Source organism: Ahaetulla prasina, chromosome 5, assembly GCF_028640845.1.
Source record: "Ahaetulla prasina isolate Xishuangbanna chromosome 5, ASM2864084v1, whole genome shotgun sequence".
Taxonomy (NCBI): Eukaryota; Metazoa; Chordata; class Lepidosauria; order Squamata; family Colubridae; genus Ahaetulla; species Ahaetulla prasina.
In genome coordinates this window covers 112,774,264-112,918,442 of record NC_080543.1, presented here as the reverse complement: position 1 = coordinate 112,918,442, position 144,179 = coordinate 112,774,264, and the positions used below count along the sequence as shown (strand labels likewise).

Here is a 144,179-nt window from a genome sequence, read left to right as displayed (position 1 = left end):
AAGTTTTCAAAAATAGAAATGGACAACATAAAAATAGAATGGACAACAGTTGACCAGGATGGTATAAAGTCTCCTATAAGATTTGGACTAGAAAGCCTCCAAAGTCCCTTCTAGCCCTGTGACTCTATGTTCTAACTGAAGTGCCCTTGTGTGAAGTACCAAGGTACCCAAAAGCTCAATGAACTAGCTGCAGCCTGGGAACGGGCTGCGGCTGGGGCTTTAGACCGTGTCGTGCCTTTGCGGCCTCTGACCCGGCGCAGATCCCAACCGGCTCCTTGGTTCTCCGAGGAGCTGAGGGGGATGAAACGCCGGAGAAGACGCCTAGAGAGTTCCTGGAGGTCCAGCCGTTCAGAGGCTGATCGGACACTAGTTAGATCCTATACTAGGACCTACCTAGTGGCACTGAGGGAAGAGAGGCGTTCCTACGCCTCCTCCCTCATTGCATCGGCAGATAACCGCCCAGCTGCCCTGTTTCGGGTGACCCGCTCCCTCCTTCACCAGGGGGAGCGGGATGACCCGTTGCGGGGACGTGCTGAGGAGTTTAACGGTTATCTATACGATAAAATCGTTCAGCTTAGGGACGGTCTGGACCAAAATTGTGGAGACGGGGTATCTGAGGGCGGTCTTGGTGATGTTGTTTGGGATGAGTTTGACCCTGTGACTCCCGAGGACATGGACAGGTTGCTGGGTAGATTGAATGCCACCACGTGTTTACTGGACCCGTGCCCCTCCTGGCTGGTGCTGGCCACTCAGGAGGTGACACGAGGCTGGCTCCAGGGGATTACGAGTGCTTCCTTGTTGGAGGGAGTCTTTCCGGCCGCCTTGAAAGAGGCGGTGGTGAGGCCCCTCCTCAAGAAGCCTTCCCTGGACCCGGCTGTTTTAGGTAATTATCGTCCGGTCTCCAACCCGCCGCGCGAAGGTTGTAGAGAGTATGGTGGCATATCAGTTTCCCCTGCACCTGGAGGAAACTGTCTATCTGGACCCGTTCAGTCCGGCTTCCGACCGGTTACAGCACTGAGACGGCTTTGGTCGCGTTGGTGGATGATCTCTGGAGGGCCAGGGATAGGGGTTATTCCTCTGCCCTGGTCCTATTAGACCTCTCAGCGGCTTTTGATACCATCGACCATGGTATCCTGCTGCGCCGGTTGGAGGGATTGGGAGTGGGAGGCACCGTTTATCGGTGGTTCTCCTCCTATCTCTCCAACCGGTCGCAGACGGTGTTGACGGGGCAGAGGTCACCCGGCGCCTCACTTGTGGGGTGCCGCAGGGGTCGATTCTCTCGCCCCTTCTGTTCAACATCTATATGAAGCCGCTGGGTGAGATCATCAGTGGCTTCAGTGTGAGGTACCAGCTGTACGCTGATGACACCCAGCTGTACTTTTCCACACCGGGCCACCCCAATGAAGCTATCGAAGTGCTGTCCCGGTGTTTGGAAGCCGTACGGGTCTGGATGGGGAGAAACAGGCTCAAGCTCAATCCCTCCAAGACGGAGTGGCTGTGGATGCCGGCATCCCGGTACAGTCAGCTGAGTCCGCGGCTGACTGTCAGGAGCGAGTCATTGGCCCCGATGGAGAGGGTGCGCAATTTGGGCGTTCTCCTGGATGCACGGCTGTCTTTTGAAGATCATTTGACGGCCGTCTCCAGGAGAGCTTTCCACCAGGTTCGCCTGGTGCGCCAGTTGCGCCCCTTTCTAGACCGGATGCCTTGTGCACAGTCACTCACGCCCTTGTGACGTCTCGTCTGGACTACTGCAATGCTCTCTACATGGGGCTCCCCTTGAAGGGCATCCGGAGGCTGCAGTTGGTCCAGAATGCAGCTCTTGTGGTGATAGAGGAGCCCTCGTGGCTCCCGAGTGACACCTATCCTGCGCAGGCTGCACTGGCTACCTGTGGCCTTCCGGGTGCGCTTCAAGGTGTTGGTGAACGTCTTTAAAGCGCTCCATGGCATAGGGCCGGGTTACTTACGGGACCGCCTGCTGCTACCGAATACCTCTCACCGACCCGTGCGCTCTCACAGAGAAGGACTCCTCAGGGTGCCGTCGGCGCGACAGTGTCGTCTGGCGACACCCAGGGGAAGGGCCTTCTCTGTGGGGGCTCCCGCCCTCTGGAACGAACTCCCCCCAGGACTTCGTCAACTTCCGGACCTCCGAACCTTTCGCCGCGAGCTCAAAACTTACTTATTTATCTGCGCTCGACTGGGTTAGTTTTTTAAGTTATGGGTTTTTAATGGGTTTTATCTCCAAATTTTAATTGTGGCCAATTTAAATAAGTTTTTTACTAGTATTTTAATTGTATTTATAATGTATTGTGCATTTTTTACTTGGCTGTGAACCGCCCTGAGTCCTTCAGGAGAAGGGCGGTATACAAATTTAAATAATAAATAAATAAATAAATAAATGTAGCTGTACAAAGCTGATTCACGCAATCACATGCATGTAAATACCACATACCAGGAGACACATACCAGGAGACCAACACAGTCCAAGGAAAACCTTGAAAGTGACATCCAGGCCTTCCATAAAATGCAGTAGGAATGCTGGCAATGTCCTTCCTGTCGAAGACTACTTCAGCTTCAATCGCAACAATATACGAGCACACAATAGATTTAAACTTAATGTGAACCGCTCCAATCTTGATTGTAGAAAATATGACTTCAGTAACAGAGTTGTTAATGCCTGGAATGCACTACCTGACTCTGTGGTCTCTTCCCAAAATCCCCAAAGCTTTAACCAAAGACTATCTATTATTGATCTCAGCTCATTCATAAAAGGTCTGTAAGGGGTGTGCATAAGAGCACCAGCGTGCCTACCATTCCTGTCCTAATGTTCCCTTTGATTGTATCCAATTCGTATGGTTATTTCATACTTATACTTATTGTCGTGTCCCACTCCTCCGCTGACGGCCGGGTCAGGGAAATCCGAATCAGGCTCTGCCAAAGTCCTAGCAAAGTCCTCAGGGCAGGCAGGAGACTAGAAAGTGACTTCAGCAAGATATGTTTAGACTTTGCCTGACTCAGAGAATGCCAGAAAGCAGGTCCTTTATATAGGCCATGGGGTGTGGCTCCATGACTCAGCACTTATCCAGGCCTGCCCCTCCCTTCCTTCTGTTGCCTCCGTCTATCAAGTCTTCTGACGCGAGGGTCACTCCAGTCTGCAGCTGTTGGCAATTGACCTCCCTCAGGCTCACATGCTGTGGAGGAGGGGGAGGGGTCTAGTTGCTCCGTTTGCCTGGGCATGGAGCTAGAGCTGGGGGCTGGAGATACTTCCTCCTCTTCAGCCTGTCTGGGCATGGAGCCAGGGCTGGGGCCGGGAGGCATACTAGGACATTCCTCCGTGTTCGGAAGCAGATAAGAAGGCCCCGGCTGTGGTGAGCTCGGACGAGACACAACACTTATATATACTGTTGTGTTTGACAAATAAATAAATAAAAATAAATAAATAAAATAAATAAAATAAATGTGCTTCATAAAGCACCCCCTTTTAATATTTTGTCAATTGTGGTCACAAGTCGAGGGCTATCTGTAATTGTATCGAATCAAATCCAAAGACCATACCTGTTTGTAATTCCTACCCTTCATTGCTGTCTTGGTGCTTATATTAATTATATGCAATTTGCCTGAGGATGGGAATTTGGACATCGTTCTTGCATGGCAGGATGCTTTTCCTTCTGATCCTTACAAATAAAACTGAAACCCCTTCAGTTTATTAAGATCTTATTAACATCACAATCGGGAGATGGGGAGGAGAAAAGTGAACATGCAGATATTGTACGCTTCAAGTCTTTCTTAGGTGCCTAATTGATTTTGGGCGGAAAAAGCAGACATGATTAGCGTGACTCATCAGGAAGTGCTGATCTCCTCTGATAGGCAGATCTTATATTTTTGATTAATGATTATCAGTGCAGAACTATAAGTGTGGGTGAGAAAAACAGAACAAAACCTTTACCACCCCCACCCCCACACAGAGACAGACAGTCATGGAGAGAGAGAGAGATAGACAGAAAGACAGACAGAGACAGAGACAGAGAGACAGAGAGTGGGGGAGAAAGAAAGAGGGAGAGAGGGAGGGAGAGACAGAGAGAGAGAGAGAAGGAGAGAGAGAGACACCGAGAGACGGAGAGGGAGGGAGGCAGAGAGAGGGAGAGACAGAGAGAGAGGGAGAGAGGGAGAGAGAAGGGGGAGGAAGAGAGAGGGAGAGACAGAGAGAGGGGGGAGGGAAAGAGGGGGGAGAGGGAGGGGGACAGAGAGAGAGGGATGAAATAGAAATCTAAGACACCAGTTCACTCAATTATAAAGCAAGGGAGATCCCTAGTGGAGACTTTCTGTATATGCAGTTAGTTTTGCATATTTGAATGGCATGGTTTGCTTCAGCAAAGATTGCAAGTAACTATCTTGTAACAAATGGGAGAGGGAGGTGATTTTTGTATCAAGAACATGTCATTGCAGTTATAAGGGCAAGGAAATGAGTGGGAGGAACATATGCACTAGGAAAAGCTCAGCCCTCGGAACTAATACTTATCTGTTTTATTTTTCTGAAGCAGTGTTGGTAGCCAGGCAAAATGCATGCCTTAAAAATGCTGTCTAGCTCTGTAAATGGGTTTATTTTTGTCTGAATGGCTGTAATGATGTAGAGGTGGTGCAAGGCAGAGAAAGATGGCATGGCTGTGACAGATACACAGAGACGCTATTTGCTTTGTTAAATCCCTTCACTCACTTTCTCTATCTGGAAAAATCAGCTAGAAACATACAATAATTAAATACTAATAATCCATACTGTTAGAAGGGGAGAAAGGAGCACTTTCTCGAGCACTTACAAAAAAAGCAATATAACAGCAAACCCAGGCCAAATTATCAGATAGCTCTTAAAACTGCAATTTACAAGAAGACAGAAAATAAATCTTCATTGTACCTGTCAGTTATGGAAGGATGAACACAGAAAGAGGATGCGTAGAGAAAGTATTATGTAAATGTCTACATCTTTCATTTATGGTATAATATCCATAAACTCATTATTAGAAGATGCATCAATGCTGTTATGTAGCATGTCAGCCAAAACATGAAATGGATTCTGAATTAAAGTACTGGTATATATATTTTTTAAAAAAATATTCAAATACATAGTTTCATTAGAATGAACTGTACATTTTTGCAGGTGGTTGAATTATTGTTGATTGTTTAAGTTTTAGGTCTGATATTTCATCTTGTCCTCTGATTATGAGCCTCTTCCCCACCTTTGCAGATTAGGATTGATAGAAAATGTTATGCATGTTTATTATATTGCACCTTTCATGAAGAGTTCTGTACTAAGTATATTATACCTGTTTTGCTGCAATTCTCAGGCTGTTCGGAGCAATTTTACACATCTTTACTTCTATCAGGCCAAAATGATTTTATCTTGCATAATGTGGCAAAATTTTGCAGACTGTGTGCAGAGTTTGACAAGAGCCAGTACCTAGATCAGTGTTCATGTCAGCTGGTGACTGAACTTGAAAATAATTGAATTCTTGTGTTGTTTAGTGTTGTGTGCACTGTTATGAGTAATTCCATAATTTGCTGAATTTATGCTATTGTGTAACAATAAACGTATATGTAGAAAAAGAATGAGTGAGTGAGTTCTGGAAGAATGGTATTAAAGCATAAACCATGTGAAGGGAAACATGATAGCAGCATTCCAATATCTGATGGGCTGCCACAAAGATGAAGGGGCTCAATCTTGTTTAAAGCACCAGAAGGCAAGACAAAAAACAATGGATGGAAATTAATCAAGGAGAGAAGCAACCTAGAACTAAAGAGAAATTTCCTAATGGTGAGAACCAATCAACTAGTGGAATGGCTTGCCTTCAGGAGTTATTGATACCCCTACCCTGGAGGCTTTCAAGGAGACACTGGACAGCCGTTTGTCTGAAATGGTATTTATTTATTTATTTTATTTTATTTAATCGTATTTATATACCGCCCTATCTCCCGAAGGACTCAGGGCGGTTTACAGGCACTTAAAAAACACATAAACACATAAATACAATATAAAAACAATTAAAAAACTTATTCTAAAAGCCCCAAAAATTAAAAATATAGAAATAAAACCCAATTTAAAACCCATAAATTTAAAATCTAGCTCAGTCCTGCGCAATTAAATAAGTGTGTTTTAAGCCCGCGGCGGAAGGTCCGAAGGTCCGCAAGCTGACGAAGTCCGGGGGGTAGTTCGTTCCAGAGGGTGGGAGCCCCCACAGAGAAGGCCCTTCCCCTGGGCGTCGCCAGACGACATTGCCTCGCTGACGGCACCCTGAGGAGTCCCTCTCTATGAGAGCGCACAGGTCGGTGAGAGGTATTCGGTAGCAGTAGGCGGTCCCGTAAATAACCCGGCCCTATGCCATGTAGCGCTTTAAAGGTGGTCACCAAAACCTTGAAGCGCACCCGGAAGGCCACAGGTAGCCAGTGCAATCTGCGCAGGATAGGTGTTATGCGGGAGTATAGGACTGTGATGGCGAACCTATGGCATGCGTGCCACAGGTGGCACTCGGAGCGATATTGGTGGGCACACGAGCATTGGCTAGTTCAGCTGCAGCACACATGAGCGCGCTGGCCAGCTGATTTTCGGGCCTTCCGAGCTCACCAGAAGTTGGGAAACAGGCTTTTTCCGGCCTCTGGAGAGCCTCCGGGGGGAGGGAAGGCCCGTTTTTCATTCTCCCCAGGCTCCAAAGGCTCTCTAGGGGGCAGCGGGCATTGCATTATGGGTGTGGGCACACACATGTGTGACACTCCACCCCCCGCGCTGCCCTTTTGGCACGCTATGGCAAAAAGGTTTGCCATCACTGATATAGGATCTTCTGCTCAAGCAAGAGGTTGGAGTAGATGACCTCCAAGATCCCTTCCAGCTCTGTTATTCGGTTAACTTGAAAAAAATATCCAAAAATTCAATTGTTTTTAATATCTGGTTACACTATGAGACAATTTTCCATATAATGTCAGAAGCAAAAACCATGACCTACAGATTCTAGTGCTGGGCTGGAGCCAGAGGTAATACATAATTAATTTATAAACACTAGCCAGATGTAATAAACAAACTGGGTTAAGAAATGGATGACAGTCTGTTATAAAAGGGCAGGAGTAAAACAAGCTCTGGATTTAAACTTTGGGACAAACACACGTGCACACACATATATAAAACTAGGTTTTTAGATTTTGTAAAGGCTCTTAATTGTAACTAAGATTCCTGCAATGAAGTATCTTATCTACAAAAGCTCAGTGCCAGTCTTCCCATGAGAGAACCAGGATACAGAAAAAGAATGATTAGAGGTAATCTCAGATACTGTTTGAAGAACTATGTGGACTCAGCATTCTAAAATAACACTTTAAAGGTTAAAATCGATACAACAAATTGGCAAAGATATCACCAAATCTAAGACGTTGCCAGACTGGTTATTGAGAGTCTAGACAAACGGCAACACAAAAAGCTTTCTTGAGATAACCAAAGATATGACCAGATAAAAAAATGACAAGAGACATAGTAAAAGAAAAGAAATTTAGAATAAAGGGGAGAATAGAATAATGTGAGAATTTAAAGCATTATTTAAGCATTAATAATACATCTATCAAACTAAAACAGGAAAGAATGCAAGTATGAAGAACTGAGTATAGGAGGATTCTTGTAACTTCTTTAGAAACTCCACTATCTGTCAACAAAGCAAACTACAAATTGTGCATCATGGAACTTTACAATGTTGAGTGACGATTCTGAAAACTATATTCCCACTAAATCTAGGGTGGACAGTTTGCTCTGCATATACAATAAGTTCATCCACCATTGTCTTTCTCCAGAGGTATGGAATATCACCTTATGATGGAAAACCTGGAACATGTTGTGACCTAGGCCCAAGTAGTTATTACCAGACACAATTAGTCCGAAACAAATGTATTTTATTAGAACAGCTGAGAATTACTTCATTCCAAATTAATTCCAAAACAAATCCTTCAGAAAAAGTCCTTCGGCCTTTTCACAAACCTTTGTCTCCTTTGGCACCCTACCAAAGGCTTTTTTTGGCAAAGCCCCATGAAGTTCAGAAACAAGAGATGGTGACTAGAAACCAATGTAGCAACATTGCTTTCCCTCAAAGAGCCCAAGAGCTGTTGCTGCTCTTTTAAGCCTTATGGGAGGTGCCAATCATCTCCTGGCCTTACTCCCGAGTCATCCTTTTCGCTTTAACTGCTCTTGCCTTCTGGCAGCTCTTCACATGCGTGAAGTAGGAACAGGCTCTTCCTGTTCCTCTGCCTATCTGCTTTCTGCCTCTGGAGGCTCCAGAGTCTGTGCATTGCTCCCAGATGGCCCTAGCCCCAGCTCTGCCTCCAACACAGAACCCTCATCCAGGCCTTCCCCTGACTCCAGGACTGGCCCATTATCCTCCCCAGCCTCCTCACTGTCCGAATCCACTGCCGCTCCGCAGGCTGCTTGTGGACCACAACAGAACATGACTATTGTTGTTGTTGTTAGTTGCGAAGTGATGTCCAACCCATCGCAACCCCATGGCCAACTTTCCTCCAGGCCTTCATGTCCTCTACCCTTCCCCAGAGACCATTTAAGCTGAATATGTCTATTAAAGGTTATATATATTAAGTACACTAAAGTTTTCAGATCTGGGCTGCAAAAATCCAGACAGCCACGAATAACTTTTGCATCTCTTTCCTGCAGTTAGCATTCATCTGAATACATTATTTCCCCATTTATGGGAAAGAGTCCCTTTGGCATATTCTGCTATATTTCTGCAGATTCACATCTGGATTTTTGTAGCCCAGTGCCTCTACAACAGAACATTTGATGCCAAATTTGTCTGTTCCATCAAGGAAAAAGGTAATGTTATTATCATTATCCAGTTTCTCTTTTTCACTAGCTTGTGGAACTGGGCCCTCTGCCCATGATCAGATGAAGCATCGAGCATCAATTTTTGCTGTGATTATTCCTGTTCCAGACTTGGCAGATGGCAATTGGGGTTAGTACAGGGGTCAGCAACCTTAAACACTCAAAAAGCCACAAAGTTTCTAACCAGAAGCCCCCATTCAATTCTAGAGGTGACCAGAAGTCTGGTTCCCCCATCATAGTCGCCTCCTAGCACGGCGTCCTTTTTCCTCTACCTGCCCTAATCTAAAGTCCTGTCAATTGTGGTGCTGACCGGCAGGGAGCTGCAGCAGAGGGATGAAAGAACCACAGGTTGCTGACCCCTGGATTACTATTTCTCTCCTTATCAAAGTTACCTTGTAGGGGAAATGGGTGGCATAGAAACTTAATCAACAAATTTAATAAATAAATGTAAGGGACGGTCTGAATCTGAGATTATGGACTTTCTAGTAATAGTAGACTATTTTATTGAAATTTCCACAAGCATTCCTAACTTGGGCTTAGCTTCAATTGCTGTCAGAAAATGTTACGTTTGAATTATGGTGAAGGTTAAATTGGTATGGTCACCTATGTTGGGTCTAGAACATTGCCAGTTCTTAAAATAATTGACCCTGTTCCCACCATACTAGGACAGCGTGGTGGTTATGTCAGTGTGTGAGAGTTCAGGAAGTGGGATAGACATGGTAACAGGTCAGCCAATGGGAACTGTTTGGTGGCCCAGATGGCTCGGAGCCTGGGTGTGGCTTAGGTTCACTGATCTGTATATATATATATATATATGAGTGTCTCTGTATTATACAGCTTCTGTGATGATTGATTCTATAATTCTGTAATTCTGGATTCTGAGTTCTGGTTCTGGCTTCTGCTGTATGGTATTTATTTTATTTATTTATTTATTTTATTCAATTTTTATACCGCCCTTCTCCCGAAGGACTCAGGGCGGTGTACAGCCAAGTAAAAATCACAGTATCAATATTAAAAGAAATTAAAACAAACATATTATAAAGTGGCCAAATTTAAAACGAATTAAAATATTAAAATATAAATAACCCAATAAAATTTTAACCCAATAAAATTTTAGGCCAGTCCCGCTTGAATAAATGAGTGTGTTTTCAGCTCACGGCGAAAGGTCCGAAGATCAGGCACTTGACGTAAACCAGGGGGAAGCTCATTCCAGAGCGTGGGAGCTCCCACAGAGAAGGCCCTGCCCCTGGGGGCCGCCAGCCGATATTGTTTGGCGGCACCCTGAGAAGGCCCTCTCTGTGAGAGCGTACGGGTCGGTGGGAGGCAAACGGTAACAGCAGGCGGTCCCGTAAGTATTGTATATAAAGAAGTTTCTTTTATAAATGAATACTGCTGAATTATTTACTTGTGTGCTGGTTGGATTGCTGCAAACTCAAATAGGTTAAGAGCTGGGCTTGTCAGCTGGAAAGCCGGCAGCCTGGGTTCAAGACTTGAGCTCTGCACCATGGATTGAGCTCCCGTCTCACCCCAGCTCCTGCCAACCTAGCAGTTTGAAAGCTGTTGTGACCCAGGCCCAAGTAGGTAATAGTAGATGCAATAAGTTCAAAAACAAACAGTCTTTATTAGAACAGCTGAGAATTAACTCATTCTCAGCATAGTAAATCAAATCAAATTCTTCATTTCATTTCATTTATTTGATTTTTATACCGCCCTTCTCCCAAAGGACTCAGGGCGGTGTACAGGCAGATAAAAACAGACAAGACAATAATCTATAAAATGCAAAATTAAAAAACTTATTATACTTTGCCTAAAATTTTAAAATATATAGAAATTAAAACCCCGTTTAAAATTAATAATAAAACTATACAATCCATAAAATTTAAGCCAGCCCCGCGCGAATAAAAAGATGCGTCTTCAGTTCGCGGCGAAAGGTCCGAAGGTCAGGTATTTGGCGTAAACCCGGGGGAAGTTCGTTCCAGAGTGTGGGAGCCCCCACAGAGAAGGACCTTCCCCTGGGGGCCGCCAGCCGACATTGCTTGGCGGACGGCACCCTGAGAAGTCCCTCTCTGTGAGAGCGTACGGGTCGGTGGGAGGCATATGGTAACAGTAGGCGGTCCCGTAAGGACCCAGGCCCTAAGCCATGGGCGCTTTAAAGGTCATAACCAAAACCTTAAAGTGCACCCGGCGACAGGCAGCCAGTGCAGTCTGCGAGGAGGGTGTTACATGGGAGACGAGACCTCCTCTATCACCCGCGCAGCTGCATTCTGGACTAGCTGAAGCCTTCGGGCACACCTCAAGGGAAGCCCCATGTAGAGAGCATTACAATAATCCAAGCGAGAGGTAACGAGTGCATGAGTGACTGTGCACAAGGCATCCCGATCAAGGAAGGGGCGCAACTGCCGAACCAGGCGGACCTGGTGGAAGGCCCCCTGGAGACGGCCGTCAAATGGTCTTCAACCGACGGCCGCACATCGAGGAGCACACCAAGGTGGCGCACCCGATCCTTGGGGGCCAATAACTCGCCTCCAACAGTCAGCTGCAGCTGCAGCTGACTGAATCGAGATGCCGGCATCCACAGCCACTCCGTCTTGGAGGGATTGAGCTTGAGCCTGTTTCTCCCCATCCAGACCCGTACGGCTTCCAAGCACCGGGACAGCACTTCGACAACTTCATTGGGGTGACCTGGGGTGGAGAAGTACAGCTGAGTGTCATCAGCGTACTGATGGTACTTCACCCCAAAGCCACTGATGATCTCACCCAACGGCTTCATGTAGATGTTGAACAGAAGGGGCGAGAGAATCGACCCCTGCGGCACCCCACAAGTGAGGGCCCTCGCGGTCGACCTCTGCCCCCCTGTCAACACCGTCTGCGACCGGTCGGAGAGATAGGAGGAGAACCACCGGTAGACGGTGCCTCCCACTCCCAATCCCCCCAGCCGGCGCAGCAAGATACCATGGTTGATGGTATCAAAAGCCGCTGAGAGGTCTAATAGGACCAGGGCAGAGGAATAACCCCTGTCCCTGGCCCTCCAGAGATCATCCACCAATGCGACCAAAGCTGTCTCCGTGCTGTAACCGGGTCGGAAGCCGGACTGGAACGGGTCTAGATAGACGGATTCTTCCAGGTATTGGGGTAGCTGACGCGCCACAGTACTCTCTACAACCTTCGCAACAAAGCGAAGGTTGGAGACTGACTGATAGTTTCCCAAAATAGCCGGGTCCAAAGAGGGCTTCTTAAGGAGGGGTCTCACCACCGCCTCTTTCAAGGCGGCAGGGAAAACCCCTTCCAACAAAGAAGCATTTATAATCCTCTGGAGCCAGCCTCGTGTCACCTCCTGAGTAGCCAGCACCAGCCAGGACGGACACGGATCCAATAAACATGTAGTGGCGCGGAGCCTCCCCAACAACCTGTCCACGTCCTCGGGAGCCACAGGGTCGAACCCATCCCAAATAGGCTCAACAAGACGTGCCTCCTCTCCCTCGCTTGGATCATCCCAATTTCGGTCCAGACCATCCCGGAGCTGAGCGATTTTGTCGTATAGATAACCACTAAACTCCTCGGCACGTCCCTGCAACGGGTCATCCCGCACCTCCTGATGAAGGAGAGAGCGGGTCACCCGAAACAGGGCGGCCGGGCGGTTATCTGCCGACGCAATGAGGGTGGAGGCATAGGAGCGCCTCGCCTCCCTCATTGCCACTAGGTAGGTCCTAGAATAGGACCTAACTAGTGTCCGATCAGCTTCGGAACGGCTGGACCTCCAAGTGCTCTCTAGGCGTCTTCTCCGGCGTTTCATCTCTCTCAGCCCCTCGGAGAACCAAGGGGCCGGTCGAGATCTGCGCCGGGTCAGAGGCCGCAAAGGCACGACACGGTCCAAGGCCCCAGCCGCGGCCTGTTCCCAGGCCGCAACTAGTTCCTCAGTCGTGCCGCGGGCCAGATCCTCAGGGAATGGCCCAAGCTCCGTCATAACACAATTCTTCAGTCTTATCACCAACCTTGGTCTAATTAGGCAAACTGCCAAAGGCTTTTCTTGGCAAAAGTTCAAAAGCAGAAGACGCCAACAAGAAATAAATGCAGCAAGACAAAGAGCAATTCTATCACCTTGTTTTCCAGCAAAAAGCCCAAACACTGTTGCTGGTCTTTTAAGCCTTATGGGAGGGGCAATCATCTCTTTGCTTTAGCCGCTCTTGCCTTCTGGCAGCTCTTCTCATGTGTGCATTAGGAACAGGCTCCTCCTGTTCCTCTGCCTCACTATTGTCAGCCTCTGGAGGCTCCAGAGTCTGCACATCACTCCCAGATGGCCCTGGCCCCACCTCTGCTTCCGACACAGACCCCTCATCTGGGCCTTCCCCAGCCTCCAGGACTGGCCCATGTTCTTCCTCAGCCTCATCGCTGTCCGACTCCATTGCCAGCTCCGCAGGCTGCTGGCAGACCACAACAAAAGCATGCAAATGCGAGTAGATAAATAGATACTCTTTCAATGGGAATGTAGCAGCATTCCATGACATCATGCTGGACCACTTCACCATGGAAATGTCTTTAGATACTGGCTCAATCGGCTTCAAAGATAAGCATTGCCTCCTATAGTTGTTAATGACTAGCAGAATAAAATCTGCAGGAACTTTTTTACCATCACCTAATGTGCTGATTCCTCACTTTATATTGCATTATATTATTAGTGATGTTATCACGTAGTGTTTTGTTTTGTATATATGTGACTCTCTATTCAATTAAATAATAATAATCACAACAACACAGGAATGGTCTGGCAACCTTCTGAATAGAGATTTTATCTATGAAATCCCATTCTATTAATTTCCTGAGCTAGCTCTGGTAAATATGCTCTGTCCTTTTCTTATATTGCAAAATGTTGACTTAAAATTCTTATCTATTGATGATTCTAGCATTTGCTGTTTAGGCTGGTCAGGTTACAGCCATGTTGGATGGAGCTTGCTTAAGGTTAACAGTAACAGAGTTGGAAGGGACCTTGGAGGTCATCTAGTCCAGCTCCCTGCTCATGCAGGAGACCTATACTAGGGATTCGAACTGCCGAACTGGCGACCTTTCTGATCGACAAACTCAGATTCTTAGCCACTGAGCCACATAGCTAGGCTAGGAAAAGAAACATATCTATTGGTTCATTCAATATGTCAACTAGTGGAAAAGTCAGGGATACCCAGATTAGATCAACTGCTTATTGTACAAATAGAAGGTTAAAAACGACAAAGAAAAACCAATTTGCCTAATCTACATCACGTCTTACTTTCCTGCTTGCCTCATCCTTTTTTTCTTTACTGATTCAGTGGGTCATATTTAATCAGCTGGATTTCCAATCTGAGGAAATGGTTTTCAGATTCTTTATATTTTGAAGAAATGAAGTCCTTTTCATTATCACCATTTCATGATTACATAAGCCGTCTACTATAAGCAATGCAGGCAACAATTGCAGAACATCTATTATTTCCATGAAACTAACACAAAAGCCAGGAAGAAAAAATATGGAGAAAAATTTAAGTTTATTACCTGAAAGCGATAAACTTTGGAAATGAGTTCTGTTCAAATGAGAAGCAGTAAATATAAAAGGTCTGTGCCTTTCTGTTGAACTTGCCAATACATTATGAATGAATACCAATGTAATTATGGCCCAAGACAAAATTAATATTGAGCCTATAAAGAAATAGGTATAATATATGATAATAATAAAAAAGAAGATGTGAGAAAGTTCCTAATTAAAGGATACCATGCTCTGCCTTTTGTGTACCAATTTCAGAAAAAGATTGTATCTCTCTCTCTCTCTCTCTCTCTCTCTCTCTCTCTCTCTCTCTCTCTCTCTGTGTGTGTGTGTGTGTGTGTGTGTGTGTGAAACAAAATACTCTTATGCAACCTTCCATAGTGCTGAATTTCATTTACTTTCCCCTAGCTTGTTCAAATGGACATTGATCTTTATTTTACATTTTAGCTTGCTAAACGGTAATCTGCACTCATCCTCTGTATCATAATAATTAAACATACAGATAACATCTAAGAAATAATGTGTGTATGTGTATGTATTCTGAAGCCTTGTAAGGCTTCTGGATTTCATACTTGTCTACCCATGAAATATATGATTAGAATCTAGTGCTGAATGCAATGAAATCTACTTAAAATTCAAAACAGGGTTATTGTTTTATCATATCGTCTAGTCTTGCCAATTTCCTTTGCCAGGAAAGCAGTAGCTTATTCATACAGTATCACTCTGCACTGCAATTAGATTCTTATCTAAAAGCTATCTTGTATTTTCTGGATCATGTAATGAAGAACTGCACATGCTGATGCCATTCTGGGAAGCCTATCTGTGTATTTTGTTAGTTTTTCATCCAAGACTTCTATTGAGTTTTTGAGGGGGTGTTGTTTGTCTTGTTTGCTTGCTTTTAAGAAGCGGTTTTCTCTGAGATGAAAAGTTAAAGCGTATAAATGAGATCACGCATGCAGAAAATCTATTAAAAACACCAGTAATTCATAGCTAACAGCCCAAGGAGGAAGTCAGCCTGTCAAAGGAGAGCAAGTAGCATGACTCCAAATAAAATTGCTAAAATGAATATAAAAGTCCCAAGAACATTCATTGTTCACACTGATTAAGAAAACCAGGCAGAACAAAATGTTTATGGCCTTAACTTTGAGCTAGAAACAAACATTATTGTAGAATTGATTTTTTCCTATTACATATTACCGTCTCCACTCACACCAAGTTTCAGACCAGGTAAGAATAAATTCAGAAGCCTCTGTGTGATACTTCCATTTTGGGGGAGGGGGGAACAGTTACTCCAATGATAAGTTTTGTGTTGTGTCTTGTCCGCTCTCACCGCAGCCGGGGTCTGCTAATCTGCTCCCGAACACGGAGGAATGTATGCCTCCCGGCCCCAGTCCTGGCTCCATGCCCAGACAAGCTGCAGAGGAGGGGGCACCTCCCGGTCCCAGCCCTGGCTCCATGCCCAAGCAGGCTGCAGAGGAGGGAGCATCCCCCGGGCCCAGCCCTGGCTCCATGCCCAGGCAAACGGAGCAGCTAGACCCCTCCTCCTCCTCCACAGAATGTGAGCCTGAGGAAAGTTTACTTCCAACAGCTGATTGGAGTGACCCTCGCATCAGAAGATTGGATAGGCGGAGGCAACAGAAGGAAGGGAGGGGCAGGCCTTAATGAGTGCTGAGTCATGGAGCCACACCCCATGGCCTATATAAAGGATCTGCTTTCTGGCAGTCTCTGAGTCAGGCAAAGTCGAACTTATCTTGCTGAAGTCACTTACTGGTCTCCTGCCTGCTCTGAGGACTTTGCTAGGACTTTGGGCAGAGCTGCAGAGGCAAGCCTGATTCGGATTTCCCTGACCCGGCCGTCAGCGGAGGAGTGGCCGGGTCAGGAGTGGCCCTGACCCGGCCGTCAGCGGAGTACGACATTTTGGTAACAGTGGCAGAAGAATATCTCTATGTATTTTATATGCTTGTTGAAGAGAGCTATATCTGAAAAGCTGAACTGTAGATCATCCAGTGCACTGTAATGCATAATTTGGGAATACAGGCAGTTCTCAACTTATGACCACAGTTGGGGCCAGAATTTCCATTGCTAAACAAGAGGTTTGTTAACTGAAATGCAGCCACTTTTATTACCTTTTCTGTTACAATTGTTAAGTGAGTCATTTGGTTAGTAAATAAATCCAGCTTCGCTGGTCAGCAAATGGTGAGCACATGACTCCAAGATCAGAGATGGGTTTCAGAAGGTTCTGACCAGTTCTGCAGAACCGGTAGCAAAAATTTTGAGTAGTTCGGAGAACCGGTAGTAAAAATTCTGACTGGCCCCGCCCCCTATCTATTCTCTGCCTCCCAAGTCCCAGCTGATCGGGAGGGAATGGGGATTTTGCAATATCTTTCCTCTGGAGTGAGGAGGTAATGGAGATTTTACAGTATCCTTCCCTGTCACACCCACCAAGCCACGCCCACCAAGCCATGCCATACCCAACAAGCTACACCCACAGGACCGGTAGTAAAAAAATTTGAAACCCATCACTGTCCAAGATGCACAACCACCCTAAATATATGTCAGGTTTTTTTTATTTATTTACATTTATATCCCGCCCTTCTCCGAAGACTCAGGGCGGCTTACAGTGTATAAGGCAATAGTCTCATTCTATTTGTATATTTACAAAGTCAACTTATTGCCCCCCCCCAACAATCTGGGTCCTCATTTTACCTACCTTATAAAGGATGGAAGGCTGAGTCAACCTTGGGCTGGGCTTGAACCTGCAGTAATTGCAGGCTGCTGTGTTCTAATAACAGGCTTCTAACAGCTGAGCTATCACGGCTGTTAGAATAAGTGCCTGAATTTTGATCATTTGATGGGGATGCTATGATGATTGTAAGTGATGACGTCACTTTTTTTCAGTGCCATTGCAACTTCAAGCAGTCACCAAAATGAAAGATTTTAAGTCAAGCACTATCTGGAGTGCCTCAAGGTTATTTGCTCTTTTTTTTTCTTGTAGTGGCGTAGTTGCTACCAATTTCTCCTGGGTTTATGGAAACAGAGGTTAACAACTAGCTTGCGCAGGCCTGTAGCTAGTAGTCTATAGCTTACTTGAGCTACACTTGAGAATGAGGAGGTATGTTTCAGAGCAGATCAGGGGTGTCAAACTCTATTTCATCGAGGGCTGCATCAGGGTTGTGTTTGATCAGGGAGGGCTGGGGTGAGTGTGGTGGACGTGGCCAGCTCGACGTCACTCGCGTCGGGGTGGCCCGTGGTGCCTGAGTATTCTGCCAGCAAAACTGGGCTCCCGAGCTCTGTTTTCAGCTGTGATGGCCTCCTGCAACCCTCTGCCAGTAAAAATGGCACTCAAAAGGGCTGCGCATGGCTCTCCCAAGCTCCAATTTTATTGGCAGAGGCACTGTGGGCCGTTCCTTTACTGTTTTCAGGGCGGCCCATGGGCCTGATCTAAGCATTCTGCAGGCCAGATCCAGCCCCCAGGCCTCGAGTTTGGCACCCCTACAATAGATCATTGTTTGATTTTGCAACAGTTGAATGTATCATAAGCAGTAGAAGTTATTAATTTTTTTATGTATGTGTTGTTTTTGTGCATTTAAGGTGGCTTTGATTCCTTTATAAAAGTCCTCTGATGGAAGGCGGGGGGAAATAGTACAGTACCACAATTGATGGAGGATGTTGCTGCTATTAAACTGCACAACGGTGCCAGTCTTCAAATGTGAAGCAGCCATGGTGAGTGTCTCTCCAATTCAGTTGCAATGGCTAAATGACCCAAGCAAGGTTGCATCTTGACTTCTTCCTGATAATATCTATACAACGTTTCTTGCAACACCTACAGGGATTGATTATGTTGCCTCCAGGCTGGCAGACAAAATACTTCCCATTTGGCTTGGTGTGAATGATGATGACATCTTGTCATTAACCCAGGGTGGCCTAAGGACATCCCTCAAGGCTCTTGTTCAATACTGTTAAGAGGGGAGAGTAATTATTAACCAGCAGAAGACAAAAGCCACGATCCTCTCTAATAAGGTGAACCTATGACATAGAGCGAGTGAAATGTTACAAATACCTTGGTGCTTCTTTCCCAAGCTTCTTAAAGGAGATTTGCTCATGTCAATTATGCTACTTTCATGTTTCACGAAAGGGCCAGGGCAGTATTAAAAGTCCATCAAAAACAGATATCAAACTTCATTCCTTCCGCTATAAAGCTATTTATTGCAAAACACAGTTGCAAATTTCTAAATTTGGGTTTACGCCAAATACCCGACCTTCGGACATTTCGTCGCGAACTCAAGACTCATCTTTTTATCCGCGCGGGGCTGGCTTAAATTGGGATTTTAATGTTTAAATTTATTAATTTTAAACGGGGTTTTTTAGTATGGTAAATTTTAATCATTGGGCTAATTTAAAATAAGTTTTTTAAATCGTATTTTAAACTTGTATATTGTATTGTCGGTTTTATTATGCCTGTACACCGCCCTGAGTCCTTCGGGAGAAGGGCGGTATAAAAATAAAATAAAATAAAATAAATAAATAAATAAATGGAACACAGTTTGGGTCTCTATTCTACCTGCAAGGGGGAAAAAAGGGTTTTTTAAAGAGTTATTTTCTTTTTTTCTTTTTTCTTTTTTTTCTTTTTTTTTGACTCCTGAATGTGCATCCAGTATAGTACTGAGGCGGGGTCAGCAACTTGCGGCTCAGGAGCCGCATGTGACTCTTTCATCCCTCTACTGCAGCTCCCTGTCACAGGTTGGCTTCACAATTGATAAGGTTTTCGGTTAGGACAGGTAGAGGAAAAAGGACACCGTGCTAGGAGGAGACTCTATGGTGGTGGAACCGGACTTCCAGTTGGCAGAGGAAAAAGGACGCTACGCTAGGAAAAGATTCTATGGTGGAGGAACTGGACTTCTGGCCAGCTCCAGAATTGAACAGGGGGCTTCCGGTTAGGACCTTTGTGGCTTTTTGAGTGTTTAAGGTTGCCAACCCCTGTACTAAGGTTAGAAGCAGGGTGGCCCCAAAGTGTGGCTAGCTGTGCTGTCAGCCTGGTTAAACCTTATCCTGGTACCAACAGGATTATTGCCATTAATACCACCTCATAGTTTCAAATCCTCTTGAACTCTTTCCTAGGCAATTACTAAATTTAGGACTGATAAATCTAAGGAAGGACTAGAAGGCACTCAGTAATCATCTAAGACAGTTTTTAAACCTTACCCATCACTTAGAAACTTCTGAAGAATTACTCCAGATGCCTATTTGTATTTACACCAATTGGTTTTTAGTATTGCCTAGCATCAGCTTGGCCAATAAGTAGATTTAAAAAAAAAAAACAACTTCTCTCCAAAGAGGATTTACTCATACTGTATGAGTTGGGTAATGATGAATTAATAGAACTCAATTTGTTTTACATAAGTTTTTTTTTTTATCTAGGCTGATCAAGATTTTTTCCCATCAACTTCTAGGAGATGCTGATGAATTTTATACATGATTCCTTTTAGTTGATAAGAGATCTCAATATTTTATGGCAATTGCTAAATTCTGTCTTCTAACTCAATATGTGATTAATATATACATAAATGATGGTTTGAGTTAGATATTTGACAATGTTTTGACATTTATCTCATTTTATCTTATTTTATTGTATCTTATTTAATTATGTTATTTAATTGTATGGTTTTCACTATAATATAAATTCAAAAAAAAAATGAATGCCTTTGTGTTTTTTGCTCTAAGCCCCTTCAGTAACATTGGGAATAAATAAATAAACACACATAAATTCATGTTCTAGAAATCAGGGGTCAGTAACCTTAAACACTCAAAGAGCCACAAAGGTCCTAACTGGAAGCCCCTTATTCAATTCTGGAGCTGGCTGGAAGTCCAATTCCCACACCATAGAATCTACTCTTAGCATGACATCCTTTTCCCCCTGCCAACTGGAAGTTCAGTTCCCCCACCATAGAGTCTCCTCCTAGCATGGCATCTTTTTTCCTCTACCTGTCCTAACCAAAAGCCTTATCAATTGTGGAGCTGACCGGTGACAGGGAGCCAAAGCAGGGGGATGAAAGAGCCACATGCGGCTCCAGAGCTACAGGTTGCTGACCCCTGTTCTAGATGTATAGTTATTTGGTCATTTGCAAACAAACAAGCAAAACAAAACAAGATCATAGCAATGGGGAAAAACTATCCTGCTGCAAAGATGTGATTCTTCTGTTGCATTAGAGAGTTAGAGAGATACAGACAGAGACAGAGAGGGAGAATGAATAACTTCTTGGAATTAATACTGTACATAGGCACCATATACAGTACTGGCCAAAATTGTGGAAACCTTTTGGGAAAAGTGTATTTTCTAAAGCTAATAACACCACTTGTTGTTGTTGTTTTTTTTGGAGTAGTACCATAAAATTATATATCAATGGAAAGATAATTTAATCAAGAATTTAATGCAATAACTTTTATGAAGGATTTGCTATTAGAATAGCAGTTACAGTATAAAGAAGAAAAATGAAACACGTAGAAAAAATAAAATATACAAAAATTATCACCATAGAAAAAATGAGATATCGAAAAATTATCACCATGTCAGTTAATCCTTAGTTGGGTAATCTTTAGTAGGAATTACAGCCTTACAACGTTTTCCCATGGAGTGAACCAAATCTTTTAGTTCTGCAGCTGTTATAACGTGAAACCAAGATTGAATGATTGCTTCTATTAACTGGGTTTTATTGCTGGGTCTCTTCTGACTAACAGGTTTCTTTAGTCGACTCCATAGATTTTCAATTGGTTAAGGTCTGGGCTATTCCCAGGCCATTCCAGCAATGGAATATGATTATCTTGAAACTCCAAAAAAAAAAAAAAAAGTGGTGTTATTAGCCATCAGACCTCAAAAATACACTTTTCCCAAAAGGTTTCCACAATTTTGGCCACTACTGTATAGGTATAAGAGTCTAGAAACATATAGGCAGTTGAAGCAGAAAGCAACAGCAAAATGCATGCCCAGAAGCCCTGTAGAGTTGCAAGTTTGGGGGGAAAAAAACCCACCAAAAAAACAGAGGTAAGATTTAATATGAATTGGTGATAGTGTTTGGAATGTGCAGCGATGAAGGGGAGTTAGGAAGAGCACTAAATAGCACTGTTCAGCTGAAATGTACAGAGAAAGACAAGGAAGGGATGGGAATTCTTGTTGATATTGTTATTGACGGTGTTATTTTAATTGCTTCTAGTAGAAGGAAAACCTTTCATGTGTGTGGTACACTTGTTATGGTGACAATTTTTAATGCTAAACCTGTGAATACATGCTTGCTTTGCCTTTTCATCAAGCATGTTGTGTCTGTCTATTTCATATCAAGTAAAATGCCATTTAAAAGAGTAACGACTAGTTAACCAACAACAATATAAATCCTCTGCGACAGATTATGGACTATGCAGATTATGCCTGTGAACCAGAAGATGGCTAAAAAGAGCATAGGACACAGAGGAAGTTCCCAGGGTATCCTGTTGATTGTACATAAGCTAAAGAAGAATCCCCGAACAGGACGTGTGCTATCAACTCTGAGTTCAAGCTTTTCAGCAATCCAAATAATCTGAATTACCAGCTGTGGATCTACTCACTAGAAATGCTCTTCTCTATAGGAGGTAATAACCATTTGCAGAGCACAGATAACCCAGAGCCTTGGGGAAGAATGGCAAGTAAGCAAAGGCCCAGGTTAAGCATTTTAATAGAAGAGGATCCGTTAATTCATATAAGGAAAGAGATGTGACATGTACTCTGCGCTGAATGAAGGAGCGATTAATAGCATGCTGCTTCTCTAAGAAAATTGAATACTGCCAAATGAGGTTTGGCAGGGAAAAGCAAATACAGGTTTGTGTAAATGCAGTGCTAGAATTGATGGCAAAGCTGAATGATATTGGGGAACACATGAAGTACAATTGTTTAATAGCTCTACTCCTTTGTAGCCTTCCCTGGAAGCAAGGGAATCTTCCAGTATGACAGTGGAGCTGAGTTTACACTAAGCAAATTGAGGATTTCCTAGAATAGAATGCCGAAAGACTGTTCTGCCTTTATCTGAAAAAAAAAGAAGTAAGAAGAAGAGACGAGGAGGCTGATTTAATAGCGAAATATATATGTAGTCCTCATTTTGCAACCTTTGCCACCATTGGTTTTTTTTTAAATTTAAAATTTTCTTTTAATACAATACATTCCATCATTCATTGAACAGTGTGACATCTGGGTACAAATTTTTGTGTCATAACGGTTAAAGATTACCACCATATTCATTATTTATATCTACTCTTAGTTTAATCTTAATACTTAATACTTAACTCATTTATTAGCATAATATTTCTCTTCTTAACTTATTTAACTTTGCTATACATTATTTTCATATTTATTCTCTAACCATTGATAAAATAAAGTCCATATGTTATAATAATCAAATTCTTCCTTCCCTCTAATTGCAAGTGTTAATCTATTCATTTCTGCACATTCCAATATTTTCTTAATCACATTTTCATCTGCAGGAATCTCTTCACCTTTCCAATTCTGTGCAAATACAATTCTATCTTGCCACAGTTGTTAAGTGAATCTCTGCACTTATTAAGTTAGTAACACAGTTGTTCGGTGAATCTGGCTTCCCCATTGATTTTGTTTGTCAGAGGTTTGCAAATGATGATCAAATGACCCTAGGACACTGCAACTGTCATAAATACATGCCAGTTGCCAAGCATCCAAATTTCAATCATGTGACTGTGAGGATGCTGCAATGGTCATAAATGTTAAAACAGACATGTCACTTTTTTCTAGTGAAGTTGGAATTTGGAACAGTCACAAAATAAGTGGTCATATGTCAAGGAGTGCCCGTATGGTGACAGATTCTAGAAAACCAGAGAAATATTGGACTACAAAAAATTGACCAGTAAAGATGAAAAGGAAGAAAATCTCACATAAAAAAAAAAACTTTGTATAGAAATAGCAGTTACACTTCTATACCGCTTCACAGAGCTTTAAGTAGTTTACAGTGTCAGCATATATCCCCCAACAATCTGGATCCTCATTTTACCAACGTCAGAAGGAAGGAAAGCTAAGTCAACTTTGAGCTGGTCAGAATCAAACTGCTGGCAGTTGGCAATCACCAGAAGTAGCTTGCAGTACTTCACTCTAACCACTGCGCCATCATGGCTCATTTGAACATAGCAAAATATTTGGTACATGTATTCCCAAGAAAAACAAAGTGAACTATGAAGTAGAGGCATGGAAGGCACGCTTGATGGTTATAGGAAAACTTTATAGAAACTATGCACTAAATCAGTTTTTTCAACTTTAGCAACTTTAAGATGCATGGACTTCAGCTTCCAGAATTCCCCAGCCAGGAGGCTGGCTGGGGAATTCTAGGAATTGAAGTCCACACATCTTAAATTTGCTGTCCATGCATCTTAAATTTGCTGAGCTTGAGAAAAACTGCTCTAAATCAATATACAAAGTAATCACTAATAATAGTGTGACCTTCAAAGAAGATTCAAGAAATGCTGTAATGATCTTTAGCTTATGAAAAGAAGAATATAATGGACATGAACCAGCCCACCACCTCCACCATCAATTAAGAACTTTTAAAACCACTGGTTGAAATAAGACAAAACAAAATTAAACACAATGTCAGGCCTGGAAGCCCATTTCTGCCGTTCTGCCTTCAAGCCTGCCATGTTTCCTGGTATAGAAAAAAGGGAGGGGGGATTGTATGGAACATGGGTGATGTATAATCATAACAACATTCTTTTCTCAGGAAGTCAAGGCCATCTTGCCTTGCACCTGGGAAGCTGGAACTGGGAGGCCTGTCCAGCTGGGGCCGTGCTGTTATTGGACCATGTGATGGACTTGTAGGTGTTGGGCAGGGGCTTGAACTTTTCTTTGGGTGTGGAAACTCTGGAGGCTTTCAGATTTGGGTTTCCCCAAATGTGCCAATATGATATAAATATATGTCATATATAAAGCTAATCAAAGCTAATAAAATATAGCTTTGAGGAGTTCTAAGCCTTGGAGTTTTATTTCATTGGGGGTATTACACACAACTTAACTGCATGTGTTGAAGTCGAATTATCCAGTGGCATCAACAGAGGCATATCGCCCATCCTTCTATCTTACAAACAAATGCCAGTAAATTGAAATATATAATTCATTGATCAGAAGGGCAGACCAATAAAGAAGAAAAGTAGCAGCAGCAGACATGAAATCTACACATAACGAAAACCTGGTTGTTGATTCTTCTACCATATGATAGAGAATGTAAGTGAACATTCAGAATTGACTTGCTGCTAATCAGATCTAAAGTTACAAAAACAGTTACAAAATGTTATTTGCAAATATACGAGTGAAAGCTACAGTAAAATCTTTGCCCTGGTAATGAAGCACCCAATAAACAGATCGTTGTTGAGCATTGCAACATAAAAAGGAATGCAAGTGGATGTGAATATGGTACCCCAGTATGAAGAATTTAAATGAGACATTTATAGGAAACAATCATTAGGACTGACAAATACAGAAAAATAAAACAACAAAATACAAAAGAGCATAAGGGATTTCAAACACAATGCCGAGCATGGAACACAACATTAAACAAAGTGCTTCATTTTGCACTTTGCCTATATACAAAGAACCAGATAACAGATGGGCTTTTATATCAACTTATACTGATGACCTGGTAATATTGCTGAGGAAGTAACACTGACAGAAGGAAAGCACTAAACCAAGATACTGAGTCAGAAGATCTAGGATCTGGGCAACATAGTCTATCTACTCTCTGGGAATACATAGATTGAGAGACATTAATGAAATTTATCTTCCAAACCAAAAACACAAATAGATTAGTTTGTGCACAAAGGAAGCTAAAGCAGTGAACATCTCTATGCCTCGGTGAGGTAAAGAACAACAATAACCAATAATATGTGTTTGGAAAGACATTGTGGCTATCACTGGAATTTATGCAGAATATTCTTTGCAGCAACTCAAAATGATTAGAATGCAACAAACAGAGTTGTACGTTATTGAAAGGCAACCATGCACCAAACCTGTCCATCCCTGACTTCAGGATGCAATTTAATTAGATGAGCAATTGGGATTGGAGTCAAACCCGGCAGAGAATCTTTCAGCGACTATTAGCTTTTGCTGAGACAGGCATCTATCAGTTGGTCAAGGAAAAAACAGCCTTGGGCAATACTTTCTATGACCAAAATATACTATTTGTTTTAACAGCAGAAGCTAGTCAGGAAGCAGTGGAAACTAAAGATTTAGGCTTAATACTAAACAAGTCTGCATAGTCTTAGAAATATTCAGCCTGGATTGCACTAATTCAAATTGGGGAATCCAACACAGAGAGGTAAAGTATAATTTCCTGAGAGGTTCATGGGCACAGTAACAGTTTTGACCAAGGGTGTCAAACTCAAGGCCTATGCGCCGGATGAGGCCCACAATGTAGTCAGATGCAGCCTGCGGGGCCATCCTGGAAAATGTAAGGGGCCAACCTGTGTTGCTTCAGCCTGGTCTACCAAATGCGAAGAGGAAACATCGGGCCAGCGTGGCTTCAGCCCAGTCTACCCAATGTGAGGAGGAAACATTGGGGCAGTGTAGTTTCGGCCCGATCTACCCAATCCAAAGAGGAAACATGCCAGTAGTTTGGGGAGTGGTGTCAAGCTGGCCATGCCCATCCAGTTGGTCACACCCATCCAGTTGGCCATGACTACCCAGCTCCCCAAGGTCAACCACAGCCCTGAGAAGGCCATCAATGAAATTAAGTTTGACACTCCTGTTTTAGACCTACAGAAGGCATGATTGCAGATTCTCTCACAAATCCTTAGACAGGAGAACATCACCATGAATTATTATGGAAATGACTATAATTTATAAACCACTAAAGGTTGAGAATGGTGTTGACATATGCAGCAGTTATTATGAAATGTCCCTACAAAGGCTTCTGAGTAACACTTGAAATGTAGGTTGAGAAACAAACAAGGGTTGAAACATTCTTGATTTCTGGATTGTTATTTTTTTTACTATGTCCTATGACTACATCTTTGCTGTACCTCTGTGTATATGCTTCCTTTGAGCCCTGCTTCTTCACCAAGCTCATTATGCCGAAATTACTACAAACCAAATACGGTAAAGTGCCTTTGAAAAGCTAATCCTTTAAACTGCAGTAAAACAGTGTTTGTTGAATAGTTCACTGCTGTGCAGGGAGAAAAAAAAATGTATATCTTATTTGATTTCCTGGGAAGGGAATTAAAAGGACATCCCAAACCACCAACCCATTTCTATCTAAAACATTGGCAGCGGCTTTTTTCTATTCTATTACAGGAATTTGGTGCTATTGCTTTGATCTAAAACAACCAACTTTGCCAGTTTGAAACAACACTACAATGTACAGACATTTCCTGAGGCGAAAAATGATTTTAATTTTAATTTTGTTTTTTTAGAAAAGGAAAAAGGGAACAGTTTCTCTCTGAATAATTTTGCCCCATGTTTCTTGCCTTGACCAGGAGGTTCGACTAGAAGACCCCTGAGGTTCCTTCCAGATCTATAATTCTATGTTCTATAATTTACCTTATTTCAGAAATTTGTTCCAGATTTGTTCTCATTAGGTTTCAGCAAAGTCAGAAAATAAATAAAAGGCAGTCAACTTTAGTGCCTAGAAAAGAGAAGGATGTCATTCTTTGTTTTTCAGGATGAGCTTGGAAACAGTCCAAACCACACTGAGAAAGGACCAGTGCTTCTGAGCTTGCACATGTTTTTCCTACTGTGAAGTAAGAGTCCCTGCATCTTGATAATGTGTCTTATGTGACCTGACTATCTGCTATGATTTGCTCATATGCACCTAGCTTACCATGATGTTCTTTGATTCTGGATGCATGCTGCTTGATTTAATACCATTATTATTTCTTGTATTTATGAGCTGCGAAAAGCAATGCTACACAAAAGCTTTATTGAATGCATAATGCCAGCAATATCCAATGGTTGCATTTCTCTGAATATATTGTGCACAGCAGACAAAAGGATGGCTGTATTTTTTTAAAGTCCATGCTGTTTGTCAGCCTTGATAATTCTGATAAAAAAAATCTTGCTTGTCTTCTTATGGTTTAAGGAATTGGTAAGCTCAGGGTTGACTTCCATTCTTCGAAGTCAGTAAAATGAAGATCCAGAGTGTTGGGGGAAATATGCTGACTCTGTAAACTGCTTAGAGAGGGCTAAAAAGCACTGTGAAGAGGTATATAAGTCTAAGTGCTATTGCTAACTAAATAGGCTAAATTAGATTGTGTTTTGATTGAACAGGTTATACTCAGCAAGAGCTGCCACAAAACTTGACAATTCATATGAATCCATATATCATAAATTTCAGTCCTAATCATTCATGTTAGCTTAGCCTTCATATACCAGTCAGAGGTACCAAAGTACATAGATATTTTAGTGCTTATTAGGTTTCCTGTCAAATTTGACCTAATTGTATCATTATCATCATCGTCATTGCACTCATCATCATTATTTTCATAAAATGCCTTTGTCTAATTTCTTCATGGCTGTGAGCTTCACATTTTGAGGGCACCAATGGGTGGCTTTCTTTTTAAGATCTCCACCTGCCAAGAAAAAAGAAAGCTAGATTGCTTAGGAAGATAAATTGGATGATCAGGAGAATATTCATAAATGTACTATGTTAATACACAATACTTAGATGTATTCTGTTAAATGGATATTTTGTGATTCATTATGATAGCTTTTTGGGTGAGAAAATTTCAAAATTGTCCACTGGTCCACCCCAGTACACATGAGTCAGTCCATTAGCCGAATTTAGCTGAATATTATCTATATTAATTTGTATAATGACTCAGAGGTTTTTTTTCCTCAACATTACTTGGAGTTGCAAGGAATTTAATCTTAGATTTCTGGATATAAAGTAAGTGTTCCAGAACTATAATTCCTCTCCTAAAACATTATAGAGAACTTGTCAGACAGATGCTCAATTGATCTTAAGACTGAGATCTATCACTCAGGCTTTTGAAGCTGTTAACAGAGAGAACAGATTTTATACCTGATCAGATTATGATACTTTAGCAATTAGACACATAGATTTAAACAGTATCTGGGAAACCTAGGAGTAATTTAAAAATAGGAAGTTAATAATAAGAAGCTCCCTTAGAAAGCAAAGATTTTAAATGTCATAAATGACATTAAATCGTACCTTATATCTATTTTAATATAAAATTTTAAAAAGGAATTATAAAGAAGTGTCTTTCAAATCATATTTTATATCTGTGTCTGTTTTAAATGCTTATTTTAAATCTGAGATCATTGATTCTTTCTTTCATTCATTCATATCTCCACTGTAGTAGGGGTGAAATGCTACTGGTTTGGGCCAGTTCGCTCAAACTGGTAGTAAAAAATACTAGTGGTTTGTCGAACCGATAGTAAAAAAATGTAAAAAAAAAAGTTCCGACAATCAGCTGAGCGGCGCACGCTCGTTGCAACTTTTTTTTTTTTTTACTTTTTAAGCATTTTTTTACTACCGGTTCGGGCGAATAGGTAGTAAAAAATGCTTTAAAAAACATTCTGATGATCTCGCGGCATAGCTGTCATTGTCCAAGCCTTTTTTTTTACTTTTTCAAACATTTTTTTACTACCTATTCGCCCAAACCGGTAGTAAAAATGCTTTTAAAAAAGTTTTTAAAAAGGTTCCCAAGATTGTGCGCCACAAGTGATTCCCTCCCCCCACTGTTCTACTTACCTTTCCAAGCCTCCCTTTGGTGTGTGTGTGCAGCACACATTTGGTGCAAACTGCACATGCGCACAGTGTGAACCGGTAGTAAACTGGCTCAGATTTCTCCACCGCACTGTAGGTACCAGTTCTGCCAAAGGAGCAGATCAGCAGGTTTAATAGTTTCTCTGTTAATTATTTCAACATAACTTTTGCTGATCGTGGGATTGCTGAAGTTACTTTCAGCAGCCAGACTGAAGAAAGAAAAGCAGTGATAAGTTAAACTGCTAACCAAGAGATGAAATTGGAAATGGAAGAATCAGTGTGGGATTTGCTGAGCCCATCTGTGAAGAATAAGCATAAACAGCCTTACTGACAGAACAAAGTTATGTGGCTAAGTGTGCAAATGTCTATTTTTTTAAGGGCTTCCACATGAACACACAGAGCCAGTTCTAAAGCAACTCCAGACCTCTAGGAACTTTGTCAGCCATGTTTGAGAGTCAAACTGATTTATTTCTGGTTCCTCTTGGGTAAAGTTCAAACTGCAGTAAAACTGATCTTTAAAAATGAAAGCAAGAAGCGTAGTGGGTACTTGGAGGCAGGCTATTTCTTCAGCTGCGAAGTGCCTGTCTCACCATGTTTCCAAGTTTCTAAGTTTTAAGGATTTGCCTGAGAAAGATGACGTATTTTCAATTTCCTTCCTTTTTTTCTCTGCAGATGACCAAAACAAATAAAGTATGAAATAATTATAAGTCTATATATATGTATGTATATGTATTATGTATGTATGTATGTACGATCATCTTAACTAAGTGACTCAGGATGACTTACAAGGAAAAAAATTTACAGTATATAAATATAAATAAGAACAAAGTTACAAACAATATTTAAAAGGTAGGGTTATGTTTTTAAAGGTTAAAAAGTTAACAGGGCGGAGAGTATTCCTCATGACACCAGCCATTCCCAGAATTGCATATTGTCATGCCCCAGCATATAACTTTTATATACTGTTGTTGCTCTCTAGCCCTATCTAGTGGCCAGAGAGACAAATACCAATTATATTGTCTGAAGCTGACCGAACCCATTTACCTATCAGCCTGTAGTCTCAAAACAAGTGCACGCTGGAAAGCCAGACTCCATTTCCTTTAGCATTTGGAGAAGGCAGACGCATAAAGAAGAATCCATCTTAATCTGTGGCACATGGTCATCCAAGAACAAACCCCTCATCCCACACACTGAGCATCGCTGGTGAGATTTAAATTACTTGTATTTATTAATTGTTATGTTCAGCAGTAACTTAATACTGTCTGTCTTGTATTTTGTTCTCATTGTATATATTCCTATTTTTCCCATATTCACCATATCCTGTCCTTTCAATAAAGCATCCATATCTATGCACACGGTCTGTTTTATTGGAGGATAAAAAGGTAAAGGTTCCCCTCGCACATACATGCTAGTTGTTGCTGACTCTAGGGGGCAGTGCACATCTCCGTTTCAAAGCCGAAGGGCCAGGGCTGTCTGGACGTCGTCTTATTGGAGGATAGGTGGGTTTAACTGCATGTTGAGCTGTACACAGAGTAACGTGTAGTGAGAACAGAACACATATCACTCTTTGACTTCCATGCCAGTTAGTAAAGCCAGGTCTCAACACCCTTTCTAACGGCTATAAAAGTGGGGGATCACTCAACTCTGAGGTAAAATGTTCCTGATGGCGGGGGAAATGACAAAGAAGCCTCTTCTTTTGGATCCCATCAACTTAAATTCTTTAACCAATGGGATCCACAATATACCCTGCCTGCTTGAACAGGTAGGATTGGCTAATATAATTAGGATGAGACAGTTCCTCAGGTAACCTGGTGTTGTGACCCAGGTTCCTGGACCCGGACTCCTGGACTCGGATGATTCAGAAAGTGAGGGAGAAGACCTGGCCAGCCCTGCTTCTCTTGAGCCCTTTCCCTCCCTGGTACCCACTCAAAGAGAGGAGGAGGGGCCGGCAAAGCCTGATTCTCGGGAGCCTCCTTCTGATTTGGCAACGCCCCAAGAACAGTTTTGGAGTGATGCAAGATTACGTAGGCGTGATCGGCGTGCGCAGCAGCGGAAGAGTTGGGACAAAGCCAAGTCATAATTGTCATGCAGTGACATCTGCAGAGACTATAAATAGGAGGCGGGACTTCCTGGTTTTTTGTCTTGGACAAAGCAATGAATTGGCGCGAGCTAACGGTCTCAATGGAGGGAAGAATCTATTCGTGAGTAATTCTGGCCTTATCTATAATTTCCTCGTTATCTCCAGAAACTTGGCAGGCCCATGGGTAGACGTGGCCAGGACATGTATCTATGTAATTAAAAGGAGAAAAGAAGGCCTCTGACTGACTCTTTGCTGGGAGTATTAGGGGGAGGGAAACAGAACACCTGGCCTCATGCTGTGAAAGGCTTTAAAGGTGATAATCAACACATTGAGTTGGATCCAGAAGCAAACAGCAGATTGTGTAGTAGTCATGTTATACACATAAACCAAGAAGCACTTAAGAATGTTTGTGCTGCCATATTCTGCACTATCTGTATTTTCCATATCTTCCAAAGGTAGCATCATGTAGAGCACATTGCAATAGTCCATGTGGGAGATGACCAGAGTATCAGTGAAGGAAAAAAGAGCTTCTTGATCGAGGAAAATAAGTAACTGGCACACAAGATGAAGTTAAGTGAAGGTAGGAGCAGAAGTCATGGGGATAGGAGGACCCTCAGATTACACATTTGGTCCATCTGGGGCAGTGCAACCTCATCCAGGACCAAAGATGGTAAACTCCTAGCTACCGATGAGCCTCCGGCCACATCTATTCCATCTTATCAGGGTGAGTTGAAGATCATTGTTCCTCATCCAAATCTCCAGAGCCTCCAAGCAACATGAAAGAGCATCCACAGTTTCACAGAGAGAGCTACAATAATTTCACAGAGAGCTACAATAATTTCACAGAGAGCTACAATAATTTCACAGAGAGCTACAATAATTTCACAGAGAGCTACAATAATTTCACAGAGAGCTACAATAATTTCACAGAGAGCTACAATAATTTCACAGAGAGCTACAATAATTTCACAGAGAGCTACAATAATTTCACAGAGAGCTACAATAATTTCACAGAGAGCTACAATAATTTCACAGAGAGCTACAATAATTTCACAGAGAGCTACAATAATTTCACAGAGAGAACTACCAGAGAAGAAGGAGTCAACCTATTCTCAGAAGTACCGGACAGCAGGACAAGAAAATCAATCTAGAAGTAAGGAGAAATTTCCTGATACTCAGAACAATTAATCAGTGGAACAGCTTATCTCCAGAAACTTGGCAGGCCCATGGGTAGACGTGGCCAGGACATGTATCTATGTAATTAAAAGGAGAAAAGAAGGCCTCTGACTGACTCTTTGCTGGGAGTATTAGGGGGAGGGAAACAGAACACCTGGCCTCATGCTGTGAAAGGCTTTAAAGGTGATAATCAACACATTGAGTTGGATCCAGAAGCAAACAGCAGATTGTGTAGTAGTCATGTTATACACATAAACCAAGAAGCACTTAAGAATGTTTGTACTGCCATATTCTGCACTATCTGTATCTTCCATATCTTCCAAAGGTAGCATCATGCAGAGCACATTGCAATAGTCCATGTGGGAGATGACCAGAGTATCAGTGAAGGAAAAAAGAGCTTCTTGATCGAGGAAAATAAGTAACTGGCACACAAGATAAAGTTAAGTGAAGATAGGAGCAGGAGTCATGGGGATAGGAGGACCCTTAGATTACACATTTGGTCCATCTGGGGCAGTGCAACCTCATCCAGGACCAAAGATGGTAAACTCCTGGCTACCGATGAGCCTCCTACCCACATCTACTCCATCTTATCAGGGTGAGTTGAAGATCATTGTTCCTCATCCAAATCTCCAGATCCTCCAAGCACCATGAAAGAGCATCCACAGTTTCACAGAGAGAGCTACAATAATTTCACAGAGAGCTACAATAATTTCACAGAGAGCTACAATAATTTCACAGAGAGCTACAATAATTTCACAGAGAGCTACAATAATTTCACAGAGAGCTACAATAATTTCACAGAGAGCTACAATAATTTCACAGAGAGCTACAATAATTTCACAGAGAGCTACAATAATTTCACAGAGAGCTACAATAATTTCACAGAGAGCTACAATAATTTCACAGAGAGCTACAATAATTTCACAGAGAGCTACAATAATTTCACAGAGAGCTACAATAATTTCACAGAGAGCTACAATAATTTCACAGAGAGCTACAATAATTTCACAGAGAGAACTACCAGAGAAGAAGAAGTCAACCTATTCTCAGAAGTACCGGACAGCAGGACAAGAAAATCAATCTAGAAGTAAGGAGAAATTTCCTGATACTCAGAACAAATAATCAGTGGAACAGCTTATCTCCAGAAGTTGTCGGTGTTCCGATTGTGGAGGTTTTCAAGAAAAGACCGGACAACCATTTGTTGGAATGGTATAGGGTCTCGTGCTTGAGCAGAGGGTTGGACTAGAAAGCTACAAAGTCCCTTACAACCCTATTATTCTATGCTCTAAGCAGGCAATGGCAAACCACTTCTGAATTCATGCCAAGAAAATCAATCTAGAAGTAAGGAGAAATTTCCTGATACTCAGAACAATAATAAGGAAGAATTGATATGTCCACCACATGTGGTAATATGATCCAGGTATCTGATGACATTTCCAACATTTTTCTAATTATTTCATCTTGCAAAGGTAACTTTTCATTTTTCCAACCACATATGTATTTTAGTCCAATATCTTTTAGCTTCAATGCATGTCCACCACATGTGGTAATATGATCCAGGTATCTGATGACATTTCCAACATTTTTCTAATTATTTCATCTTGCATAGGTAACTTTTCATTTTTCCAATTTTTTGCAAATACAATCCTAGCTGCTGTAATAATATTCACAATCAAATATTTTATATCTCTAGTATATATCTCCGGTATAATTCCCAACAGAAAGGTTTCTGGCTTAAAGTCAATATGCTTTTTAATCATTTTTCCAATTTTTTGCAAATACAATCCTAGCTGCTGTAATAATATTCACAATCAAATATTTTATATCTCTAGTATATATCTCCGGTATAATTCCCAACAGAAAGGTTTCTGGCTTAAAGTCAATATGCTTTTTAATCATTTTTCCCAACCACATATGTATTTTAGTCCAATATCTTTTAGCTTCAATGCATGTCCACCACATGTGGTAATATGATCCAGGTACCTGATGACATTTCCAATAATTTTCTAATTATTTCATCTTGCAAAGGTAACTTTTCATTTTTCCAACCACATATGTATTTTAGTCCAATATCTTTTAGCTTCAATGCATGTCCACCACATGTGGTAATATGATCCAGGTATCTGATGACATTTCCAACATTTTTCTAATTATTTCATCTTGCAAAGGTAACTTTTCATTTTTCCAATTTTTTGCAAATACAATCCTAGCTGCTGTAATAATATTCACAATCAAATATTTTATATCTCTAGTATATATCTCCGGTATAATTCCCAACAGAAGGGTTTCTGGCTTAAAGTCAATATGCTTTTTAATCATTTTTCCCAACCACATATGTATTTTAGTCCAATATCTTTTAGCTTCAATGCATGTCCACCACATGTGGTAATATGATCCAGATACCTGATGACATTTCCAACATTTTTCTAATTATTTCATCTTGCAAAGGTAACTTTTCATTTTTCCAACCACATATGTATTTTAGTCCAATATCTTTTAGCTTCAATGCATGTCCACCACATGTGGTAATATGATCCAGGTATCTGATGACATTTCCAACATTTTTCTAATTATTTCATCTTGCAAAGGTAACTTTTCATTTTTCCAACCACATATGTATTTTAGTCCAATATCTTTTAGCTTCAATGCATGTCCACCACATGTGGTAATATGATCCAGGTATCTGATGACATTTCCAACATTTTTCTAATTATTTCATCTTGCAAAGGTAACTTTTCATTTTTCCAACCACATATGTATTTTAGTCCAATATCTTTTAGCTTCAATGCATGTCCACCACATGTGGTAATATGATCCAGGTATCTGATGACATTTCCAACATTTTTCTAATTATTTCATCTTGCAAAGGTAACTTTTCATTTTTCCAACCACATATGTATTTTAGTCCAATATCTTTTAGCTTCAATGCATGTCCACCACATGTGGTAATATGATCCAGGTATCTGATGACATTTCCAACATTTTTCTAATTATTTCATCTTGCAAAGGTAACTTTTCATTTTTCCAACCACATATGTATTTTAGTCCAATATCTTTTAGCTTCAATGCATGTCCACCACATGTGGTAATATGATCCAGGTATCTGATGACATTTCCAACATTTTTCTAATTATTTCATCTTGCAAAGGTAACTTTTCATTTTTCCAACCACATATGTATTTTAGTCCAATATCTTTTAGCTTCAATGCATGTCCACCACATGTGGTAATATGATCCAGGTATCTGATGACATTTCCAACATTTTTCTAATTATTTCATCTTGCAAAGGTAACTTTTCATTTTTCCCAACCACATATGTATTTTAGTCCAATATCTTTTAGCTTCAATGCATGTCCACCACATGTGGTAATATGATCCAGGTACCTGATGACATTTCCAATATTTTTCAGATTTGTCCTTAGACATTCTAGCAATTCTTGTCAGGGGTAGATGCCACCAGCAAACCACTTCTGAATTCATGCCAAGAAAATCATGGGGATGTTTCCAGGCAGTCATCAGGAGCAACCACTGATTGAAAGGAACATACATACATACATACATACATACATACATACATACATACCTCAGCTTCTAATTTGGAAGTGGATAACATAACTCAGAATTCTTTGGGATGATTATTTCAACTCTTTGACTTCCTTTTTAAACTGCAGTAGATCACAGCTTTTACTTTATAGTGACATTTTGATATACATTACAGCCAGAGAGGTCAAAATACTGAAAATTGAGATGAAAACAAGATAGAGGCACACAAGATATAATACAAGATTTAAAAAAAAGAACAATCAAACAAAACCATTTTATTGTAATGCAGAGAGAATGTTGTTTTTTCAAGACCAAATAAGGTTTTGATGCTTGCAGAAAACTCAGACTTCTATGTGATGGAAAATAGATACCATCAAAATAATAATATGACAATGAGCAATAATATGAGGGGTTATGAATTTCCAAGTCTTCTCTCTGAAGTGCCAGCTGTTTTGGTATTTGCATTCACAAAATAATCATCTCTTCCATACATATATCTTATACTCATTTTTCCTAACATATCTTCCTGTGCATTCACAAGGGGATAGTTAGAAACTATTTGTTGGCCACTAAATAGAAGCTGCTTGGTTGTAATAGTCTATATAGGAATTTTTTCTTATTCTTAACCTAACAGAAGCAGATTTAAGGAAGGTGCATTCTACACAGATTCACAAATTACAAAGCAAATTACAAATTACTTATTTAGCTGAATAACATACTAAGCCATCAGCCAAGATTTTTAAAAATGCTGTAATGGGCATAAATGTGAGGATGGTCATAAGTGCGAGGACCGGTCAGAAATTACTTTTTTTAGCCCTCTGAGTAGTTTCTATGCCCATAGCCAGGGCCACCCGGTCACATGAGCAGCTAGGCTCGCCCACCCAGTCACATGAGCAGCCAGCCACGCCCACCCAGTCACATGACCACCAAGCCACACCCCAAAATAAGCCACGCCCATAGAATCGGTACTAAAAAATTTAGAAACCCCTCCCCCCCGGGCAATAGTGTCCCACTTTACCAATGTTAAAATCTGGTCACTATAGCATAGTCATATCAGTGGGCATGCCAGCTCAGCTCTGGTGCACATGTGCATGCTAGCCAGCTGATTTTTGGGCCTTCTGAGACCACCAGAAATAGGGAAATAGGCTGTTTTCTGCCTCTGGAGGGCCTGGGGGCGTGGAGAAGACATTTTTTGCTGTCCCCAGACTCCAGAGACTCCTAGAGAGGCTCTGGAGGCTTTCAGATTTGGGTTTCCCAAATGTGCCAATATGATATAAATATATATGTCATATATAAAGCTAATCAAAGCTAATAAAATATAGCTTTGAGGAGTTCTAAGCCTTGGAGTTTTATTTCATTGGGGGTATTACACACAACTTAACTGCATGTGTTGAAGTCGAATTATCCAGTGGCATCAACAGAGGCATATCGCCCATCCTTCTATCTTACAAACAAATGCCAGTAAATTGAAATATATAATTCATTGATCAGAAGGGCAGACCAATAAAGAAGAAAAGTAGCAGCAGCAGACATGAAATCTACACATAACGAAAACCTGGTTGTTGATTCTTCTACCATATGATAGAGAATGTAAGTGAACATTCAGAATTGACTTGCTGCTAATCAGATCTAAAGTTACAAAAACAGTTACAAAATGTTATTTGCAAATATACGAGTGAAAGCTACAGTAAAATCTTTGCCCTGGTAATGAAGCACCCAATAAACAGATCATTGAGCATTGCAACATAAAAAGGAATGCAAGTGGATGTGAATATGGTACCCCAGTATGAAGAATTTAAATGAGACATTTATAGGAAACAATCATTAGGACTGACAAATACAGAAAAATAAAACAACAAAATACAAAAGAGCATAAGGGATTTCAAACACAATGCCGAGCATGGAACACAACATTAAACAAAGTGCTTCATTTTGCACTTTGCCTATATACAAAGAACCAGATAACAGATGGGCTTTTATATCAACTTATACTGATGACCTGGTAATATTGCTGAGGAAGTAACACTGACAGAAGGAAAGCACTAAACCAAGATACTGAGTCAGAAGATCTAGGATCTGGGCAACATAGTCTATCTACTCTCTGGGAATACATAGATTGAGAGACATTAATGAAATTTATCTTCCAAACCAAAAACACAAATAGATTAGTTTGTGCACAAAGGAAGCTAAAGCAGTGAACATCTCTATGCCTCGGTGAGGTAAAAGAACAACAATAACCAATAATATGTGTTTGGAAAGACATTGTGGCTATCACTGGAATTTATGCAGAATATTCTTTGCAGCAACTCAAAATGATTAGAATGCAACAAACAGAGTTGTACGTTATTGAAAGGCAACCATGCACCAAACCTGTCCATCCCTGACTTCAGGATGCAATTTAATTAGATGAGCAATTGGGATTGGAGTCAAACCCGGCAGAGAATCTTTCAGCGACTATTAGCTTTTGCTGAGACAGGCATCTATCAGTTGGTCAAGGAAAAAACAGCCTTGGGCAATACTTTCTATGACCAAAATATACTATTTGTTTTAACAGCAGAAGCTAGTCAGGAAGCAGTGGAAACTAAAGATTTAGGCTTAATACTAAACAAGTCTGCATAGTCTTAGAAATATTCAGCCTGGATTGCACTAATTCAAATTGGGGAATCCAACAGAGGTAAAGTTTAATTTCCTGAGAGGTCCATGGGCACAGTAACAGTTTTGACCAAGGGTGTCAAACTCAAGGCCTATGCGCCGGATGAGGCCCACAATGTAGTCAGATGCAGCCTGCGGGGCCATCCTGGAAAATGTAAGGGGCCAACCTGTGTTGCTTCAGCCTGGTCTACCAAATGCGAAGAGGAAACATCGGGCCAGCGTGGCTTCAGCCCAGTCTACCCAATGTGAGGAGGAAACATTGGGGCAGTGTAGTTTCGGCCCGGTCTACCCAATCCAAAGAGGAAACATGCCAGTAGTTTGGGGAGTGGTGTCAAGCTGGCCATGCCCATCCAGTTGGTCACACCCATCCAGTTGGCCATGACTACCCAGCTCCCCAAGGTCAACCACAGCCCTGAGAAGGCCATCAATGAAATTAAGTTTGACACTCTACAGAAGGCATGATTGCAGATTCTCTCACAAATCCTTAGACAGGAGAGCATCACCATGAATTATTATGGAAATGACTATAATTTATAAACCACTAAAGGTTGAGAATGGTGTTGACATATGCAGCAGTTATTATGAAATGTCCCTACAAAGGCTTCTGAGTAACACTTGAAATGTAGGTTGAGAAACAAACAAGGGTTGAAACATTCTTGATTTCTGGATTGTTATTTTTTTTACTATGTCCTATGACTACATCTTTGCTGTACCTCTGTGTATATGCTTCCTTTGAGCCCTGCTTCTTCACCAAGCTCATTATGCCGAAATTACTACAAACCAAATACGGTAAAGTGCCTTTGAAAAGCTAATCCTTTAAACTGCAGTAAAACAGTGTTTGTTGAATAGTTCACTGCTGTGCAGGGAGAAAAAAAAAAGTATATCTTATTTGATTTCCTGGGAAGGGAATTAAAAGGACATCCCAAACCACCAACCCATTTCTATCTAAAACATTGGCAGCGGCTTTTTTCTATTCTATTACAGGAATTTGGTGCTATTGCTTTGATCTAAAACAACCAACTTTGCCAGTTTGAAACAACACTACAATGTACAGACATTTCCTGAGGCGAAAAATGATTTTAATTTTAATTTTGTTTTTTTAGAAAAGGAGAAAGGGAACAGTTTCTCTCTGAATAATTTTGCCCCATGTTTCTTGCCTTGACCAGGAGGTTCGACTAGAAGACCCCTGAGGTTCCTTCCAGATCTATAATTCTATGTTCTATAATTTACCTTATTTCAGAAATTTGTTCCAGATTTGTTCTCATTAGGTTTCAGCAAAGTCAGAAAATAAATAAAAGGCAGTCAACTTTAGTGCCTAGAAAAGAGAAGGATGTCATTCTTTGTTTTTCAGGATGAGCTTGGAAACAGTCCAAACCACACTGAGAAAGGACCAGTGCTTCTGAGCTTGCACATGTTTTTCCTACTGTGAAGTAAGAGTCCCTGCATCTTGATAATGTGTCTTATGTGACCTGACTATCTGCTATGATTTGCTCATATGCACCTAGCTTACCATGATGTTCTTTGATTCTGGATGCATGCTGCTTGATTTAATACCATTATTATTTCTTGTATTTATGAGCTGCGAAAAGCAATGCTACACAAAAGCTTTATTGAATGCATAATGCCAGCAATATCCAATGGTTGCATTTCTCTGAATATATTGTGCACAGCAGACAAAAGGATGGCTGTATTTTTTTAAAGTCCATGCTGTTTGTCAGCCTTGATAATTCTGATAAAAAAAAAAATCTTGCTTGTCTTCTTATGGTTTAAGGAATTGGTAAGCTCAGGGTTGACTTCCATTCTTCCGAAGTCAGTAAAATGAAGATCCAGATTGTTGGGGGAAATATGCTGACTCTGTAAACTGCTTAGAGAGGGCTAAAAAGCACTGTGAAGAGGTATATAAGTCTAAGTGCTATTGCTAACTAAATAGGCTAAATTAGATTGTGTTTTGATTGAACAGGTTATACTCAGCAAGAGCTGCCACAAAACTTGACAATTCATATGAATCCATATATCATAAATTTCAGTCCTAATCATTCATGTTAGCTTAGCCTTCATATACCAGTCAGAGGTACCAAAGTACATAGATATTTTTAGTGCTTATTAGGTTTCCTGTCAAATTTGACCTAATTGTATCATTATCATCATCGTCATTGCACTCATCATCATTATTTTCATAAAATGCCTTTGTCTAATTTCTTCATGGCTGTGAGCTTCACATTTTGAGGGCACCAATGGGTGGCTTTCTTTTTAAGATCTCCACCTGCCAAGAAAAAAGAAAGCTAGATTGCTTAGGAAGATAAATTGGATGATCAGGAGAATATTCATAAATGTACTATGTTAATACACAATACTTAGATGTATTCTGTTAAATGGATATTTTGTGATTCATTATGATAGCTTTTTGGGTGAGAAAATTTCAAAATTGTCCACTGGTCCACCCCAGTACACATGAGTCAGTCCATTAGCCGAATTTAGCTGAATATTATCTATATTAATTTGTATAATGACTCAGAGGTTTTTTTTCCTCAACATTACTTGGAGTTGCAAGGAATTTAATCTTAGATTTCTGGATATAAAGTAAGTGTTCCAGAACTATAATTCCTCTCCTAAAACATTATAGAGAACTTGTCAGACAGATGCTCAATTGATCTTAAGACTGAGATCTATCACTCAGGCTTTGAAACGGAGATGAGCACCGTCCCCTAGAGTCAGGAACGACTAGCACATATGTGCGAGGGGAACCTTTACCTTTACCTAAGGCAAAGCTAAGCAAAGCACATTATTGCATAATCTGATGTGGGAATCTAATCTTCCTTCCCATGTTTTTTTTTCCCTGGGAGCACATGTCTGCACTTTGCTTCTGTCACATAATCTGAGATAAGGATACAGCTACTTTTGCAGAAAGAATTATGTTTCTCTCTGAAGTGCCAGCTGTTTTGGTATTTGCATTCACAAGGGGATAGTTAGAGACTATTTGTTGGCCACTAAATAGAAGCTGCTTGGTTGTAATAGTCTATATAGGAATTTTTCCTTATTCTTAACCTAACAGAAGCAGATTTAAGGAAGATGCATTCTACACAGATTCACAAATTACTAAGCAAATTACAAATTACTTATTTAGCTGAATATTATCTATATTAATTTGTATAATGACTCAGAGGTTTTTTTTCCTCAACATTACTTGGAGTTGCAAGGAATTTAATCTTAGATTTCTGGATATAAAGTAAGTGTTCCAGAACTATAATTCCTCTCCTAAAACATTATAGAGAACTTGTCAGACAGATGCTCAATTGATCTTAAGACTGAGATCTATCACTCAGGCTTTTGAAGCTGTTAACAGAGAGAACAGATTTTATACCTGATCAGATTATAAAAGGAATTATAAAGAAGTGTCTTTCAAATCATATTTTATATCTGTGTCTGTTTTTAATGCTTATTTTAAATCTGAGATCATTGATTCTTTCTTTCATTCATTCATATCTCCACTGTAGTAGGGGTGAAATGCTACTGGTTTGGGCCAGTTCGCTCAAACTGGTAGTAAAAAATACTAGTGGTTTGTCGAACCGATAGTAAAAAAATGTAAAAAAAAAAGTTCCGACAATCAGCTGAGCGGCGCACGCTCGTTGCAACTTTTTTTTTTTACTTTTTAAGCATTTTTTTACTACCGGTTCGGGCAAATAGGTAGTAAAAAATGCTTTAAAAAACATTCTGATGATCTCGCGGCATAGCTGTCATTGTCCAAGCCTTTTTTTTTACTTTTTCAAACATTTTTTACTACCTATTCGCCCAAACCGGTAGTAAAAATGCTTTTAAAAAAGTTTTTAAAAAGGTTCCCAAGATTGTGCGCCACAACTGATTCCCTCCCCACACTATTCTACTTACCTTTCCAAGCCTCCCTTTGGTGTGTGTGTGCAGCGCACATTTGGTGCAAACTGCACATGCACACAGTGTGAAACGGTAGTAAACTGGCTCAGATTTTTCCACCGCACTGTAGGTACCAGTTCTGCCAAAGGAGCAGATCAGCAGGTTTAATAGTTTCTCTGTTAATCATTTCAACATAACTTTTGCTGATCGTGGGATTGCTGAAGTTACTTTCAGCAGCCAGATTGAAGAAAGAAAAGCAGTGATAAGTTAAACTGCTAACCAAGAGATGAAATTGGAAATGGAAGAATCAGTGTGGGATTTGCTGAGTCCATCTGTGAAGAATAAGCATAAACAGCCTTACTGACAGAACAAAGTTATGTGGCTAAGTGTGCAAATGTCTATTTTTTTAAGAGCTTCCACATGAACACACAGAGCCAGTTCTAAAGCAACTCCAGACTTCTAGGAACCTTGTCAGCCATGTTTGAGAGTCAAACTGATTTATTTCTGGTTCCTCTTGGGTAAAGTTCAAACTGCAGTAAAACTGATCTTTAAAAATGAAAGCAAGAAGCGTAGTGGGTACTTGGAAGCAGGCTATTTCTTCAACTGCGAAGCGCCTGTCTCACCATGTTTCCAAGTTTCTAAGTTTTAAGGATTTGCATGAGAAAGATGACGTATTTTCAATTTCCTTCCTTTTTTTCTCTGCAGATGACCAAAACAAATAAAGTATGAAATAATTATAAGTCTGTATGTACGTATGTATATGTATTATGTATGTATGTATGTACAATCATCTTAACTAAGTGACTCAGGATGACTTACAAGGAAAAAAATTCACAGTATATAAATATAAATAAGAACAAAGTTACAAACAATATTTAAAAGGTAAATATACGCCCCAGCGTATAACTTTTATATACTGTTGTTGCTCTCTAGCCCTATCTAGTGGCCAGAGAGACAAATACCAATTATATTGTCTGAAGCTGACCGAACCCATTTACCTATCAGCCTGTAGTCTCAAAACAAGTGCACGCTGGAAAGCCAGACTCCATTTCCTTTAGCATTTGGAGAAGGCAGACGCATAAAGAAGAATCCATCTTAATCTGTGGCACATGGTCATCCAAGAACAAACCCCTCATCCCACACACAGAGCATCGCTGGTGAGATTTAAATTACTTGTATTTATTAATTGTTATGTTCAGCAGTAACTTAATACTGTCTGTCTTGTATTTTGTTCTCATTGTATATATTCCTATTTTTCCCATATTCACCATATCCTGTCCTTTCAATAAAGCATCCATATCTATGCACACGGTCTGTTTTATTGGAGGATAAAAAGGTAAAGGTTCCCCTCGCACATACATGCTAGTTGTTGCTGACTCTAGGGGGCAATGCACATCTCCGTTTCAAAGCCGAAGGGCCAAGGCTGTCTGGACGTCGTCTTATTGGAGGATAGGTGGGTTTAACTGCATGTTGAGCTGTACACAGAGTAACGTGTAGTGAGAACAGAACACATATCACTCTTTGACTTCCATGCCAGTTAGTAAAGTCAGGTCTCAACACCCTTTCTGATGGCTATAAAAGTGGGGGATCACTCAACTCTGAGGTAAAATGTTCCCGATGGCGGGGGAAATGACAAAGAAGCCTCTCCTTTTGGATCCCATCAACTTAAATTCTTTAACCAATGGGATCCACAATATACCCTGCCTGCTTGAACAGGTAGGATTGGCTAATATAATTAGGATGAAACAGTTCCTCAGGTAACCTGACCTCATGCCATGAAAGGCTTTAAAGGTGATAATCAATGTTAAGTTTGGGCAGTAACGAGGCAGTAGACCAGGGTAGTGACAACAGCTCTTTAATATACAGTGAACCCAGCAACCAGTACTGGGGCAAACCTCTCTTTATATACAATTCGGCCGGTGGCCTCAACCAATCAGCAACGTGCTAATTCCCGCCAAAACTTTTAAAGATACATTACACTCCTTCCCTCCCAGAAAACACTTTACTTATATTTGCATACATTTAGCATATTATTTCTCTCGAGTCGCGAGGTACGCTGGGCGTTTCCTAACTCGCCCGGACCTGCGCAGTTCATTATCTGGGAGTGAGTCGAGCTGACGGGAGGGACTGCTCGTTCCTCTCAGCTCCTCCTCCGGGCCATCCGGCCTTGGATTACTTGCCGAGTCGTGCCCGCTGTCCCCCGGAAGGACCGGATGGTGTCGCTGGACCTCGTCTGAGCCAGATAAGTCCCCCGTTTTTTCTTGGCTTGAGTCAGCTGCGGGTTCAATCAATGAATAGTCAGGGCCCGTTCCGTCTATTTCTGGTCTAGTGATAATCCTATTCCTCAGCTGATCTATGTGGCGTCTCCACACTCGGCCGTCCTCTATCTCTACAAGATAAGACTTGGGCCCCGTGGTGTCAATGATTTTCCCCTTTAACCAGTTTGGGCCGTCACCGTAATTGTGCGCCCATACAGGACTCTCTATGGTTAGCTCCCTTGTTTTGCCTGCTATTGTTTTGTACCCGTCTGGCGTGTAATTCGGGTTTAACCGGTCTAAAGGGCATCTTAGTTTTCGCCCCATCAGTAGCTCCGCTGGGCTGCGGCCAGTAGCTACACAAGGGGTCCTGTGTTGTACCATCAGGAATGCGTCAATTTGTGATTGCCAATCACCCGGGCCGCTTCTTGACAATGCCTCTTTCGCGCTCCAGACGAAACGTTCAGCAAGGCCGTTCGTCGCAGGGTGGAAAGGCGCTGAGAGGGCATGTCGGATGCCCTCTTCTGCTAAGTACCCCTCAAAAAGTGTTGCGGTGAACTGTGGCCCATTGTCTGACACGAGAGTGTCCGGCAGCCCGTGCGTAGCGAAGAGGTGCCTTAGTGCTGAAATGACAGCTTCAGCGGTTGTGGATTTCATTAGGATGATCTCCAACCATTTGGAGAATGCATCCACCACTATTAGAAACGTTTGGCCGTGGAAGGGGCCCGCGAAGTCTATGTGTATACGGGACCAAGGGCCTTGGGGTTTCTCCCACTCCCAGACTGGGGCCGTTGGTGGTAGTGGTCTGGACTCCTGGCACCTTTGGCATTTGCCAACCTTGTCGCTAATCTCCTTGTCCATTAGGGGCCACCACACATAGCTTCTCGCTAAACCCTTCATTCTCACGATCCCAGGGTGACCTTCGTGCAGAAGTTCCAGAACTTTTTCCCTCAATTTCTCTGGAACTACCACCCTATCCCCCCAGAGCAGACACCCCCCTTGCACCGATAATTCCCCGCTTTTCTTGACAAATTCTTTGAAATGCTCGCCCGGCGCAGTGGGCCACCCCCTTTGGACCCAACCGATTACAGTTCTCAAAGTAATGTCCCGGTATGACGCCCGAGCTACCTCCTTAGACGTGACTGGGCCAGAGTCCAGAGAGTCAATTAACAGTATGGGCGTCCCCGGAGTGGGGTCCTCGATCGCCCCTGGCAGTGGGCATCTGCTTAACGCGTCCACATGCCCCAACTCCTTTCCTGGCCGATGCTGCAGTTTATAGGAGTAGGCGGCTAAAAAGATAGTCCATCGGGTCAATCGGGGCGAGAGTGCCACAGGCGTTGGTGATCGCCAGCCAGTAACCCTAACAGTGGTCTGTGGTCTGTAACAATTTCAAAGTCTCTACCAAAGACGTATTCGTGAAACTTTTTTACTCCTGAAACTATAGCTAGAGCTTCCCTATCCAGCTGACTATAGTTCCTCTCTGCCGAGGACATTGTTCTTGAGTAGAAGGCAATTGGGGCTTCTGTGCCATTTGGAAGCCTGTGGCTGAGCACAGCACCCACCCGTAGGGGAAGCATCAAAACTAATACCAATGGCATTGTGCTATGATACTGGATCAGTAGACTATCGCCGAGCAGGTTTTTACTGCCTCGAAGCCCTAGCTTCCGTCTTTCCCCAAGACCAAACAGTATTCTTTCCCAGTAACTTATGTAGCGGCTCGGCAACGGTTGCCTTATTTTCAAAAGACCGCATAAAGTTCACTAGGCCCAGGAATGCCTGTAGCTCTGTTTTGTTTTGGGCGCTGGAGCCTTTCTTATTGCCTTGACCTTGCTCTCCGTGGGGTGAATTCCCTCCTTGTCTATTCTGTAGCCCAAGAACTCTACGGATTCTACCCCTATTTGGCATTTGTTCACTTTAACTTTTAAACCGGCTGACCGGAAAATGCCCAAAACTTTTCTCAAATGCTCCCCCAATTCGTTTAAATTTTCAGCTGATACCAATACATCATCAAAATAGGGGACCACCCCCGGGAGCCCTTGCAGAAGTCGCTCCATTAAATTTTGAAATAGACCAGGTGCCACACTCACCCCAAACTGTAACCGGGTACACTTGAAAGCACCTCGGTGAGTCACAATTGTCTGGGCCTCGGCTGTGTTGGCATCTACGGGCAGTTGTTTTTTGTTTTTTTTTTGTTTTTTATAAAAAAAGTTTTATTTTTACAATCTTATCAAATAATTCATCCAATGTACAGTTATATACAATTAGTCGGGCCTGCCCAGTCACCACCCCCCTTTTTAACCTTCTTCCCTCTTCTACCTTCTTTTACTTTCCAAACCTTCCTCTCCTTCTCTTATCTACCTCCTCTCGTCCCTCCACCCTACACTCTTCTCCCTCTTCTACCCCTCTTCCTTCCTCTTCTCCTCTTTCCTACCTCCTACTCTCTCTTTTTTCCCTCCCCACCGTTCTAAAATGGCAACTGGTCAGACCCGACCCTACATTAATTATATTTATACATCTTCAATAATCCCTGTACATTAACCATCACTCCATCACTAACCTCAACCCCCCAATTCCTTCCCTTTACCCCCACCCCACCCCGACTTCCCAGAACAAAATGCAGGGTATCAAAACTAACAATCATAATCTAAAATCCTAAATTATAATCTCTAGTCTCTCCACGCTTATTCACACTCTCAATTCCCCTCTCCTTCAAAAATATATCTAATACAAATTATTTCCTAAATTTACTCATATGCTATTTGATATTTTTTTATCTGATACTTATTTTGAATATAATCAATCCACATTTTCCATTCTAAAATATATTTTCTTGTGTATAGTCTTTCAAGTAAGCAGAGATTTTGCCATTTCTGCCAGATTTGATACTTTAAGAGTCCATTCTTCAATTGTAGGTAATTCTTCTTTCTTCCAATATTGAGCAATCAAAAGTCTTGCGGCTGTTATTAAGTTCAGAATCAATTTAGTCTCTATAGCTGTACAATCCATAATTATTCCTAGTAAAAAGAACTGCGGGGTAAACTTAATCTTCTTTTTCAAAATATTCTGCATGATCCACCATACTTTAATCCAAAATGCTTTAACTTTTTTGCAAGTCCACCATATATGATAATAAGTAGCATCTTCACAATCACATCTCCAGCATTTAGCCTGTACATTAGGATACATACATGACAATTTTTTGGGGTCTAAATGCCATCTATAAAACATCTTATAAAATTTTCTCTCATATTTTGCGCTTGTGTAAATTTAACATTCCTCACCCAAATTCTTTCCCAAGTTTCCAACATTATTGGTTGCTGAAAATTTTGTGCCCACTTAATCATACAATCCTTAACCAAATCAGTCTCTGAATCTATTTCTACTAATACATTATACAACCTCTTAATATGCTGTTGACCTTGATCTCTCATTTGTTTTAACAAATTATCCTCAATTTGCTTAACACCTATTTTTTGATCTAATTTCCATCTAGCTTGTAGTTGTCCATATTGGAACCATGGATAATTTTTCCTTCTTCCCCATCTTTTCTCTAGATTTTAATTGTAACTCCCCTTTTCCATACAAAGAAGTTCTTTATAAGTAACTACCTCCATCTTTTGATATATATTTATATTTTCTATCATGTGTCTCGGTTTGCCCATATTGGAATCTTTCCATCTAATTTGTATTGATATTTCCTCCAAACCCTCAATAATGCATTTCTAATTATATTATTTTTAAATATTTTATCAACTTTCTTATCATATAATAAATAGGCATGCCACCCATATAACAAACCATAACCTTCTATATTCAGAACTCTTTCCTCAGTTAAATTAATCCAATCAGTAATTAATGATAAAACAACTGCTTCATAATACAATTTTAAATTTAAATTTTAAACTTTTAATGGTAATTTTATTGGGTATTTTTATGGGTATTTTTATGGTCAATCGACGGTTTTAATTTGGCCTTTTATTGAATAAGTTTTTTAATTGTTATTTTAATATGTATATTAATTGTTTTAAATGGAGGCTGTACACCGCCCTGAGTCCTTCGGGAGAAGGGCGGTATAGAAGTTTGATAAATAAATAAAATAAAATAAATAAATCACAAGTCTTTAATAGAATCATACAAATTGCCGAATAGAGGCTTCTGATGACAAAATGCAAAGTGACAAGTCACCTAGGAAAGAGACCTCAGAAAACAGCTGTCGGCATCTGCCCAGGAACAAAGAAAGGCTCTTTGGTGCTCGGTTTGCTTCTCTGATTTTCTTAATTTAATAAGAGGAAAGCGTTCAACATTGAAGAGAACACCAACAACATAAAATCATCTGAAAGATTGATAAAACTAAGGAGGCGTGACCATCCATTCTTTTTCCTCAAGCACATTCTATTTGAATTTACACTTAACAAATTCTCTTTAAAAAATGCTTAGACACTTGGCCTAATTCCTAAAAACTCCCTGGAAACAATTCTAACAAGAATTGCCCACATTGTAAATTTTTTTTAAAAAAAATCTAAATATGAGAATGTTACCTTCTTTTAAAATTATTATCTGGTTGTTCTTGAACTTGCAAATGATTTCTTCTCTTTTGTTAGTTCAGTCACATGAAACGGTTTCAACCTTTGCTAAATGACTATCCTGTTCCTAACAAAGTGGTATTTTATCAACCGCTTCTTGAAAAATGATGAGTGGACCTGAATGTCATATCTTGTTCTTTCTGTGCACATGGAAATTGCCTTAATCCTTGTCTGCACATGTTTAATTTGGTTTCCGTATTTCAAGGAGAAACAAAAGGGCTGAAAGCTAAATAAGAAAAGGACAAAGTTATAGAATGCTCCCACTTGAGGCAGGATATAAGTTCTGTAAGGGGCGTGCATAAGAGCACCAGCGTGCCTACTGTTCCTGTCCTAATTTTCCTTTAGTTGTATTCATTTTATAGCCGCTATTCTTCCCAGCAAAGATAGTTGTAACTTCTTCCAACTCTCCATTTCTTTCCATACCTTCTGCCACAATACCTCATAATTATTTTTGTATAATTTAACATTTGAAGCTGTAATATATATTCCTAAATATTTAACCTTTTAACGATTTCAAAACCTGAAGTTCTTTCTAACTCTTCTTTTGTTGTATATTCATATTTTTAGTTATCATCTTTGTCTTTTGCTGATTCACCTTAAATCCAGATACTTTACCATACTGACCAATTATATCTTTTAAACCAGTTACTGAGTATATTGGTTGAGATACAGTAACAACCAGGTCATCTGCAAAAGCTCTTAATCTATAATCTTGATGTTTAACTCTAATTCCCTTTATTCGATCGGAACCACGTATGTTATTCAGAAGAATTTCTAAAGTTAAAATAAAAAGTAATGGGGACAAGGGACATCCCTGTCTCGTCCCTTTCTCAATTTTAAAAGTTTCTGTTAACCCACCATTTACTATTATTTGTGCTGTTTGCTTCTGATATATTGCTTTAATTGTACGAATAAAATAATCCCCAAATTGCATTTTTTCTATTACTTTAAACAAAAACTGCCAATCCAATCTATCAAAAGCTTTTTCAGCATCCAAAAAAAGGAATGCCGCTGATACTTGATTGTTTCGTTCCAAATATTCAAGTAAATTTACGATTTGCCTCACATTATATCTCATCTGCCTACCCTTAATAAATCCTGACTGATCATTATGAATTATTTGATTCATCACTGGCATTAATCTATTAGCCAATATCTTGGTAAATATCTTGTAATCAGTATTTAAAAGTGATATAGGCCTATAATTCTCTGCTTTAATACCATCTCGATCTTCCTTCGGTATTAACGAAATAAAGGCTGTCCTCCATGAAGGGGGAACATCTCCTCCCATTTGAATTTTATTAAATAACTCTTTAAGTGGTTCAACCATCTCATTTTGTAAATTTTTATAATAAACAGCTGTTAAACCATCTGTTCCTGGTGCTTTACCGATTTTAAGTTGTTTAATTGCTAAAAATTTCCTCTGAAGTAATTAATTGATTCAATTCTTCTCTTTGATTTTCTGTAAGCTCACAAATATTTTGTTGTTGTAAATATCTTTCTATCTCTGTATCATCAACCATATCCCTAGAATATAACTTACTATAATACTCTAAAATGCTTTTTAATCAAGTTCTTTTGATAAACTTCCTTACCCCTATATTCTATTTTATCAATCGTCGTGATTTTCTGTTTTTCCTTATTAAATAGGCAAGCCATCTTCCTGGCTTATTGGCATTATTAAACGATTATGTTTTACATATTGTAAATTAATTGCTACTTGATCTGCCATCAACATATTAAACTGACCTCTCAATATATTTATTGATTCTTTTATTTTACTATTTCCTGGGCTATTTATCAATAATTGTTCTTTCTTTTAATTTCCTCTTCCAGTTCCTTTTTCTTTTCTGCAATTTATTTTTGTATTTAATATTCATTTGTATAAGATTTCCTCTCATATAAGCCTTACTGAGTCCCAAATCATCTCTATAGATGTCTCTTTTTCATATTCATAATAAAAATTCTATTCTATTCTATTCTATACTATTCTATTCTATTCTATTCTATTCTATTCTATTCTATTCTATTCTATTCTATTCTATTCTATTCTATTCTATTCTATTCTAATGTCCATCAAGCTTGTATTTAGTGCCAAACATGCACTTCGCGTGGAAAAAGGAGAGTTGGGAAGGTAAGTAGAACAGCAAGTGGGGGAAACAGCTGTGCTGCATGATTTAGATTCACTAGAAAGCAGGATTTCCTGCTTTCTAGTGAATTTAAATTATGCAGCACAGCTGATCATTGGAAATACCAGTTTGGATGAACCGGTAGCTTTTTTTTTTTTTTACAACCGGTTTACCTGAACTGGTAACTTTTATCACTACCAGTTCACCTGAACCTGTATGAACTGGTAGCATTTCACCCCTGCTGGGAGTCAAGCACACATTCTAGAATGACAAACCACCTGTGCATTTTTTTTCCAGAAAACCTGAATGGATGCATCCATTAAATGATGAGGAATCAAGATTTTCTTGAAGGAGAATTTAGTTTTGTCTAAAAGTATCCCATTTGTTCTGTCATTTTTTTTCCACACAACACAATTTTACTAAATGTGTTGAATAAGGGCAATTAAATGTGTACCAGGATTAGGAAGAGCTTTAGTAGAAAAAAATGTTAAAACAAATATTTTGGGTGATGAGACTTTCTACCTGCCAATAACCTGCTGGTAACAAAAACAATGGTTGAAGTGGGAATAAAATTGGCCTAGAGACATTTAATTAGAGAAGCACTGCTACGGACATGGCAAGGGATAAAAAAGAACCACTATGATAAAATTCCGGAATGGTTATCCACAATGGAGGCACAAATTTATCCAAACACATTAGTCATTGGTAAAATGAAAAGATACAAAGATTTGTTAAATAATCAAGGAGAACTAAAAACAAGAATTAAAAGAATAGGGTACAGACATTGATTGGTGGCCTTATATGCAAATAAAATCCAAATACAAGACAGATTTGATACAATTTGGATTCCAAAAGGAAGCATATGAATTAGACAGAATTCTTCAACGTACAGAAGACAAATTGATTTTAAAAATCTACAATTATTTATTAAGATACAAATTGGAAGAAGAGGTAGTCAAAGAAAACATGATAATTTGGGCAAAAAAAATTGGTTATAATATTGAATTAGATAAGTGGGAGAAATTATGGAATACAAATTATAAACTAACAATGTCTGTAGTCTATAAAGAAAACATGTATAAAATGTTTTATAGGTGGCACTTGCCACCAGCTAGATTGGCAAAGATGTTCCCCAATACTTCACTATGTTGGAAATGTAAACAACAAAAGGGAACGTATTATCATATGTGGTGGTCCTGTCAAAGCAAAACAATATTGGCAAATAATTAAATTACAAATAGAAGAAATTATAAATCAACATATAGAAATGAGGCCAGAAACATTTTTACTGGGAATAATTCCAGGGTCATATGAAAAAGAAATACGGTATTTAATTATCCAATAGTTACAGCAGCACGAATAGTCTACGCACAGAACTGGAAAAATAACACTATACCATCTGAAGACAATGTAATTAGAAAAAACATGGAATGTGCAGAAATGGATAAGCTTACGAAGGAGATACAAGAAAAAGAGGAAAGAATATTATTTACTATGGAAGAGATGATATAAATAGTTGGAGGAAAAGGGGGAAAAATAAAAGGACAAGGGAAGATTAAATAACGGACAAATTAGGAGTAGAAATAGAAGAACAAATAGGAAAAAACAAAAATTGTGGAAAGGAAATTGGGTACACATGTCTATCAAAGTATATATGTAAATAAAATAATTAGAATAATATAATATATTATAGTGATATATATATATGATATATTGGAAATATATGTATAAAATATACATTAGGATAAGAGAGAGAAAATATATAAGTATTGATCACCCATGCGAAACTGTTGAAAAGAAGAAAGTGTTAATATTTTTTTTTAATTTGAATTTATATCCCGCCCTTCTCCGAAGACTCAGGGTGGCTAACAATGTGTTAATGTGTTTCTTACAATGTGTTTCTTTTTTGTTTTTGTTTTTTTTAAAAAAATCTGTTTAATAAAAAATATTTTTTAAAAAAATTGGCCTAGATAGCTTCTAAGTAGTCTATAAAAATATACATATATAAAACAAGCTTTACAATAATGTTCAAGTGGAAAAGGCAGGTGCCCCATATATTAACTCCATAGTGAGTGTAGGTGCATATAAAATGTGGAGTTGATCATTGAACAAGCACATAAATAAACCTTTGTATAAAATTGGGAACATGAGGACATAAAAGAGAAATGAATAGCAATGGGAGAAAAGAAATTGAATCCAAACCAAGAATATCAGCATCTCTTTTATTTTGACTTAAATTTATAGATGTTATCCCTCTTTGATGCTACAATAGTTTGCAGATGCAAACTCTGCAACTTTTGTAAAGAAAGATCTCTCCCCTCCCCAAATAATATAAGATATATGCAGAAACATACAGATTTTCAATAGCTAAAAAATAAATTTACCGGTGCAACTCTTACTGATGTCTTCTTGTATTATATACTTGAACAAAGAAACTACATAGGTAAGAATTGTAATTAGCTTTATTTTGACATAATCAAATGTATATATCAAGAATAGCAAAGGAAGAAGGTTAATGTATTGCTAGTCAATAATAATAAGTCCTTTGCCTGCCCATAAAAGATCCTAGAAATTGATGTTCTGATTGTCCACAATATTTTGAAATGGCTTCCCAGAGTCTAAGATAGGAAAGTCTTAGAAACTTGCTTGAGAGTATCAAGAAATGAAACTAGGATATTTTGCATGCCATAAGTGTGCTTTGCAATTGTTTACTTTATTGTTGTATGCATATATTGACAGTACTGTTCAGCTAAGTCTGACTCTTGGCAGTTTACATAAAATGTGACTATATAGAAACAACATATACTATACTGAAAACAAAACAAATCAATATTAAGGTGCATGAGAATCAAATCAAAGAACTAGCATACTTCTTGGAAATCTTGAGATGCTTTAGATCAGGGGTGTGAAACTCCCAGCCTGGAGGCCGAATGTGTCACATGCTGGCTCCTTCCCTGCTCAGTTTAGCAAAGGGGGGAAAAGTCCGGATATGTCACGTGATGATAGTTATAAACCTAATCTTGCGTAGCTTCTTTTCCAAAAACACTACACTACTAACCAGAGCATATAAAACATTTGCTAGACCAATTCTAGAATACAGCTCACCTGTTTGGAACCCTCACCATATCTCTGACATCAATACAATTGAACGTGTCCAGAAATATTTTACAAGAAGAGTTCTCCATTCCTCTGAAAACAACAAAATACCTTATCCCACTAGACTTGAAATCCTGGGCTTGGAAAACTTGGAACTCTGTCGCCTTCGACAAGACCTAAGTTTAACTCATAGAATCATCTATTGTAATGTCCTTCCTGTCAAAGACTACTTCAGCTTTAATTGCAATAATACAAGAGCAACCAATAGATTTAAACTTAATGTCAACCGCTTTAATCTAGATTGCAGAAAATATGACTTCTGTAACAGAATCATCAGTGCTTGGAATACTTTACCTGACTCTGTGGTTTCTTCCCATAATCCTAAAAGCTTTAACCAAAAACTTTCTACTATTGACCTCACCCCATTCCTAAGAGGACCATAAGGGGCGTGCATAAGCGCACAAACGTGTCTACCGTTCCTGTCCTATTGTTTTTCTTTTCTTCTATACCTTTATATACTATATAACCTTTCTGTATGATAGTTACATATATTGTTGTGACAAAATAAATAAATAAATAAATAAATGACACAAGTTTGACAAACTGGGTGAATTTCATATAGAGAGATTGAATAGCTTAGAGTTCAATCAATCAGAATAGAACTGGAAGGGACCTTGGAGGTCTTCTGGTCCAACCTTCTGCTTATGCAGGAGACCCCATACAATTTGAGACAAGTCCAGTCTTTTAAAAAAAATCTCTAGGGATGAAGCACCCACAACTTCTTTCTTTTCTTTTCTTTTATTTTTTGCTATATATAGAAAGAGCAACAGTTTCAATGTCTATATAAACATATAACTGTCTGATTACAGTTAGCTTGAGCACCCACAACTTCTGTATGCAAGTTGTTCTACTGGTTAATTGTTCTCACTGTTAGGAAGTTTCTCCTTCATTCCAGCTTGCTTCTTTCCTTGATTAATTTCCATTCATCGTTTCTTGCCTTGCTCTCTGGTGCTTTGGAAAATAAGTTGACACCCTCTTCTTTGTGGTGACTCTTCAAATATTGGAATACTGCTATCACGGCACCCCTAGTCAGGGGTGAAATCCAGCAGGTTCTGACAGGTTCTGGAGAACCAGTAGTGGAAATTCTGAGTAGTTTGGAGAACCAGTAGTGGAAATTTTGAGTAGTTCAGAGAACTGGCTAGCCTCAGAGTGGGGTGGAAATGGAGATTTTGCAATATCCTTTCCCCAGGAGCTGGGCGGGAATGGAGATTTGCAGTATCCTTCCCCTGCCACACCTACCAAGCCATGCGCACAGAACCGATAGTAAAAAAAATTGGATTTCACCACTGCCCCTAGTCCTTCTTTTCTTTAGACTAGCCATACCCAGTTCCTGCAACTGTTCTTGGCCTTTAAAATCAAAATCAGCAGTGTGAATTCAATCTGAAACCCCATAGACAGCAAGATGATCTCAAAGTTGGGCTATTATACAATCTCCTGTTGTCATGGTTTATAGTCCATAAGAGTCACCATCAGGTATGCATTGGGAAGGATTATTGACCACAGGCAAATGACATTCTAGGGATGATCTCTCTACATTTAAAGAATCATATATCCTTCAGGCAGTGTCACAAACAAGCATTTTATTTAAGAAAAGCTATAGGTGACCTACCAATTATTATTATTATTAGGGTATGAACCCTAATCACAAATGTACCAGAAAGGAACAATCTGATGTCTTCCACATTTCTTTGCCTTACAGCTCCCAGAATTCCTTAGCATTGGCCATACTGGTTGGGATGATGTGTATGTTTTGTCATCTTGTTGATTCCTGATGAAAAACTGATTATATATATATATATATATATATATATATATATATATATATATATATATATATATATATATATATATATATAATTACTTATTGAGTTATAAAATGGAAGAGGAACAAGTCAAAGAAACAATTTATTTATTTATTTATTTATTAATCACATTTATATACCGCCCTATCTCCCAGGGGACTCAGGGCGGTTCACAGGCAAGTAAAAAGCACATATAAATACAGACTAAAATAACAGTTAAAAAACTTATTCTAAAAAGCCGAATTATTAAAAAACAATATAAATAATAAAACCCATTTAAAACCACTATAAATTTAAAATCTAATCCAGTCCTGCGCAGATGAATAAATGTGTTTTAAGCTCGCGACGGAAGGTTCGGAGGTCCGGAAGTTGACGAAGTCCTGGGGGGAGTTCGTTCCAGAGGGTGGGAGCCCCCACAGAGAAGGCCCTTCCCCTGGGTGTCGCCAGACGACACTGCCTAGCTGACGGCACCCTGAGGAGTCCCTCTCTGTGAGAGCGCACGGGTCGGTGAGAGGTATTCGGTAGCAGTAGGCGGTCCCGTAAGTAACCCGGCCCTATGCAATGATTATATGGGCAAATTTTTTTGGCTATGCTATAGAATTAGAAAAATGGCAAAAACTTTGTGATAGGAACTATAAATTGACAATGGCTATGGCATATAAGGAAAACCTTTATAAAATATTTTATAGGTGGCATTTGCCACAGGCATGATTGGTGAAAATGTTTAGTAATCTGTCTGCTAAATACTGGAAATGCAGTCAGACCCCAGGTACTTACTATCATATGTGGTGGACTTGTATGAAAGCAAGGAAATATTGGAAGAAAATACACACCTGGTTGGAAAAGAGGATTAAGCAATGTATAGACCTGAAACCAGAAGTATTTCTGTTAGGAATAATGCGGGAGGGTTATGATAAAGGGCCCACATATTTAGTTTTGCATATATTGAAAGCAGCAAGAATCGTATTTGCAAAATACTGGAAAAAATGAGCATACTCCACCAGATGAGGATATAATTCAGAAAACGTTAGACTGTGCTGAGATGGACAGACTGACTTTAAAAACAAAAGACAAGGATGACACAGAATATTACTTGATATGGAATAGATTTTATGAGTGGTTAGAGATAAGAGATAGAAATTAGGAGAAGGAAGATTATTGTTGATTCCTGGTGACTACCTGCAGTTTTCTTGACAAGGTTTTTCGGAAGTGGTTTTTCATTGCTTTTTTCTTCCTAGGTCTAAAGAAAACTCAGGAAGATCATTTAGCTGGCCTGGTGGCTTGAGTGAAAATAAACTAAGAACATAAACTTATGTTTTTCCAATTACTAGCCTGCTGCCTCAGCCACTACACCAAACAGGCTGTGGGAATAATGACCACCTGGTCTAAAATATGGAGAAGCATTACATTGCCTATTATCATAATTTGGCACACTGAAAGCTTTTCCTGTCATTAATTTGTTGGATGCCTAAATGCTGTGGGAAAGAGTTACTGGCTGATGAATGTGAAAAAGAAATGTCTTGTCCATATGCTGAAAGAGAAATTTAGAAACAGCTGAAGAAATATTTCTAAGGGAAATACAACTGAGGATTATTGCGATAATCTTTGGTGATATTTGGCAGTAGAATTACAGCTATGATAGGCACTGTGCTCACACAAAGGAAAATTCTGATGCTTTGAAATAATGAAACAGTTTACCAGGGAACCTCAACCCATTTCAGTTTATTTATAATCTCTTTTTGCTGTTTCTGATAATGGCATGATCACTGCCACTGCTCAAACCATCTGAACTAGTTAACAGAAACAGAGAACACAGGGAAATCATTTTGCTTTAGAAAGGCTTGTCTTTATTCCATTTTTAATAAAAAAGAAAATTCCTATTGAGGTCTCCTCCTGTGTGTAATTTTTGTACTAAAATCAAATATCTATAATCCTCTTATGTTGAAGTCCATATAGGATATCAAATACCTTTCTATGTCTCTTTGGCTTTTATTCTTTCAAACAGTCCTGTGTTAAATGATATTTAAATAAAAGATAAACTTCATTACAGAGAAGTATTACACAACTATTTGTCCAAATATATATATAAAGGTAAAGGTTCCCCTCGCACATATGTGCTAGTCATTCCCGACTACTCTAGGGGGCAGTGCTCATCTCCGTTTCAAAGCCGAAGAGCCAGCGTTGTCTGAAAACGTCTCCTTGGTCATGTGGCTTGCATGACTAAATGCCAAAGGCACATGGAATGCTGTTACCTTCCCACCAATGGTGGTCCCTATTTTTCTACTTGCATTTTTATGTGCTCTCGAACTGCTAGGTTAGCAGAAGCTGGGACAAGTAATGGGAGCTCACCCTGTTATGCGGCACTAGGGATTCGAACCTCTGAACTGGTGACCTTTCAATCGACAAGCTCAGCATCTTAGCCACTGAGCACCACATCACACACACACACACACACACACACACACACACACACACACACACACACAGTCATTGTAAGGATTGGTTTTTCTTTGTTCAATCTGAGAACTAATCAGTTCAAATATAAAGCCGATATTTCATTGCCAAGAATTTTCCACATATAATTGCATCTATTAGGCTGTTAACTGTAATGGAAAAAACAGTGGAGCTAAAAGGACTATATTAATATAGTAATTTGAAATATAGTTTTCTTAACAACAATAGGAAAGTAGATTCTTGCAGGATGGGGATTTTTCTTCCCATTTAAAATTACAGTAGGCTGAAGTTATCCCTACAGACCAAGTCAAGTAGACATTATTTTTTTCTTTCTCTTTTTCTTGACAAGGTTCCAATTCTTGAACAAGATTCCAGTTTCAAGATTCAGCTGCTCAGCAGAGCCAATTCAACAGGTGACGTTTTTCCGGAGTGTTATCTGAGATGCGGTAAAGTTTCCTCTGAATTAAGCTTGAGTATTAGTGACTTCAAGGATACACCTATGCAGTTTCCTTGGCAACTGAAAGTAGAAGTGTTTACCATTGCTTTCTGCCTTCTTTGTTTATTTACTTTCTCAGTCTTGCCTCCAGACTGCCTTTCACTTAAGAACTAACCTGGTCTGACCTTACTTAATTTTCAGGGACATATGAGGACATCCAGGTGCTTAGTCTTCAGGGATGTATGAGGTCATCCAGTGTTCTGAGATGTGGAACAGTCACTGTTTTGTGTTTCAGTTTCCTGAGAAAGCACAGATTTGGCCATTGATATTCAGTTCTTCTTTTTCAGAACTTTGAAACTGCAGAAAAAACAATTGCTACTACCCTGCCTTCCAAGTCAAAAAGAGGGCTGTGAAAATATTTATAGATGCCTCACATCCTGTACACAAATTATTTCAACACCTACCCACAAAATGGCACTGTACAGCCCTGCACGGCAGAACAACTAGACATAAGAATAGTTTTTTCCCGAACTCCATCACTCTGCTAAACAAATAATTCCCTCAACACTGTCAAACTATTAACTAAGACTGCATTACTATTATATTAGTCTTCTCATTGTTCCTATCACCCATCTCCTCCCACTTATGACTGTATAACTGTAACTTGTTGATTGTATCCTTATGATTTATATTGATTGTTTCCTAGTATGATTTGATTGCTTATTTGTACCCTATGACTATCATTAAGTGTTATACCTTATGATTCTTGATATATGTATCTTTTCACTTGTATGTACACTGACAGCATGTGCACCAAAGACAAATTATTTGTGTGTCCAATCACACTTGGACAATAAAGAATTCTATTCTATTCTTTTCTATTCAGTACTTCATCTATTCAAGTGTATAGTACCAATGACAAATTCATTGCAAAATATGTGGATTTGAGACATAGACAAAAACTCTGAATGTATTATGCAGAAATTTTTATGTTCTGCTTTCCATAAAGTGATAGCTTAGTGCCGTTGCCTTGCTTTAAAATCTGATGTTGAAGCTTCCAGGTTTTAAGATAGCATCCGATTACAGAGTGTGACAGTACACAACTGTTATTTTGGAAATAGCTGGTGAACAATGTCATTTTATCAACCTTCCACTTCATTGTATCAGAAAAACATTCAGCCAGTTCTTAGAGGTTGTATTTTCAAGCACCAGCCATTATAAAGCTGATTTTTAAATATCCTAATCTAAGGCAAAGCCAGCCAATGGCCACATGAACATCTAAGAAGTTAAGGTTTAGGAACATCAAACATGGCTTGATTGCTATTATTGGAGATTCCTGGAAATAAAGAATTGAAATGCTCAGAGTTTTAGCTTCATTACATTGGCAGTTTGAGACCAGATATATTTAGCAGAAGTGAAATGCAACTTCTAATGAGATGTCAAAAACTGAAGAGACTACACCGAGCTATTTTGGAGGTGTGGGCTATAGTGGAAAAGAGGGTTGGTTTTTTTTCCTTTTCTTTTCTCTTTTGAAAAAAGTCAAACATTTTTTTTGGCAAATCAGGAGTTTTAAAGGCTTCGCACAGAACAATTACATACCAGTTTCAATGATAATACTACAAGAAATAGGTCAGAATAATGGTCCTAATTACCACAACTCAATCTGTTTTGGGACTTGCATATTTTTTTCCTCAACTCCGTGACATTTAGTGAGGTTAAAAAATATGCTGAAAATGAGAATAGCTTTGTAAAATGGGAAATGCAATGCACCTGATGTATTTTCAAGTGCGGGGGAACAATTTTGTCCAAAATACCACTGGGCAAAGATATTTTGTCCTTTCCATATATGAAGATGCCAAGTATTTCCTTGCCTTCAATTTATGATTGCATACTGAATTTCATGGGCAGAATGGGGTGACAAATGGATTGATTGATCAGGAACTTCCAAATGAAGTGTAGGAACAAAGCAGGAGTTGCACTAGCAGATTAAAGCTGAAGGACACATTCTAAAAGTAGAATAGAATAGAATAGAATAGAATAGAATAGAATAGAATAGAATAGAATAGAATAGAATAACAGAGTTGGAAGGGACCTTGTGGGTCTTCTAGCCCAACCCCCTGCTTAGGCAGGTAACCCTTCAGACAAATGGTTATCCAACATTTTCTTAAAAATTTCCAGTGTTGGAGCATTCACAATTTCTGCAGGCAAGTTGTTCCACTTATTAATTGTTCTAACTGTCAGGAAATTTCTCCTTAGTTCTAAGCTGTTTCTCTCCTTGATTAGTTTCCACCCATTGCTTCTTGTCCTTCCCTCAGGTGCGTTGGAAAAATAGGTTGACTCCTACTTCTTTGTGGCAGCCCCTGAGATATTGGAATGCTGCTATCATGTCTCCCCTAGTCCTTCTTTTCATTAAACTAGACATACCCAGTTCCAGCAACTGTTCTTTGCATGTTTTAGCCTCCAGTCCCCTAATCAACTTTGTTGCTCTTCTCTGCACTCTTTCTAGAGTCTCAACATCTTTTTTACATCGTAAAAAAGTTCGTAAAAAACCTTAGGATGACAGACAAGTCAGAAGGTTGATCAAAGAACAAAAAAAGTGTATTGAATAAAAGACGCAAGATACAATCAAACCTCAAGAATGCATCTTGGTCTTCAGATAAGGCTGAAGTGGAGAAGAAATCCTCCAACATTCATTGTTCAAATGAGTGAGGTAATTATCATGAGTAGACCGAATCAGCTCAGAGTTTGGACAGGGATTCACAAATTGTGGGATTTAGGAGTCTGTCCTAGTGTTTCTGCAGCATAAGGACAACACTCCAAAAGTGGCCGATAACATCTTTGTTCTTATTTATACAGATAGTTTTCAATTTACAACAGTTCATTTTGTGACCGTTTGAAATTAGAACAGCACTGAAAAAAGTATCTTATGACCAGTGGTGAGTTGCTACCGGTTCGCCCCGGCTCAGGCGAACCAGTAGCGGCAGTGGCGGGAGGTTCAGCCCACCAGCCCGGATGTATCTGCGCATGCACAGAAGCATCGCAGGCAAGCATGCATGCACCCACAAGTGAACCAGTAGCGACGGGATTCGAATCCCACTACTGCTTATGACCATTTTTCACAATTACAATCATGGTCATGTGATCAAAATTTATACGCTTGGAAACTGGTTCATATTTAAGATGGTTGCAATGGCGCAGGATCATGATATCACCTTTAGTGATCTTCTCACAAGCAAAGTCAATAGGAGAAACCAGATTCACTTAACAACCATGATATTAACTTAAAAAGCGCAACAATTCACTTAACAAATGTGGCAAGAAAGGTCAAAAACTCACTCAACAAATGTCTCACAATTTTGGGTTCAGTTGTGGTCATAAGTTGAGGATTACCTGTACAAAGCATTTTACTTTCTTAAAACATTTTATTTTTGTTTTTAAAAGTTTGTAAGCAATGACAAAATTCTATCTCTCAAATAAACGTCAACAGGAGAAATACGAAGACTTTTACTCATCAATATTGTAGCTTTCTCCGAGGAAAAATCTATAGAGAAATATAACAGTAGAATCCTGCAGTCTTTTTTTTTAATTCTTTCAAATGGAAGAGCAAGCAAAGAAATCACCGGAGTTACGTGAGCTCAAATGTCCCTTTTAAAAAATTTCTGCAAATTAGGGAAGGGACAATTTTGAGAGTTTTCAAGGAGTTTGATGGATGTGTATACAGCATGATACGCATAAGGGGCATATAGCCAATCGTAAGGCACTTACTTAGTTGAGTAAGTAAGAGGTTTTTTAAAAAATGCTTTTAAAAGTTAAAAAAAAAAGATCGCAAGCCACATCTGATCACCCCACCCGCACTGTTCTACTTACCACACACCTCCTTTTGTTGTGCACTGCACATGCACAGCTTGCATGTGCAGCCAGCAAACCAGTAGTAAACTGGTTCGGATTTCACCACTGGGTCCTACACAGGATGGCTTTTATGCTATAATGGTAGGTTAGAGGGAATCAAATACCTCCCGTGGACCAACAGGCCTGGTGAGTGGCAGCTGGCTCATCAGTATCGACTGAAGGCAGAGACCACATTGGTTAGAACAGCTTCAGAAGAATAGCACATGGTGTGGTGGCAGCCACTTGAACAGCTTGTGCACAGCGGTGTAGAAAGCAAAGGGAAGACTACTACACTATATATTGCCCAGAAAAATCATGTTAATGGACTTCACTTAATCCTCCAGGGAAAGATTGAAGGCAAACAAGGCCCAGGCAGAAGAAGAACATCATGGCTTCAAAATCTAATGGACTGGTTTGGACAAAACTCAGCAGCACTTTTTCGTGCGACTGTTGATAAAAATAGGATCGCCAACATCCGATGATGGATATGGCACAAGAAAAAGAAGATATAAGTAGAGCCAAATCATGCCATTATGAAACTGAGTGGCAATACAAGAGAATCCAAAAACCTCCAACGAGATTCCTTCCTTCCACATCAAAAACTGGTCAACATTAATCTATGAACAAAATGCTGAATTAGTTCATTTTCTGGTATATTCTTATTTGTGTCAAGTAGAATTTCTTTTTGTGCTAGCTTTTTAAAAGATCAATAGGTACATGCATTAAATTAAGAACAATGTGTTTATCATTTTCAATATATATGGACACTAACAGAAATAAAGTTACTAGTATGCAATCACATTCCAGAATCCAGACCCATGAATGGGTTTCCTTGTATTTAGCTCTTGAAATCTCACAAAATACTGAATAACTGTGGCTCTACCATGAGCTTAAACTTCAATAGGGCTGACTCTTCTCTAAACTAACTCATGTAAAAATAAATGGATATAAGCCGAAATTGTGCATGAATGCATAGCAACAGTTTAAAATGTTGCTGTGAATATTGGGTGTTTGATGGGCATTGATAGCTGAATACATCATACTTTTATCTTTTGAACAAAGCAAATTAAAAATGCATGGGCACGCGCACACACACACACACACACACACACACACACACACGGTTATTATTCCTGTCTATGGATTAGAAAAAAATAATGATAAATGTTTAAATGTCTCTAAAAGGCCTGTCTATTTAAAACACCGCCAAAGATCCAACTTGCAACACTTTGCAGACATATACTGTTTTCAAAAATAAATGAAAATTAGGCGATTGTTTCACCCAAAACAACTTGGTGTTTGGTGATATTGGGAGTATAGTAATAATTATAGGAAATAGTGTCTCTTTCTAATTAAACATAGCCTGTGATGTTCATGCATATTCATGCTTTATGTTGCTTATTGCCACCAATCATCATTCACTGGAAATTATAACTGCGCCCTCCAATTTTCTGGGCCAATAATTTTCTAGGCATAATTCCCAATCATATACTTAGAAGAACACATTTGAAGTTATAAACGCATCATACTTGCTCAACAGTACTTGTAAATGGCCAATTTTGAGTAATGATAGTCATGCAAGAATAGTAGCAGAATCACTGGGACATGTCATATATTTCTTTTTTATACCAGACAATCAACGGATAATGCATAGAAATAATACCTGGATAGCATTAAGCTCTAGACTGATTTAGCCATTCCAGGTAATAAACCAATGTGATTTTTAAACTCAGCCTCCTTTTTTTGGGATATTGAAGCCTTAGTTAGAAGCAACCAGGTAGAAAGAAGATTGGCAATTAAGCAAAGCTCTCCTTGTACTGAAATGTTAAAAGAGTGGAGAGAAACAATAGTGCTGAAATTATTATTACTATATAATATCAGAGAGGCAACGCTAGATTGACTGCCACACAGGAGGTGCATATGAGCCATAATGAAATCAGGATAGAAAGTAAACTAGATTGTGATTTATTTACAGTTGTATTATACTAGGCTTTACGCTTAACTGGGGGTTGATATTTTATATCCAACCTCTTCATTTGACAAAGTAGCAGTTTGTATTAATATATACACATAAAAACATTGTTCCGTGGCTTTTTCAGGAAGTGTGGGAAAAAAAGCCTGTCTCCTTCAAATTTAGTGCTGCTGAGTGTGTCAAGTTTTCAAAAATTAAAATGATCCCTACCTACTGAGCAATGGATTAAGATATTATTTTCTTTTCTTTTTTAAAAAGAAAATGAGTAAATCATGGGAAATTAGACCATGCCAAAAAGAAAAAAAAATCCTGCACATTTTTTTTCTTTCAGTTCTCATTCAACTTGATGAAAAAGACTTTGCTTTCATAGTGTTTTTTTTTTCCAATCAAGAACAAACTTTTATTGAGAAATTCTCATGGAGAGAATGCAATATTGTTGGCAATACTTAATGTAAAAAAGTTCAGACTAATAAGAATATGTACAGCATTAATAATGAAGATAAAAATAGCAATAGCAATAGCACTTATATACCGCTTCACAATGATTTACAGCCAGTGGTGGAATTCAGCCAGTTCGCACCCCTTCGGGAGAACTGGTTGTTAACTTTCTGAGCTGTTTGGTGAACTGGTTGTTGGAACAAATCATTAGGGCAGAGAACCGGTTGTTAAATTATTTGAATCCCACCACTGTTTACAGCCCTCTCAGCTTCAGCATATTGTCCCCAACAATCTGGGTCCTCATTTTACCGACCTCGGAAGGATGGAAGCCTGAGTCAACCTTAAGATGGTGAGAATTGAACTGCCACTTTGCTGGCAGCTGGCAGTCAGCAGAAGTAACCTACAGTATTGCATTCTATCCACTGCACCACCACGGCTCTAGATATTGAAGAACATGGATGGATGGATGGATGGATGGATGGATGGATGGATGGATGGATGGATGGATGGATGAAGATACTGAATGAAGATATTGAATGTTTGAATTCTTGTGTAATTTTTGTATATAAATCAATGAAGATAATGAACCAGTAGATAGCATCTGCTTTTTTAGGATCAACTGGCCACATCAAAAGACCCAGCAATCCAGAAAAATGCTAATATCACACTAATATTAGACAGCAACAATCTAACTTAAAGAAAATAATCAGATGCTGGGAGGTACCTATACCTACAAAGGTCAGAACTGTGCAGGCAATGTTTTTTTCTGTGATATTTTATGAAAACAACAGTTGAACTTTGAAGAAGCAGGAGAAAAGGGTATTGACACTTCTAAAGTTTAGTGTTGGAGAAGACACTTGAGAATACCATAGCTAGCAAATGGTGTGGGGGAAGGGAATAGCAAATGGATCATGGAACAAATCAGCCCAACATTTTCATTCTCTAGGCACAAATGACCTGATTCAAATTATTCTACTGCAGACTCTCTACGCAAAGCTCTCTGGGGAAGGCTCTGATACTGGAAAATATAAAAGGAAAGAGAAGAAGGGCATCATCAATAACAGTAACAGAGTTGGAAGGCCCTCTGCTCACATAGGAGACATATACTATGCTAGACAAGTGGCTGTCCAGTCTCTTCTTAAAAGCCTCCAGTGATGGAGTGCCCACAATTTCTGAAGGCAGTTTGTTCCAGTGGTTGATTGATCTCACTATTAGGAATTTTCCCCTTAATTCTAGGTTGCTTCTCTCCTTGTTTCATTTCCATCTGTTATTTCTTGTCTTGCCTTCAGCTGCTTTGGTAAATAAATTGCCCCCCCCCCTTTCTTGTGGCAGCCTTTCAAATATTGGAAGGCAGCTATCATGTTAACCCTGGTCCATTTTTTCATTTGATTAGGTATATCCAGTTCCTGCAATCATTCTTTGTATGTTATAACTTTTAGGCCCCTAATCATCTTTGTGGCTCTTCTTTAAACTCTTTCCAAAATCTCAACATCTTTTTTTGTATTGGGGTGTATTGGGGTGACCAAAACTGGATGCAGTACGCTAAGTGTAGCCTTACTAGGACTTTATAAAGTGGTACTATTACTTTGTATGATCTTGATTCTGTTCCTCTGTTAATGCAATTTAGTATTGCGTTTGCTTTTTTGACTGCTGCAGCATACTGCTGGATCATGTTTAGAAGATGGTTGTCCACTAGGACTCCAAGATCCTTCTCACGGTTGCTACTATTGAGCCAGTTTTGACCTGGTCTGTACCTGTACTTTTGGTTCTTCTTGCCTAAGTGTAAGACTTGGGTTTGTTTGTTTGTTTGTTTCAGCACGTGGTGAGATAACCTGAAGGTTCAGTTGAGGATACATCCCCTGGAGAAAATCCATCTATGTGGTTAAATCAATCAAAACTATTTTCTGTATACCTTTATAGTCTTCACATCAAAAAGAGATCCAATTTAGAACTAAGGAAAAATTTCCTAACAATGAGACAAATTAACCAGTGTCTCCAGAAGTTGTGGGCACTCCATCACTGCAGTTTTTTAAAAAGAGATTGGACAGCCATTTATCTAGAATGGTATAGGGCCATGATGGCGAACCTATGGCATGTATGCCACAGGTGGCGCGCAGAGCCCTCTCTGCAGGCATGCCAGCCGTCGCTCAGCCCAGCTCCACTGTGCATGCCTGTGCACCTCCCGCCGGCCAGCTGGTCTTTGGGTCTCTGCTGTGCATGCGCAGGGGCAGGGCCTTCCCTGATCTCTGCAGGTTCCACCTTCCGCAGGTGCCTCTCCATGGCAGAAATGGAGGAGAAAGCCTGGGCGCGCAGGGAGAAACTGCAGAGATTGGGGAAGGCAGGAATGGAGGAGAAAGCCTGGGCGGGCCGGGGGCCAGGGCACATGTGTGGGGGAGGCACATGCGCAGGGAATGCACGCTCATGAGTGGGACATATGCTCAGGGTGCGCTTGCATTGCATTTTGGGGATTGGGGCATGCACGTATGAATTTGCTTTGGGCATTCGGCACCAAAAAGGTTAACCATCACTGGTCTAGGGTCTCCTGCTTAAGCAGGGTATTAGAATAGAAGACCTCCAAGGTACCTTCCAACCAGTGGTGGGATTCAGCCAGTTTGCACCACCACTTTGGGAGAACTGGTTGTTAACTTTCTGAGCAGTTTGGTGAACTGGTTGTTGGAAAAAATCATTAGGGCAGAGAACCGGTTGTTAAATTATTTGAATCCCACCACTGCTTCCAACTCTATTAGTTTGTATTCTATCTAGTATCCATAATCAAATAATACACAAACACATTAATATTCTATCAATGGAGCTTAAAGGTTACTGGAAGTGCTTATTTGCTTTTCAAAAAGAACATAGATTAATATAGCTTTAATATATTTAAATATATAAAAATGTCCAATTGTGTGAAAGCAAAACCTGTGTTAACATTAAATATGTAAACTTTAACTTATTTTCTTTCAATAGTACACTGGAACTTGTATTTTTTGCAGCTTGCTTCTATTTTTCATTTTAATATATGTTTGTTGCCGCTAGTCTAAACTTTTACAATTCTTTCTTATACTGTATATAATTGTTTCATATGACAGCAAACAAAATATATTTTATTCAGTATTCAGCATTGCACACATTTTAGCAATCCTTGTTAAAATGAACCGATGCATATCTGTTTGAATAAAGATTTTTCTTTCCCTTTTCTTGCTTTTTAGAAAAGATACCACCTATTCAGTTTTGCTAATATAATTCATCTGTTGGATGTCGCTTATGGCATGCAATAAGCAGGAATATGGGTTTTATTTTTAATCGCCCACAATAAAAGGCAGAACTCTCTTTAACAGAAATTGTACATGGAAAACTATTTATGAAAGTATTTAATACTTAAGCCATCCTGTTTGAAACTAATTTTAGGAATGATTCCAATGGCATCCACAGGAAGGCTTGATGACAGAAAAATAGAAACATACAGGACAACTCTGTCATACACATCCGCTCATATGTTCTTCTATGCATAAGTTTAATATGAGCATATATAGTACAATAAGTTGAATACATGTGCTATGATATGACACATTTTTCTTCACTTTCTCTCCCAGTGGACAGTTATCTGTACACTTACGGGTAATTCCCATAAACAAACTTCTTGAAATTCAGACCCTAAATCACTTAGTCATTTAAATCACTAAGGTGTACAGAATTGGCACACAGTTTTGTCTAATAACTTGGAACCAGCTTCCTCAATTTGATGACTCTAGAGATGTCATCTTTTGCCCAGGGATTGTAACAACCCATCTGGATGGCACAAGGTTGACAAAGGGTTGCAGGTGGAGAGAATAACCAATGGAAGACCACCTTGGTTCTTGTTTAAATTCAGTGTGTGTCTTTGTTGATTTCTTCCTACATTAGGCATATAATATTCTCCACATACTGGGTAGCTTTTATATATTTATTTATTTTCTTCCTTCCTGCACCAAGCAGGTGCAGAATCCACTATTTTTCCTAGATCAACTAAAAGTTTATCAATTACCATATTTTTTGGACTATAAGACGCACTTCTTTGTCTCCCAAAAGGGAGTGAAAAATGTCTGTGAGTCTTATAGACCGAATATAGCCACTGGCCGTTATTTGGCCTCTGCCTGCCCTGTTTTGGGGCCTTTTTTGGGCCTTTTTCAGGCCTTTTTTCAGCCTGGTTTTGGGGCTTTTTTCAGCCCATTTATGAGGCTTTTTGACCTGTTTTCGAGGCTTTTCTTGCCCAGTTTGAGGCTTTTTTCAGCCTGTTTTTTTTTTTTTTTTGAAAAAATAAGGCCTTAAAAAGCCTCAAAAATGGACCAAAAAGTCTTGAAAATGGGCTGAAAAAAGCACCAAATACAGGCTGAGAAAAGCCTTGAAAATGGGCAGAAAAAAGGCTGGAAAAGGGCTGAAAAAAGGGCTAAAAATGGGGAGCACAGAGGCCAAAAACTTTTTTGTGTTGTTTTCCTCTTATAAATTTGGGTGCATCTTATAGTCCGAAAAATACAGTAGTTGTGATAGAAATTGATTGACTGGATTGTCACCTGAACCTGATGTCATCAGCTGAGACATCAGCTGAGAGAGGGTTATTGACCCAAAATCACCCAGCCAGCGTCCTAACATAATTCTAGACTAGAACTTACAATCTCCTGGTTTCTAGCTGGAGTTTTAACTGCTAGACTAAAGTGGCTCTCGTTTACAGGTAGTCCTTGACTTATGACCAAAATTGCAAGCCCAAAATTGACATTGCTAAGCAAAAAAGTTGTTAAGTGAATCACTGCATTTTGCAACTTCTTCTTGTCGTATTTGTTAAGTCAACCACTGCCGTTGTCAAGTTAGTAACACGGTTGTTAAGTGAAGCTATTCAAGGGCCGGAATAGCTCAGGCTGGTAAAGCCTGTTATTAAGAACACAAAGCCTGCAATTACTGCAGGTTCAAGCCCGGCCCAAGGTTGACTCAGCCTTCCATCCTTTATAAGGTAGGTAAAATGAGGACCCAGATTGTTGGGGGGGCAATAAGTTGACTTTGTAAAAAAAATATATATATATACAAATAGAATGAGACTATTGCCTTATACACTGTAAGCCGCCCTGAGTCTTCGGAGAAGGGCAAGGTATAAATGTAAACAAACAAAACAAAACAAAACAAAACAATCTGGCTTCCCCATTGATTTTGCTTGTCAGCAGGTTGTAAAACCTTCTGCAGGACCAGGGTGGGTTCTACTTACCTCCGCTACCGGTTTGCAATGGGAGCGCACGCATGTGCGCGCACTCTGTGCATGCGCAGATTACCTGTGATGATGTCCTGCTGGGTGGGCGGAGCCTCCTGCCACCATTACTACCAGTTCACAAGAACCGGACTGAACCGGGAACAACCCACCACCATGCAGGATCCTACAGTCATCATAAATGTGAACCAGTTGTGAAGGATCCAAATGTAAATCACGTGACCATAGGGATTCTGCAATTGTCATTAGTGTGAAAAATGGTCAAAAGTCACTTTTTTCAGTGCTGTTGTACCTTTGCGTATATATACTTTATTAAACTTTTTTACATTAAAAGCATAAAAAAAAGGGGGGGAAAAGGCTTATATCATTTAACAGCTTATTTGTGGTGTTTTTCATCTAATAATAATCCATGCAATAATGACAAACATTAAATTATACATATTTGTGTTCTTATTTTATCTATTGATTATGCTTAGTAACTAAATATTCCTATCTCCTTTCCATCCATCCATACCACCGTTCCCATATACCATAGAATACTGATGTCTCCTTATCCTTCAGACTCAAAGTTAGTTTGTCCATTTCTGCGCAATTCATAATCTTTTGTACAATAAGTCTCTCTGTGGGCACACATGGCTGTTTCCAACATTGAGCGAAGGCCATCCTAGCAGCAGTTAATATATGTAGTATTAAATATTTTACACTCTTCACGTATTTTTTTTTAAAGATCCCCAATAAAAAAAGTTCGGGTTCTAGATCCAATTGTTCATTCGTGATTTCTTGTAGCCACTTTTTAATTTTTAACCAATATTTACGTGCTTCGGGGCAAGACCACCACATATGGTAATATGTTCCCTCTTTATTTTTACATTTCCAGCATATGGGAGACATTTTGGGATACATTTTCGCTAATCTCGAAGGGGGCAGGTGCCACCTATAGAACATTTTATATGCATTTTCTTTGTATGCTGCTGATTTGGTTAGTTTATAATTTCTGTTCCATATTTTCTCCCAATCTGATAAATTTATATTATGTCCAATATTTTGACCCCATGCGATCATACATCCTTTCACTACTTCTTCTTCCAATTCTACTTCTAGCAAATATTTATAAATTTGGGTAATATTTTTTTTGTCTGGCCCTAGTAAAATTTTATCTAATTGCTGTGGTTTAAGATATATTCCATATTCTTTTACATCTTGTACCTTTGAACGGTCACTAAATGAACTTTTGTAAATCAAGGACTATCTATATCTATATCTACAGCTACATCTACATCTACATCTATCTATCTATCTATCTATCTATCTATCTATCTATCTATCTATCTATCTATCTATCTATATCTATCTATCCATCCATCCCTCCATCCCTCCATATATATTCATTTTCCCTTTGTAATGGGACCCTGATATTTGCTACTCAATAAAGCGTTGATCTCCATTTATTCAGCCATTTTGGTGTATTTTCCAGGATACAAATCAAAGTGCCTATAACTTCTGAATATTTTAAGAAGTACAGATGCCAAATGTTTTCTTTTTACCCACATGCATACCATTATTTTTTTTAAAAAAACTATTTTGTACCTGAATATTGATGCCAGACTGCAATATAAATTGGGAGCTGGCCTGATCCTGCAGTATCCTTAGCTTGTTTATCAGGTTGCGGCAGAACAACCTCTGTTGTGTTCAGAGCTTATTGACTTTTGTCACAAGAAGCCGAACACTAACCCTATTGTACAGTACTGCAGCACTCTATTAATCTGCTTATTCTACCAGCAATGTATCCTAAATCTCAACTAAGCATGCTGAAAAGATGTTACAGCCATGGAGTATGAAATGTATATTCTGTATGCCTGTGAATACGTGTGTGTGCAGCAGATAATGCTTTCATGCAAAATGCAGGACGATTGCCAATATTTTGAAGCTGTATAAAAGGTTACCCAATGCTCCATTTCTCCCAGTGTTCTAACATAATTCTGCGTTATGCATGGCTGTTAATACAGGGTCTGTGGAAGTCTTGGTTGGAAAGCTACCTGGCAGCTTGCAAAGAGAGAAGGTATGTGTGCTACTTGCGACTGGACTTCTATTATTGAATGAAAACGCATCTGTGAATAAATGGAATTTTGAGTGTAAGAAACTGCAGGCATGCCAGCCTTTTTTTCTGCACAGATACATCAACCAACAAGGAGCAGAATCAGACCAGGTTGTTGTGTTCAGAATGAAGATAAATCAGGCCAGAACTATTTAGCCATAATTTCTCTCTCTGTGTGTGTGTGTGTGTATTGAGATTTATATATATATATATATATATGTAATTAATAAACCTCAATAAAAATACTATCAGAAAGGTTACATCTCCAAATGACAGACCCTTTTCACAGATCTTTTCTTTCTGGAAAAAAAATATATATCACATTTCATGCAGCTGTTTGATACATAGGCACGATAGCTACCAAAAGTATTATCCTAATTTCCAGTTTAGTAAATGCAAGGAAGAACAGATCTAGACTGCAAATATCCATGCCGCCAGTAGATGGCAGCAAAGACTTTCCATGGTTCTCTAACAAAAGCTGAGATTATTGTTACAATTGCTTTCGTGGGAACTTTGTATGTTTCACAATGTTTTATAATGTTTATAATGTTTTAATAATACAGTGTTTTATATTGTTTTAATGTATATATATAATGCTTATAAGCTTAATAAGGTTTTATAATGTTTTAAAATGTGATAGTTGTATTAATGAAAAAGGGAAGAAGTTACAGTGGTTATGTCTGCAGTCTTGGCAAGATTAGTTTGAAATATATTCCCTGACTCTCGAGGAGCTGCCTTCAGCTGCTCCTGTGAGGTATTTCTGGTGCCTGTCATATGTAGATATATAGCTGTAATGATGGCTTGTTATGGGTCTTTTCTTACGATTAAAACTACTTGAAACAATTGTTGCTGCCTTGATCTAGTAGCTCTGTTAAAGAATAAACTAGAAAGAAGTCAAGAACAGTCAACTGTAAATGAAAACATAATATTTATTTATAAGGCATTCCTAGCATGGTATGGAACTTAAAGCAAAATCCCCCAAGGGAAGTCTTCTTTGATAGACCTCTGCTTTATCCAACACTTTCTGACTTTAAATAAATAAACTGTATTCACCCTGTAGGTAGGTACTGATTATCTCCCTTAAAAGTAAGTTCTAACCTGAGTAGAATTAGTTAAGTAGGTGAGAGCAGCGTGGCTACATATTTGGGAATCCAAAAGAGTACGACAAATATTTGGTATGATTACAGGTCTACGAAATGGAAATCAGTGGTGGGTTGCTCCTGGTTCGACTCTAGTACGGTAGCAGCAGTGTTGGAAGCCTAGATGTCATCAAAAATGCTCTGCACATGCACAGAAGTGCCCTGCGCATGCTTGCAATAACAAACCGGTAGCGCCAGGATTTGAAACCCACTACTAAATGGAATGTGTGTGAGAGGAACGAAGGAAAGATATGCTGTTTATAGAACAATCACAAAAGAGGCAAGAACCCCAAGTGGCTTAAAAGTCAGACAAACCTGGGAAGAACACACCCTTATCGATCAGGCAGTTAAAAGTAACATCAGGAAATTTGTACCTTCAGGCTTGTAAGATTCTGCTAATGTAGCTTTAACAGCAAAGTAGAATTATTTCATCTAGAAAGGTTTTCCTGTCTGCTTTACTTGGGAGGGGTGACAGTCTAGGACCTGTCCAGTACTCAAGTTAAGGTGAATCCTATCAACTTTATCCACAAATCACAATCCCTTTTACACACTGTCGTTGACTAATTCAATTTCTTCTCTGTTCCATTTTGGTTAAGTCCCAAAGATTGTTTTTCAAGAGCAACTGGACTGTTTTATCCTTGAAGATATTTTGCTTCTCATCCAAGATGCTTCTTCAGTTCTGATTGAATGTTGGGGAATGGAAGGACATATTCCTTGCAGTCATCTAGTCGTTATCACTCTTTCTGAGAGTCGTCAATGCCACTTGGAGGTTTTCTTCAGGGTCACCTGAATAGCATAAATGGGTGCGAAACCTTTTTGGAACTTCTGAAAGGACTGTGTTGTTGTGCTGTCCCGCTTTTTCTCTCATACACACACATAACTGTGGCTGAGTGCGTTTATTATCCCAATTAAGTCCAGCCACAAGCAGACCAATGCTGGTCCACAGAGCAACGGTGAATGAGTCCACTTGAAAGTTTCCCAATAAAAATAAACCTACCAGGCAAAATTAAATCCACAATGCAAGAGGGTTCATGGGGTAAGAAAAGTCCAGAGTTCACAAGGCACGATCCAAATCAAGGCACAGTTTCATTCCAAAGCAAGGCCAGAAAACACACAGCTAGAAAATGAACACGTTGTTTCTAGCATCACTTCCATCTGTCTGATGTGCTAAATAGCCAGATTCTGGTGCAGCCCATCACAAAAGGTGAGGCTTTCTCCTCATGAGTAATCTGGCTGATCTGCTCTGCTCCTGCCTTTTCTCTTCCCTCAGTTCCTCTTCCTCATCACTGACTGGCTGCAGCTGCATGTTTTCCCCACCTGATGTCTCGGGGCTGTCCTGCTGCAGCTAGGTTTCAGCCAAATCCTTCTTAGACAGCTGCTTGGAGACATTGACCAACTCCCCTCCAGATGTGCCTGGAAACTGGGTCATCTTCCTCCAAAGGTGGAGAGGTATCTGGAGAAATATCCAGGGGAGCCATCACAGTTGTAAACAGGAGATAGGTGGTGTCATATATCTCCCCCTCTGTTAAGAGAGAGAGCTATTCAATTTTAATGTAGATGGCCTCTTTGACTCCTCTTTCAAACCTCTCCTCCCTGCCCATAATGCGGACTTTGCTGTCTTTAAAAGAGTGGCCTTTGTCCTTAAGAGGCCAGTGAGGTTGCCCTTCAGATAGCCTAGCCCCAAGTCATGTTGGCATCTACAAATATACTTTTATTTCAAGTAAGAAGCATGCTGTAAAATAAGTATCCCTGCATCTTGTAGCATATTGCATCATTAGAAATCACATTTCCCACTGCTAAGTTTCTACTTTTCTTCTTCTTCTTCTTGCAACTTCTACTTCTTCCGTTGAATTGTTTCTGACAAAAAATGCTGGGGGTTTGTGTCAATTAGAACTATCCAATTTAAAACAAATCAGAAAGTTCAAATTGGTGATACAATCAAGTACAGCACAAGAATAGAGGTTTCTGTCACCAAGAAAAAGTGAATACGAGTTAATTTAGTTTTCTATTACAGGACATGGATTTGTAATTCTCAGCTCCAAATGCAATTTCTTCTAATTCTATTTTATGCCCATCAAATTACGTTGTTCACTATGGATGAACCTTCCATTGAAGTCTAGCATAAAATTCCTATTAAATTCCAAATCAATTAGAAGTGACTTGTTTCATTATATTTCATATTTAAATTATTAGTGAGGGACAAAGCTCTTAATAAAGGGCCCCATACAGGTGATTTTGAAACTGCTACTGTAACACATTTTTAACAATTTAATTCACTAAACAATCAATCACTCTTCTAAGATCTGAAAAGTAGAATGGAATAATGCCAAGTGCTTTTGTTCATCCTTGTATTGTCTCCATTGGGTAGACAGTATAACAAAATCCTTGTTTATCTGTGAAGTCTGTCTCACATAAGAGTAACATCAATGCACACAACTATAGATAAATGGTTACCCTCTACTTTTATCATGATACATGATGCAATTTTGGGAGGGGAAGTGGACTCATGGGAAATTATGGGAATAACATAATATGTTTTCTTTCTATTTGTGAGCTTGTACAAACTATACAATGAAAAGACTGATGACTATTACAAGGTGCTGTCAAAGTTTATAAGGGCTGTTTAAAACATCTCATATGCAGTATGCAGCTTTTGATATGTTTTCTTTAATTCATTCAAAATAAAAAGTAAAATTCTGATGAGCTCATCTTTATTATCATTTGATCCCAAACTGCCAAAATCTGAAGTGTAAACTTTTGATTTCTTTGATAAGAGGATTTGGCTGAGGTTTACTGAAATCGTACTTATATGACAATGAAGAATGTGGTACTGGCTTCTCTATATTTCTTCTCTATATTTCTCTATGCTCAGTAGTGATTTTCACTTACCTTCGCTACCAGTTTGGAACTGTGAGCACGCATGTGGGGCGCTCCGGGAGCATCTGTGATGATGTCTGGGCAGGTGGGCGAAGTCTCCTGCTGCTGCCGCTAACGGTTCGTCCGAACCAGGGCGAACTGATAGAAACCCAGCACTGTCTATACCAGTGGTCACCAACTAGTGGTCCGTGGACCACTGGTGGTCCATGAGAAAATTTTGGTGGTCCGCAGAAAAAATATTTGCATTTTTTATATTGCACCAAATACTATTTATCTTTTATAAAAAAAATCATATTAGTGAGATCTGTGGGATTTAAAATTAGGAATTTAGTGGTCCCTGAGGTCCAAAAGGTTGGTGACTCCTGATCTATACTATAATATTTCTACTGAATATTTAAATTCACGATTCTTGTAAATTAAAAAACAAATAAACTTAAAAGAGCCTGAAATTTAACTTTTCAAGTTCCATTTTTGATGAAAAACTAATGCCATGATAATGGACAAGGAGGGCATTAGTTAGGAAACCCAAGCGCGTATGAAGATAACTTTCTTGTGTTTTGTGTGTGTAAACAAGTGTTTTTGTGTCAGTCATTAAAAGAAAAATGCTAAATTCTGATTTCACGACAGGGAAGCTGTTCAGCTCGTTCATTTAATACAATGCTGAAGTGTGCCTTGACATTTTTCAAGGATTCTTTCTCTGAAAAAGAAAAGAAAAGGATGATGTTGTTTTTTCTTTAATCCTCAGGGCAGTGTTTTTGTTATTGCTATTGTTGTTATACTGGAAGTAGTGGGAGGTGCTATGTTTTCTTCTCTTTTATGGATTGCCGTCATTGTGATGCTTTTCCATGCGCATGGTTCTCACTTATGCCTCCCCTTGGGATTTAATGGCTCAGTGGGAAGCCTGCAGGGTTGCAGATGACTGCGGAACTGAAACAGAAAACATTCACACACTTATAGAAACACACATAGACTACCACAAAAGAAGAACAACATCATAGTAACCAATAAGGAATTCTCTTCTCCTTTGAAAGCAATTTCACTTTCATGTAATTGAATGAGAACAATAAAAAGTGGAAGATGATAATAACTGGAAAGATTATGGAATGAAACAATTTGATTCTAAGAAGAAGGATAGTGAGGGACCTGAAATCTATCACTGGTTTGTCACTGGTACTGCTCTATGTCTAAAACATACCTTTAAATAGAAGCCATTACTAAAGAACACTCTTAGCAGGGTTAACTAGGACACAAAGTATTAATGTAGTGAGAGAATATCAAAAAGGGATCAACTGATATAGTCAACAAATCCATAGGGGACTAGATTTGACTCAAAACATACCCAGTTCATGCATAGACAATCACTCAGCTTGTAGGAAAAGTAAACTCAGTTGTGAATTCCATCAAGTGTTACAGGCCTAACAGCAATTAATATATTGTCCAGTCATTGATAAATTGTAGTGGCCAAGATGCATTTACGGCTACCTGGCTAATCAATTCAGCTAGTAAAGTAATGGAATCTTGCCAGTACTTTTTTTTTCTTTTATAGGGTATTTCCAGAAATATTTGATACTTCCTGGATACTTTTGTTTAGCAGAGTGATAGCCTTCGGGAAAAAACTGTTCTTGTGTCTAGTTGTTCTGCTGTGTAGTGCTCTATAGCGTCATTTTGAGGGTAGGAGTTGAAACAGTCCTGGATGTGAGGGGTCTGTAAATATTTTCACAGCCCTCTTTTTGACTTGTGAAGTATACAGGTCCTCAATGGAAGACAGGTTGGTAGCAACTGTTTTTTCTACAGTTCTAATTATCCTCTGAAGTCTGCGTCTTTCTTGTTGGGTTGCAGAACCAAATCAGACAGTTATAAAGGTACAAATGACAGACTCAATAATTCCTCTGTAGAACTGGATCAGCAGCTCCTTGGGCTTCCTGAGTTGGCGCAGAAAGAACATTCTTTCTTTGTGAGCTTTGTTTTCAGCTAGGATGGCCTTCTGCAACTCTCTGCCAGTGAAAATGGAGCACGCGGCCCTCACAAGCTCTGTTTTTGCTGGCAGAGCACAACGGGCCGGTCCTTTGCTATTTCCAGGGCAGCCCCATAGGCCAGATCTAAGCACCCCGTGGGCTGGAGTTTGACACCCCTGGTTTATAAAATTGTACCCATAAAATAGCTGAGATTAGTAACTATGTTTTATATGAATACATCCAAAGGTGCGGATTTATTTATTTATTTGAAAAATTATATTGCCACCTATTTGCACATGGGGACTAAAGGCAGCTTACAAGAATATAAAACCTCATATAAAAACAATAAAAGTAATAAAAGAGAGAAGCATATAATAAATTAATAAAATAATAAAATAAAATAACCCCTCACCCAACCCCTTGCCCCAGTGACAACACTGGCTATATTTGGTATAGGCAGGATAGTCAGGATGAAATGACAAAGCTGGTAATTTTTTTTCCAATAGGAATAATGAACCTAAAATCCATATTATCACAAAAACATTCCTTTAGTGGAGAAAAAAAACAACCTACCGTTTATGTCTGAATCCGGAACTGACCTTTGGAAAATCTATATATTCTGAGCTGTCACACTGCACAACCATGCCAGAATTAATTATTAGTGCCTCAGAATCAAAACTAATAGATCTGGCTTACAAATATTCAGATGGCCACAAGGTATCACCTGAAAAGTAGATTTTTCTGTATTATTTTGCTTCTATCTCAAGGTCACCCATATTTCTGCAGTCTAGATCTGGTAATTGAGATGTATGCCATGAGGTGCTTTTTTGATGCCTTGTTTTTGATGTTCGTTTTTTGAATTTGATGGGATGGCTTCAGGGGAAAAAAAATGAGGCACCTTTTCTACATTTGCTCTTAAGGAACTTTGTACTGAATGTTATTCTAGGTATAAGGAAAAGGGCCAGTAGGACTGGAAGAGTTTGGGTCCTGAAATTTTGTATTTATGAGAATTTTAAAGAAGGGGGGGAAATAATAAGAAAGCACTCTCCAGAGACTTGAGTCCTTTCCTATAAAGAAATAGGTCAGGTTTGGTCTTAGTTTCTTAAAGAAGAAAACTAGTTCAGAGCAGGGATGGAGCATATGATTTGCATCTAGCAAATCCTCTATATTTAATATTTCCATATGAAAATAACAGCCAGAAACCCTAGAGAAATGCTGCTAAGTGATCCAGAGGTGGCAAGAGCATGAAAATGCATCTCCTTGTGTTACCTAAAGTCATAGGTCTCCCTTTTCAAGAGAAATATAATTCCTAGGGCTTTCAGGAAAGAGGGTGATATTATTAAACCAATTAATATTTTTGTGTGACTCTGCGCCGGTTGCATATGTGTTAGGATGTTTCTCCTTCAACACTGGATTGCCAGTGACTTTTCAAGACCATATCTTTTGCATTAGCCTCTTCTTAAAGCTAAAATGATTATTTGTGTGTGTTATGACAACTTATGGAGGCGCCGCGTGATGGGTCAGCACTTAAAAACTCTAGGCTTGTCAGCTGAAAAGCTGACAGGCTAAGTTCAAGACTCGAGTTTTGTGCAACAAAGTGAGCTACTGTCCTTAGCCTAGCTCCTACCCACCTGAATGGGGCTATTTGTCTCCGACTCTTCATTCTCCTCAGGTGTTTCTCCTTGGGCGATTCTCCCCCGACTTATCCCCTCAGCTGGCATGCCTCCAGCGATTTGCCCTGGGGAATGAGCCACAGTCCACTGTATCCCACACCCTTCAACACAGCCCATTCGCAGAAAGAGAGCTCGTCCTGGGTCTTCCACCCTTTGTGAAAGTTAGCCTACACCAACCTACACCTCTCTCCTTTTGCTGGATTTTTACCACACACCCTCTAGCCAATTGGTTGGCAACTAACTTTCACAGAAGGCAGAAGATCCAGGATGAACCCTCTTTCTGTGAATGGGCCATGTCGAAGGGTGTGGGACACAGTGGACAGTGGCCCATTCCCCAGGGCGAATGGCTGGAGGCATGCCAGCTGAGGAGATAAGTTGGGGAGAATCGCCCAAAGAGAAACACCCAAGGAGAATGAAGAGATGAAAACCCCTACCCACCTAGCAGTTCAAATGCCTGCAAATGCAAGTAGATCAGGGGTGGGCTGCTGGGGGTTCTCAGGGGTTTGGGAGAACCTCTAGCTAAGATTCTGTGCAGTTTGGAGAACTCCCAAATTCCACTCCTGGCTGGCCCAGCCCAGCCCACCCCTCCCCTCCCAGGAGTCCCCACATGGCCCATTTTGGATACGGGTAAGTGCAGGGTGTGTACAGAGGCTCGGAGAGAGCGAAAAACATTGAAAGTTCAGGAAGTTCCAGCCTCCAGAGGGCCTACGGAGCCTGGGGAGGCTGATTTTGCCCTCCCGGAGGCTCGAGGAAAGCCTCTGGAGCCTGGGGAGGGCAAAAATGCCCTCCGTCATGGTGCAGGAGGCCGACACGGCTACTATGGCCACACCCATAAGGCAGAGAACCTCTTGCTAAAATTTTAGAAGCCCACCCTCCTCCCAGGAGTCCCCACATGGCCCATTTTGGATACGGGTAAGTGCAGGGTGTGTACAGAGGCTCGGAGAGAGCGAAAAACATTGAAAGTTCAGGAAGTTCCAGCCTCCAGAGGGCCTACGGAGCCTGGGGAGGCTGATTTTGCCCTCCCGGAGGCTCGAGGAAAGCCTCTGGAGCCTGGGGAGGGCAAAAATGCCCTCCGTCATGGTGCAGGAGGCCGACACGGCCACTATGGCCACACCCATAAGGCAGAGAACCTCTTGCTAAAATTTTAGAAGCCCACCCCTGAAGTAGATAAATATGGGTTTGTCAAAAACAGATCATGCCTGACTAATCTTATCGCATTCTTTGACAAAATGACAAAATTAGTAGACCAGAGGAATGCTGTCGATATAATTTACTTGGACTTCAGTAAAGCATTTGATAAAGTAGACCATAACCTACTACTAGATAAAGTAGAAAAATGTGGGTTAGACAGCACCACCACCAGATGGATTCGTAACTGGCTGACCAACCGCACTCAACGTGTAGTCCTCAACGGAACTACATCCACATGGAGGGAAGTATGCAGTGGAGTACCCCAAGGCTCTGTTTTAGGCCCAGTACTCTTCAACATCTTCATCAATGACTTGGACGAGGGGATAGATGGGGAACTCATCAAATTTGCAGATGACACCAAGCTGGCAGGAATAGCCAACACTCCAGAAGATAGGCTCAAGTTACAGAAAGATCTTGACAGACTTGAACATTGGGCGCTATCTAACAAAATGAAATTCAACAGTGAAAAAAGTAAGGTTCTACATTTAGGCCACAAAAACAAAATGCACCAGTACCGTATATGTGGTACCTTGCTCAATAGTAGTACCTGTGAGAGGGATCTTGGAGTCCTAGTGGATAACCATTTAGATATGAGCCAGCAGTGTGCAGCAGCTGTTAAAAAAGCCAACACAGTTCTGGGCTGCATAAACAGAGGATAGAATCAAGATCACGTGAAGTGTTAGTACCACTTTATAATGCCTTGGTAAGGCCACACTTGGAATATTGCATCCAGTTTTGGTCGCCACGATGTAAAAAAGATGTTGAGACTCTAGAAAGAGTGCAGAGAAGAGCAACAAAGATGATTAGGGGACTGGAGGATAAAACATATGAAGAACGGTTGCAGGAACTGGGTATGTCTAGTTTAACAAAAAGAAGGACTAGGGGAGACATGATAGCTGTGTTCCAATATCTCAGGGGCTGCCACAAAGAAGAGGGAGTCGGGCTGTTCTCCAAAGCACCTGAGGGTAGAACAAGAAGCAATGGGTGGAAACTGATCAAAGAAAGAAGCAACTTAGAACTAAGGAGAAATTTCCTGACAGTTAGAACAATTAATAAGTGGAACAACTTGCCTTCAGAAGTTGTGAATGCTCCAACACTGGAAATTTTTAAGAAAATGTTGGATAACCATCTGACTGAGATGGTGTAGGGTTTCCTGCCTGGGCAGGGGTTGGACTAGAAGGCCTCCAAGGTCCCTTTCAACTCTGATGTTATGTTATGTTATGTTATGTTATGTTATGTTATGTTATGTTATGTTATGTTATGTTATGTTATGTTATGTTATGTTATGTTATGTTATGTTATGTTATGTTATGTTATGTATATTCTGTGCACTTCAGTGTACAATCACAATAATCACATGACTACCAAAGTGTCTTCAGACAACACTAGTTCCCTTTGCTAAGAAATGAAAATAAGCACCATCCCCTAGAGTTGTAATTGACTAGACAGGGGAAATCTTTACCTTTATGACAATTTATACCCCTCTCCACAATTGCTTGAAATTCAGCTGAATGAATTTGCTTTGAAAGCACGTGGCATCTTACATGTCTACTAGCCCTGAGAAGTAAAGATAAAAAAAAAATATCTAATGTTCAATTATATCATTCTTTCTAAATTCAGCGCTCTCTAATAGGACAAAAATACATTTGAGCTTAAATCAACATCATAAGACTTTCCTTTAGTATCACATGTTTTTCTTTAGCACTGCTTAATCTATTTCCCACACACTGCTGTCAAGGATTTTTTTTTTCCTGATTAAATTACAAGTCAAGTTTTCCAGCAAGCTATTATAAGTCATTAAATCATCAAAGCTATTTGATTGTAATGGCAATTTTCAACACCCTTTTAATCTCATTGTCTATTTTTGAACACGGAATGTGTTTGCATTGTATTATACACAAACAAATTGCAGTCTTCCAATATGAATTCATTAATATTGATTAATGCAGACGTACAGTATGTGCCTTATGTGTGAGTGAGTCCCTGGCACTTCCCGAATACCAGATCTGCAAATGATGTTTAAATTTGTTTCCATTATTTTGCCTTTTTATCACAGATGGTAGAGCTCATCCAATCTGTGATAACAGTGGGAGCTATGAAAAGTCTGATGAATGAGATGTAACCCTAAACTCTGGATTCATTTTATATACTATCATATTCTTCTATAAAGAAGCTAAGGTAGTTTATGAGTGTGCCTGTCTCTATTTTATCCTTACATCTACTTCTGAAATAACTAGGTTATAATTACTTAAAGGTAAAGGTTCCCCTCACACATATATGCTAGTCATTCCCGACTCTAGGGGGCGGTGGTCATCTCCGTTTCAAAGTCAGCGAGCCAATGCTGTCCGAAGACGTCTCCATGATTATGTGGCCGGCATGTCTAAATGCCAAAGGTGCATGGAACACTGTTACCTTCCCACCAAAGATGGCCCCTAAGCTGGGACAAGTAACAGGAGCTCACCCTGTTATGCGGCACTAGGGATTCGAACTGCTGAACTGCCTACCTTTCAATTGACAAGTTCATCATCTTAGCCACTGAGCCACCACATCCCTTCTTATAATTACTTAAGGATAGCTAAATGTGTTTAATGGCTAAATTGGGTTTCAGATTCAAACTTATCCTATAACTGCATCTTATAGAATTATATTTACTAAGACTTCAAGAAAGCCTTACACAATGTAAGCCGCCCTGAGTCTTTGGAGAAGGGCGGGATATAAATTCAAATTAAAAAAAAAAATAATTTGCTGTACTGAACACATATTAAGGGAATTTAAACCAGATACTATGAAGAAGAAACCAAAAAGTGTGTTTTTAAATTATGCAAAAAAAAATGGTTTTAGCTTCCCCAAACAGCAGGTATTTCCCATAAAACGATCAGCTACTGTGGGCTTTCTTTTACACAATTTTGCACAGTAAATTTCTTCCCTGTAAGATCTCTTTGTCCCAATTATAGATTCTTAATGTGTCACTTGAAGCAAACTCAGGATTTGACCTAGCTGCAGTGGGCAGGGGCAAGGCAATTTTCAGCAGGCTATTGGGAAGAGAGAAAATGTTGAAATCTTGCTGGTATCGCGGTATCCATGAATTGCCCTCTCTTCGGGCTTATTACTAGATAATAGGTTTTTATTGTGCCATGCATGTACTTGGCCATTAAAAGTCTATGATTTAATTTTGACTATGCTGGTTGGCAATGCTCAATGGAATATCTGTTTTTAATGGAATAAAAGATGAGAAAGTGGTACACATGGCTAGATTTGGGCAGGGAGTATGATGGAGGGTTTATTCTCACTTTTTGAAATAGTGTGCTTTTTTTAAAAAAAATCTTAATTTTCTATCTTTGGGATCTATTGAGCCACAAGCTAATGTTTCTTCACAATATTTCATATTTTTCGGAGTATAAGACGCACCGGAGTATAAGACGCAGCTTAGTTTTTGGGGAGGAAAATAAGATAAAAGCTGATTGGCAGGTGGATTTGCCTCCCGGAATACCCCCAATCAACTGTTCCCAGAGGTGAATTTTAACAACAGGTTCCTTGGTTGTGAGCTCTGTGCTTTGCTTTTTTTTGCTTTTTTTTTCTGCCTCTGAAACTCCATTTCAGAAAAAACTTTTTTCTGCCTCTGAAAGCCTCCAAAACAGAACTTCAGAAAAAAAAGCCTCTGAAGCTCTGTTTGGGAGCTTCTTTTCTGAAGCTCTATTTGGGGGCTTCTTTTCTGTAGCTCTGTTTGGGAACTTCTTTTCTGAAGCTCTATTTGGAGGCTTTTTTTCTGAAGCTTCTTTCAGCCTCTGACACCTCCATTTGAGAAGCTGGGTGGGGCTATATTCCAAGTATAAGACGCACCCAGATTTTCACCCTCTTTTTTGGGGGGAAAAGGTGCGTCTTATACTCCAAAAAATACTGTACTTTGCTTAGAAGGCCATAGAGTTTACTTCAGAGATAACAGTGACCCTAGTCAGGACATTTTGTATTTTGGAAGCGAATTGGAGAAACCTTTATTCAATGGTTGTCATGACCGAGCTTGATTCGGCAAACTAACTATTAGAATAGAATAGAATAGAATAGAATAGAATAGAATAGAATAGAATAGAATAGAATAGAATAGAATAGAATAGAATAGAATAGAATTTTTATTGGCCAAGTGTGATTGGACACACAAGGAATTTGTCTTGGTGCATATGCTCTCAGTGTACATAAAAGAAAAGATACGTTCATCAAGGTACAACATTTACAACACAATTGATGGTCAATATATCAATATAAATCATAAGGATTGCCAGCAACAAAGTTACAGTCATACAGTCATAAGTGGAAAGAGATTGGTGATGGGAACGATGAGAAGATTACCGTATATACTCGAGTATAAGCCGAGTTTTTCAGCACGTTTTTTGTGCTGAAAAACGTCCCCTCGGCTTATACTCGAGTCAATAGTTTTTCCCAGTTTTTGTGGTAAAATTAGGTGCCTCGGCTTATATTCGGATCGGCTTATACTCGAGTATATACGGTAATAGTAGTGCAGATTTAGTAAATAGTTTGACAGTGTTGAGGGAATTATTTGTTTAGCAGAGTGATGGCCTTCGGGAACCCCGCACAGGAGGGGGTACCGAACGGACTCCCATGGGAGGGACGGGGAGCGGGCCCGCCGAGGTCTCGCGGGATTTGTCGCCCCCAGGCCGGCCCCCATTCCCGTGTCTGGTGGGCGGACGGCGCAAACTTGGCGGGCTGTGCATTGGCGCGGGGAAGCCCTGGTGGTGCAGTGTTCCCGTTCGCCCTGGCCTCCGTCCTCCGTCCTCCGATCTCCTGCGCTGGGAGCGAGCGAGCGAGCCAGCGAACGGCTTCGGGCACCGCGGACTTTGGCAAGGAGGAAGGTGGGAGGGAAGCGGAGCTGCCGGCTGTGGGGGGGTTGAGGGGCGTGCAAGAGGAGCGCGCCTCCTCCTCTTCCTCCACGCTCGCTCCTCTTGCACGCCCCTCAACCCCACCATCCCCACCCTCCCCGCGCGTGAAGGCCACCCCCCCCCTCTTCCGGGCGGCGGCGGCGGCCCCGAGCGGAGCGCCACAGCCGGCAGCTCCGCTCCCCTCCCACCGGTCCCAGTCCAGCCGAACGGTGAAAGCGGAGCGGCGCTCGGCATGTCGCCACCGCTCGCTGGACTAGGACCGTGGGAGGAAGCGGAGCTGCCGGCTGTGTGGGGGTTGAGGGCGTGCAAGAGGAGCGCGCCTCCTCTTCCTCCACGCCGCCTCTTGCACGCCTCAACCCCACCATCCCCACCCTCTCCGCGTGAAGGTCACCTCCTCCTCTTCCAGGCGGCGGCGGCTCCGAGCGAGCGCCACAGCCGGCAGCTCGCTTCTCACGGTCCCAGTCCAGCCGAACGGTGAAAGCGGAGCGGCGCCGCATGTCGCCACCGCTCGCTGGACTAGGACCGTGGGAGGAAGCGGAGCTGCCGGCTGTGGGGGTTGAGGGCGTGCAAGAGGAGCGCGCCTCCTCCTCTTCCTCCACGCCGCTCCTCTTGCACGCCTCAACCCCACCATCCCCACCCTCTCCGCGTGAAGGTCACCTCCTCCTCTTCCAACGGTGAAAGCGGAGCGGCGCCGCATGTCGCCACCGCTCGCTGGACTAGGACCGTGGGAGGAAGCGGAGCTGCCGCTGTGGCGCCCGCTGAGCCGCCGCCGCCGCCGCCTGGAAGAGGAGGAGGTGACCTCACGCTGGAGAGGGTGGGGGATGGTGGGGTTGAGGGCGTGCAAGAGGAGCGAGCGTGGAGGAAGAGGAGGAGGCGCGCCTCCTCTTGCACGCCTCAACCCCCACAGCCGGCAGCTCCGCTTCCTCCCTAGGGCACACAGGCGCGCACACACACGCACACACACACAAAAGGCCTTTCCACGCCACTCCTCTTGCACGCCTCAACCCCCACAGCCGGCAGCTCCGCTTCCTCCCACCTTCCTCCTTGCCAAAGTCCGCGGTGCCCGGGTTGCTCGCTGGCTCGCCGCCGCCTCCCAGCGCAGGAGATCGGAGGACGGAGGCCAGGGCGAACGGGAACAGCCCACGCCCGAAGAGGGAAAGGGAGCGAGTGGGTGGGTGGCTGGGACGAGACCCCACCACAAACACACACACACACGCCTGAGACGCCTTGCTTGCATGTCACACACACGCACCGCCGCTGGGAAAAAAAAGGATGGATGGATGGATGGAAGTAAGGAAGGAAGGATGGATTGATGGATGGAGGCGACCGCTTTGAAGCGCAACCCTTCTCCCGCAACTAAGGGGGGTCAATGTTTTCCCAATCCTAGGGTGTGGGAAACAGTCATTCTTTCTTCCCCTAGTCTCTCCCGAGATCGCACTGCAGCGCCCATCATCCCCAGCCGGCAATCTGAGCTCGTGCCATCGATGTGGTCCTTGAACTTCCTCCTTGTTTCTAACCCAGCCTAGGATGGCCGGGCGTGGAGGTGTGGTGGTGGTAAACGGCCAGGAGAAAGCTGCCTTTTCGAGAGGTCCTCTTGGAAGGCTGCCTTGGAAAGGGAAAGTGGGAGGGGCAGAGATTTCTCCCTCAAAGGTCCCCTTGGAAGGCTGGGTTGGAAAGGGAAAGTGGGGAGGGGGCAGAGATTTCTTCCTCGGGTCCTTCTAGAGTCCTTGAGAAACTGATATCATACAAGGTTAATAAATTATACTCCTCCTCCTCATTGATGAGTTTTTCATCCTGAAATTGATTGAAACATTGTACCATCATATGCTGCCATAGTATAGTGTTAACAACATCTGTAAAGATGATATATGAGCATGACACTAAGTTTTTTCTATATTTCCCTTTATTGAAAAACTTCCATCATGCTTCTTTCTGAAAACAAAGGTCATTATAATATACCTCATTATATATTTGATTTGATGATATTTCAGTTAATAAATACCATTTAAGGTGTTAAGCTTCTTTTCTTTTTCAGCAGCAAAGTGAATTACAACTTTAAAGAACTTTATTACTTTATATTCATTTTATTTTAAGTATAGATTTTAGATTTTTAAACAAATATGTTTAGAGCTTTTATATCTTTCAAGTTATTCAAATTATCCTCAGCAGGTATATAATGGCATCCAATTCCAATATCATGTTGGGGCTTTTGAGCAAGGGAGGAGGAACGTGAGCACCGCCTTTCACGCTGGCTGGCATTCCGGGATTTCCTTTGTTTAGAGCTGGGAATCCTCCTTCCCTTTTGCACTCCCTCCTCCTCCCTCTCTCTCTCTCTCTCTGTCTCTCTCACACACACACACTGACACACACAGACTTCTAAAGTCGATTGGCACAATGAAAGGCAAAGACCACAATTGTTTTAAGAAAGAAGCTTTAGCAGGGAGGGGGGATGGGAGGGTGTTTTAAGTTTTGGCAAACAGCCAGGCCAACTGTATTGGAGAAGGTCACACAACTGGCCTTAACATTTTAGCTGCTGTCTTTTTCCTCACACTTGGGTTTAATGATATTAGAGACCCTTATTGCCCTGCCAAAAAAAAAAGAGCCACCCCAACGTCTATGAAAATTAACCTTCTGTTCCAAGAGACTCTGTGCAGGGTATTTTCACTATTGGTGTGCATACAGGCTTAGATTTGTGCTGGGTTCTTAGTGCTTAGAGCACTGACCTTCAGAGGCACCCTGGTCCCCTTGGAAGCTAAAGGAGGACTCATTTTCATGCTTGCAGTTGTATTGTCAATTTCTGTGAGACAATGTTGTTGAAGTAACTCACTCACTCATTCATTCATTCATTCATTCCTTGTGTGTCCAATCACACTTAGCCAATAAAAATTCTATTCTATTCTATTCTATTCTATTCATTCATTCATTCATTCATTTTATTTTGTCAAATACATATTAAATAATTATATAAATATAAGCATGAATTGAATACATAAAAGGAGTACCACTCAAATGTTACAAGGTAAATACGTTCAGCATTATGAAACTACTGTACCCTGTTTGTATAAAGTTTTCTTCACCGTAATTTTTCCATCCATCACTTGAAAAACACAAGTCCTTAGGAGCTTCACATTTATGTCCTGCTGGAACTATTTATAAAGTTGTTTAATATAGAAAACTTAAACAGCTAATGGTTGTTCCTGTTTAGTTTGGAAGTACAAAAAGCTCTTCATATTCAGTGCTAGTAAGAAAACCAAATATTAGAACATCAGACCCTTTTTTGAGGGTGGAAAAAAAGTCCCAGAAAATATTTTTCCCTCTCTCTTGCTCTCACAGTTTCTCCAAAATGTTTATCTTATTACACTTCTTGAAAAAGACAGCTCAGCAGCTAATCATTGTCTTTGTGAAATTGTAGCTACCAGGGTGCCATTTTCCAAAGCTCAAGCAGCATGACAATTAAGCTGTTATCATACATTGGAGGTTATAACTCTGTAGATAATTGAATAAGGGCATTACCGAGATTCCTTCTCTTTTAGGCAAAAGCTGAATGTCAGATATCAACTACTGGATTCTTTGGATTGGCAGGTTAGAGTAGCCAAGTAAACATCATATTTTTTGGAGTATAAGACACACTTCCCCCGCCCCCCAAAAAAGTGGGTGAAAATGTCTGTGCATCTTATACAGTGAATGTTGTCAAAGCCCCACCCACCCACCGGCCCCCACCCACCCACCGGCCCCCACTTTTCACCCATTTTTGGCCTCTGTGTGTCATGTTTTCAGCCTCTTTACAGCCCGTTTCAGGCTGTGTTGATCACCACAGCCCATTGCTGCCAATCGCTACTTCCATGCATCGCATTTTCAATCTCCACACACCCCATTTTTGGCCTCCACACATCATATTTTCGGCCATTTCCAGGCGGCAGGGATCAATGGCGGCAGTCCCCACTGCCCGAACAGACCAAGACTGCGATGTGCAGAGGCCAAAAATGGGGCGTGCAGAAGCCAAAAACATGACATACTGAGGCCAAAAATGTGATGTGTGGAGGTGGTGATTGGCGGCAATGTTCTGTGGTGATCCCTGCAGCCTGGACCGGGTCTAAAATGGAGCATAAGGGACTGAAATCAGGATGCACGGAGGCAAAAAATGTGGCGTGCAGAGGCGCCGATGGGCTGTGGCGATACCCGCAGCCTGGTATTCTGGGAGGCCAATCCAACCGCAATCAGGTGCTTGTGCTGAATCAGGTTGCAATAACGTGCTGAAGCTGACCAGGCTGTTTGCTATTTGCTGCAAGGACGCTAACCAGATGAATACCAATGGATGCTGGTAGGCAGAGGCAGATTTTTTTTTCTTGTTTTCCTTCCCAAAAACTAATGTGCAGCTTAGATGCCGAAAGATTCTGAATGTGATGTCAGCAGTGGAAATTGCTTATCTCTATAGTAGGAATTTGAACCACCACCATTGAGTACTCCTGAACAACTCAGTAAAGAAATATGTCTGTCAGTCACAAAGGGAAGGCCAAGTTTTTTTTTATTTGCATTTATATCCCGCCCTTCTCCGAAGACTCAGGGCGGCTTACACTATGTCAAGCAATAGTCTTCATCCATTTGTATATTATATACAAAGCCAACTTATTGCCCCCAACAATCTGGGTCCTCATTTTACCTACCTTATAAAGGATGGAAGGCTGAGTCAACCTTGGGCCTGGTGGGGCTTGAACCTGCAATAATTACAAGCAGCTGCTGTTAATAACAGACTGTCTTAGCAGTCTGAGCCACCAGAGGCCCTTTTCACCCCATATAGCCTCCCAAGGCAGTTAGTGGTTATTTTTTTAAGGGGCATATTTGGTAGATTCTTTTGATGGTGAAAAAAAGATAAAAATATGGATATTAAATCTATTAAACCAAACTTGTTATGCCTGCATTTCCAACAGTGATTGGGCTACTGCTATGTTGTGGTAGACTTTGGGAGTTTTTGCAACAGTTGACCCTGATTTAGCATAACATGCATTTAACAGACACTTTTTAAATAACCGGTTTTCTTTCTGGTCAAGATTACACAGAAAAGAAAAAGTAATCATCTTGCTCAGGTGATAAATGCATGTATAGACTGCACACGAGATGTGACAAAGTTCCAGTTTCCGTGGATGATCTCCATCACGCAGTACAGCTGGAGACAGAATACAGAATAACAGAGTTGGAAGGGACCTTGGAGATCTTCTAGTCCAGGGGTCCCAACCCTTGGTCTGTGGATTGGCATCAGTCCACAGAACTGATCAGTCCACAGAAGCAGCATGCACATAAACAACTGAAGCCCCATCTATGGTGCTCCATCCATCCTGCATATGGGATGCAGGAAACCATGTCCCCTCCAGTCCATGGAAAAACCTCTCTCCATAGAACTAGTTCCTGTGCCCAAAAGATTGGAAGTTGCTAGTCCAACCTCCTGCCAAAGCAGGAGTCCATATACCAGTGTCGTGAACCTATGGCACATGTACCGGAAGCGGTATGCGAAACCATCCCGCGAAGAAAGCACATCCTCACTGGCTCCTCTTTCATGTTCCCGTGATCACACACACGCCGGTCAGCTGGCCGTTGCATGTGCGGGAGCAGCAGAACCCGGAAGAGCGACGTTCCGGCACACATGCGCAGGCCAGCACCCAATCTTCCGGGTTGATATTGCGCCCATGCGCGATGGCCAGCTGTTTGATGGGTGCATGCCGGACTGCGCATGTGCAATGGACCACCGCTCTTCCAGATATCGCCACTCCCATATGTGCAAAGACCAGCGGGGCTGCGTATACCTTGTGTGCTGGTTTTTTGTGCCATTTCCGGCATCCAGGCCGGCATGCAGGAACATCAAAGGTTTGCCATCACAGCCATATACCATTCCAGACAAATGGCTGTCCAATCTCTTCTTCAAAAGCTCCAGGTCGGAGCACCCACAATTTCTGAAGGCAAGCAATTATTATTTTAATTATAATGGTTAATTATTCTAACTCAGCGACATTACCACTGCAACTTATACAAGGAGGTACTTTTCCTCACACATTCAAGTATATATGTGCTTGTATCATCAGAATATTGCTTAGAGTGCAGGTATGCAAATTTATAGTAGCTTTACTTGTTATAAACTCTCCTCCTAATTGCTTACAGAAAGTTACTGCTTTACTGAAGATTTCAAATATCTTTTTTTTTAGTGTTTCTTTTAGTCGTGATTTTACATTGTTCATAACAGCATTATGTGATTCCCTAATGGATCATTTCAGAGGATAAAGCACTATAAATATCACAAATATTGTGCTACTTATGCAGATAATACCACAAGGCAAAACTGCTGAAAACTCAAAATCATGATCCAAATTTACATGCATTATCTGAGGAATCTAGTTGCCAAAGTAGAAGTAATTAGTCCCAGAGCAGACTGTAAATCTATTCACACAAACACAGCAGCTCCTGCACTTTTTATTGTCTGGGATTTTCTGTATTTCGTATTTGTTTTTTAATTAAAATTGAAGGCAAACTTAATTCCTATTTTTTTTTCTTTTGTAAATGCAGAGTTGCTCATTTAATTAATCATCTTATTGAACTATCCATCTCTTCACTCAAGTGGGAACAGCAGTTTTGAGAAAAGAACATTCTAACCAATACCAGGAAATCTAGGATTTCTCTGAAACTCTTAGCTGCAATATTACGTGAATTAGAAAACATCTGTTTAGCCATATTTCTTTCCTGTGATAATGCCATTTTTTTTATCTCAGTGGAAAATTAATCTTATACCAATTTCCCTGTTCTAATGAGAGAGAATAGTGAAAGAATCAAAGATAATAGTAGAATTCTTCAGGGTCACTTTAGTCTTCCTATCTCTACGTTGTTTAGTCTTATGTGGACCATGCTTGATAGATACTATGTTATCTCTACCTCTGTATATGGTCTCACTTTATTGGACATGATGTTCTAGAGGGCAGGAGCCATGTCAGACTTCTCTCCTGGACCCCTCCAGATGAAATTCCTTGGCCAACAGAATTTGAAGCATACCTCTTCTTTTGGAGCAAGTGTCTGCAGAGGAGGATGAACTGGAGCTGGGGCCAACGGAGAAAGAGTGGATGGCCTCTTTGGCTCTGAAGCCAGAGGAGCAGGATGAGACAGCCCCAGGTCCCTTGGGCCTGGGAAGGATTGCCAGCACAGGATGACTGAGAGATGGGGGAAGAGAGGACAGGCAGTGAAGCAGAGGAACGACAGAGCTCCAGTGATGAGCAAGGACTCATGCACGGAGAGAAGAGAGGAGGCAGGAGCAGTGCAGGCCCACCTGATGACTCAAGAGGAGAATGCCCTGCCCCTCTTAACAAGGCTCACCTGGGGACTAAGACTAAAGGAGACACCATTGGGAGGGGTTTTTGTCGGGCACAAGTGTTGAATCTGTGGAGCCTCGTGTACAGTTGCCGACGTCTGGAGTTTGCTGTGCTTTGTCTTGTGTGCCTTGCCTGGTTTTCCTGCCTCAGTGGACTTCTTGCCTTGGTTGCTGCCTTGCTAACTTTGCTTGCTGGACTTTTTTGCCCTGGTTGTTGCCTTGCTAACTTTGCTTGCTAACTTGCCAGAGTCTGTTGTAGGTGCGTGTGAGCTTTGCTCCAGGACTTGCATTAAACATGGGGACCTTTGGGGGAAAGTTGGAGCAATAAAGGGGAGTTACAACTGTTCTCTGGCGGTGTTCCTTATGTGCCTTGCCCCAGGTCATCACAAAATGGGGCAGGCCAATCCTATTGGGAGAGACAATTCCTCAGATAGGAGAAATCTTCATCTATATGCTATATATAGTTATATGTACTCTATATTAATCACTATATCAATGTTTTCAAACCTGACAACTTTAAGATGCATGGATGTCAACTCCCACTTAATTGTCATACTATCCAGTATACACCTTTGTAAGTGATGTATGATGGGTATGCTGAGGATCAAGTTATGTCTAGAGCATTCCCACAATCTATTAGGAATTTCTCTGACAAAACATGAGATCAGGCCAACCTGACAATGTCAATCATGATCAATCCCTCCTGACATTTGGCAAGTATCACTTTGTTCTCAAGCTAATCTAATCAGGATTTTTTTTCCAGATTGTTGCCAGATTGACTAGTCAGGTCTACCTGGATCTTCCTTTCTTCCTTTCTGAACCCAGAAGAGCACCTATCATTTCCCCATAACCTGACACTTCACCAGTTTTGAAATTGCTCAGATACTTTTAGGCTTTGGCCAGATTCTTGAATATAGCTCACCTGTCTGGAACCCACACCACTTTTCTGACATCAATACAACTGAATGTGTCCAGAAATATTTTACAAGAAAAGTTCTCCACTCCTCTGAAAACAACAAAATACCTTATCCCACCAGATTTGAAATCCTAGGTTTAGAAAATTTAGAACTCCGCTGCCTTCGACAAGACCTAAGTTTAACTCATAGAATCATCTATTGTAATGTCCTTCCTGTTAAAGACTACTTCAGCTTCAATTGCAATAATACAAGAGCAACCAATAGATTTAAACTTAATGTTAAGCGCTCCAATCTTGATTGCAGAAAATATGACTTCTGTAACAGAGTTATCAGTGCTTGGAACACATTACCTGACTCTGTGGTCTCTTTTCATAATCCCAAAAGCTTTAACCAAAAACTACCTACTATTGACCTCACCCCATTCCTAAGACGACTATAAGGGGCATGCATAAGAGCACAAACGTGCCTATTGTTCCTGTCCTGTTTTTTTTTTCTTATATGTATATGCTTATACTTCCTTATATTTCCTCATATATATGTTTATATACTATATAATCATTTTGTGTGATGCTTGTGTATATTGTTGTGACAAAAATAAATAAATAAATAAAATAAATAGATTGAGCCAACCAGCAAGTTCCTTGAGTGATAGACCCACATTTAGCCATAAGGAGCCGAGAAATGTGGGCATCCTTTTCCCAGCTGGGAAAGGCCATCTTGACCCATATCCAACCAGGACATGGGTGTTGAAGCAGCCTGTTTGCCCTCATCAAGAAGTTTGGACTCAGAAAGCCAAATTAATGTATGTCTTTTTAAAAGCCAAGGCTGCTCTGTCCCTAACAAAACCTACTATTTCAACTCCCCTGGCTGCTCTCCATAAGACTGTTGCCAGCCGCATCAGGTCCATCCATATATATTCTCTAATTGTTCCCTTGGGAGTATCTCTTGGCAACTTTCCCAAGGTCTTTCCCACATACCATAACAGCCTGAGACTTTGCATTCATTCTATTTTTAATAGTTATGATGTATCTTGGATGCCAAAAATGGGATGACTGCCAGAGTTAGAATTTTTAGTGTTTCTTTGCTATCCCTACTATTTTTGTTTGTTTTGTAGCCTTGGTGTTGCCTAGTTTCAAAGCTCATAACTACTTGCCCTTGACCACAGATTTTAAGAAAACATTAACTCACCCAGTCTTGGGGTTTTCAATTTTCCCCCCTCCCATATATTGGAAAAGTTTAATGTATTTTTTCTTTTGCACAAAATAGTACAATTCCTTCCTCAATGTCCTGAGGAACAGGAGAAAATGTTTGAAGGAGGGGGGAGAGGGGAGAGGGGAATGGGGTTGGGATTCAGCCGGTTCGGACCGGTTTGGGCGAACCGGTAGTAGTGACCGTCTGGGCGCAATCCCATCCTATATCACTGTGTTTTGTGATGTGCATGCATGTGTAAATGGTGCACATGAGCAAATTGCCATGTTGTTTGATGTCGCACGCATGTGTGGATGCCGCATGTGAGCGAATTGCCATGTTTTGTAATGCCACATGCATACATGGATGGTGCATGCTCGCATTTCCGGTGCTGGGCGAACCATTGGTGACAATATGTGAAGCCCACCTCTGCTAACATTCATATTCATGGATCCAAAGATCTGAATTCTGTAATCTTTGAATACTGAAAAAAAAAACCTCCACCTATCTCAACACTCAAAGGCATAAAGGACTTTATGAATTATCAACACTCCTGTGAATCAAAAGAAAAATGAAAGGAAATTAATAGAATCGTTTACTCCAGCCTCCTTCCACATCATGTCTACCTGAACATGGCATTTTAAATGAAGAAACTGGCACGAGAACCTTTATGGGCACTGGAGTTCATATTCTGGAACATACAACATGTCATTAAAAGACAAAATCACAAAACTGCATCTCGCTTACTTTGGCCATGTCATGTGGGGGAAATTCACTGAAGAAGGCAATTATGTTTGGAAGCATTTGCCATAAAAGGAAACAAGGCCACCAAAGAACATGGCAGCTGGACACCATCAAAGAAGATACCAACCAAAGCATAGAACAACTTAAAGTAGTGCAAGATTGGAAAAATGTGGAGAAATCTGGCTCATAGAATTGCCAAGAACAGGACATAACTGAATGGACATCATCATTATCATCATCATCATCATCATTTAAGGGGGCGTGCATAAGCGCACCAGCATGCCTACCGTCCCTGTCCTACTGAATACATTTATATGTACTCATTTTATGTGTTTGTGGCTATGTTTTGCTGATATACATCCTTTTATTTGTGCCAAGTTTTTTTCATGTGTCCATGTCTATGTCTATAGTGTCTATATATATGTGTCTATATATATGTATATATGTCTATATATATATATATATAGTGTGTGTGTGTGTGTGTATAGATAGATAGATAGATAGATAGATAGATAGATAGATAGATAGATAGATAGATAGATAGATAGATATAGATATAGATATAGATATATGTCTATATACATTAACGACCTCTGTGACCATATTATAAGTAATTGTGTTCTCTTCGCTGATGATGTTAAACTATTTAACACTACCAACAATATGGCTACCCTTCAAAAAGACCTTGACTTTGTGTTGGACTGGTCAAAAAATTGGCAACTCCAAATCTCAACAAGCAAATGCTCTATCTTACACATTGGAAAAAAGAGTCAGAACACTATATACAAGCTCGATGGACATTACCTTGTAGATGACCTTCACCCCGTTAAAGACCTTAGAGTTTTCATATCAAATGATCTAAGTGCCAAAGCCCACTGCAACTACATCACAAAAAAGGCTTTAAGAGTTGTAAACCTAATCTTTCGTAGCTTCTTCTCCAGAAACACTACACTACTAACCAGAGCTTATAAAACATTTGCTAGACCAATTCTTGAATACAGCTCGCTTGTCTGGAACCCACACCTCATTTCGGACATTAATACAATTGAGCGTGTCCAGCAATATTTTACAAGAAGAGTTTTCCACTCCTCTGAATACAACAAAATACCTTATGCTACCAGACTTGAAATCCTGGGTTTAGAAAATTTAGAACTCTGCCGCCTTCAACATGACCTGAGTTTAACTCATAGAATCATCTGTTACAATGTCCTTCCTGTTGAAGACTACTTCAGCTTCAATCGCAATAATACACGAGCACACAATAGATGTAAGCTTAATGTTAACCGCTGCAATCTTGATTGCAGAAAATATGACTTCAGTAACAGAGTTGTTAATGCTTGGAATACACTACCTGACTCTGTGGTCTCTTCCCAAAATCCCCAAAGCTTTAACCAAAGACTATCTACTATTGACCTCACCCCATTCCTAAGAGGTCTGTAAGGGGCGTGCACAAGAGCACCAGCGTGCCTATCGTTCCTGTCCTAATGTTCCCTTTGATTGTATCCAATTCATATAGTTATTTCATGCTTATGCTTATATATATGCTTACATATCATATAGTTATTTCTTGCTTATGCTTATATATACTGTTGTGATAAATAAATAAATAGATAAAAAAAATAAAAAAAAATAGTGTTACTTATTTCCTTGTACTTGTTAACAAAAAAATAAATAATAAATAAATAAAATAAATCATCATCCTGCTGAACAGCAGTTTTTCAAAATGGACATAACAAACGAAGCTTCAGAAAAATTCCTCAAATGGTTCTTTTAAATATTTGCTTAATGATGGGTTCCCTTCCCCCCAATGGTGAGTGTGTATTCCCGAAATGGTGAATCATTTATTACATACCCATTCAACCACATGAGAGTTGCTCCCTCCTAACTATAGTAACTATTTATTTTATTCCTGGTATTCTCACAATTAATCCTTTTTGATACTCACCGCACAAATTTGGTGGGAGGACTAGACTTCATTTCTTCTGCCTTCATTTCTTCTCTTGAGGATTGAGGAACACATACTGGAATCTTTGTGTTCAGACTGATAATTCCTGTAGAGATCAGGATCCTACACTTATAAACAAATCCTCCTCCACACTAATAAATAAAATCCTTTGTTTACCTCCCCAGCCATTTTTGAGCTGATGGAAAAGAAACACATTGCCTAATAAGCTTTAAAACTTGATTAAGCATGTTATTATAGGTTTGGTAGCATTCAGTGAAATACATTTTCTTAGTAATCAAAAATCCAGGCACAGATGTATTTAACTAAATGCAGCCCAAGGCAATCTTTCCTCTAGGGAAGGAAGAAAGATCAGTTCAGCTTGAAGATATTGCTTTGAAGTCAGAAGCAGAATCCTGGAGATTTCGATTTATTCTACCCTACCTTCTTTTAGACACCAACTCATAAATGGGAAGAAAGAAATATAAACAATGAGAAAAGGAAAAAATGTTTTAGCTAAAAATCTTTTTGAGTTTCTTTGAATAAAAGGTCAGCCTAGACTTCAAGATTTTTTCTCCCAGTCTTCCCATGTCCTCCAGACCAGGGGTCTCCAACCTTGGTCCCTTTAAGACTTGTGGATTTCAACTCCCAGAGTCCCTCAGCCAGCAAAGCAAAGCTGGCTGAGGGACTCTGGGAGTTGAAGTCCACAAGTCTTAAAGGGACCAAGGTTGGAGACCCCTGCTCCAGACTATTGATTTATAATAGCTAGAGCTCCTAACCTTTGTTTAGTCTTGCTGGGAATTCTGGGAATGTAGCCCAAGTCCAATGTAACTACTAGGTTGGAGAAATTTCCTCTAGGTGTCTTCTGATAAACAAGCAGTATCCAGTCTGGTCAAAAAATAAATCAGAAAAAAATCAGATTACTAGAGAGGGAAATTAGTGATCAGTCAAATTAGTTAAAATGACCATTTATTAAGCAAGGTATGACTTTATCTCTAACTGACCATGGAAAATCCACAAGTTCCATGTATTTCAGATTTTTAATGTTATCTAACATTGGCAATCGCCCTTGATACTGGCCTGAAATTTCTCAAGTTGCCCTCTTGCTAAAGTCAGAGTTAGGGTGAAGTTTTTGGTAGGTTTGCTCAATACCTGGAGTCTATCAGAGCCTCTTATCAGAAACTGGCTGCAACTCAACCCGAGAAAGATCAAGTGGTTGTAGATTTTGGGCCCACAGGATCTGGAGATAGGGAGCATCTTTGAGTCTGAATGGGGTAGCACTCCCTAGACAGAAGTGTTGTCTACTTTGGAGGTCCTCCTGGAAGAGCAGATGGCAACCATGGGCTAGGGTAGGAGGATGGGAATGGTTGGCCATCTCTATCTTGTGGCCAGTTGTGGTCATTTCTGGATTAGGAGGCCTTGCACATACCTACTTATGTTTTATTCACTTACTAATTGGCTTAATGCAGGGGTCAGCAATCCACGGCTGTGCAGCCGCATGTGGCTCTTTCATCCCTCTGCTGTGGCTCCTTGTCACCAGTCAGGTCCAAAATTGATAGGGCTTTTGGTTAGGATAGGTAGAGGAAAAAGGACAGCATGATAGGAGGAGACTCTATGTTGGGGGGAACCAGATTTCTGGTCAGTATAGGAAAAAGGATGCCATGCTATGAGGAGACTCTATGATGGGGAAACCGGACTTCTGGTCAGCAGAAGAAAAAGGACACTGCGCTAGGAGGAGACTCTATGGTGGGGAAACCGGACTTCAGTCGGCTCCATAATTGAATGGGTGACTTCCAGTTAGGACCTTTGTGCCTCTTTGAGTGTTTAAGGTTGCCGACCCCTGGCTTAGTGCAATACTTTCTATATGTGATTGCCTTAGATGACCATGCAGAAGCTGCAAATAATCCAGAATGCAGGGGCACCTGAATCTCTTCCAAAGAAACTTGGAAGATGAAAAATACCAAACATAGCAATCATTCACCATTTGTTTTCTGTGCCTTGTCTTGGTTGATCTTCAAACTCACTTAAATTGTACAGTTGATAAAGGGTTGCATGTACTGAAATGTTGCTTCAGCCAAAATCCAGAATTAATGTACAGCTTTTTTAAAAAAAATCCAAGACAATGAATGAAAAAATCCCAAGATGCTTAAGAAAGCTAATAAGACTTTTAAAGTATGGCTCATTGTATCATTATTATTAACAATGTATTAGTCTCCCTAATGTCAATTATATTTTTCCGAAGAGTGGAACCTGCAAAAAGTGGCTTTTTATATGCGGGTGATAATGTTTTTTCCCTCTGAAGAAAGCACTTTTTCTCATTTTGCAAGATTTGTATGCTGTTCTGGTTGAGATGCCTTGATCTCAATTAAGACCTTTTTAATTTGTGTAGCCTAGATAAAAAAAATCTACAAAAAATGATGTTAATCTGTGCATTGTTTGCACTATTTGTATGCTGCAAATATTTTATGACTCTACGTTCCTGAATATTTTGATAGGGTTTGTTGAAAGGATAATAAAAATTTCCTTCTGAAAACATTATTCCTAAATGGAAACAGACTTTTATAACCTAAGAATATGCATGGCAGGTTATCAGTAACTTTTGGAAAGAAAAGTTTTACTAAGACAGGATGGGCTTCAGAATAGGAATATCTGACAACAAGGCAGGAATAGGTTTTATCTGAAATTATGAGACTGACAGCGGATTTAAATTTCCAACAGATGTATTTATTTATTAATAATATATTATTAATACTTAGGACACAGTGACTCAATGGCTAAGACACTGAGCTTTCGATTGAAAGATTGGCAGTTCAGTGGTTCGAATCCCTACTGCTGCATAATAGGGTGAGCTCCCGGTACTTGTCCTAGGTTCTGCCAACCTAGCAATTCGAAAGCACATTAAAAAATGCAAGTAGAAAAATAGGCACCATTTTTGTTGGGAAGGTAACAGCGTTCCGTGCGCCTTTGGCATTTAGTCATGCCGACCATATGACCACGGAGATGTCTTCGGACAGCACTGGCTCTTCGGCTTTGAAATAGAGATGAGCACTGCTCTCTAGAGTTAGGAATGACTAGCACATACATTCGAGGGGAACCTTTACCTTTATTAATACTTCATTATTGAAATGATGGGACTTTCTGTTGCTTAATTACCCCAGTATTTTTTTTTACATATTCTCAGAACTACTTCCAGCAGAATTCCTGTGAAATCAAACTTCTAACACTAGCTGAAGGGGATATGTTTTGTTCTGACCCAGGTCACATACCAGATGCAGGCTCTAATAAAGTATTTTATTGCACCACTAAAACATGACAGACAACATTCTGGGGATGTTGGTAAACTTCCCCTCCACTTTGCTCCACCAAACAACTACTCACAGTCAACGTAACCCAATCCCAACAGCTGGGTCCATTAGTCACCAGAAACAAACCCTCAAGCAGGAAGTAAATCTAGGTCCACAAGATTGGTAAAATGAGGACCCAGATTGTTCGGGCAATATGCAAAACAGTGTAAACAACACAGAAAGTGCTATAAAGCACTATGGAGCAATATAGATGCCTAAATGCTATTTTTATTGCTATCCAGATAAGAATCAACATAGTCACTGTAGCCACAGCTAACTGGCAATATAAACAATAGCAATATCACTTAGACTTATATACCACTTCACATGCTTTACAGCCCTCTCTAAGCAGTTTACAAAGTCAGCATATTGCCCCCAACAATCTGGGTCCCCAGGTTACTGACTTCGGAAGGATGGAAAGCTGAGTCAACCTTGAGCCTAGTGAGATTCGAACTGCCAAATTGCAGGCAGCTGGCAGTCACCAGAAGTAGCCTGCAGTATTGGATTCTAACCATTGTGCCATTCCAACCAGATTGGAAAAACAGAGGCAGGGGTCATTAGCAAATGAACTTAGTAGTAGAATTAGAAAGAGGTAGCAGTTGTGTCCATACTTGCCATAGGACTAAATTTGACCTTGTACTTATAATGTAACGTTTTATACAACCACAAAGAGCTGAGAAAAGAGAGACAATTATCACATCTGCAGCAGGCATCAAGAGAAAGAATTAATATTTGCATAGTCTGAATAGTATTACTGTTTTGCAGCTCCCGCCTTTTAAAGAAGGAGGGAAACGTCCTGTTAGAAGAGATGGGGATTTTTGGTTCCCCTCCCCACTTAACAGGTCTAATAAGGGAATAACTGCTGGGATTTTGATAATTGTTTCTGGCAGCTATTATTTCCATTTTTAAAAGTTCATCTGAAATTCAAAGGCACATTTAATGTCTCATATGAGTGTAACTTAGTCTGAATCCAATTTCTTGAGGTTTGACTCAAATGATAATGTTCAGCACAGAAAAATCCTCCCTAGGCTACATTTCCATGCACTCTTGCACAGTCTTGCTAGTAACAAGAAAAAGAGGGGGGGGGACACAGCAGAATTAATAATTCAGTATTATACTGTCTTCTCTTTCTTTATCTGGATTTATATTAAGAATTCACCAGCCCCAGAATAATTTATCCTTGAGAATGTGCCATAGAATGACAACACCAAGTAGACAGATTGTCTTACTTACATACATAAAAAAATAAGGCATACCCCAAAAATAAGCCCTGATGTTCATTTTGAAAAAAAAAAAAAGACCGGGGCTTAGTTTAGGGAAAACACAGTACATACTGTATTTTTCGGAGTATAAGATGCATGGGACTATAAGACGCACCTACCTTTTTTGGTGAGGAAAACAAGAAAAAAAAATCTGCTCCCAGCAATTTACCTCCTTGCAGCAAGCAGCAGAGCAATAGGCCACGGCAATCCCTGCAGCCTGAAACAGCTGAGAGTCGGGAACAACCAACTTGTGCTAATTAGGCTGTGCTGAAGCTGAAATGGGCTGTTTCTTCTTACTGCTTGCTGCAAGGAGGTAAATTGCTGGGAGGCAGAGGCCAAAGGGTGAGGGCCAGTGGGTGGGAGGGGCTACATTTGTTGTATAAGATGTACCTAAATTTTCACCCCCTTTTAGGTGGGAAAAAGGTGCGTCTTATATGCCGAAAAATATGGTACATACATACATATACATATCTGTCTGTCTGTCTGTCTGTCTGTCTATCTATCTATCTATCTATCTATCTATCTATCTATCTATCTATCTATCTATCTCTCCATCCCTGTGTGTGTGTGTGTGTGTGTGTGTGTGTACTTTAATGCCCCACAGCATTTGAAACTCATAGCACATGGCATAAAGACCCCTAATCCAAGGCTACGATTGCATTCTATTATTTCTAAAATATACTGGTACATATACATACAAATAAAACACACGCACAAACACACAGAGAGAGAGAGATAATATCTGTATTGTTCTCCTCTACAGGACTTTACACAAATAACACTGATCCTCAGAACAGAGTTACTTGCAAGTATTAAATTAGATCTTCATCCCTTCATCCCTGACCCTTTAAAAATGTGACTAAATGGTCCATTACCATCTCAGAACTGTGAGACAGGAAACTCTCTTCCTACTGTATATAGACCAAATAGCTATCTACCATTGTGAACTTGATGAAATGTTGCTTCTAAATGCACATATAGAGAAGCATAGTGAAAGCAACACTAAAGAAATAGAAAATTAATCCAATTATTTCATCATACTCATTCACACTGTATTCCTAATTACTTTTATGTTTTTTTCCAGAAAAACATCATAGTTAGATTTAATTTTTACAAGCAGCAAGAGTAAACAATTTGAGTAAACAACTCTGTACTTTAGTTATCAGCATTACTTAGCATGTCAGCCTATATAGTAATTAAATGTTCATAAATCATTCTTTTCTTCTATTGGAGCTATTACAAATGGGCTTTTTGTTTAAATCTGTTTCTGCACATCAGACTGAATAATATTATTTATAACAAATCATATAAGCAGCATTACAGACTAAAAGAAATATGTATTAAAGCTTAAAGTTGGAATGGAATATCAGTTCCAGATTAAATTGTTTTGCTCTTGAAGCATGCAATATAAACAAAATATTAGGAGTTTTTTTCAACAGAAGGAAAAAATGAGATGTATTAACTGAAAGGATTGGTGAAGGACATGGAGGTGGCAAATCACTAGGAATTAACTGTTTCCTTCATTTCAAAATATTCATTGCATTAAACTCACATTTTAAAATACAAATTAACAATTCTCTCCATAGAAAAAAATGAAGAGAAATATACAGGAATATCAAATTAATTATGAAAAAATATAAGATCTTGTTGCTAATTTAAAAAGCTGCTATTAGTTAATGGTAATAAAAAGTGGTAAGACTGATAAAATTCAGCAGTAATGAAAAATGCTAAAATTTATGTAAAAAAGATGAATAAGAATTTAGAATTGAAAATTATTCCAGAATTCAGATTGAAACTGTTTGAGGAGTATAAAAATTGTTTGGAAAATTTCAATCAAAAGTATATAATTTCTGGACCACAGATACATCTATTCTAAATTTACCCCCTGCTGATCTGTTGCTATAGAAAAATCTTTCAAGCAGTAGGAAAGAATTGTAAACTTCTATTTTAAAATATGAATATGATGAATATTTTGACACAAAGGAAACTTTTAATTCCTACTGATTTGCCATTCCATATCCTTGACCAATCATTCCAGTTATTGTGTCTCATTTCTTCCTTTCAGATGAGAAAGCCATCATATTTTTCTCTGTATTCTGTACTTGTATTTCAAACCTCCATGTTTCAGAATTCAGAGACAAACCGTTTGAGAGGTTGACCTTATTATACCTAGTCTTGCAAGATACCCGCTATTTTCTAGAAAACCTCAGTAAGACCCTATAAACTTTTGAGTTTTTAATGTCATTCAATGAAGAATAGTATAGAATAGAACTTTATTGGCCAAGTGTGATTGGACACACAAGGAATTTGTCTTGGTGCATATGCTCTCAGTGTACATAAAAGAAAAGATACGTTCATCAAGAATCACAAGGTACAACACCTAATGGTAGTCATAGGGTACAAATAAGCAATCAAATCATATTAGGAAATTGTCAATATAAATCGTGAGGATACCAGCAACAAGGTTATAGTCATATAGTCATAAGTGGGAGGAGATGGGTGATAGGAAATATGAAAAGATTAATAGTAGTACAGATTTAGTAAATTTCAATATTAATGATAGAAAGAACATTGACAAAAAACAAGACAGCTGATGGGCAGGAGGAATCAACAAATGTATAACTAAGACAGGATAGTGGTCAATTATAAATGTTATTTATTTATATGGACCCACAGAATGTAATAGACAGAATGTATTTTTATATAGAAGTGAAGTATATAATATCTAAGACACAATAACACCATGGGTTAAAAAAAATTGGTTATAATATAGAATTAGGGAAATGGCAAAACTTATGGGAAAGGAACTATACATTGAGAATGACAACACCTTATAAAGAAAATTTATATAAAATGTTATATAGATGGCACTTACCACCTGCTAGGTTAGCCAAAATGTTTGTAAAAATATGTCTAGCGAATGTTGGAAATGTAACCAAAAAACAGGCACTTATTATCATATTTGGTGGACTTGTGTTAAAGCAAAAAACGTTTGGGCAAAAATACATAAGTGGTTAGAAAAAATGATAGGAAAACATGTAGACCTTAAACCTGAACTGTTCTAAATAGAATAGAATAGAATAGAATAGAATAGAATAGAATAGAATAGAATAGAATAGAATAGAATAGAATAGAATTCTTTATTGGCCAAGTGTGATTGGGCACACAAGGAATTTGTCTTAGTGCAAATGCTCTCAGTGTACATAAAAGAAAAAATACATTCTTCAAGCATCATAAGGTACAACACTTAATGATAGTCACAGGGTACAAATAAGCAGTCAGAAAACAATCAATATCAATATAAATCATAAGGATACCAATAACAAGGTTACAATCATACAGTCATAAGTGGGAGGAGATGTGTGATAGTGAAGCATGAGAAGAAGTTTGCTTGCTCTCTAGAACTCATCAAGGGTGAAAAAAGTAATGGTACCTGGATGGTTGCCTTTAATAGTCAGTCATGCTTCACAAAATGTATGCAACATTCTTTTGGCATAGGACCGGGATATCTTCGGGACCGCCTTCTGTTACCACATGCCTCCCACCGGCCGGAACGCTTCCATAGAGAGGGCCTCCTCAGGGTGCCGTCAGCCAAACAGTGTAGGCTGGCGACCCCCAGGGGGAGAGCCTTCTCTATGGGGGCACCTACCCTCTGGAATGAGCTTCCCCCAGGACTTCGACAACTTCCTGACCTCCGGACCTTTCGCCGCGAGCTTAAAACATATCTATTCTTCCGAGCAGGACTGGCTTAATAGGGTTTTTAAACATGGATTTTATTGGGGTTTATTTTATATTTTGTATTGTATTTTAAATTTAGGCTTTTGGAATAAGTTTTTTAAATAGTGTTTTTATTGAAATGTATTGTATTATTTTATCTGCCTGTTCACCGCCCTGAGTCCTTCGGGAGAAGGGCGGTATAAAAATTAAATTATTTTTATTTTTATTTTTATTTTTATTTTTATTATTATTATTATTATTATTATTATTATTATTATTATTATTATTATTATTATTTTGAAAAGCGACTGTGATCTAGTTGACTTTTGCCTTCAGACGTGATGTTTGATGTTTTGTATCAGATTCTATTGTAAATAGGAGCCAACTAATATGCAATGGCTCATTGCACTGCATGAAGTCTAAGACTAATGGCCAATAACAGGGTCAGTTCAATGCCAGGAGATGACAAGGAGCATAAATGTATTCTTGATATATATATATATATATGTATGTATGTATGTATGTATGTATGTATGTATGTATATATGTAAATATATGTATGCATAATTTGGCATAGATCTGTCCACATGCTCAAAGAACACTTGCTTTTGGCATTAACCAGCAAGCAGCAGAAGAAAATATCCACAGAGATTCACTTGTGACCAGCAGAAAATCCAGGTGTGAATTAAATATTACAACTTGCACAATCTTAAATTGAACCAAAGAATTTGAAGTGTCAGATGCAAAACTGTCAGCAGTTCTTGTTTGAACTTTGGGCACAGGTTTGATTTGATTTCAGTACTGGAACCTTCTTATCTAGTTGTCTACTGTTAATTTCGTCTTTATGTGATGCTTTGTAGCAATACAGAAACTGACTGGATATTGATTTATGACCACTTGCAGGCCACTGATGAAAACGGCCAGTGATGTTCTTTTTTTTTTTACAATGGATTCAGAGTTTAACAAGACTGGAACTGTGATGAGGTTGTGTTATTAGCAATGTCCTTCCCATGAACATTTCTTCACACATATTAATGTAGCCTCACATAGAGATGCTTGCAAAAATTCAACCTTTCTGAATTTCCCTGTAGAATCAATGATCTGAACCTCCCCAATTAATATATATATAAATTACAGGGTTTTTTTGTTTTGCTTTTTATTTGCATTTATATCCCGCCCTTCTCCGAAGACTCAGGGCGGCTTACACTATGTTAGCAATAGTCCTATTTGTATATTTATATACAAAGTCAACTTATTGCCCGCAACAATCTGGGTCCTCATTTTACCTACCTTATAAAGGATGGAAGGCTGAGTCAACCTTGGCCTGGTGGGACTAGAACCTGCAGTAATTGCAGGCAGCTGTGTTAATAACAGACTGTCTTACCAGTCTGAGCCACAGAGGTCCCCTCTGTGTTAAATTACTCACTAAGATTTTGAATAATTCCAATTCCTATGATGTAGCTCTTGAGCTGTTTGCTGTTTGTAAGAATGAGGTGTATTTTTTAAATATATTAATAGGTTAGTCTAGTTCATGTCTTGATCTAAACAAACAATTAATTTTGAATTCAACTGTTTTTTTGCACAATAGCAATAGCACTTAGACATATTTTTATTTATTTTTATTTATTTTTATTTATTTATTTATTTATTTATTCACAATAGTATATATAAGCATAAGCATGGAAGTAGCTAAACAATACATAAGCATATATATAAGCATAAGTATGCAATAGCTATATTAATTGGATATAATGAAAGGAAACAATAGGACAGGACTGGTAGTCACATTTGTGCTCTTATGCACGCCCCTTACAGACCTCTTAGGAATGGGGTTAGGTCAATGGTAGACAATTATTGGTTAAAGTTAAAGGTTATAAAGTTATAACCACTATGGTATATAAACCACTCTCTGAGCAGTTTAAAATGTCAGCGTAATGCCCCCAACAATCTGGGTCCTCATTTTACCCACCTTGAAAGGATGGAATGCTATGTCACCCTTGAGACAGTCAGGATCAAACTCCTAGCTGTGAACAGAATTAGCCCACAAATATCCTTGTTGAATTTGGCAACCAATGGTCCGACTCAGAGAAATCTCTGTATATATCTCCAATCATAATTATTCTCATGGTTAATTTTTTTATTAAACCTTTATAAAACACATAAAAACTAACATAACCTAATAAATAGCAGAAAAATGGAGGGAGGGGGGGAGGGAGGGAGGGAGGGAGGGAAGGAAGGAAGGAAGGAAGGAAGGAAGGAAGGAAGGAAGGAAGGAAGAAAAACACAATGAACGTAAAAATAAAGAAAAATAGGCACTTCCAATTTCCTATGCAACAAATGTAAATACAATTATAACATCATTTCGTACCCCATGATTACAAAAACCCTCCCTTTTTTCTACTATCCATTTTTTTATAATCAAAACCACAAATCATACGTGCATTTTTCCTGTTTCATGGAAGAAAATCTACAAAAGGTTTCTAGTAGATCATAAATGTAGTCAGCCATTTGTTTGGAATAGTTTAGTCACGTGATGGCGAATCTATGGCACGCGTGTCAGAGGTGACACACAGAGCTCTCTCTGTGGGCAAGCATGCCATTGCCAGTTGCTCTTCTGGTTTCCAGCACTCCAGCTGGTCTTCGTGTGCTCCGGAGCGCTGGAAACCCAAAGACCAGCTGGTCTTCTGGTTTCCGGTGCTCCATCACGTGCGAAGATCAGCTGGACAGCGCACATGCGTATGCTGGAAACACAAAGACCAGGTGGCCAGCATGTGCAAGCACACCAGCCAGCTGGTCTTCAGGTTTCCGGCATTCTGGCACGCGCATGTGCATTCCAGTTTGGGCACTCAGTGCCAAAAAGGTCCGCCATCACTGATATAGGCTCTCCTGCTCAAGCAGGAGGTTGGAATAGAAGATGTCCAAGATCCTTTCCTGCCTTGTTATTCTATGTTTTATGTTCTAATTAATCCCATCATTCTATTGCTTTGGATGACTGACTGACTAACCATTAATGTAAATGCTGTGATTGCTCCGAAGGGCTCAGCTCTATAAATGATGAAAGTATCATTCAAACAGGGATTTTACATAACAATTTTGCACTCGTGATCACTTTGAATAAGAATCCTATGGGCATTATTTGCCTCATTGTGCTAATCTAAATGAAACTGTTTATTTCTTGTCAGTTTGGTCTATTGGTTACTACCTGGGACTAGCATTTATTCATCTTTTGGATTTCTGAAAAATGAGGATAAAAATGAGAGTCAGTATGATCTAGTGGTTAAAGTACTAGGCTAGAAACCAGGACACTGCAAATTCTAGAGTCTCCTTAACCCTGAAAGCTGGCTAGCTGACTTTGGGCCAGTCTCTCTCGGCCCATGATGTCAGATTTGAGTCATAATCTGGTTGATCAATTCCTGTTTCAGCCAATAGATGAACAGTCAGTTGAGCTAAAATAGTAGACATTTCACTTTTGGAGAAATACTAGGAAATACAAATAAATCTTGCCAGTGGCATCTTGGAGAATCATTTTTAATGTATCTGAAATTTTATAAATCTGATATTGGTTTACTAAGCACTATTTTGTATAGATTTCAAACTAATGGACCACCCTAAGATAATACCATAAATTTATGATGCTTTAAAATACAATCAGACTATTAAGTTGCAATCTATAGGTGTATAAGACCTAAATTAGATATTGAGCATCTCCCACCAAATGGCATTCATGCTTCATTAATTGCTATGTTCAGTACAGGATGAAACCCTGTGGGAGAGCAATGTTCATTAATATTCTAGTACTGCCTTCTTTACATTAAAAAAATAAATAAATAAAATTGAACTAATGTCCTAAAAGCTCTCTGTAACAACAAAAAGCACTGGAAACTTTTTTTAAAAAAACATGTTGAAAAGATGAGTCATAATGAATCTTTTTCTAACAACTAAGAGGGGATAGGATTTATTGGAATCTGTTAATCCATGGGAGGGAAAATTTGGGATGGGATAATTTTGAGTCTTCCCCAAAGGAAGTGGCCCTTATTTGCCTTATGTGCTGTCACTGCAAGTTCAAGCCAGTAAGGTATGAAGTATAGTCAAAAAAGGATTCTAGACATCTGTTATAAAATTAGCTATGTACAATACATATAACTAGATAACAGAATAACAGAATTGGAAGGGACCTTGGACGTCTTCTAATCCAACTCCCTGTTTAAGCAGGAGATCCTATGCCATTCCCGACACACTAGAAAGAGTGCAGAGAAGAGCAACAAAGATGATTAGCGGACTTGAGGCTAAAACATATGAAGAACAGTTGCAGGAACTGGGTCTGTCTAATTTAATGAAGAGAAGGACTAGGGGAGACATGATAGCAGTCTTCCAATATCTCAGGGGTTGCCACAAAGAAAAGGGAGTCAAGCTATTCTCCAAAGCACCTGAGGGTAGAACAAAAAGCAATGGGTGGAAACTAATCAAGGAGAGAAGCAACTTAGAATTAAGGAGAAATTTCCTGACAGAACAATTAATAAGTGGAACAACTTGCCTGCAGAAGTTGTGAATGCTCCAACACTGGAAATTTTTAAGAAAATGTTGCATAACCATTTGTCTGAAGTGGTGTAGGTTTTCCTGCCTGGGCAGAGGATTGGACTAGAAGACCTCCAAGGTCCCTTCCAACTCTGTTGTTGTTGTTGTTATTAAAATGGCTGCCCAATATCTGCTTAAAACTTACAGCTAAAGCCTCAGAAAGTTCTTTTCTATGCTTCTTTTTAACCAAAGCTCGAGGTTTGAGCTAACAGAGGGAGTACAAGTTTGATGGTCAGGACAAAAAAACCCCTGTATAATATTGATGAAAGCAGCATTTTCACAAAAAAGGAATACCATATGTATCAGACATTGCAGGAAGCAAGTCGTAACTCCATTAATTTTCTTATTCATCTTAAAATTACATTACAGGAAATTGGAATGAAAAATAAATGTCATTCTAAATGTATATGCCTATTTGCAATAGAAATGAAAAGATCACCCTTATACCAGCTTCACTTCAGTTTCACATTATTCCTCATTTTTTAAAGGAAAATGAAATAACATTTTTAATACACTGCCTTCTCTGTAAAATACATTTCTATCCTGCTGTGTTCTAGTCCTTCGGACAGCCTGGATTAGACAGAGATTTAGAAGAAAAAGAAAAAATAGCCAGTTATATCTTTCATTTATTCACCTCACAGTTTCTAAAGATAAGTTCTATAAGAGTTCATTTTATTTATATAATTGTTGTTCTAGACAAGGTATTATTCCAATACAGTACCTGTCAGCCCTGGAAGCCATCTTTTCTTCTGGATCTTCAGGGCTGCCACACTTAGTCTGTGGGAAACTGGGAGGGGGATTTGTATGGAGTTGGTAGAAGTATTTAGCCATAACAACATTCTTTTCTCTGAGAGGACGTTCAGTCAACGCCTGGAGTGGCATGACTGGGAATCATCTCCAGTTGGGATGGTGGATTGATTGGACCATGTGATGGACATATGGTGCAGGGGAAGGGGCTTCGACTTTCCTTTGGGTGGGGGAAAATCCGGCAATTTTCAGATTCGGGTTTTTCCCAGATGTGCCGATATGACATCTTTAATAAAATGGAACTTTGAGGAACTGTTGGCCTTGGAGTCTACATTGGTTGGGGATGTTACTTTAAACCCTGACAGTACCATTATTCTTTACTAATTCTACTGATCTGACTGGGATTATCCTAACATCTGGAACATAATCTTAGCTTCCAAGTAACAGAGTATGAGATATCGGTATCAGGTCCTTTCTTCTGTTGTCTTTTTTAAAATTCTCATCTGTAAACTTTCCACATTGGTTCTCTGTCTAGATACTATGCAACGAGGGAAGAAGTAAATAAGTCCAGGACCCACCATGAATAAAAGGCAGATTTCATGGAGAAATCCGAGTCTGATCATATGATGATTTTATTGAGACTCAAAAGGGGACGCAATCCAGCCTTATGGCATGACACTGGCTAAGACAATCCATAAAACATTACAAGAGTCACAGAGACTTACATCTTTGCTCGAATCAAGGTTTTTTTCCCTTCATCTTCAGATGTGTAATAAAGCAAAATCATCCTATGTTATGTATATGTCTTCCACAGACACGAATAATTCAAAGATAGAGAGAAGCAAACTTGCTATCTACTACTATAATATAAAGGCAGAATATAAAAAGCTTCTTCTTCTCCTTCTCCTTCTCCTCCTCCTCCTCCTCCTCCTCCTCCTCCTCCTCCTCCTCCTCCTCCTTCTTCTTCTCCTCTTCCTCCTCCTCCTCCCCCCTTCCTTTTCCCCTTCCCCTTCCCCCTCCCCTTCTCCTTCCCTTCTTTCTCTCCTCCAAAATTTATAATTATTATTATGCATTATGCAACTACAGCAGACAATAGGATGATCACATACATGTTAATTAAGCTATTTCTCACCTATCAGTTCAAAATTATGTGGATGTGAATGTATTTAACCTGCCTCTTTTTCTGTATCTCTAGTCACAGGAAGGCACTACAGAGAGTGATCAATTCGGCACAATAAACTATTGGTTGCCCTCGAACAACACTGGATGACATCGCCAGGTCTCGCTGTTTTAGCAGACTAAGGAAGATACTCAGAGATGATTCACACCCTGTTCAGTGTCTCTTCGCACTTCTACCATCGGGCAGAAGACATTGAAGCAGTGGTGAAATCCAAATTTTTTTACTACTGGTTCTGTGGGCATGGCTTGGTGGGCATTGGGTGGCTTGGTGGGCGTGGCTTGGTGGGCATGGCAGGGGAAGGATACTGCAAAATCCCCATTCCCACCCCACTCTGGGGCCAGCCAGGGGTGGTATTTGCCGGTTCTCTGAATTACTCACATTTTCTGCTACCGGTTCTCTGAACTGCTCAAAATTTCCGCTATGGGTTCTCCAGAACCTGCTGGATTTCACCCCTGCATTGAAGCATAGCGAGCTGAACAAATAAGTTTAAAAATAGTTTCTATCCTTGGGCTGTCAGATTCTTAAACACAACCACAATCACTCCACCCACACGCGGAAACGTATGACTAGTTTTTCTTTTTCTTTCTTTTTCTTTTTTCTCCCTAATTACTTGCATTGGGATTATTCTTTATACTATTTATGTTGTTTATATTTTTTTGTCATGGATTGACCAGTGAGGCTAAAATCAATTTCGTTGTAGACATGATGTACAATGACAATGAAGGCTATCCTGTATTTAACCTGCCTCTTTTTCTGTCTCTCGAGTCAAATTCAGTTTTTAAATAAGAGCTTCAAACCAGTTACAATAATGAGCAATAAAGGTGACCTGAAGAAAACCATGGTTAAAGGTAGGAACAGATATTCTGTCTGAAAGCTTGTTTAGCATAGGATGTCATTGGCAGCATCAAGGGCAAAATGAGGCTTCATTTGCAGGCTGCCAAAAACCATGAAAGAAACTGGCAGCTGAGGCTCTATCCACTGTGTCATGTGATATCATTCTGGATAGGATATAACAAGAATGGGCACCTCTGTAATGTGATTAATGGAAGGCATTTGGCTTGTGCCTTTTAAACTAAGCAGGCATTCCAATCTCATATGGGTAAATGATACCACAGATGGCCAAGTCAGCTAGTTCTCTGAAGAAATTGAAAATAGCAGAGAATTGCCCTTGTCATTACTAGACTGGGCATGGAAATAAAGGCCACTTTTAACAAAGGTTTTGTTTTCATTTTTTAAATTCAATCACTGGTTTTAATGATACCTTTAGACCAAAGCATTTGGTTCATAGTAATTATAGTGTACACTTTGTGGCCTGTTTCCCCTATTTCAATTATGAATTGCTAGACAAAGTTTTTTGTTTTTTTTAATTGTGGACTCTGTTTTCAAACAGTGCATCCTTTATATTGGCTTTCAGATGTGATATACATTACTATTGTCCAGAGCTTTTCAATTCTATCTCTTCTGCCAGGTTTAGTTATAATGTTCATGAATTGCAGCTTTCAGATAGCTCATTAAAAATTGGTTTTAAGGGCATATTTGGAAGCAAAATAATTAATTTGTTTGTCAAATCTCTCTCTCTCTCTCTGTATAAAAATCAATGGGATGCCATAACAAAGAAAAATATTGTCACATTAAAGCTGCAGCCCTACACAATTAGTTAAAAGTAAACTCATTGAAATTTATCAAATGTGTACAGTCACACTATAAGTGTTGAATTGCACTGTATTTGAGAACTTTGCGAAGCATTTATAGCCTTTTGTCTAGACTATTGCATTTAATAATGGGCTCCGTGGCTTAGAAAATGATTTTGACGTATTAAAAATCATACAGAATTTGAACACTTTGGATTTAATTCTATTACTTGGACAGGGAAATGGTATTTGTAGTTTACTAAAATCCTGCTTTACTAAATCTTGTTTTCACATCATTATTATTGTCATGATTGTTACAGGTGTTATTCCTAATTTGTGAATACGTGGGGTTATTCACAAACTTGAGTTTGAGATTGTGGAAGCTGATCAGAAACTGCTATCGTCAGGATCAACATGTGAGCATCTGGGTTTGATGCAGTTCACCATTCCAGCTGACTTATACAATGTTGGGATTCACCCTTCAAAACCTTTGACGAGGCCACTAACAAAACAGCAAATCCTAGAGTGGCAATGTAATACAGGAAACAACTACAATAGAGAAGAATGATAGAACTGCATGTAAGGTAGACATAACACCTGTAACAATGATGTGCAGACTCCCTTACATGTCCTTGATATGCCTAGGATGCCCTTCCATATAAATTTCTGAATTATTTTTAGGTCACCAGATCCTACTGGGCTGCCCTATCATGGTAGTTGGGGAGAGGATTTTGGGAATGATAAATAAATAAAAAACATTTGCCAGGCTTTATATAATTTGTATAGGATCATGCAAGGCATGAAGATCATCTCAGCTTCTCAGTAAAAGGGCAGTAATAATATCAGAATATTCTATAAGAGGAGAATCAGCTTAGTGACACTAGCAAAGGCATTTCCTAGTGTGTGAGGGAAGGCAACATCAGGAAAAAACATTAATAACCAGGCTATACTTATGACACACCTCTAATAGCTGAAAATTCAAATGATCTGGAAGTTCCATTAGTGAAAATCCAGGGGCTCATGGAACAGTGGTTCATATTAAATGTAATGAGGACCAAATTAATGACAGCAGGTAGAGCAACCACCTTAGAATTGGCAATGAAAATGTTGAAGTGGTGATAGGTTCTGCCTTTAGTGTCACTTTTCAATAGTAGAGTAACTAGCAGTCAAGAAATATGCCATAGACCAGAGTGGGCTTCAGATCTTTAGCAACAGGTTTGCTGCCCCATTGCTGGATGGGCGTGGCCTAGTCAGCCACCTGCACCACGGTGAGGGGGCTTTTTTGCCCCCCCCCCCAGGCTCCAGAGGCTTTCCTTGAGCCTCTGGGAGGAAGAAAACTGCTTTCCCCAGGGTCCAGAGACTCTCCGGAAGCCGGCAACAGGCCCAGTTTCTGAATTTCCAGAACCTCCAGTAGGCCTGTTTTTTGCCTTCCCAGACCCTCCGTGTGGTCCCTGCACTTACCTGGAATGATGAATGGGCCACGTGGAGATTCCTGGGAGGGGAGGGGAGGGATGGGGAGGGCCAGCCAAGGGTGGCATTTGGGGGTTTGCTGAACCCTGGCAATCCTTGGCTAGAGGATCGCCCAAACCCTGCCGAACCCCCAGGAGCCCACCCCTGCCATAGACCTGATAGACAAATCCTGAAAACCTTGGAAAAGATATTCAAATTCTGTGACATGTCTTTACCTACAAAGCTCAGAACCTGTGCAGGCAACAGTATTCTCTCTGACCCTTTGAAGGATCAAGCAAGCAAGAACATCGAAACTTCTGATTTTGGTGTAAAAATGAATAGCCACACACACACACAAAACAACCTCCCAAGAAATACAGAATTACAGAACAACTCTAGCCAGAGGCATAAATTCATCAGGATGAAATTATTATATTAGGACACCATTTGTGAAGTCCTAGCTGCCTTCATATGTCCATAATGTTGGGAAAAGATGAAAGGAAAGAGCACCAAGCTGGATGGACTCTGTTAACAGGAATTATTGGTGTATATTTTTCTGGAGATCTGATAAATATGTAAGAGTTTATAGCTTGTCCATGAAACAAGAATAATTTTCAATTTTGACACTTGTTGAAATCTTATTACAGGAAAGCTGATGTTTTGATAGAGGAGTGATTTCTTTCTATCAAAAATATATGTATTCAAGGGATAGGAATTAAATTACAAATGCCAGCAATATTTGCACTGATCTCCACTGAGATATATAATAGATAGAAGTTTTCACTAAAATCATTTTTTAAAAGAAGGTCCTTCATAATTATTTCTTTTATGGCATCTATACTTGATTATGGAAAAATACATGAAGGAATTACAGGCAAAGAAATAAGTTTTCATACAGTGCTAAATACAACCAATATTTTCCTGATATCTCATAATCTTTTAGGAGTCCTATAACAAAATTAGAGCCACAGTGGCACAGTTTGGCAGTTCTAATCTCACCAGGCTCAAGGCTGAATCAGCCTTCCGTCCTTCCGAGGTCGGTAAAATGAAGACCTAGATGGGTTGTGGGAAATATGCTGACTCTGTAAACTGCTTAGAGAGGGCTGTAGAGCACTGTGAAGCAGTATATACCGTAAGTCTAAGTGCTATTTTTGTAAACAGAACACATTTTGCTACCTGTTTAAAGTAAAAGTTTCTTTATATTATTGTTATCATAGATAAACAGATCAAAAACATTTTGAAAATGATATGTTCCCCAAAGGAAGGAGAGTAGAGAGACAATTTAAGCAAATTGAGAGTACTCCTAGTATTCCCTAAATTCATGCCACTAAAAGTCAGCCAAAATTGGCAATTTTTAGGAGTGTCAAAGAATGTGCTTTTGTCAAAATTAGGGGCTAAAATTGTAAGATGGACAAAACGTTCTTGTTTCAAATTATATAGTTGAAATTTAAATTAGATTGATTTGGTTTGACTTTGCATTATACATACTTGTGAGAGCTGACAGAAGTATTTTGATTTAAAGTTGAACTTTCATTCTTCAAAACCAAAGTAAAATTCAGATAAGTAAAGGCAGTTTTGGGTGTTTCTATTATGCTGTTTGATATAAAATGATCCACATTACACCCCTATGGATTCTGCTGTCTGGGAACTATACATTAGCAACTTGTAGCCCTATGGAAAAAAGAGGAGAAGTGAGTTTATTCTGAACTCAAGCTGAAAAGTTACTGACTTGCTGCTTGCTGCACTCTCACACCAGTTCTTAATGTCATAAAAGATATATGGCACACCCTGTATTCAATTGGATGAAGAAGTGTCAAATTAGTCTGTCTCTACAGTAATCATATAACATTTAGAAATCATATCCTATTCTTTATTGCTTGCATTGGAATCGCAAAGGGTGATATAAGAAAGAGTTATGCTGGTTAACGTGACAGGCATGTCTAGTCCAGAATCCTGTTTATTACAGGATGTTTATGCCTTTGAGAAACCCATAAGCAAGGCATGACCGAAACAGCCAAGGTAAGATTCACAGTGGCACCAGGCATTATTTCTAATCAGTTGCAAATAAGTTTATTTATTTATTTATTTATTTATTTGATTTCTATACCGCCCTTCTCCCGAAGGACTCAGGGCGGTGTACAGGCAAGAATAAAACAGACGGTGCAATATACAAATTTAAAATACAGTTAAAAAACTTATTTCAAAATTGGCCTGAGAAATAAAATATATAATAAGCTAAAAAACCCCATTTAAAATTAATTTCTAAGAATTTAAAAATTATCCCCAGAAAACGTATTTTATTCAGTTTTAAAACTACTCAAGTCAATGGTCATCATGGTGAATGATTTCAAAGGTGAAAGTGATTTCCATTATTAACTGTAGACATAATCCGATAATATGTTCATGAGATGTTTCTTTATGAACTGGGACCTTCCATTCTTTGGCTCAATTAGCCTTCACCCTGGTACAGCTAGCCAATGAAGACTGTCTTCAGTACTATCAGAACTTCAAGGATGAAGTCCTCACTGCTCCTTTTAGACTGAGTTCTATCCATAAGCATATCACCTGGCTGGACAGGACAGTTCTCAAAAAAAAAGAAAGAAAGAAAAGAAAAAGTCACCTGAATCTCTATGAGTTCTTTTAATGGTCCTAGATATTTTCAGATCCTAAGATATTCTTGGAATTTTTAATAGTTCTGTATATATATGAACTGAAAATTATTTCCGCCTGAATATTTTCAAAAGACAAGAAAAATAAAAAAGGAGACGCATCAGAATGAAATAGAATGGCACTGATAAACTGATAAGTACATCTGAGTAGATGCTTCGACACAAAAACAATAGATGGAATTTTTGGGATCTTAAGAAGAAATGTAGATGTTTTGATTCCATTTGTTTCCTGACATGAATTATTAACTCCTGCATCTTGAACCACATATAATAAAGCTGAGAAATATGCCAACTTCCAGTGCAAACCAAAGTGTACAGGCTGATCTTATATGTTGATTATTCTGTTTTATTTATTTAATTTAAATTATAGGCCATGAAATTCTTTTTTATAGCCTTGCACTTTGGAAATTTTATGCTTTTAAAATGAAATTTGCTGAAATGTTACAAATTCTAGAGGGCAACATTATTCTGACACTTAAATGGATGTGGAATTCAACATTGACAAGTTGGGGAAGATAGATGTTTAAAATGAGCACAGCACTAATCTGGAAATTCATTCTCACTGGAATGTCATCATTAGTGTTTTTAGACATGAACTAGCCAAAATTAACTCATAGATTTTTTTCCCCCATTTTACATGAGTATGAGTTAGATGTGCTTAAATCAAGCAAAGCGAATGATATAAAAGTAGCTCTCACTTAATGCCCACAATTGGAATTGGCAACTTTAATGCTATGCAATGCTTCATTGAATGAATCATCATGTGATCATGCCTAGATTTCAATATTAGTTCCACTGTAGTTGTTAAGGCAATCACCTGTGGTCATTTTGTGTGATGTCATGTGAACACAACTTGCAGCCTGTGGTTAGCTTTCATGTTGACACTTGTAAGAAGCTGACTGTGAAGCTCACAAAATGATCAGAGAGCCAGTTTTTAAGGAAATTGTTGTTTCATTCTTTTCTGAAAATATACTGAAGACCAAGGCTCGGTTAGAGCTTACAATGAGTTTGTAGATGACTGTCAGCTGTCCACTTAGCAAATCCAGAAAAAGAAACACACACAGGGAATAAAATTTTACTGAATAAACCTCTTTGAGCATAGATGAAACAAAACCAGCTCTGCTTTCTGCAAAAGCAAGCATAGTACTGTATTTCCCCCTTTCCCTACAAGCCACCCACAATCCAAAACATCCACCAATCACCCCTGTTCATTTTGTTTTGAGAAACCATTTGCAACACCAGGACATCTGCTCGGGGAGTCCTTGGGATGCTAGCAATGTCCCACAATGCCAAGTGATGCTTGAATACCATTCTCCCTGCCTTACATTCCAACCACCCCTCTCCCTGTTATTGTCAAGCTGTGAGTGAAGAGAAAATGTAGGTGAAATTGCAACTCAGTCTTGACAATGACTAACCTTCCTCAGTAGTGAAATCCAAATTCTTTTACTACCAGTTCTGTGGGCGTGGCTTGGTGGGCATGGCAGGGGAAGGATACTGCAAAATCTCCATTCCCACCCCACTCCAGGGGAAGGATACTGCAGAATCTCCATTCCCACTCCACTCCAGCAGAAGGATACAGCAAAATCTCCATTCTCCAGAACCTGTCAGAAACCTGCTGGACTTCACCCCTGAACTTCATCCTATGAGAACCAAATGGAGGAGTGAATTGAAAAGAAATTAAAGCACCTCTTGAACCCATGATTCAAAGTCTCAAAGGGAGCTTAATGCACTTATCGAGAAATTTCTCTGAACGGTTCAAAAAGCCCACCTAATCATATCTGGATGGTATCTTCAAGCTTGCATATGCTCTGTAATTTATCTAATATAGTCATAATGTAGGTTTTCTTCTAGAACAAAGGAAGACTTCAGAATTAAGTGGCTTTTTGAAATGATTTCCCAAAAACCACCACCACCCCAAAAAAAAGGTGGGGATGCAAGGTTTACATTATTTCATGGCAGTATATATGTATGTTATATATATTGGTGAGGTGTATAATTATAGTGCTATAGAATTTCAGCCAGGAACTTGGCTAGGATCATTTTTCTTATCCAGCTGAAGGATGAAGACATGCCAGGATTGGATCAGGTCAATGGGAGAGGCAGAGTCCATAAATTGTTCACGTTCCCCTTTCAGAATCAAAATGGATGGCCACCTGCAAGTACTTATTGTCTGGAAAGTGTATGTTGTTTCTAGCACAGGGGTCTCCAACCTTGGTCCCTTTAAGACTTGTGGACTTCAACTCCCAGAGTCCCTCAGGCAGCAAAGCTGGCTGAAGAACTCTGGGAGCTGAAGTCCACAAGTCTTAAAGGGACCAAGGTTGGAGACCCCTGCTACAGAATTTCAGCCAGGAACTCGGTTAAGATCATTTTTCTTATCCAACTGAAGGATGAAGACATGCCAGGATTGGATCAGGTCAATGGGAGAGGCAAAGTCCATAAATTGTTCACGTTCTTCTTTCAGAATCAAAAGGGGTGGCCACCTGCAAGTACTTATTGTCTGGAAAGTGTATGCTGTTTCTAGCACAGGGGTCTCCAAACATGGTCCCTTTAAGACTTGTGGACTTCAATTCCCAGAGTCCCTCAGCGCAAAGCTGGCTGAGGAACTCTGGGAGTTGAAGTCTACAAGTCTTAAAGGGACCAAGTTTGGAGACCCCTGTTCTAGCACACTATGCTTTTGAGTCAACTAATGAATTGATTCAGTAACGGGTATCTCTCAGCTGGTAAAGATGCTGACCTTATTTTCAACAAGGGATAAATCAATACAGAAGATCAATTATGTACAGCAGTGTAGCATTGGTAAAATAATAATTAAATAATAATAATAATAATAATAATAATAATAATAATAATAATAATAATAATAATAATAATAAGAAGAAGAAGAAGAAGAAGAAGAAGAAGAAGAAGAAGAAGAAGAAGAAGAAGAAGAAGAAGAAGAAGAAGAAGAAGAAGAAGTAGTAGTAGTAGTAGTAGTTAAGACATTGAATGCTGAATCATGGCAGTAGGCAAAAATATTCTCACGTTAAGCATATGAGTCCCTCAAAACTGCCAGGGAAGTTTTCCATGGCAAATAATACTTAGGAAAAAAAACACATCATTTTAAAATATAGCATCACAACTTCTCCACGTTTATGTTCTTTTGCCTAAGGTAAGAAAATGCAAGGAAGTCTTTGCTATAGATTCAATATCATTTACAGGGCAAGAAAGAGACCTATATATATATATATATATATATTTATGCCTCTCTTTGGCATCTTGGAGTTTGAAATATACCTTTCTAGTACATAACAGCCTTGTTCAGTTTTCATCACTAGGAAAATAGCCTGTGGAGCTACGTAGTTCAATAATTTGGATTATATCTTCAATACAGCATCAGTTAGTGTGTGCTCCTTCCCTCCCTACCTCCCACCTTTCCTTCCTTCCTTCCTTCCTTCCTTCCTTCTCTTTTTCCTTTCCTCTTCATTCTTCTTCCTTCCCCTCTTTCCTTCTTTTTCCTTCCTTGCCCTCTTCCCATCTTACCTTCTTTTGTCTTTCCCCTTTCCCTTTTCCCTTTCCTGTTCCTTCTTGGATGCTCAAATGCAAAACATTTCTCCTTTTGTTTTGTTTTGCTTTTAGCTTGTTTTGCTAGCCAGCAAAAATGGGGTGGGGGCTGAGCACCACCCTCCAAAGCTCCATTTTTGCTGGCAAAGGCACCGCGGGCCAATCATTTACCGTTTCCATGGCTGCCCCACGGGCCAGATCTAAGCACGCCGTGGCCTGCGGGCCTTGAGTTTGACAGCCCTGTTTTAGTCCAATCCCCTTCTCAGGACAGGAGACTTCATATCATTCTGGTCAAAAGGCTGTCCAGTCTATTTTTTGAAAACCAGTGTACTACCAGAAAAAAAAAAAGCTCAATAGATCTCTAGATTTTTCAGAAAAAGAGAGACTTCTCTCTATGTAGGGTTTTTGTGTGTGTGTGTGTGTGTGTTGGCCTTCAGATCAGGGATGTTCTACATGCCAAGCAAGTGTTAAAACCACTAAGCCTCTGAATCAGATCTGTAAAAGAAACAGCAGGAGGGTTTCCTGAAGAAAAGCAGGGAAAATGCAAAAAGGGGATTTTTATTTTAAACTAGGATGTTGTGCAGGTGCAGCACTTTCTCAGAATCTCTTTTTATTGACTGGATCAAAGTGGTGGGCTACTCTGTTCCCAGAATTAGAAGTGGCAGCTTCTTCATTTCAAAGAAGCACTTTGAAGTGTTGAATATCTGCCCAGCCTTATGAAGTAGCATTTCAGTCCTTTTTATTTATTTATTTATTTGCTTGGCAAAATTATTGGCTTTAACTGAACTGGATTGTTTTCAGTTACATGAAAACCCTTTTCAGATCTGTAAATACTTTGGTGCTTCTTTGACGAATAGTTTAGATGCTTAATGGGTGCCTTAGTAGAGTGGCTGTTATTATTCATTACGAAAGATGATACAATAGTCCCTATCTTTACATTGTTGAAATGTGCTTTATTTTTCCTTTGGCCATTACTATTTGACTTCATTTTGCTGTACTTGTTTACAGAATACAGAATAATAGAGTTGAAAGGGACCTTGGAGATCTTTTAATGCAACCCCCTGCTCAAGCAGGAGACCCTATATCCGTGGTGGCGAACCTATGGCACATGGAGCCCACTCTGCAGGTACACGAGCCATCACCCAGCTCAGCTTCATTGCGCATGCGCCCATGCTTCCCGCCGGCCAGTTGATTTTTGGGTCTAGCCTACAAGTGGGAGACACACATGCATATATGGAGGGACCTACCTTTCTCCTCACTTTCTGCTGCCTGTGCCTTCCCAGAGCTCCAGAGATTCCCCTCCCAGTGCTGTTTTGGGAGGCGAGGCTTTTTCCCCCCTCCCAGCCATTTTGGAGGCTTTCCCCCCCTCCCAGCATTTTGGGAGGCAAAGCTCCCCCTGTTGTGACCCAGGCCCAAGTAGGTAGTAATAAACTTAGTTCGTGGAAAAACAAAAAAAAACTTTATTCAAACAGCTGGGAATTACTTCATTCCCAGCGTCGTTCAACTCAAAGTGAAACAAATGCCTCCCAACACAAATTCCTCAGTTATCTAACAAACTTAGTCCAATTAGGCAAACTGCCAAGGCCCTTTATTTTTTTATTTTATTTTGTCACACAGTATATTTAAGCATAAGCATAAAATAATTATACAGTATATAAGCATATATATAAATATGAGTATGTAATAACTATATTAATTGGATATAACGAAAGGAAACAATAGGACAGGAACGGTATTTATTTATTTATTTATTTTATTTTTCATATTTGTATACCGCCCTATCTCCCTAGGGACTCAGGGCGGTTCACAGGCAATTAAAAATACATATAAATACAAGTTAAAATAACAGTTAAAAAACTTATTCTATAGCCCATTATTAAAAATAATATAAAAAATAAAAACCCGTTTAAAACCAATAAATTTAAAATCTAATCCAGTCCCGCGCAGATGAATAAATATGTTTTGAGCTCGCGACGAAAGGTTCAGAGGTCCGGAAGTTGACGCAGTCCTGGAGGGAGTTCGTTCCAGAGGGTGGGAGCCCCCACAGAGAAGGCCCTTCCCCTGGGCGTCGCCAGATGACACTGCCTAGCTGACGGCACCCTGAGGAGTCCCTCTCTGTGAGAGCGCACGGGCCGGTGAGAGGTATTCGGTAGCAGTAGGCGGTCCCGTAAATAGCCCGGCCCTATGCCATGGAGCGCTTTAAAGATTATCACCAACACCTTGAAGCGCACCCGGAAGGCCACAGGTAGCCAGTGCAGCCTGCGCAGGATAGGTGTCACGTGGGAGCCACGAGGGGCTCCCTCTATCACCCGCGCAGCCGCATTCTGGACTAACTGGAGCCTCCGGGTGCCCCTCAAGGTAGGCACTCTTGTGCTCTTATGCATGCCCCTTACAGACTTCTTAGAAATGGGGTGAGGTCAATAGTAGAAGTTTTTGGTTGAAGCTTTTGGGATTTTGGGAAGAGACCACAGAGTCTGGTAGTGCATTCCAGGCATTAACAACTCTGTTTCTGAAGTCATATTTTCTGCAATCAAGATTGGAGCGATTCACATTAAGCTTAAATCTATTTTGTGCTCGTGTATTGTTGTGATTGAAACTGAAGTACTCTTCAACAGGAAGGACATTGTAATAGATGATTCTATGAGTTAAACTCAGGTCATGTCGAAGGCGGCGTAGTTCTAAATTTTCTAAACCCAGGATTTCAAGTCTGGTGGCATAAGGTATTTTGTTGTATTCAGAGGAGTGGAGAACTCTTCTTGTAAAATATTTCTGGACACATTCGATTGTACTGATGTCAGAAATGTGGTATGGGTAGAATGTCTAGAAGCCACGAAAACAAAGATGTAGACAAAGCAGAAGATGGAGCAGAAGACGCAGCTACAACGTTGTTTTCTGGCAAAACTGAAACGCCGGTGCTGATCTGTTTTAAGCCTTATGGGAGGGACCAATCATCTCTTGGCCCTACTCCCGAGTTGTCCTCTCTACTTGAGCTGCTCTTGCCTTTTGGCAGCTCTTCTCATGCGTGCATTAGGAGCAGGCTCCTCCTGTTCCTCTGCCTCACTACTATCAGTCTCTGGAGGCTCTGGAGTCTGCACCTCACTTCCTGATGGCCCTGGCCTCACCTCAGCCTCATTGCTATCCAACTCTGTTGCCAGCTCCGTAGGCTGCTGACGGACCACAACACCCCCTCCCACAGTGCTGTTTTGGGATGTGAGGCCAAAAGGGGGGGTAGCGCATGAATGTGCAGAGGGAGGGAGGTAATGTGCATGTGCAGGGGGGCAGGGCATGCAGGAGGGGCATTGCACTACAGGTGTGGGCACGTGCGCAATAGCGCATGCACACGCTTTTGGCACCTGAGGGAAAAATGGTCCCATTACTGCCCTGTATCATTCTGGACAGATGGCTGTCAAACCACTCCCTAAAAATGTCCAGAGTTGGAGCACTCACAACCTCTGCAGGCAAGAAGTTGGTTGTAATCTATTTTGTCAACTGCCTTATTTAAATCTAAGTATGCTATATGCACAACATTTTGCTTCTAACTAAATTGATCACTTTGTCAAATAATGCAATAAGCTTTTCTGACATGCTCTATTTTTGGCAAACTCATGTTGGCTTCAAATAATAGCTTTGTTTGTGTCTAGGTGTTTGCAGATTTGTTGTTGGGTTATCTTTTCCAGGATCTACCCATGTATTGCTGTCAGACCAACTAGTCTGTAGTTTCTTTACACTCTTTTACAGTCCTCTGTTATTTTTCAGTGTAGCAAGGATCTTTAAAAGTAGGGGTCAGTGATTCCAAGGTCCAGTCTGACAATTCCTTTAGAACCCTAATCCACCTTGTCTTGATGATTTAAACTCTAGAGTGGCTGGATGTTGTCTTACCATGTTCTTGCCTTTTTTGACTTGTAGTCCTATTCTATCTTTTACAGTACTGGTTTTGAGAGGTTGAACTATTTTTTTTTCCTTTTGTGTAAAGACAGATGTATAGTCATCATCTTCCTCCTCTCCTTCCCCCCACTCTGTCTCCATATCCTTATTTTCTACACTATTATACATAAATAAATGTTTGATTTAACAAGAAAGCTGGGGAATATAATTGTTAAATGTAATTGAGAAGCAGCTTCAGATAGAACCATTAGTCTGGGGAAAGCAAGATGAATTTTCAGTGTGAAAGGCAAGATATGTCATTCTGCGACCACTTTGGCATTTATCAAACTTGAGAATGTCAAAATACATTATGTAAACAGTAATGGTACTTTAAGACTTTGATTAATCGTTTCAACTTCATTCCATTTATAATCTGTATTGCATTCAACTCAAGCAAAGGTCATATGCATCTATATAGCAACTCTCATTTCTTCTCTGGGTCCTGGAAACATCCATACCTGAAATACACATGTTCATAGAGGAAATACAATCAATAACAGGAAGAAGAAGGACTACTATATTCCTATTTCCCTATTCCTAGGGAAATAGGAATATAGTCAATGCACCATTTTTATATAGTCCGTGCACAATCCTTTAGATACTCTGAAGCAAATTAGAGCCCCTAATAACAGAGGTATGATAAATATTAAAATGAGATTTGGCCCTACTTGTAAATGGAGTATCTTCTTTAAAAAATTGTCCTGTAAGGAACTTTGGTATCTGGTACAGGGAAGATAGAGAAAGAGTAACTGAAAGTTTATATATACTTATTTAATAATTAAAACTACACTTAGTGTAAACTCTGAGTAATTATGAAAAAAGATTGCCTTATGAATATTTTGGAATCTGAAATACATTAAAACCATAAATAGTCTGAGTGAACAACAGTGAACAACAGTTAAGAAACATTAGGCCTGTAGGGTAAACCAGACAGGAAATACAATCAGGAGTGCTATCTTTATTGTAGGATTATATTAACAGAATATTTCAAGAATAAAAGCCTTCCTTCCTTCCTTCCTTCCTTCCTTCCTTCCTTCCTTCCTTCCTTCCTTCCTTCCTTCCTTCCTTCCTTCCTTCCTTCCTTCCTTTTTACTCTTCAGAAAAGTAAGGAGAGTTCATTCTGAAATATTCCTCACACCCTTCCCTCTTCTGTGGGCTGATATACCTTCTACATTGCTGATTATCCAGCCTGCGGCTCCCCCCCACCATCTCCCAAAATCAAAATATCTGAAAGTTCTAAGGATGACAATATTGCCAACATTTATTAAAATGTTGGATTTAGGACTAGGGAGCACTAGGTTGAAGCCCACCGTCACACACAGAATCTTATTGGACCAGTTGGTTTATCACAGGCCAATTTATCTAAGAGGATATCAGGGGGGAAAAATGATGAGCCCTGAATTCCTAGAGGAAAAAATAGAATATTCCTCCAAGTAATAAACACATGTGGATGATAAGAACTACTTTCCAGGATTCTTTTTCTTATTAAATGATGTCAGCCCTGCATTGTAGACCACATGTAGAAACAAATGTCAAATGAGTCTAAAAGTCCTTTTACTCAAATTGACCACAGTAACAAGAGCTTGTAAGTTGAATGTGCTTCTCGACCTCCCTCCTTTATTTTTATGTGAAGTGGGAGATATATGCCTAAGTCACTTTTGGACCTTATTTGGCCTTTACAATATTGTAGAAACAATCTGGATTGGTCACCGGGACCAGAGGTTTAGTCTTCTGAGCTTTCAGATTCATGCTGAAGCCCATCCTCAGGGAATTTCTTTCTACCAGAACTTCTCTTTACCACCTTCTGGTTGAGAAAAGTTCCCTCAGGATGAGCTCCAACACAAGTCTGAAAGCTCAGAAGACCTAGACTGGATCCTGAAACATAATCCTGGGACACATGTATTTGCCTTCTACAATGTTTATCTAAACTTAATAAATAAATAATCTGTTCATTGGCACCATAACAGATCCTCTCAGTCTCTCTCTGTCAAAGTCATCCTCTTTACTCTCTACGTATTTTAAAAGATATTTACTGATTTCTCACAACTGGATTTCTAGGATAAACCTTAGGTTATTTGATGATCTTGCATTCCTTGAAGCCTGTTGAATATACACTACCTTCAGCATTAGCAATAGTACCCCCCCAAAAAATGGAAAAATGGTAATACATAAGGAAAAGAACAATCCCTGAATAATGGTGTGAGAAAAGGAAACAAACAAAAAGAAGGCAATTCATAAATAGAGTTGTGGAAAATTGAAAATGCTACACTTGAATGGGACATGAAGAAGAATTTTGCATCGATGAGGACTGTAGTTTGGGTAGTATGTTTGTAAGTGTGCACACAATATAATTTTCTGCTGGTATGTACTCTCCACCCAAACTCTCACACACATACAGCCATTGGAACTGCCCTCTTAAAGTTCATGGTAGGAATATGCTTTTGTATCAAAATATCTAAGCAGTAGATTTCCTTGACTGTTATCTGTCTGAAGGAATTCACACTCTATTAGACACCTTATAAATGGTTCCATATTCATCAAGATGCAATTATACTTTTAGGTACTTTCCCTGCAGAGAAAGTCATTACAAAAGCTTAAGGTCTTGTCTTAATTGCCCTGCTATATATTTCAGTTGCTCAAGTTAGGAAATAATTTTCATTTTTGACCTTTGTATGACTGTTATCTTTAGCCCCTTGGAAGAGAAGCAATTAGAGGGGGGGAAATGCTTACAAATGAGTTGCTGAGGGTTATTATAACTAATGAGGGCCAAACGCCTGTAAGACGGAGTAGGATTGTAGCAAGGCTGAGTGCACTGGTATTTTGAAAGAAATCTCCAATTTCAAAATGACACAATTTTATAGCTATACAGTAACATTATTGGTATAGCTTGGTCATATCAATGTACAATACAAATGAAAAATCCATCAGAAACATATCATCCATATGGTCAATTATTTTTCCAAGTATGGAAAAGGTACATTTTTTCTTATGTATGTATGTATTTAATACGGTGTTTCTCAATCTTGGTGACTTTAAGAATTCTGTGAGTTGAAGTCAGGGGTGAAATCCAGCAGGTTCTGACAGGTTCTGAAGAACCAGTAGCGGAAATTTTGAGTAGTTTGGAGAACCGGCAAATACCACCTCTGGCTGGTCTTAGAGTGGGGTGGGTATGGAAATTTTGCAATATATTTCCCCCAGGAGTGGGGAGGGAATGGGGATTTTGCTATTTCCTTCCCCTGGAATTGGGTGGGAATGGAGATTTTGCAGTATCCTTCCCCTGGAGTGGGGTGGAAATGGAGATTTTGCAGTCTCCTTCCCCTGTCATGCCGACCAAGCCACATCCACAGAACTGGTAGTAAAAAAAAATTGAATTTCACCACTGGTTGAAGTCCACCCATTTTAAGGTCATCAAGATTCAGAAACATTGATATATTTATCTAATGTCTTTAGAGCTCGTTGACACACTGCATAAAAAACGTGTTTCATTTCTTAGGAAGAATTTATTATTCTTTCAAAATTGTTTTTAATTTTTAATTTCCAATATCAACTTTATTAATACTTTTATACTCATATTTTTCCCTATTTTTATTGTCTGCTATATAAACTTCACCATGCATTTAACAACCTTCATGTCATATTCTTATAAGACATACTTCAAGATATCCTCAAACCACTTAGTTATCTTTTATTTTCCTCGATATATTTTGTAATATTCACAAAATAGTATACCGTTATTAGGAGCATCCAGATTAATCAAGGTAGGCATGAGGTTCAATATTTGCAAGCAGTAAGATATGATTGCAAATTTTGACATTTAAAAAACTGAATTGATTCAGAGTTATAACCTGAATTAATACAATGGATCTCAACCTGTGTTCCACAGATCCCTGGCGTGTGGGAGAGACATGGTGTCATCACAGGGGGTCCACGAAGGCTTGAAAAAATGTTATGATTTAAATCTTGAGTTAAGTCTTGGTGGTCTGTGGTCATGGTCCGGTGAAACAAAAGGTATCTAAAGGAGTCCATGTTGAAGAAAAAACTGAGAACCACTGATCTAATAGATTAATGTCTGTCTGTATGCATGGATGCATGAAAACTGACTGGAACTTCAAATTTATTTGAAAACACCTAATTTTATTTGGTATGTTTATTTTTTTAACGATATACCATATTTTTCACTCCATAAGATGAACTTTTTTTATCCCAAAAGTGGATGGAAATGTCTGTGTGTCTTATGGAGCACAAATTGCAAATAGAAGCCGGGCTGTGGCGGCGGGATCCTTTTACAATGCTGAATCCCGCCTCTTCTGTCTTTGTCATTGCCTGCCTCTTCTGTCTCTTTTCCGCACTGCAGGAGTCAATAGGCAGAGCTGGCACATGAGAGGACATCTATCTGTTCTGTCACCCCCAACCACAACCAAGAAGACACGCAAGCTGACTATATCTGCCAGCAATTTATTCCTATGACAGATATCAGTTCTGGCAACGAACCTGCGATCGCCTGCCAAGTTCTCTTATCTCCTCAGAAGCCAGCATAACTGCAGTTTGTTGCTGGAGCAACCAAGAGTTCAGAAATAAACAGAAATCCAGAAGCCAAAGTCTTATTGAAATATTGCAGCCAAAGTTTCCAAGAGTCAGTTTTTGTCCGTCACAAGAAGCTATAGAGCAGCTCCTCCTGCTTTTATACCCTGTGGGGTGTGGCTCCGTGACTCAGCACTCTCTAGGCCTGCCCCACCCCTTCTTTTGATGTTCCCGCCTCTCCTTTCTGCGATGCCTGGGATTTAACCAGGACTGATTGTCAGCAGCTGAGTCTTGAGGCATTGCCTGGGAAGGGGAAGGTGCAGGAGAAAGAGGCCTCGTCATCTCTTCCACCTGGCCTGCCTCTGGAACCTGGAGCGGAGCCAGAGAGGAAGGTCCTGCAGAGAGAAGCCCTATCGGCTCTTCCCCATCACTCCCTGAGTCACTCTCTCCCAGGAGGCCAGGCTCGGGAGCCAAAGACACAACACTATCTGTGTTCTTCTCAGGCTCCATCTGATATTTTTTGGGGTCTTGTTTTCCTCTAAACCTAGGTGCATCTTATGGTATGGTGCGTCTTATGGAGCGAAAAATACTGTAACTTGAAACTTCATTTTACAGGAATGATTAAGCCACATTTTCTTCAAATTGAGTCCTTGAATCAGTATGGAGTATAAAAACTCCCTGTGGGAAATTGTCCCAGTATGGAGTTTTCATACTCCATGGAGTATGAAAACTCCAAACTGGGACAATTTCTCACAGGGTCTATAAACAATAGATAACAAAGTTTTGAGAAGGAAAAAAAAATGTCACCTCACAATCTCAGTTCTGCATTTGTTCCAAAAACAGGAAGTGGTTTCAATTTTCTTCTCCCTTTAATAGAAAAACAAAAGGCCTCTTTTCCATGTCCTGATTATAGAGAGGTCATTGGTTATTACAATCCCCAAATATTATTTAAATGAAGTAGAGTAGCTACATTATGAATAAAACTGTAGATTTTCCATCATTTCTTCACATAATGAATTAAGTCTCCAATAGTAATTAGTAGCAGTAATTTGTGAATTTATTAACATTAATTAACATCAGGGCATACCAAATGTACCCTAATCTGCAACATTCTTTAAACAATGGGTTGTAATTGCACAACTTACTTGAGTAGAATGGCACAAGTTTAAATTGATCCATCTATTTACCCAGTGGTGAAATCCAAATATTTTTACTACTGGTTCTGTGGGCGTGGCTTGGTGGGCATGGCAAGGGAAGGATACTGCAAAATCTCCATTCCCACCCCACTCCAGGGAAAGGATACTGCAAAATCTCCATTCCCTCCCCACTTCTGGAGGAAGGATATTGCAAAATCTCCATTCCCACCTCACTTTGGAGCCAGTCAGAGGTGGTATTTGCAAGTTTTCCAAATTACTCAAAATGTCCGCTGCCAGTCTCCGAATTGCTCAAAATTTCCGCTACCAGTTTTCCCAAATCTGTCAGAACCTGCTGGATTTCACCCCTGTATTTACCTACCTATTACAAGGTGAACCTTTCTAATGCTGAACCTTTTTTCTTGACTTTATTCAAATATCTACCTACCAAGTTGTCTTTAAGGCCTCCCAACTAGCTCAGCCTTCTACTTACAGCCTGTTCCATCTTCTTGACTTTTCTTCATGATTGTTTCCCACTAGCATTTAGTATTTTCTGATTTAGCAGCATTTCCAGTCCCATGAAGCTACCAAAAAAAAAGGTTAATATGGACAGACAGAACTAAAGGACCTTAACTGTGTGACTAGGTTGCTTCTGCAATCAGCAGGGAGATAAAGTAGCTTAAAAGAGGGTTTCAAACGTAAAATTTAAAAGAGGGCTGTATTTGTAAACTCCAATACTATATAGTAGTGAGGCTAAACAGCTTAGTCATGAATCTTATTTATATTTCTGTTTTCTTATGAAAAAAAATATAATATCCCCCTTTTTATTAAAAAAACATTACAGCAAAGACATGATATTTGGGGAATATTAAGGAGGGCGGGCATATTAATTTGAAGGGGAAAAACCATCTTATAGATTTTTTAAAAGTATAGAATAGAGATTTGCACATGTCATTTCCATGATTCTGTAGTTCACTTAGAGCAGGGCTGTCAAACTCCCAGCCCACAGGCCCAATGCATCACACGCTGGCCACAGCCATCCTCATTTTAGCAAAGTGGGAAAAAGTCATGATACATCACATGATGACAACATGATGACGCAAGTTTGACACCCCTGACTTAGAGGAAACACTATTAAATTCTAAAGTGAGAATGTTTTTAATTAAAGGACAATGCAGTGGGGGGGGGGAGCCAGCATCCCTGACAAGTGAAAGATGTGGTTAAGTAAGTAATCAGTAACCCTCCTAAGTTTTGGAGTTATCTTTTAACCACACTAGTTTCTTTGACAGCTTTTAATGGTACAGCAGGTGATTAATCTTACTTTAAGAATTGTTCTTTTTTTTAAAAAAAAAAATAGAAACAGTTCTGCTTGGCAGTAACCTCAATTCTGGAGGGGGAATCCTTAGACAGAATGACTCCTGCAAAATTCTTTACAAGCCTTGAATGAAAAGAGGATTCTTCGGGGAAATGGTGCGTATCGCCAACAAGGAGAATAGTATTACCTTTCCTCTATTCCCAGAGTTTTATAATAGAAAGCGGCTTAACAAATTTAATGGTTCTTGATTATTAACTTTAACGCTTATCACCATAATACAGTATATATATCAGGGGGGAAATGCTCCCAGTTCGGACTGGATCACCCGATCCGGTAGTGATGGTGGCGGGTGGTTCGGAGAACTGGTAGCAAAAGTCCCTGCATCCCCACCACCAACCATGCCCAGCTGAGCCACGCGATCATCAGAGAGGTTTTTTTTTAAACTTTTAAAAGCATTTTTTCTTTGGCGGAAAAAATGCTTTTAAAAGTTAAAAAAAAAACTCTGATGATCATGCGGCTCACCTGGGATCTTCAGAGCCTCAATCGAAGAGGTTGTAGAAAAAATGCTTTTAAAAGTAAAAAAAAAGGGTTGGCCATGCCCACCCAGTCACATTACTCCCCCCCCCACCAAGCCATGCCCAGAGAACCGGTAGTAACAAATTTTACATTTCACCACTGAGATATAGACATAGACATAGACATAGACATAGACATAGACATAGACATAGACATAGACATAGACATAGATATATAGATATAGATATAGATATAGATATAGATCGGCCACATGACCACAGAGATGTCTTAGGACAGCGCTGGCACTTCGGCTTTGAAACGGAGATGAGCGCCATCCCCTAGAGTCGGCAACAACTAGCACATATGTGCGAGGGGAACCTTTACCTTTTTATAGGTATAGATATAGATCAGTGGTGGGTTGCTACTGGTTCTCCCTGGTTCTTGCAAACCGGTAGTAAACATTTTGAGTAGTTCAGAGAACCGGTAAATGCCACCTCTGCCTGGCCCTGCCCCCAATCTATTGCTGCCTCCGACCTCCCAGCTGATCGGCTAGAAGGAAAAAACTCAGGGCTCACTAGACAAAGAAGAGGAAAAAAACAAGACACCGTCGCTTTAAACTGAGAAGCCAAGAAGCCTCCCAACTGATTGGCTAGAATGAAAAAATCAGAACTCGCTTCTCAGCCAGGAGATCACTTGGCAAAGAAGAAGGGGAAAAAAAAGATGCTGTCACTTTAAATTGACAGAGCAGCTGGAAGGAGAAGGCTATTTGCAGGAGCAGCTCATTTCTGGGTCAGTTGAACAGCAAATTGGATAAGAGGAGGAATTCTTATATGGTTCTGTTTTTGAAGTTTTGGGGTTTGTGCAACATGGGCTTTGTGTTTCTAAAAATGGTTTGGGCGATTTCCATTGTGAAATATCCTGTCTTGAATGAGTTTTCTGCCTGCTTGTAAATGGAGCCGAACTTCCGGCTTCCACTTTCTATGATCTCTAAGCACCGGTAGCTGTTTTCTGCTTACAAAGTTTCCTTTATGCAGCTGGCAGGAATGTGGAATTCCAGGCAGGTTCCTTGTTAGCAGCTTGATTTTTCTTAATTATCTGGGAGCCTTTTCTTATGAGTAATATTTTATTTGGGAAATGAAGAGGGAGGAGTTTGATTCCTTCCCAGAACAGATTAGTGCGGTGGGGAGGGAATGGGGATTTTAGGCTTGCTGTCAAACTTCAGCCATAATACTAATGACTGTTTTGAACAACAGGTTGTATTACATGAATGGCTATTTTATATGTGAAATTATGACTGAAACCTATATAGGTTCACACTGTCAGGAAGTTTGTCCTTAGTTTAGGTTGCTTCTCTCTTTGTTGAGTTTCCATCCATTGCTTCTTGTTTTGCCTTCTGGTGCTCTGGAAAATACATTGCCCCCCCTTCTTTCTGGCAGCCCCTTAAAAGCCTGTTGCCTATCACACTCTTGGGCAAAGCATGCAAGCCATTTCCTCCTTTCAGTGGTCCATGAAAGTGCATCTATAGCAGAGGTCTCCACCCTTGGCCACTTTAAGACTTTAAGACAGCAAAGCTGGCTGAGGAATTCTGGGAGTTGAAGTCCACAAGTCTTAAAGTGGCCAAGTTTGGAGACCCCTGATCTATAGTATGTAGATAATAAAGTTGAAAAAATGTGAACAACATTTTTGCAGAACTGTAGATACGTTGAGGCTGGGTGTGATAAGGAATGGCTGGGAGGGGAGGGGCCAGCCGAGGTACCCCTTAATGTGAGTGATATTGAGTTGGCCATGCCTACCCAGTCACATGATCATCAAACCACAGCCACTGTCACATGTCCATCAAGCCATGCCCACAAAATAAGCCACACCCACAGAAACAGTAGCAAAAAAATTAGAACCCACCCCCATATAGATATATAGATATATATATTGTACCACTCTATATCATACCTATCCTATGTGTCTACCTCTATTTTTGTATGTGTTAAGCATCTAAGTCTTAAAGATTCCTATATATAGTCCTTTCCTTCTTTGCCTTGCAAGTATGCCTGCCTGAGCTATAATTCATTGCTAATCCACCTTTTCTCCACCTTGGATTTAGCTGGCTTCTGTTGCTGGCTGGTGATCTGGAATATCGGATCTGCATTGCTGGCTGCCATTCTGAACGGCTGCCAAAGGATTGGCTTTGCAAAGACCTTCAGTCTGAGTTTGGGAGGTGGGAGGAGAAGATGCGATACCAGCTGCTGCCTGGCTGTAGGTTGTCAGTGTCTCTACTGGAGTGGAAAACCTTTGGTGTACTGCTTCTCCCTTCTGTTCTTGCCTTATTGGTATTCTGGAATCCACACCTGCCCTTCCTTCACGGTCACCTGCTGCAGTGTACTTTATTCTGGCATCTGCTCCCAATTTAGGCTATAGCTTCTCCCTCTCTTGTTGTTGTTTTTTTTTCCCAAGCAGCAAGAATGGTCTTTCAAACCACACTCAGGTGCTAAGGGTATTTTCGTTTTATAACTGAAGCTTAGATGTGTTGTGGTGACCTTCATGCTCTCTTGAACTCCTGGGATGACAAAGGCAAGGAACAGTGGTGAAATGTAAAACCGGTTCTGTGGGCGTGGCTTGGTGTGGGGGTAATGAGACGGGGTGGCCGTGGCTAACTTTTTTTTTTTTACTTTTAAAAGCATTTTTTTTTTGCCTTTAAAAGAAAAAAAAAGCCTCTGACGATCAGGCAACTCAGCTGGGATCGTCAGAGGAGCCTTTTAAAAGCATTTTTTCTACAACCTCTTTGGCTGAAAAGGTTGTTTAAAAATGCTTTTAAAAGGCTCTGACAATCCCAGCTGAGCCACGCGATCATCAGAGGCATTTTTTTTTACTTTCAAAAGCATTTTTTCAGCAGAAGAAAAAATGCTTTTAAAAGTTAAAAAAAACAAACCTCTGATGATTGCGGGCTCAGCTGGGCATGGGGGTGGGCAGGGATTTTTGCTACCGGTTCTCCGAACCACCTGCCACCTTCGCTACCGGATCAGATGATCCAGTCCGAACCAGGAGCATTTCACCCCTACCTTGCAAGATTACATTCTTATCCTCCTAATAGTTTTCTATTGATCGTATTAATTAATTAAAGCACACAACATCCCTAATAATTGTAGGAAGTTAAAACCCACCCCTCTCCTAGAAAAATGAAATAATTTAGGAGCTATTAAAATGGCAGAATATTTCCCCTAAAAGGGAGGCAGAAACTCATCCCCCTCCACCCTCCACCTTTGTTAATGGGCCATTAAGGCCTGAGCCAGTCCATTCTATATAACAAAGATCCTTCAGTCAGAGCCATTTAATTGCCCTTCATTGCATCACCCAGCAAGATTCAACCAAACTTAGCACACAGACAACCTACAAACGCTAGCCATGATCTGACAGCAACCAATCAGGTTGCTCTTCCTGTGCCTCGGGAAGTTAAAAGCCAGAGAGGGTATAAAACCCAGGGCCTCTCAGTATCTCTTCCCTTTTTTATCACCCAAGATCTCCAAGGCATGTGATCCTGTTCATCAATAAACCTTCTTTCCAAGAAACTTCCATGAATCCAGTGTCTTTTCCCCCACTTAGAACTGAACCCAGAAGGACATTTCTTTCAACATAATAAATGTTTATATTCATTCTAAAAGGTTAGAAAAACTAACACATGAAAAGCACATGGATTTTTAAAGTAATTTCACTACATCAATGAAATATCCTATGGATGAAAAGGAGTAAATTAATTTTGTTAGCTTTTCTTTGCCTTGTGTAAAATCCTGGAACATTGCCAAAAAAAACAAAACACACCTTGTCCTTCTGCTTCTATCTATTAGTTTCAGTTGGTATGGTATTGGTATGGCTGTTACCAAATTTGTGAAAACCTAAGTTAACCTTCTAAACTGGAATAGAATAGAATAGAATTTTTTACTGTCGAAGTGTGATTGGACACACAAGGAATTTGTCTTGGTGCATATGTTCTCAGTGTACATAAAAGAAAAGATATGTTCATCAAGGTACAACATTCACAACACAAATGATGGTCAATATATCAATATAAATCATAAGGATTGCCAGCAACAAAGTTACAGTCATACAGTCATAAGTGGAAAGTAAAAATTAAACTAAAAATTATGTGATATCATAGATATGATATATGGTAGATGATATGATATATGATGACTAGTATAGAATTGTGTGTATCATTAATACTAAGAAGTCACTTCTGAATTCAAAGCCTGACAACAGAATGTTTTACATATATAATAATCAATATAATAATCCTCATGATGACTGACTAAGCTTCAGACATTCTTTTTTCTCAACATCTCCTCTATTAAATAATGTATTTAAAGTCAACACAAGCAGTTTGTGGTCTAGACCACAGGAGATCTGCCAGCTACTTTTTGAAGCTTCTATAAATTGTCATTCTCAAGTTGTGTCACTATTCAGCACTGAACGAAGTTGGCAACATAATTGGAATGGAATGGAGAATAAAGCAATTGGAATTTAATATACCTACTTTAACAAAAAAAAACCAAAAACCAATTGCTGGAACAAACTTCAGTAGTCCACTCTTGTGAGGTTGTTGTGTCCTACTTTAGTTACACATCACTTAAAGCATCAAAAGCTAAAACTTAACACACACACATGATTGTTTGTGTCACTTTATGGCTATAATAATGAATGTAGCACAAGTTGCCATTATCTATGAAAAAAGCCTCCCAAATAATTTTATATAAAAATCTTTCACAATCCCATGTGGAATGTTCTAGACAAAGCCTACTTACTATTATTTATCTTCATTTCTAATAATTAACTTTGATTCCTGAAACAATGAAGGCAAAAATTGGGAGACAGTAACTATGGTTATTTATTAATTATGACTGTAGCATAATATAGTTTATAAAGCTAGTATTATTTATTGTGTACTTTAATAGCTATCAAAGGAGATGTTGCTTCCAATGAAATAGGAGAATAAATTTGATTGATATTGAGTGAATTGGTCTAGTCTGTTTCATATAGTGCTCTATACACTGGTTCTGTGCTTGAAGCAAAATGTATCTATACTATATTGCAGTGGGCTACAGAGTTTGGGTCAATAGCACTGATTGGCCAACCAATTGTAATGAGCCAGAAACATTCTGTGGATGTAAGAGGAAAATTAGCAAGCAGTTCTTTCATAATCAAGGAGCCTTATAGAATTCAACAGTAAACTCAAGATAGTATTTTGAGGGGTTATAGAGAAAGAACATTATTATTTGGCTTTTGCTGCAATAATGGAAAGTCATCTATTGTCTGTCTGTCTGTCTATCTATCTATCTATCTATCTATCTATCTATCTATCTATCTGTCATCTATCTACTAACCTATCTATCTACCCATCCATCCATCCATGTATCATGTCAGGGGTGAAATCCTACTGGTTCGGACCAGTTCGGGTGAACCACTAGGGATTATGGGCATCAGTTCGCTGAACCGGTAGTAATTACTCCTCCTTGGCCCCACCCATGCCCAGCTGGTCGCCACTCACCTCTTCCAGCCACTCGATATTCCACAGAATTATTTTGGATTATGATTGTTAGTTTTGATACCCTGCATTTTGTTCTGGGAAGTCGGGGTGGGGGTGGGGGTAAGGGGAGGGAATTGGGGGTTTGGTAGAGATGGAGTGATGGTTAATGTACAGGGATTATTGAAGATGTATAAATATAATTAATGCAGGGTCGGGTCTGCCCAGTTACCATTTTAGAACGGTGGGGAGGGAGAAAAGAAAGAGTAGGAGGTAGGAAAGAGGAGAAGAGGAAGGAAGAGGGGTAGAAGAGGGAGAAGGAAGGTGTAGGGTGGAGGGAGGAGAGGATGTAGATAAGAGAAGGAGAGGAAGGTCTGGAAAGTAGAAGAAGGTAGAAGAGGGAAGAGTGTTAAAAAGGGGGGTGGTGACCGGGCAAGCCCGACTAATTGTATATAACTGTACATTGGATGAATTATTTGATATGATTGTAAAAATAAAACTTTTTATAAAAAAAAATATATTACTGGGGCATAAGATACTGTAATAGAAGTTTTAATCATGTTACACTTATGTATCGTTGAAGCTTAGATAATGATACTGAAAACAATGAACCAAGGAACAAGTCTGATGTCCATTTTATTAAACAGCGTATTTGTACTGTGAGAGATGTAAAAATAAAAACAAAAATCACTTGATCCACACCCTTCACATCCCATGCTGCCCTATATTGGGAAGCCCATACACTTCCCAACCACTCCAGGGGTGAAATACTACTGGTTCGCTCTGGTTTGGGCGAATTGGTAGTGATAAAAACTACCGGTTCGAGCGAACTGGCAGTTTAAAAAGCGATCGGTTGGGTGAACCAGTAGTTATGTGCCCCATAATATATCCTTGTATCGCCTCATACCTTAAAAAACAACAGACTCTTTGAACAGTGATAGCAAATGCTTTTTCTTCTCATGTTTGTTCCTGGGTGACCACGACATTTTTATGGAAAGGAAGTTTATGGAAGGGAAGTACAGCACCTTCTGCCTAGTAGTTTTACCAGGAGTGAAATCCAGCACTAAAGGTTCTGGAGAACCAGTAGTGGAAATTTTGAGTAGTTTGGAGAACTGGCAAATACTACCTCTGGCTGCTCAAATGGGGATTTTGCAATATCCTTCCCCTGCCATGCCCAACAATCCATGCCCACCAAGCCACACCCACAGAACCGGTAGTAAAAAAAATTGGATTTCATCACTGAGTTTTACATTTAGACTTTTATCCCATGGATTCTATATCCCCATTCGAGTAAAAGGACATAAACAAGTGAGCATTCTTGCTGTGTTTCAATATGCCAGATGCTTCCGCCCCCCCAACAATATGGCATTAGGTATGTCTCTGACTAATGCAGCCTGATTCAAATTAACTTTTCTTTAAAATGCCAAGATAGAAAGTGGTGTGGGTTTCACTTGCTTGTGGCCGAGCACCTACAGCACACCCAGATCTCTGAAGCTGAGTCAATGTCTTTGCAATGGCGGTGAGCCCAACCATGGTGGCTTAGTCAACAAACAAGCTTAGTAAACTTAGCCAGAACCAAAACCCTCATATTCTCATGTCCTAAAGATCTTTACTTGGAAATAAAGTCATTGTTGTGACCCAAGCCCAATTAGATAGTAGGAAACTCAGTCAGTGAAAAAACAAACTTTATTCGAACATCTGAGAATTACTTCATTCCCAGGGTAGTTCAACTAAATTAAAACAAATTCCTCCCAACACAAATTCCTCAGTCCTATCACCAACCTTGGTTCAATTAGGCAAACTGCCAAAGGCCTTTCTTGGCAAAAGTTCAGAAGTCACAGATACAAAAATAAATGCAAGAAGACGAAGCTACCAACATTGTTTTCTGGCAAAGCCCAAACACCGTTGCTGGTCTGTTTTAAGCCTTATGGGAGGGGCCAATCAACTCTTGGCCCTACTCCTGATTTGTCCTCTCTGCTTGAGCTGCTCTTGCCTTCTGGCAGATCTTCTCATGCATGCATTAGTTAACAGGCTCCTCCTGTTCCTCTGCCTCACTACTATCAGTCTCTGGAGGCTCTGGAGTCCGCACCTCACTCCCCGATGGCCCTGGCCCCACTTCAGCCTCATCGCTGTCTGACTCTGTTGCCAGCTCCACAGGCTCCTGGTGGATCACAACAGATCTAGAAAGGGGCTGACATCCTTTCTCCCCAACTTAGGAGTCTAAGCGCAAGGAGGGTTATAAACCAAGGAGAAAATAAGCAAAAGAAAAGAATTTTGCCCTTGAAGAAGCACATTCAGACACTCAAATACAGACCTTGTATTGAGGTCTTAACCATTTGTCTTGAATTAAAAAAAATATGCATAGGGGTAATTTTACAATGGTTTCAATTGGTTTTTCAATAATGAATGAAATTAGAAATCCCAGTTCTGTTGTTATTTTAGTCTGTGCGTACGTTAGTGGGGTGTTTTATATGTTCCCATGAAGGGCAGAATGAGAGATGCCTGCTGGTATATATTCTATACATAATAGCACAGGGTTTGTCCTTTAATGTTGTGTACAGATTTACTACTCATTGTTATTTATGATAACACTTTTCCTCTACTCCCCTCCTATCACTGTTCTGTTCAAATCCTAAATATAATCCTGCCAGCAAGAAAAAGTTCATGGTCTAAATTATCAATCTGAGTGAGAAAAGAAATAAAAGGGAGGGAGCAATTGAAAAAAAGATAAATTCTATTGCTTTGCAGCACAAATACTAAAAGAAAGGGAGGAGAAATGGCAATCAATATTAGTTCACCATAAACTGCCCCTAAATGCAACATTGCCCTGAATATGATACCTAGCCGCTGAAATTATCATATGCATTGTAATCATGGCTGTAGATAATAGCCTTTCATTGCATTAAGAAGTAAGACAAAAACAATCAAATTGGATGCATAAATTTATTCAAGAAACTTAATAGTGAAATCTTAGAAATTTCAAGATTTCATGAAAATGATAAATGAGGTTTTTTTTTTAAAGCATAATACTTACAATGGCTAAAAGTAACAATACTTCAAATTCAGAACAAGAGGCTTCAATGGACATTCCATGCAGGAAAATATATATATTCTAAGTCTTGGTGTATCTTCATGCTTTCTCAACTTCGTTTTCCCTCTAAATGATAGTTTTATCTCTATCAGCTCAATACAGATTTATTCACTATGCTTTATTTGTTTTCTTCAGTTTTTAACACCAACTTGGTTTTGTTTGTTGTTGTTCCCCCACTGGCTACTCCTAAGAAGGCAAAATTAAAGAGATGCTACATTTCTTAGAAGTCAATAGCCAGTAACAATATTCATAAGGAAAATTAATGACAGTGTTTATGCAAATTCAGTTAACACTGAATGAACTACAAAATGTAATATCTCCTTGAGTTGAGCCTGAATCCTGTTGATAAGATCCTATTGTTTTCTTGGCACAAATATGAAAATGGTTTGCAATTACCATATTTTTCAGAGTATAAGATGCACCATTTTCCCCCAAAAAAGAGGGTGAAAATCTGGGTGCGTCTTATACTCTGAATGTAGCCCTGCCCAGCTTCTCAAACTGAGGTTTCAGAGGCTGAAAAAAGTATCAGAAAACAGGCTTCAGAAAAGAAGCCCCCAAACAGAGCTTCAGAGGCTTTTTTTCTGAAGTTGTTTCGGAGGCTTTCAGAGGCAGAAAAAAAAGCAAATAAAAGCAAGGCACAGAGCTCACAACCAAGGAACCTATTGCCAAAATTTACCTCTGGAAACAGCTGATTGGGGGTATTCAGGGAGGCTGATCCACCTGCCAATCAGCTTTTTTCTTATTTTCCTCCCCAAAAACTATGAAAAATACGGTATCTTCCTCTAGATTTTTTTCAACTTCTCATCCTGGAATTTCCATCCAAGTACATAAAGCCAATCCTGATTACCTTTCTAAACTCCACTAAGGTACTGTCTTAAAAGCTATGGTTACCAAGAAAAAGATTGAAAAGTACTGAGACACTTCCAGTTCATTTAGCAATATGCGTTTCTAGACATAGTTGAACTACAAATCCCAGATCTCCACCCAACCTTTTTTTCCTTAAATTTGTACTTTTTAGAAGGCTTTCAGCATTCCACAGTACAGGGGTGGCATTCACTTACCTTCGCTACTGGTTTGCAAATGTGAGCACACGCATGCGCAGAGTGTCAAAAATGGGATGCGATGATGTCCGGGTGAGTGGGTGGGCGGAGCCTCCCACAGCTGCTGCTACCAGTTCACTTGAGCTGGACAGAACTGGCTGAATACCACCACTGCCACAGTGTCATCATAAAATATACAGTAAAACACCCACACTCTAGAGTTTAACATTATTAAGAATAGAATAGAATAGAATAGAATAGAATAGAATAGA

At 39.8% G+C, this 144,179-nt stretch overlaps 2 long non-coding RNA genes across 3 annotated transcripts; both read left to right on the top strand.

The window, feature by feature from the left end:
- Positions 1 to 59,164: 59,164 nt before the first annotated feature.
- Positions 59,165 to 64,208, top strand: LOC131200112 (uncharacterized). Of its 2 annotated transcripts, none has more exons than XR_009155506.1 (3): positions 59,165 to 59,232; positions 59,603 to 61,965; positions 63,488 to 64,208. It is a non-coding gene; the product is annotated as an uncharacterized LOC131200112 (long non-coding RNA). The 2 variants fall into 2 exon arrangements; XR_009155507.1 differs by having other exon boundaries at positions 59,191 to 59,232; positions 59,457 to 61,965.
- An 8,613-nt stretch (positions 64,209 to 72,821) lies between these two features.
- LOC131200113 (uncharacterized) lies at positions 72,822 to 115,857 on the top strand. The gene is made up of 3 exons (XR_009155508.1): positions 72,822 to 72,845; positions 113,585 to 114,417; positions 115,521 to 115,857. It is a non-coding gene; the product is annotated as an uncharacterized LOC131200113 (long non-coding RNA).
- Positions 115,858 to 144,179: the final 28,322 nt, after the last annotated feature.